The sequence below is a fragment of the Natrix helvetica genome (genome assembly GCF_964273705.1).
Source record: "Natrix helvetica genome assembly, chromosome: 4".
Classification (NCBI taxonomy): Eukaryota; Metazoa; Chordata; class Lepidosauria; order Squamata; family Natricidae; genus Natrix; species Natrix helvetica.
This window is the reverse complement of record NC_138550.1, coordinates 142667200-142800226: the sequence shown is the minus strand read 5'-3', so window position 1 is coordinate 142800226 and position 133027 is coordinate 142667200. Positions and strand designations below refer to the sequence as shown.

Here is a 133027-nt window from a genome sequence, read left to right as displayed (position 1 = left end):
ACAATATCAGGACATAATTTTCACTGTTCTATAGCTTGCATTTTTAAAAATCTATGTAAGAGCTCATAGCAAAGTAAGTGGTGCCTTGGCTGACTGAGTGTATTTATCTGACAGGATAGTGCCATCAGCTGGCCAATTCAATTTATTGGTGGATTTCACTAAAAAATTCAGAAAGCTGCACATTATCAAATATAAATTGAATTATATATGGGTGTTTGCGGTCAAAAATGTGGAACTGAACAACTAAATACAATTCTCTGTCTTGTTGGGTAAAATTAATCTGGACTCTTGATCTCCATCACTAGTTACTATGTTCAGAACTTCTGGTTCATGGTTCCTTCTTACATGTAGCATCATGTAATGTGTGGAATCAAACTAAACTAATCTCTGCCTGATGGATTGCATTGCGTAATTTATTTGGGAGCTAAGAGGGAAACCTTTCAAACTTCTTTTTAAAATGCAAGGAAAATTGGGACGCCCAGGGTAAGAAAAATAATAATAAAAACTAAAACGCTTTTGCTACATTTAGAACTAGTTTTCTTCCACTTGCTAGACAAGAAACGTACTGACACAGATTGAAGTGCATACCTGAAAAAGATAGAACTAGGGGCAACCAAATATGGAAAAGTGCACTTTAGAAATGGAATAGAAAAAAAACAACACCAACTTTAATATTGTTTCAATAGTGATTGGAGGATTAATGGAGGTGATGTCATCTATTTTTGCTGTCTAGAAACACTTGTCTGCCCATTCTTCTGATGGCCAACTGAGCAGTTCAATGAAGCCCTCAGTCACAATCAGTGGTGCAATTCAGCTGATTGTATCCGGTTTGGGCGAACCAGTAGCGATGGTGGCGGGAGGCTCTGCCTATCCACTTGAACATCATCACGTCCCATTTTTGATGCTCTGCGCATGCATTCACATTTGTGAACCAGTAGCGAAGGTAAGTTAATTTTGCCCCTGGTCACAAGGCTGTTGGCACAGGCAATTGCATTTGTGTGAACCCATTTACGATCCTTTGTAAAACATAGTTGATTAGTTACGTGTTGTGTAAAATTAGTCTGTCATGGTTGCTTAAGTTAAAAAAAAAAGACAGAGAAAAACCATAGTTCAACTTGGTGCTTAAAACTGGTCTGTGTAGATCTAAGGAAAAGATGCTGAAAACTGAATTGGCTTCATTAGATTAAAAGGAAACAACTATTTCACGAGGAAAGCTTATGATATCTGAGGCTTTTTAGTGCAGAAAAAATATGAGTAAATGGGTACTGTGAGAGGTGTCTAATGCCATGCATGATAAAGAAAATTAATAGGGTGTTTTTTTCCCCTCTCCTTCTTTTAAGATATTACAACAGGGAGTCATCAGATGAAGTTAATTAATGGGCCATTTGGCTTCTCTTCTTGAAGCCAAGTGGATGTTATTACCTCATGCAATCAGATTATGTCCAAATGCCTCTTCCTTGGAAATTTTTTACGTAAACCATGTTGCTGTCTGGAAGGGAAGAACTGTATTCTATGGATTTCATTAATATTCAGATATATGTATCATTTTGGTGGAAATTTTGATATGAAAACAATGGTGGGTTCCTACCGGTTTGCTCTGGTTTGGCCGAACTGGTAGTGATTTGGCAGCCTGGATCGCTGGAACCAGCAGAGACTCAGGCCTGTCACACTCTGAACTGCTTCTCCTGGCAACGCCATAGGCACCGCCATCTTGTTTTTTGCTTCTGCACATGTGCAGAGCAATTTGTATTGCACTGTGCGTGCGCGGTGCACCCACAGGTAAACCGGCAGTAGTGACTGCCAGAACCCACCCCTGTATGAAAACCAATGTGATGTAGTGAAAAGGATCAGGAATATAGAATGGGAGCTAGGAGACCCAGTTTAAGGTACCACTGTAGCTAAGGTACGAGGCAGTGGTGGGTTTCAAATTTTTTTAGAACCTCTTCTGTAGGTGTGGCCTGCTTTGTGGGAGTGGCTTGCCAGCCATGTGACTGAGTGGGAGTGGCTTGCCAGCCATGTGACTGGGTGGGAGTGGCCAACTTGTAAAATGTGGTGAAACTCACTTAACAACACTCTTTCTTAGCAACCAAAATGTTGGCTCAGAAACTCTGGCATTTAAAACACGCAAGTCTTAAAGCTGTCAAGTTACAAGACCCTTGCACCCCTAACCCTTTAGAAAAAAAAACCCCAGGGGTGTTCAAATTTGACAGGTTTAAGACTTGTGGACTTCAACTCCCAGAATTCCTCCTCTCGCTCTTCATCTTGATGATGTGCGGATGGGCAGGGGGAGGGAGCTGGAACCGGTTCTAAACGGCACTGTAGATTTGTGGAACCTCTTCTATAGAAGAGGTTAGAACTGGCAGGAACTCACCCCTGGTACGGGGTGTACCAGGGGTGGATTCATTTTATGTAATAAAATGAAGAGAGCGTTTGGGGGAAAGAAAGACAAAAAAATTGAACAAATATATCAAATATGGCTCTGCTCCATATTCATATGTTGGGATAATCATTAAGGTAATATAAATACAATAAATCATCCATTCAACCAGCAAATGTGCATCTGTTTGGAGGCTCTTAAAGCTGTTGTTATTTTCCAACAGAGACTATGCTTTGGTAATAACTAGGCTTCACCTCATACTCTCATATTTGTAAAGAGAAAAAGCTATTGCTATAACTGACTGTAGATGCTTGTCTTGAAGATCAATGTTGTTTCTCCATCTTAGTGATCTTGAAGCACCTGTGAACTACCATTCTCACAACTCTTATCTAACACATGCACTTCAGATTGAGGAAGGATGGATTAGATACACTAACTTGGTCACATTTACATGATACAACCTGTGCTGTGGTATCTGGGCAGTTTTTGCATGATAAGAAAGTCTTAAAGCTCTCCCAATGAGCAAACAACCTGTCTCCCAAACAAATACATAGATAGAGAAGAATAGTTCTATTGGAGTAGTATATGGTCCAGCCACATCACCATAGCAACAAGACACAGATCACGAATAACTCCATGCAAGATTTCCAGATCATTGTTCTCATTGCATCAGCAGTTCAAAGGCCCAGATGATTTAAGGGCCAAAAATAGTCACGCCAAATCAAGTTAGTCCATCTGGAATATGACAGATTGCAGAGTCTACCAATGATTGCTGATCAAAGGAAACTCCTCCTCTCTCTGCACAAGGGATTCGAACAACAGAGGAAAAGAAAGTGCTTTGTAGGACTGCAAAATTAAAAATGAAACAAAGAACCCACAAGGAGTCCAGCTTTGATATTGATACCATGGATTTTGGAATTTATTTACTCTTATTTCTTTTAACCCTTAGAGAATCTCTCAAAGCTGCTCTTAGACACACAGGAACACTGAATTAAATAAACAGGAGAGAAAATAAGACCCAGACACTGACTTATCAACCTTCTTATAAAATGTGATCCTGCACTGGCCAAGCTATTGAGGAGGAAGGCTGGGACAGTGAAATATGGGAGTAGAGAATACGCTGATTAGCTTTCCCATACTTGGGAAAGAAAAAACACTTTGAAAAAAGGGAACTCAAACTTGCCTTCAAAGGTCCAGGTACAAAAAACATGCAAGGTATCTACAGGAAATGTAGCTAATATTTTTGTATCTTTTTTTTTTTGGCACATGCACCAAAAAGTGATTGTACTTTTGGGGGGCTATGGGAAGAATCTGAGGGTGGTTGGTTAAGGGCAGAAGCAGCTAAATAAGTTAGATTGACTGACACAATTACTTATTACTACACCAAGAGTTTGCAGCTTGAATGGACTCGGTTGTGAGTTTGCAGAAACTATACTAAAGCAACACAAGGTGGATATTGGGTGCATACAAGAGATGTATTGGAAAGGCCCAAAGTCCTGTGATGTCGACAAAGGATACAAATTAATCTACCATAGCGCATCCAGTAACTAAGGTATGGCTACCATAGTAAATACTAACAGTGCTGAGATCCATCAATACTTCAATCATCTTATCTATCATCAACACTGCTGCCCATCAATTATACATTTTCTTGGTCTATGCTCACAAACTAGGTGTGATAAGTAGAGAAAGAACAGTTTTGGATGAAACTATAAAATTGTATGGACTTGGTGGCTCAGTGGCTAAGATGCTGAGCTTATTGATCAGAAAGGTTGGCAGTTTGGTGGTTCGAATCCCTAGTGCTGCTTAACGGAGTGAGCTCCCGTTACTTATCCCAGCTTCTGCCAACCTAGCAGTTCGAAAGCATGTAAAAATGCAAGTAGAAAAATAGGAACCACCTTTGGTGGGAAGGTAACAGCGTTCCATGCGCCTTCGGCATTTAATCATGCCGGCCACATGACCACGGAGACGTCTTCGGAGAGTGCTGGCTCTTTGGCTTTGAAACGGAGATGAGCACTGCCCTAGAGTTGGGAACGAGTAGCACATATGTGTAAGGGGAATCTTTATCTTTATAAAATTGTATATCTGCATGCCTGGAATTTGACTTGTTGCTTCTCTGCAGTGATCTAAATGAAAATGTCAGGACATGGCATAAATATGGAAATCACCTAGCTGAACTTGGTTGCTGTATCTGATCAAAGAAATGATCCAAAAAGCAGATTTTACATCTTGCAGGAAAAGAAGGAAGAGAAAAAGAATTTGCATGATGTCACTGGAAAGGCCAAGGAAGAAATTTGGAGCCTTTTCTACTTATCTACATGACTACATATCTATCTATCATCTATCTATCTATCTATCTATCTATCTATCTATCTATCTATCTATCTATCTATCTATCTATCTATCTATCATCTATCTATCATCTATCTATCTATCTATCTATCTATCTATCTATCTATCTATCTATCTATCTATCTATCTATCATCTATCTATCATCTATCTATCATCTATCTATCTATCTATCTATCTATCTATCTATCTATCTATCTATCTATCTATCTATCATCTATCTATCATCTATCTATCTATCTATCTATCTATCTATCTATCTATCTATCTATCTATCTATCTATCTATCTATCAAGTTTACTGGCTGTTGCATTTGTTTTAAGTGAAATGCAGTAAAAGACAAATGTTGGCCGTATGATTTGGAAACCAAAAGTCACAAAAAGGTTACCCATCAAAGTTGACCATCAGTTGCCATTTTCTGGGCTATGGAATATTCTTTCGGAGGAGAAAATAGAAAACTAGACTGAGGAAGATTAGAAATGCCTGGAGTAAGGAATCAACAGCTGGTTGGCTTCCTAAGCAGATGGACTTCACCCTGAACCATTCATTATTTTGTACGTGAGCAGACTGCAGTTTAGGTGAGTGAGAAACTGCACTCTCTCCCCCTACCAGATGCCCTGCCAAAGACATTTCATTTTCACAGAAAGGATTATTTTTATGGCATTATCTCTTTGTTCTGATAAGATATAGAGCAGATGTTATATGAGATGAAGTAAACACAAAGGAAAGCGAGAGATCAAAAGCAAATAACTTTAATAACAACCCATAAAATAAAATGAAGGCAGCAGCAAATTAAACAATGCAGTTGTTCCATTAATTGTCTGACTGGCCTTCCTCTTAGACACCCCACCAAGCTCTTCTGCAGATGCTGCCCAGAAATCAAGATGAAATTAGCTGTAATTGGCTGCTGTTGTTGCTGTAATTTGTATAAATTTGCAAGACTAAGTTTTCTCCCTCCCTCTGTTCCCAGCTCTGTGCTATTGAACGCATTGAATGTATAAGATCCCTTCTCCCTCTAATATACTAATTAAGGTTAGAGCTGAAATGCTATAACCAACATCTATCTAAGTGTTGTACATGTAGTAAGTAATGTATGTGGTATGTGTGGCTTACTATAGTATGAAGCCACTCTGCTGCCCTCCAAAGGTGCTCCACATTTTAAGGCAAGCGCATCCTAACACAAGCTGAAACTCGGCTAAGATGTCTCAGCATGAAAGTTGTGTTTTCCATCTTATGCCAGAAGACAGGGCAGGCACCTATTGTAGGTACATGGAAAAAGAGTCTTCAGAGGTATGCAGCCCATTAGATAGACCAGACCAAAAGCTGAGCACCATAGGAAGGCTAGTGAAAGTGGTTATAATACAGCAAGAGAATCTTGCAAGTCTGATTGTGCTGTACCTTCTCTGCCTTTCCATATTTCAGAGAATAAGGGAGGCACCTGCCTGATCCACTTCCAACTGTTATCTGGTTGTTCTGAACTTGAAAAGTGTCTTAGCCTCTTTTGTCTAGGTAACATTTCCTACATTTCTCCATCAGGGTCATTTTCATTACTCACTACTATAGTAAGTCAGCGATCTGTTGTATTCCATTGGCCTGCAACAGAACAGCCGACTGCTGTTCTTCCATGGGCATTTTTGCTGCTAAAGGGACTTGACATCACATTTTCATGTTTTTTTAGACATATGATGTATAGGAATCAAGGTTGATACTATGACTATAACTTTTAAAAAATCGTAAGATTTCAACTCCTGGTTCAGGATTAAAGGACCTCCAGAGAATTATAAAACCATAGACTTAGAAGGCACCTAAGAGATCAAATCCAATCTTCTGCACATTGCAGAATTCACTAAGTAGGCTGAAGTTGTTGTGGTCTGCCAGCGGCCAACAGAGCTAGCAGCAGATTTGGACAGTGAGGAGGTTGGGGAGGAACATGGGGCCAGTCCTGGAATCTGGAGAACGCTCGGACGAGGACTCTGTGTCGGAGGCAGAGAGGGGGCCAAGGTCATCTGGTAGTTATTTGCTGCCTCCAGAGCCTCTGGAGCCTGACATCAGCGAGGCAGAAGAACAGTGGGAGCCTCTTCCCGGTGGCGCTTGTGCAGAGCTGCCAGAAGGCAAGAACAATTAAGAAAACAGAGTTGACATGGGAGTAAGGCTTGGAGACGATTGGCCCTCCCATAAAACATAAAAAGGGAGCGAACAGGATGAGAGCTTTTGCAGGAAGCAATTAGTTCATCTGGTTGGTTCAAGCTTTGAAAAGTTCTTTTTGACTCTGTGCTAAGTTTGGCCTTGCTCTGCATTTTAGGTCTCTGGCAGCATTCCTTTTTACTTTACTTTACTTTTATTTAGATTTTTATACCGCTCCCTCTCCCCAAAGGGACTCGGGGCGGTGTACAGTCGGATAAAAACACATCAATAAATAGAAAATACAAACACAAAAGAGGAGGCAATAAGAAACTGTACATATCTGAAGCAAAGTAGTTAAAAAACAATATTTAAATAACCCTAAAAATACCCAATTAAAATATCTGCCATTCCAAGTGAGATGAGATGGGTGTCCATTAACATTCCCCTGAAAGACTGTGGCAACTGGAGCAGACATCTGTCAGAACCTTCACAGACGGTTTGTGACACCTTGTGGACTGTTAATGACCATAATTTACAGCTATATAAATAAAAGAGACTTTTGGGGACTAAGATTGTGATTTATGCTTTCTCACGAAACCTAGGTCAGAACAAAAGTAGGTTGAATAGTTATCTACTAGGGCTGGCCCTGGTAGGTAACTATTTAGCCTACTTTGAAAATCTCCAGTGAAGGGAAAGAAGTCACTCCTTGAGGTAACCAAGAATCTTAAAGCTCCTCCAGTAAAGCCCCAGGTCTGGCCAGAGCAGAATTTGGGGGGAGGGGGTAGATGACTGTGTGCTTTAAGGATTATTCCAATCAGAAGTGGCAGGCAGAGGCTACAAGAGTCCCAGATAGATCAATATCAGTTTACAAATGGGAAGCTGGTAAAAAGCCACCAAACAGGCATAGATGGAATTGTCTGGACAGATTTGTAATTATTTTTACTTTTTAAACTATTTTTCACCTCAAACTATTCTGTTCCTATGTGTATATATTTTAATTCTATACGTAATTCTTTTAATTAAATCTATATTTTGCAGTCTGGTCTGAAAATTCCACGGACGTCTATAAATACAAATTTAATCTCCAATTTCTATCTTTTAATCCCTGAGGAAAATCTAACATCCAGATTGTTGCCCAATGCATTTATCTGGCCCAAAAGTTGCTTCTTAAAACAGTTTTTTTTGGGGGGGGGATATTGGAAAGTTGGGGGTAAAATGGAAATGTAGGATGCTAATAGATAAGGTTTGTTTGCCTTCATGTACATCTCTGGGATTAGGTATTTTTCAGGATTTAGAACTCACAACAGAATTTCTTGCTTACCCATCTTTTTTGTTTTGATTATTGTAGTTTTATCACCTTGAGAGGTCAGATTTGTTCTACTATGAGTCACAAAACAGGTTTTATTTCATCTGAAAGATTTGGTATATACTTTTGTTTTCTCTGGGGATTGCTTGGTTATTATTTCTTGAGCTACAGCAGGAAAATCTTCCATATTCTGCTGTTTCCAAAAGTTCAAAGTTTCCTAAAGTATGTGTCTTAAAATTACACTTGCTGGCTTAAATGAAATAAAAATAAAGGTTTACATAATATCAGTTCTATTATCTTTTAATTTATTTAGTTCTGATAAAAACCTCTTTTCATTTTTCTCACCACAAAAGTGTAGGAAATATTTTCCTATTTTTCAGTTCTGTTAATAGAATCCAAAGGCAGAGTCAGAAGAAGAGATTTTAGCCCTGGGGCCATAAATTAGCAGATTATATTATCAAATATATTTCTTGAGACTAATTAAATAATTATGAATCATACTAATGTTACACAGATTTTGTAATATCCACTTTTGGCAACATAAAAGCTATCCTTTGTCTGTTTGCAGGTAGCAACAGCTGCCCAGTCTTGACAAGTTTTATAAATTAAGCAGGACTGGATCTGGTTAGCTTGTGATGGGAAACTAAATCAAAAACATATCCTGAAACAAGATAACGATAGATGACTTTAATATTGCTGCCAAGAATACAGCATAGCAAACCATGAAGTCGTAGGGAGTCAAACTTGGCTTGGAGAATTGATTTTAAATCCCTCCTTTACCCTGACTTTGTTCTTTGCTTACAGCTTCTGCTTATACTTTGGCTATCCCTTTGTAATAACTATAGGGAATATTGGCTACATTATCAACAGCAAGGGTTTGTAGACGAGCTGCTGTTGCATATGACCCAGGGCAATGTCACCCAGATTTAGCTCAGGGCTTAAATGAAATATCATTTTTCAGCTTGACTGTTCTGTGTCAATCAGTTGCCCATTAGGATCTAAATGCAAAGGAAAAGGATGCCGAACAAGTCGGTGGAGGAGAACTTCTAAGCAACTATCAACCATCTGTTTGTATCAACACAGGAATTATTGGAAAGACAAGGATACACAGATAAAAGCAGGGCCATCTGTCAGCTGCCAAGAAGACAGTTCAGAGTGTCCAACACAGGCAAAGAGTAGAAAGAATTGAGGCCAAAAGTCGGCTTCATTCTTAAGACTTAAAAAAACTGGGTTCTGGAAATCTTTCTGCCAAAAGCCTGTCAATCATCTCAGAGTCTCATTATTTTTCCCTCCCAGGATTTTGTATTGCCAGGTTGTCTTTCTACCACCGTCGTTGTTTTTTTTTTTGTAGCTTAATGTTCTCTATTGAACATTTCCCGATCACTTTTTTTTATTAACCAAAGCAAGATTTTCTATCTCAACCACAGGAATTTTATCTCCTTAAAGGATCGTCAATCTGTTTTGCCATGTCAGGCACGAACCTCATCATTTAGCTAAGGTTATTTTGTGCATTCTGTGGTTGTGTGGTGCACGGTGATGGGTGTTGTGGCCTACCAGCGGCCAGCGGAGCTGGTGGCAGACTCAGACAGTGAGGAGGTTGGGGAGGAACATGGGTCAGTCCTAGAGTCTGGGGAAGGCTCTGATGAGGGCTGTGCGTCGGAGGCAGAGATGGAGCCAGGTGAGTCTTGACAGTTATCAGCTGCCTTTGGAGTCGGGCATCAGTGGGGCAGAAGAACAGCTGGAGCCTGTTCCCAGTGTGCACATGCACAGAGCTGCCAGAAGGGAACAGCTAAGGAACAAGGGTCGACTCAGGAGTAAAGCCACAGGTGGATGATGAATGGCTCCTCCCATAGGGAATAAAGAAGAGCAAAAGGGGAGTGAAGTTTGCAGGAGACAATTAGTTCCATTAATGAGGGTGAAGATCTGTTCCTGACTTCTTGCCAAGTATTGTCTGCTACAGAGTGGCGTTTGGAAGATATCAACCTGGCAGCTCTCCAAGCCTGATAAAAGGTCTGTAGTTGTGAAATCTCTTGAAAGACTGTTGGCTTTGCTGGAGAGGAATTCTCTTTGAACTAAATAAAAGGGGTTTTATCGGGATGAGGAGTCGGCTTCATGCTTTTGGGAAGTCTAGGTGAGAACAGTGAGTTTCTGATGAGCGAGTGATATGGAGTCTGAGTATTCTGGAGGGAAGTCTAAAGGGTCCGGTGGTGGAATTAGAGGGAGAATAAAGGGCAGGTAATGCCATCATAGTTGTGAGGGGGAAAGATAAAATGGGAAGCCATATTAGTGGGTAGCAGTCATGTCTTATCCTCAGTGTTCACTCTTGGTACCAAATGATTGCATTCTTGGTGATTCCGAGCACCAGCTGTTGCCTGGTTCGTTTGTAATAAATAACCTCATCCATGGTTTTGTCAGGGAATAGATTGCTGACCTAACATGTACAGGCAGTCCTGGTTTAGTGACTGCCTTGTATAGCAACCGTTTTAAATTATAAGTGTGATGAAAATGCAACAAGACTTCTCATTTTGACCTTCACAGGTCGTTATAAAGCAAAGTTGAACAAAGAGCATAAGCATAGTCATGTGAAGTTATTTGTACCGAATCCAATCCCAATTCCTGAGGTAGTGGACAGTCTTCCAAAGTTTGGTCCACTGTTTATTAGACCCAGGTCCTTCCTGCATATCAAAAATAATTCAGGTGGTGACCTGTAATTAGGTGTGTGGTGTCAATGCAGAAGACCATTGCACTAAGGAGTTTACTGTCCTATTTTGATTTTTACTTCACATTAAGAAAAATCTGGTTTAGAACTCATTCTGAGCTAACCTGCTTTTCACTCGTTTGATGAATAAAGAAAGGGGGCGGGAATCTCCTCATAGCTGCAAAAGTGAAAGTCTGACTTTTGGTTCCCATGCCAGTCATGTGCCACCCGGTCAAGGTCAGGTCTTGCAGTCTCATGACCATAGTAGGGCATGAAGCTGTGGTGCCAGGTTTTGACAAAATCCTTGAGGTTGTTATTTGTGGGAACTTCTGCATAGAAACTAGCATTAGGTACTGTGGAAGCTGTCTTATCCTTGGGCTGTATCTGTTGTCATTATTAAGGAGTTCGTAACAAGTTGTAAGAGATTTGGATGTCGTCTTGCTTTGTATGCATGCTTTTAAATGTTTGAGTTAAAAATAAAGCTTAAAACCATTGGTGTGCTCATTGTTCCTTCGGGGAGAGGGGGCGGTCTATAAATTTAATAAAATAATAATAATAATAAATAATAATTGTTTCTGGATACAAAAGCAGCAATGGCCTCGACACCTACCACTGCCCTGATACCTGGCAAAACAAGGTGTCAGCTTTTCAGGAGGCAGCAGTGGTGTTCCTCTTTCTCACAGTTATTGTCCAGACTCCGATATTCCCTTTCTTGGAAAGGTTGAGAAAATAATCAAACAACAATTGCAAGTCTTGGAAAATGAATCTGGAACTGGGGCAGTCAGGTTTCAAGTCAGGCTATGATATGGAGCCTTTATCAAAATCCTACTTGTTGATGACCTTTGGCAGAGTTAGGTGTATAACTCCTTGATCTCTCAGTGGCTTTCAATACTATCAACCACAGTATTCTTTTTTACTTCTACTCCTTCTACAGGGAAGTAGAGGGGGTTGTGTGCGGTCTCTCATTTATGAGGGACCAAAGAGCTCAACATTCTCATCCCTGTTTAACATGTAAGTGACGTGACCCATGAGTTCAAGGACTGGTGTCATCAGTATCGGGGGTGAAATGCTACCAGTTTGGACCGGCTTGCCCGAACCGGTGGTAAAAAAAAAATGCTACCGGTTCCCCCGATCAGCTGTGCGACAATCAGCTGTGCTGCACAATTTATATTAGCTAGGAAATCCTGCTTTCTAGCGAATCTAAATCGCATGGCACAGCTGTTTCCCCCCCTCGCTGTTGTACTTAACTTTGCAGCCTCAGAAAAGGCTTCTTAATCCTCCTTTTTCAGCACTGCGAGGTAGCTCCTGCAGTGTGCCTGCATGCGCAAAGCAAACCGGTAGCAGACTTCAGAGGATCTCACCCCTGATCAGCATGTTGTAAATCTGTCATGACCATCTCCTAGTCTCTTAAAAGTCCTGAGCCAGATATTCATCAAAGGTAAGAATAGCTTCCCAACCGTATCAATTTCAAAGAACAAAGATATGAGTTGTGAATGAAGTTGCAGTGGCACCAACAAAATTGCAGAAAAGTAGAATTGCAAACCATGGATTAATCCTATCCTGAGATTACATTCTGGTGCATCCAGATCACTATGAATCACTCTCAGATGGGAAAGCTACAGTCTAATTGTAAATATGCTTGCAAGCATTATTGACATGTGTTAAGGGGAGGCTCTTCTTTTTATTGTGCACACCCTGATGCCCTTAAGAGTTTTGGCAGCATTAGCTGTGGCTTGAACACAACTCAAAACATTGAGAAACAGCAGTGCAGAAGTGCCAGGCTCACATCCACATCCAAGTCATAAATAGACCTATTGAAAAGCTTTTGGCAAAGCCATTCCCACTAGCCCTCCCCTCCTGCTCCCATTTTTGATGTCCAGCTGGCCAAGCTTGTCACATGATGATTGGCAGCATGGAATCGTTTGCTATTTGAATTGCAAACGATCAGTTCTTCAAACCACTACAGATTTGTAGCTGTTTGGTATTGTATTCTATTCTTTTGTACAACACCAATCAAAATACAACAGAAAGCAGAGCACACCAATAATTTTAATTGTATCTTCCCCCCCTCTTTAGGCTGATTGAAGAACAGTTTCAAATATATTTTTGAGAAGGGGATGTAAAATTTAGGTTAAGCTTTACTTCCAGAAGGCAGAGCCCAACAGGGAAATTCCAATGATCCAGCCATAACTACTTTTCCTTAAAGGAGCATTTCTTTAAAAGGAAAATAAATATTACTATAACATGCATGGAATATCTCAATATGGACAAATCAATTTATTTTCCCACACCTATCATTCACAATAAAGTTTTTATTTCCTTTGTACTATTGTATATTTTTATTCTGGCATATAATTTACCTTTTCTTTGATTCTCTCTCTCTCGTCGCTAATGCTAAAAAAACATTACTTTGTAATAATATACTAATATGTAACTTGTCTCAAATTTACATAATTTTCTTCAAATTCTTAATCAATTTTTGAATAATTAAATGTAGCATATGCCGAATCATATTGCCTATCTCCTTTGGTACAAAATCTAAAGAGTTGATTCAATACAGGTAGTCCTCAACTCACAGCCATTCATTTAGTAACCGTTCAAAATTACAATGGCACTGGAAAAAGCAACTTATGACTATTGCAGCATCTTCATGGTCACAAAATCCAAATCCAGGCACTTGGCAACTGGCATGTATTAAGGCACCAGGCTGGAAAGCAAGAGTTCAAGTCCCACCTTAGTCAGGGAAGTCAGCTGTGTGATTTTCAGCCAGTCACTCTCTTTCAGCCCAATTCACCACACAGTTGTTGTGGGAAAAATAGGAGGAAGCCATATTGGATATTTTTGCCATGTTAATTGTAAAAATAGAAAAGGTGGGATAGAAACCAACAAATAACGTTTGCATTGTCCCAGGGTCATGAATTCACCCGTTTTTAACCTTCCCAGCCAGTTTTTGACAAGCGAAGTCCATGGGGGAAGTCGGTTTCATTTAATGATCGCATGATTCTCTTAACAACTGCAGTGATTCGCCTAACAATTTTACAAAAAAGGTCATAAAATGGGGTAAATTTCATTTTAACAACTGTCTTGCTTAGCAATGGAAATTTCGGCTCAATTGTGGTCATAAGTTGAGAACTATCTATACATAATTGCATTTTTCGTAACTGCCTAAGCTTGATATATGCAAAATTCTACATAGAATAAAATGAAATGTTTAGAATATAGTTTAACAAAAATATTATATATTTCTGCTTTCTAAATTCACTGCAACAATAATGTTTAACCAATAAGTAATTACAAATGGAAACATGTTTGTATAGATTTAACTTTTACTGTATGCCATCTGAAGAACTTGCTACAGCGTTGAATGTTGAATATTGTAAATAAAATGTCATCTCTCTTACTATATCATAGGAACCCCAAGCTTTCATTTACAAATGACTAGCTTTTCAATTATTAATTTGTTCAATACATCATCTAACAACCAAATCAAGATAAATTATACTGTTTCCCCCAAAATAAGCCCTAGCATGATGCTTGTAATACAAAAATATTTGTATTTTATACTTTAATAAACTAATAAATTTTATTTTGAAAAAAAAAATGCCAGACAGTCACATTTATCGGACCCAGACTTAACTGGAAAATAAGCCCTAATGCATCATTTGGAGCATGATATAATATATAAGATCTGGTCTTATTTTCAGGGAAACACAGGTATTGGCAGAATGAAACATAAAAGGAGATTTTTACACAGCTATTCAAAATGGCTATCCAAATTACAAGCCACTGAAAAAATGTGAGTAGTAAAATACCTGATAAAAGACCTATAGAATTCTTAGAAGTCACTGAAGAGTTGATAAAAATCAATTGTTCCATCATATAATTCATTTCATACTTAGAAGCAAGAATATGTTCTGTTTCTTTAATCTCAGGCATAATTGTCCAAAAGTGATTTTCAATCAACTATATTACAATAAAAACAAATACTCTTGCCATCAAAATGGTACATGCAACACAAGAGATATAAAAATACTACTATTCACAATTTATATCTGAGTGCTTACGAAAGAAATAGCCTCAAGCATATTTCAGCTTAAATGGTAATTACATAATTTTATGGCCTTATTAATTCCTGGCACATATCCTAGGAATTCATCTAAAAAGTTTTATTATAGTATATAGAATTACCACTACTCTAAACAGTTACTAGTAGAAATCCCTCTGAATATAAAATAACGTTCTTCTGATAAAGATTATTTGTAGATCTTTTAGCAGTATGCTTTATTTTTCCATTTGCAATTTTTCCATTTTTTAAGCATTTGGGACAGTAATTTAGGACTTCATTGGCAATCAGGCTGAAAGGTATTATATTGTTACATCAACAAATCAGAAAGCTCCTGGGTAATGTATCTAGATTTTTTTTTGGAGAACTCATTGATATTATTGCCTGAAATTGCTTATAAAGTAATAAAGAGGGGAATAAAATCAAATAAGTAAATAAATAAAACCCTAACCCGAATTCCTATCTGGAAAATTAGCAAAAAAATAATAATACAACAAACAGGTTTATGCAATATTTTTCCTGCATGCTGGTCAAGACATTGTAATTCAGTCAACTGAAGGTCCTACTTCAGTAGAGTAAAAATAGAAATAAACATATGTCGGTTATAAGCTTTTGCTTGAAACACAATTCATTTTTCTTTTAGAGTGGTCAAGAAGCAACAGTAGCAAGGCTACCCAAGCTCTTAAAGATTTACACATCCTTTCCCTTTGTCTTACATGTTTATTTTCTCAAAAACTTTGCCTGTTCTGTAAGGTTACTCTGTAGTAGAGCTGATCCCAAAGCCTAAGAGTTTAAGAAAACAATAAATTTGGAACAAGAGGATGGTTGATTTTAAGGAGTTTTTCTTTCCCAAATTTCAATAGTTGGTATTTAAACAATTGGTATTTAAAGATACCAATAATGCAAAGGACAATAAATGAGATTAGGTCACATCATTGAAAAGATAATATTCACTGATTGGAAACTAAAGGGATTTAAATAGTCTAGCACTCTATAGTTACAATGGATCAGGTAAAAACATATGCTAAAACAGAGAAAAACTGGAGAATGCTGTAGAAGGCTATATTCAATTTTTTAAAAATGGAAGGCAATAATATTTCTAATTAGCTGGAAGCTAATACAAAAATCAAATTTGTGAAGTAGAATACATTCAAATATTGTGATCCATTCAGGCTGATGCTACTCATTTGTTCCAGTTGGGAGCTCTCTTGGGAAAGGCAGTTTCATTGCAAACATTTTCATGTGTGATTTTACCATTAAAAACATAGCCCAACAATCAAATCTGAAATTTGAATTCAGAAAAATAAAGGCAAGAAAACTTTTCAAAGACTCTAATGCATGTTTCCAATAATTGTTTTTATTGAAATTTACCAAAAAGTTATTTGTTCTTGGACTATATTGTGTGGTGTTGAAAAAGCCATTTCCCCTCCCCTTTCAATGCAAACATATTCCGAGAAATTAAAGTTAATTCTTATGTTCATATCTGTATGTACAAGACCACCAACTCTCCCCAAAATGCTGAATATATAGGACCAGGATTTAATACCGTTCATTATAACTAGAACCAAGCCACAAAGATACATTTACATGTATTACAGATGTCACAAATATCTAAGAAAATGAATGTAACATATGATTTTAACAATTCTACTCCATTTATAAAGGTGACAACTTAAACTGCGCACTTTTGTCATTAATACAATAAATAAAATTAGATGAGAAATATGAATGGAAGCTATAACAATTACTTCTTTGGACACAGAAAGAGAAGACTATCTTCCTTTTAAGGCTTCAGATAGGAATTTTCCATCAAGTTACATTTATAAAGAATATCCATTGAGGAAAGTGATGCAATTACATATTGTATGTCTTTGCATTTCAATACTTGCAATCTTTTAGACATATATGTCTCTTAATGTACGCTAAGGAGCCAAGAGGACTTTAGTGCTACAAAACCTAAGTGCTGGAAACATTCATACACATAGTACTTGGGTTTACTAAGGACAGAGTTAGCTCACTGTTCTTTTTTCTTTTTATCTATTTCTATCTGTGAAGAACACTGACATATTCTAAAATGTGTCAGCTTAAACAATCACATATGTGATAGAAAGTCAAATGCAGTTCAAGTGGAATACGTACAAGATATTTAAACAGAGAAGCATAGATATTAATGTTCATTTGCTAATGCCTCAAATGTAGGTATGAACTTGAGGAAAATATTAAGCAATGATTCATATAGTTCATATTTTTATGAAGTGATAAAAAGTAGCTCAATATAATAAGGCAAGTGACATTTGTGAAGCCTTGAGTCTGACATTAAATTAAAAACATTCAAATTGTAATTGCTAAGAATTTTTTTAAAATTTACCTGCATTTCCAAATATACCATTATATGGCATATAGTTCAGAGATCACTCATGCAACATTAGGAAGAGATCTGGGATGTAAGCAAGTTTACACACCAGTAATAAATTTGAAAGTTGATGTTGCACTGCCACTGGAATTAAGTATATAGCATGCAGACTTTTCTCTGCCACTATTTCTATTTACAATTTTTATTACATGGTTTTCAAGTCACTGTGGCAACCAAACAGGTACATTTTTGTTTGCTTTGTAATATTTAACACATCCAGACCACCAAACTTTAATTCAGACTATAAACATGTGACTACACAAACTTACTAAGTCACTACCGTTTGTCTAAATACAACACTAAACCCAAGATGAGCAGAAATAGATTTGATATGAGTCTGATTGAAAGTCAAGATTCACAAAAGTAAATTTCAGATTTATAACACAAGCCAAAGAGGGATGGTCTTTTTTTTTTTGCACTTTTTCATTTAGTTATCTAACCTTCTAGTAATTTATTGCCCTTTGAACTGTGCAAAATCTATTAGCTTTTGATGCAAAACGGTCTTCAATTTCTAATACTTCTGGATAGGCTTAGGATATTTATGGCTTAAACTTGGACTTTTAACATCAATATTACAGGCATGTGTTTCAACAGATATATCACTACCCAAGATAAGATAGTTAGATATGATTTCAAGACATGTACTGACTGTTAAAAAATACATTCCCTTCCTTTCCTGAAGGAAAGACACAACAGCTACTTCGTAGGTATAAAAGTCAACAGCCCTATTCAAGTTCAGTTTTATAACCAAATTATCATTCAAAGTTTTCTAAAGCAACTTAGATACCTACCTACATTGGAATTTACTTGTGATAAATACAATTATTTTTGCCCTGAAGGACATTGCTCTGATGCATATGAAGATTTACTTCTACCAAATAATCCCAAATTACAAGCCATTGTTCAACCAAACAGACTACTTAGTGCAAAGTTGGTTTTGTTCTCCTGATAGTTTAAATCAGATAAGTAACATTTTGACCATTGTCCAAGGTTTTTTGCAAATTATATTTGCTCCAGTTATAATTCTAATGACCTGATGATAATCAAGTGTTTTACTGTGATTTACAGCACTCAATACTGGTCATAGTTTCATTTTGTTCTCTGAAGTTTAGTTTGTCACATCAATTCAGAATTCTTCATTTTGACATGCACCAATAACATGGGAATTGAATTGTACTACTATAATTGTGATATCATCCCTGTACATCCGAGCCAACTCTTCCGGAAGACTGAGCATCTTAGAGAGCCGTTCATGATCCACAGTGCCAAATTCATTATTTCCTACAGCGTGGCGTATCAAGTGAGTTGCAGCATTCTGATCTTCAAAGGCTGAAGAGACACGAGCTCTCCTTTCAGTTAGAAGTCCATGCATCTGTCCCAATGTTACCTTGTAACCACCAACAGCTATTGGCTCCTCATGATGAACACCTGAAAGATACTCACCTACAATTCTAACTACATCCTGCCTGTGCATCGTTTCCCACAAACCATCTGTTGCCAGTATCAGGAATTTGTCCTGAGGTCTCAATTTGTGGTGTATCACTTCAGGCTCAGCTGTGAGATATGGCGGAGTATGATAGTTTGGTGGAATAAACTTTGTATATTCATTATCATTGAGTTGATCGGGGCCAGATTCTACTACTCTCTTCTGAAGGTCAATGCTCCACTTAAATTTGACATCACCAAAAGCTCGGAAAGGCATAAGTAAACCCAATAGCCGATCTTGTTTGACAACACTCTTTTCTTCGGACTTTGGATGTTCCATCTTAAGTCGTTCAATTTCACTTTCATTGTATGAATTATGATCATGAGACAAAGCAACAGCAGTCCAAGAGCCATCCTCTTCTTGGACACCAAGCATGGCTCTACTATCACCAGTATTGGCAACATGCAAATCAACCCCATCTACATGAGCCACGCAAGCAGTTGCACCAGAAAAAGCTACACGCAATACTAAATAGTTAAGAAAAGAATTTGGATCTCCAACTTGTGCTTCCAAAGAAATGTCATTGTCAAGCCTCTTAAATGCATTAATTAAAGCTTCTTTGACATCTGTTGTTTCTCCAGTGTTAAGATCTATGAGTTCTTGCCAGTAAGTTCGCAAGCTGTTGAAGTATAATTTGGAGGCTTCTTTACTGAAATAGTCATTAGGGTGCTTATGCCACTGTAAGATGGGCAACAGGGCCCTACCACTTTCAACAGCATTTTCTATTTCAAGTAAAGTTTCGTGGGGCAACAAAGAAACAGCTATATAATAAAACAATCGCTCACTGACAGCCTGGGCACATGCACATCCTGCGTGGCCATCAAATACACCCAGAAGCATGCCTCTTGTCTGTAAACAAGTCGCCGCACTTCTTCGATCTTCTATGGGAGCATTGGCTGGCAGCTGGTTGCTGTCAAAGCCAAGAACAGAACTTACATTTTTGCCATCGAACTCTGGCACTTTGAAACTATATTCATTTGCCTTGAGGATGCTGTTGACTTGTGGAGGCGTGAGGTAAAATCGCTGTGGTGTGGAGACATAGTTTCTTGCATGAATAAACTGACTGAAGTTTTCCTTTGGTCTGCAAAGCGTTGCAAGCTTCTTCTGAGGAACATACCTCAAGTGCTTGTGAGTTACGGGAGGGGACAAGCAACATACATGTTTGTGGTGACAGTAACATGCAGTACTGTATATCCTGCCAATCTCACAGTTGCGAATTAATGGGAGTAGTAGCTGAGCTGGTGCTGGCATGGCATCAGAGAACAATGGCAGTCTGGAGCTCTTGACTGGAATTGCTGGAAGAAACATAAGACAATGTAAACTTAGGATGGCCCTTTCATAAAAAAAAGTATATATATGCCTCATATTGTGTATCCATACACTCACTTTTATTTAAATACCTCTTTAATGTGTACAGCTTTGCTAATTCAACAGATATTTGCTAGAAGCAAGAATATTTTAAAGTATCAATCTAAGATTAAACATCTCAATTCGCCCTATTATACTAGTACAGTGGTGGGCAACCCGCGGCTCGGGAGCCACATGCGGCTCTTTACACCCTTTAATGCGGCTCTTCTGTGTGCCGGGTGCCCGCTCCCCTCCCTCCTCTCGGGCTTCGGAGGGAAGCTTCTGCAAAAGCCCGGGCGAGTGACAACCAATTTTGGTCCTATGACTGCAGAATGCTGCAAAATACCATAAATGCAGGCCAGTTGTTGAGTGTTTCAAATGTGATTGGAACACTCAACAAGGTGACCATAGTGTGTGTGTGTGTGTGTGTGTGAGTGAGAAAGACAGACAGAGAGAGGAACAGAGAGAGGGAGTGAGGGAGGGAATCAGAGAGAAACTGACAGACAGACAGACACACACACACACACAGACAGAGAGGGGGAGGGAGGGAGAGAAAGATAGACAGACAGAGAGACACACACAGAGTGAGTGATTAAGTGAATGAGTGAGAGACAGACACACCCACATACACAGAGTGACAGAGAGAGAGGAAGGGAGGGGAGAGAGACAGAGGGAGAGACAGAGACAGACACACACACACACAGAGTGAGTGAGAGACAGACAGACACACACACAGAGTGACAGAGATGGGGGAGGGAGGGAAAGAGAGACAAAGAGCCAGAGAGAGAGAGAGAGAAAGAAAAAGAAAAAAAGAAAGTGGGAGAGAGAGATGAAATTAAAAACAACAACATACAAACCTGACTTACTCAAACTATCCAAGGAAATGCAAGGCCAATGTTCACATTAGTGGTTGTGACTTTGTCAGTCATTGTTAGGATGTAATTTTCTCTACATTGTAAGGCAAATTTTACGGAATTTAACGTTATCGATAAATAATATCGTTCTAAAGTTTTTGTTTTATTAGTTGTGTTATTTGTATCCTCCCGACCTATGTGGATACTTGCATGCAGAATATTCTCAATAAAAACTTATTGAAACCAAAAACAGTGTACCATCCTATGTATTTTCGGTTTTAAAAATGTGGCTCTCAAAGTAAATTTCAATCGTGGTTTTGGCGAGATTTGGCTCAGGTGAAAAAAAAGGTTGCCCACCACTGTACTAGTAGATAATTACAAATAGCATTATTTAATTTAATCAAAACTTCAAGATGGGAAAACAAAAGTCATCTCAAAAGTTGAAGGACCAAAACAACCAAAGGGAAATCCTGTCCTTGAAAAGACTCTCACCCTCTATACATGTAATAAGGATTTGGATTGCCATATGAAGGAAATTGTCACATTTGTCATTTGTGTTAATTATTGCAATCTATTTTCTCCTATATGATTTCCCTCCAATTTCACAAACTTACTAACAGAACAGAACAATAGAGTTGGAAGGGACCTAGAGGTCTTCCATTCTATACAGGAAACCCTATAACATTTCAGACAAATGGTTGCCCAATCTACTCTTTAAAAACCTCCAGTGTTGGAACACCCATACCTTCTAATTAACTGTTCTGTCAGGAAATTTCTTCTCAGTTCTAGGTTGGTTCCCTCCTTGATTAGCAATAGCACTCAGATTTATATATTGCTTTACAGCCCAAGCAGTTTACAGAGTCAGCATATTGCCCCCAACAATCTAGGTCATTTTACCGACCTCGGAAAGATGGAAGTCTGAGTCAACCTTGAGGCTGGTGAGATTCGATCTGCCAAACTGCTGGCAGCTGGTGATCAGCAGAAGTAGCATGCAGTACTGCACTCTAACCATTGTGCCACCGCAGCTCAGTAGTTAGTTTCCACCCATTGCTTCTTGTTCTGCCTTCAGGTGCTTGGGAGAATAGGCTGATCCCCTCTTCTTTCTTGATCCCTTAGATACTGGAACACTACTATCCTGTCATCCCTAGTCCTTATTTTCATTAAATTAGACATACCCAATTCCTGCAACCATTCTTCATGTTTTAATCTCCAGTCCCCTAACCATCTTTGCTGCTCTTCTCTGCACTCTTTCTAGAGTCTCAACTTATATCATGGAGACCAAAATTTGAAGGGACCAAGCATATACCACCAGTAATTCTGGCTCCAAGTTCATCATTTACAATTGACCAAAGATATTTATTGTGTATAACAGCAATCATGTACAGTCTGAAACTACAAAATGTCTGACAGATTGTTTTAAACAATTAGTCATTTAATCATCTTCAAGCAAATCACAAAAATAATTAGTTTCTATTTTGTAGATAGTTGTTTTCAGCAACTATCTACTGTTACAGAGTTCGTGGTCTATAAAGCAGCAACTTCAGAATTAATATGTAATATAATATTGTATGCTAGAACTAACATCTAGCCCAGAGATTCCCAAACTTTCCTGTGTTCCTACACAGGCTCCATAGCACCCCAAGACATTGGGATAGTTCAGTGTATTAAGTACTAAAATATCCCACAGTGCCTGTGAAATTATTGTAATAACCTAGGTGTCAGTTTGGGAGCCACAGATCTAACCCACACTTTCAACTAACAGCTTTTCAAGAGAAACTGTAGCATACCCTTCTAAGTAGTATTATTTTAAAATAATTTTCTTACTCTAAAATCTTTTATGTTCCATAGATCTACATAAATGTTTTAGATATTTTACAAGGTATGGTAGGCTATTACTATAAAATTTGTGTTTTTCAGTGATATAGAATTTAAAAAAACCCCAAACTGTCTTAATCTGAGTAGTCTGTCTTAATTTCTTGCTTCTGTATTCCTATATTTTGGTTCCACATAGTTTGCTCAGTGTTTTGTTTACTTCTCAGTCTTTCTCAAATGTCAGATACATTTTGCTACCTTAACTCTTAATAACCATGAAAGTAACACACAAGATGGATCCATTGTTCCTATTTTATTTTGTTTCGCTTAGAATCATATCCTTTTCTGGGACTTTTACAGTGCCACTAGTAATATGCTACTCTGGAAAGCCTTTTGGGGGTGAAGCAGAGAAGCTATGTATATGATTTCAACTTCTGGAAATGTCTATTTTTATCTTCGTCTTTCATCTATTAAGTCAGACTCTTCTAAAAATTGCCAACAAGGGACCAGGTTCAGTTCTTTTATTTCCTCCTTTTTACCACCAGAGCTGTGGTGGCGCAGTGGTTAGAATGCAGTATTGCAGGTTAGCTCAGCCTTGATCCTCACTGGCTCAAGGTTGACTGAGCCTTCCAAGGTCAGTAAGAGGATCCAGATTAATGGGGGCAATATGCTGACTCTATATACAATTTAGAGAGGGCTGTGAAGCAGTATATAAGTCCAAGTGCTATTGCTATTTACTTGTTTACTGTCAGCTCTCCAGACAATCTTATCAATTTTAAGCAGCTGATGACTTGTGACTAGCAATAAAACAATTTGAAAGCCTGATATATGTAGAGTTACTTGTCATGGTTACCTTGACAAATATTTCACTTCCCAGGTAAGACTCAGCACGATCATACCAGGAGTGTGGTACAGGGGGGGGGGGGAAGAGGCAGGGGGGAAATATGTCAGTGACATGCCCAATCTATGCCAGTAACTGAAGCAAACTCAATTAATCCTACCTGAGGGCATTCAAAAAACCATGAAAGAAGGTATTAACAATATAATTTATTTTTATATTATAGATATTTGGGAAGCTTATCAGCAGTACATTTGCACAAATGAGTACATTCATTCATCCCATATTCAACACACGTACAATGGTTGGATATACACATCCTAAGGATATTTTAAAAACCATAATCAGTTGAATAAACAGTAATGGCTAAATCCACATATAATGTGAAATCATAAAGCATATTTCATAAAGACCCATACTGAGTACATATATTTAAGCTCAAATTAAACAGGCTATATTGTTTAATGTACTGTGTGAAATCTGTTTTTACTATACAGTGAAGCTGATGTCTGCGACATTGAGATACATAATAAGTTTATTTGTAAGATTATACACTAAGAAAATACCAATGTTAAGCTTAAAGAAGCATTTATAAAGATAATACTTACAGCACCCTTTTCAAATTTGGCATCTCCAGAAATGTTAGGACTACAATTCCAAGAATTCACAGCCAACAATCCCATAAATCATCTACAGCAATACTTATTTAATACACTTCCTCATTAACCCCCCCCCCCATTTTATTACTCAGATAATAGCACAAAAAATACCTACCAATTCTCCTGGGCCCAGGACACACACACATTCTCCTGTCACAACAAGAAGCCGCCAACATCCACAAAGCAGAAGCCCAGGAATAGCAAGGAACAGGAGAGATTATTAAAGGAGGAAGAAGAAGTCTCCAACATTGAAGGGGGATAGGAAAAAGAAAGACAGAAATACAAGCGGTTTGTTTGTAGTCACAAACATTAAGAAGCAACTTGCAGCGTAGCCATTTCTTAACCAGCACTATCTAAGCTTTCTACAGCCGAACACAGAGCAGATCTCAATCACACTTGCTATGCAACATCCAGTTCACACAAGACTCATCTGTTATCAGCCAGCTCTGAAGAGCAACAGGCATATACGTTGTTTTGAAAGGAGGCTGGAGGAATATTTCAATCTGCTAAGCACCAGCTTTAATTATTTGAAGCCCATATCAAAGGGTATACAGTTGCTCTGAACAGAGCAATATAGAGTTTTCACTTTAGTATTTTCTACAAACCAAGATGCTCAGGATTTTTCAAGCTTCAGTGATCTAACAGAGATTGGTAAACAGATATAAAGGACATATTCGGACCAGATTGACATTTAAATCAAAACAAAATGTCCATATTAAACAAGTATGAGTAGTACTGAAATAACAAGTATGCCTCAATCTTCCTGAATACATATGAACATCACAGAAAGGAGGAGGCTTCTTAGATGAAGAACAGTTTATCACTACCACATCAACAATTTGGTGTTTTAAAAAATGCCTTCTTAGATAACCCAATTTTCCTTATTTGAATATTGGGGTCATCAAGCCATGGACTTATGGTCAATCCAGTTACAAGACATATATCCTATTCTCCAAGTTCTACAAAGTCCTTGCAAATTCATGAGATAGAAGGGGGTCAATCACAAACCTGGCAAGAGCACATCAGCTGTTTAGCCACAAAGTTTGTTCCTAGTATTAGGGCATTCTAACAGGGGATTAACTATATCTTTCCCAGAATGCTATCAATCCCATTAATTATTCTCCATATTGCAGCTAGTGGTTTAAAGAAAAAAGGGCTGCACAAGTAAGTTATTCTGGATACAAAGCAGGAGGAAATAAACTGATTAGTTTATGCAACGATCTGCCAATCAGATTAAACACTTTAATTATAGTAGAGGTGTCCTCAGGGAGAAGAGCAGCATTTTTAAAGTATCATAAAAACCTCAAATAAAATGCTACCTTCAATTTTGTTCTTTTGCATTTAAGAAAAAAAAGCAACATAAGCCTCCTAACTTCAATATTATTAATCACATAGAGGTATACAGCACAGCTCAGCAGATGGAAATAGCTGGCTGCCTGTATTTGAGTTTGAAAGCTTAGAAAAGAATTGAGTGGGATTAGTACCGGGAGAAGTGAGTTGTAGAGAATATGAAGAGATGAGAAACTAGCAAAAATTTATATAGACTGCAATATTGCTGTCTATATATATGTGTGTGCTATATGTCTATATACTGTATATGTTGCCTATATATTGCAAGAAAACTGCATTAAGATGTAGAAAATTACATTAAGCAGTTTTCTCAACTTGGAGACTTTTCAATATATGCTTATATATACACGTATGTGCATTAAGGAACACTTAATACTGTGTTTTTCAAAAAAATAAGACAGGGTCTTATTTTCTTTTGACTCGCAAAATAAGCATTTGGCCTTATTTTTGGGGAGGTCTTATTATTTTTGAGGTGCAGGAGGAAGTGAGCTGGTCCCCTCATGGCTGCTGCTGTGTTGCAATTATTTTCAGGGAGGGCTTATTATCCGGGGAGGTCTTATTTTCAGGGAAACAAGGTAGAGCCACTGCTCAGAAGTAACACTTAAATATGGCCCATTTTGCTCAACAGGGCCTGCAGACAGGCTGGAGCTTCCCTCTCCTACTCTTTCCTAAGGAAACCATCTGGAGGTGTCCATGAAACCTCCAGGAGCCAAAAGCTTGACCCAAAGGTCATTCTCCCTCTCTCCCCTCCCCCACTACCCAGAGATGCAGCAGTGTGAACCAAGGCTTTCTGAAGGCAAAAACACGGGTGGCTCCCCAAATGTCACCTTCAAGTCGGACTGAGGATGCCTGCTTTGCATGCCTGGCTACCTACAACAACGCTTCTCCTTCAGGGGCTGCCTTGGAGGGCGCCTGAACTGGGGGGGGGGGGTCTGTTGCTGAAACTACGCCCGCGTCCTCCTCCCGGGTCTCCTGCTGGGCCTTTCCAACTGGACCCAATATGGGAGAGGCAGCTGCACGATAGCCTCGGCGGCAGCATCAGTACCTCCTCCTCCGCCCAGTCTGCGCGCACTCTCATCCGCCTCAGGCCGGGAAAAAAAAGAGAAGAAAAACGGAGGCGAGAGATGGCAGCGGCCGCTACCCGAGGGCCACCCGCAGAGCCGGCTCTAAACCCAGAGATACTGACCTGGACAGAGATGGGGAAGAGGGAAGGTGACGGTACCCAGCTAGGGCAGCGGCTTAAGAGGACAGCGAGCGAGGCGGCCGCCGTCCCGCCCTTCCGCGGCCGCCGTAGACGGGGCGACTCGGCCTCTCCCCCTCCCACCCAGAAGGCCGAGGGGCCAGCGGCGGGCGCGCGCCTGCCTCGGCTTCTCGCTGCAGCCGCGCAGCGGACGGGAGCGGGAAAAAAAAAAAGCAAGTCGGATTTCAAGGATCGTGGGCGGTTTTTGTGACGCTGCCCCGATTATATAGCCTTCGCTCGGCCGTCTTCACGCTCATTGGCTAAAGGCAGGAATGGGCGGAGGGGCATGGAGGACAGGTCACGTGACTCATAAGCTCGCTTATCCCAAGCTCTCCCCCACCCTTCCCTCCGTCTTTTTTAATGCCGGGGCTTGGCGGAGGGATCTCAAAGCTTATGTTCGCGTCCGCCGATCGCCTTGCGGCTAGTGGGTTTTGGAGGAAGGATGGTCACCTTCTGCAAATTGCCGTTGAGGACTTCTTTTCTTCTCTTTGTATTAGCGTATCTTCCAATCGGAAAAAGGCGGGAGCCGGATAAAAAAATAATAAAAAAAGAGGGCGGGTTCGGCCGACGTTGTGTTTGGCTCGGATCTCCCAGAAGGTCCTCCTTCGTATAGCTTTGCAGCCTATCAGAACGCTTTGCTGAGAAGAGGCGCGGTCCGTGACTCTAGGGTGCGGACGCGGGAGGTGCAGGTGAAAGCCGTATTCTGTTGAAAAGCAGGTGGGAGCAATTTTTAGACTGGGAGCAATTTTTAGACTGGGAGCCTTCTTCCTAATACTCTCTCTTTGCTAAAGTTGTAGCTACGTTCACACGATGACAAGGATAGCTATCCTTTGCTTGGGATAAGAACCTCAGTGCACACAGTCTCCGTGTTTGCACAAGGCTTGTATAATTAACCCCATATTCGGTGTTTGCACAAGAGACCGAAGGGAAAACGAACCAAACTATGTTTGCACGGCAGGCAGAAAAACGTAGTTGACTGGTTTATGGTTTGGTAAATGGGTCATAACGTAAACCCTAATATTTCGATGTAGCCTTTGCAGGTATGAACGGACACAGCTCATCTATTTACAAAGACTCTTCTAACATTTGGGGGGGGGGGGGGAGAAGTGGGATGAATAAATGACCTGCAATAGAATAAATAGGGTGAAATGCAGTGAGTTAATCTAACAATATTTCTGTAGTTTGGATCCACGTTATACATTCAGAATTTGAGAAGATGGCTTGCTGTAGAACCGAGCAGCAGCATTCAAAAATATGCTCATCTCACTTTTATACTGTATATAGTGACCATATTTTCTTGGGGGAAAATATGGCCAATCCTGAAAAAGACAAATCTGAAAAAGGTTCATAAAATAAAATGTTGTAACTGTTTGTAAAGTTTGTCTGAAGTTGTCTGACGGTTGAATCATTGTAACTGGATTAATATTTTGTCAGTTTTTAGAGCTGCAGAGTTGCATAACTAGCTCTCAAACTAACAACAAAAACTAGTCCATTCAACCTTCAGAAAACTTTAGACAACCTTCAGACAACTACCTGGAAGAGAATTTTCATTGACATCTTTCTGTTTATAACTGCTTTGCAAAAGAAAAATCAATAGCAACCCCGCCCCTGCAAAATGCATATTAAAATCAACAAATGCAAATTAATTTTTAAAATAATCCAATTTCAGTATTTTTCACATGAATATGAAAGTGTGCATTAAGTCATAACATTTGTACAGTAAAAGTTTACTTCAATGGGGCAGATGTATATTTTTGAAAAGTCTTAACAGGCAGTTTACTGAAATGAAGGACGGTCTTTTATATTGAAGAATGTATGGTCACTGTACTTATAGCATTTTCCTGATGTGCTTGATGCTGTACAAAAATATAGAAATAAAATTTTGTCTCTGGTTAAAGGGTCTGTAAGTTTCATTCAGCTCTGGGAGATTTAATGAATATATCAGTGGACTTAACAACTGAAGTAATTTATCATTGCCTTCTAGGATTGTTTTTGGACTTTCCAGTTTAGACTCCAGTCCTGGGATCCAGTCATTAACCAGATCTAACTCTGTTGCCCAAGGTTTTATAGGATTACTGCCTGCATAACAGAATAAATATAATATTTATTTCACACTGCGGTAGTCAGATATTTATACAGTAAAGTTGTGCCTAAGGTTCAGCATAAGACTCCTACATATAAGAGTAAAATAAATACAGCATGCAGTTGTTCTGTTTAACAGGACCATTAGAAACGCCTAGCTAGTTTGAGCTGTTATACATTTCATGCTTTTTTCAGAAACGGTTGAATTACTTATAAAGTAATAAAGGTAGGATAAAAAGCAAATATATACTTCAAAAAACATAGTTTTCCTTTAATCTTTGGCACCTTGCAGACAAGCAGAGGTTGGAATCAGTCAAAAGGGGTCAAGTAGTGTAGAGCAGGGGTGCCAAACTGGATTTCTTCGAGGGCCAAATCAGCATTGTAGTTCATAGGCCAGACAAGGGGGGGAAACGGGATGGACGCCTCCTGCATCATCCTGCTGGCCCGTACCCCATTTTGGCCAGCAGTGCTACAGGAGGCCATTAAGGCCAAAAGCGTGGCGCGGGAGGCGCACGTCCCTCCACGGCTTATTTTGTCTGCCAGAGGCACCACAGGCTGTGCCTTTGCTATTTCTAGGCCACCCCCACGGGCCAGATCCAGCCCGTGGGGTGCTTGAATATGGCCCACAGGCCTTGAGTATGACATGCCTGGTGTAGCGGTTGTCCTAGATATCACTTACCTTAGATACAAATCTCCCTGATTTGGAGGAAAAGATAATGTCTATTCCATGCACTGAGGAACAATGACTGAGCTTTGAATTAATTTGAGGAACAATTGCCCCAATATCAGAATTATGGATATCATTGGAAAAAATTTAGATTGTTAATTTTAGGAACTTGATAAGGTAGAAATATGCTGCTTTTTAAAAATTGAAATATTAGGCGCTTGGTTCTCAGATCATTAAAGGCCTTTTTTCCCATAGTTCCTTTCCATCTTTAAACTTCCTTTTATTTTCTAGTTTGATTCAGATATTGTCACAAAAGAGAGGGTGAAGGTATTTTTTAAAATATGAAATACTACTGGGTTCCAAAAGCTTCTGTGCTACAAATGTTATGAATTTAAAACCTTGCCTGCCCTGAGGGTCAGCCAGAACTGGAAAAGTGACACTGAGAAAGACCATTGGTTTTAGATTTCAGACTCTGACCGAGCCATTTCCATTGACCTACAGCAGAAGAAATACTTCTGTTATTTTTTAAAGGCCAGAAGTAGCAAAGTCTGAACTTTTAAAGATATCATTTAGTCTATGAAGGGACATGCTGACTGCAGAAAAGTATATTGATTTATCTAGGAGGAAGTCCCAATTTTTAAAGAGACCCAGGGGATGAAACAATGGAGGTTTCTGAAAATCTGGAGAAAAAATCTTTATTGGTACCCCTTTAGATGTTGTGCCAATTTTCCATGCAATTCTTCCTTTGTATATTTAAATGAAATACATTTAGAAAAGACATTTTATTTAACTTCTACATAAATAAGGTAAGGCAGGAAGGGAATAGCAAGATGAAAATGACTGAAATGAAACATGATAATCCCGCCATTCCTGTCCACAAGTAATAAGGCATGATGGGGAGTTTTGAACTAAATTGAATTGATCCGAATCTGAACTTCTAATAACATTGATTGCATTATAGCAATAGCATTTAGGCTTATATAAGGTAGCGGTTCCCCCACACATGTGTGCTAGTCATTTCCAGCTCTAGGGGCAGTGCTCATCTCTGTTTCTAAGTCGAAGAGCCAGTGCTGTCTGAAGACGTCTCCACAGTCGTAGCATGACTAAATGCCAAAGGCGCACGGAGCGCTGTTACCTTCCCACCAAAGTGGTCCCTATTTTTCTACTTGTAATTTTACGTGCTTTCGAACTGCTAGGTTGGCGGAAGCTGGGGCTTATATACTGCTTCACAATACAGTCCTCTCTATGTGGTTTACAGGGTTGGCATATTGCCCCCAATAATCTGGGTCCTCATTTTACCAATCTCGGAAGGATGGAAGGCTGAGTCAACCTTGAACCTGATGAGAATCGAATTTATCAACAGATTGGCAAAATACGACTAAGCTATTGTGACCTAGAGACTGGATAAATCCACTTGGTAGAATTAACAATAATAGAATTCTACCATGTTCTACGATGTAATTCTAATTCTACCATATTGAAATTGCACTGCATTTCAGTCTGCTCAGCTTGCTGGATGCTTTTCACATAGTTTAGCCTTAGCAAATGGAATGCATCAACCCCTGTATGTTTTACAGGAGAGGCAGAATAATATATATATATATATATATATATATATATATATATATATATATATATATATATATATATATATGTGTGTGTGTGTGTGTGTGTGTGTGTGTGTGTGTGTGTGTGTGTGTGTGTGTGTTGTGTGTTATATTTGTACTGTATGTTTTACAGGAGAGGCAGAATAATATATATATATATATATATGTGTGTGTGTGTGTGTGTGTGTGTGTGTGTTATATTTGTACTGATAAATAAATAAAGGGAGACTAGGATAGATCTATTTTGAGCTAATTAGCTCTCATCAGCTAGCCATACCCTTACTGGGATTTGAACCCGGGCTGTATATATCTTAGGCAGGAGTTTTAGCCACTAAGCCACGGGCTCTGTTCCTTATCAGTTGAGCCAGGGAAATAGGTATGTATTTGTGTTACAACCCCTGGTATGACTAAATATGGGAGGAAGGTCACTACTCCCTCTTTCTGTCCTTCGGCTTATCACAGAAGACCATGCAGGCAGAAAATCATATTTTTATTTTTAATGTTGTCTTTTTATATTTGTGTTATATTTGTACTGATAAATAAATAAAGGGAGACTAGGATAGATCTATTTCGAGCTAATTAGCTCTCATCAGCTAGCCATACCCTTACTGGGATTTGAACCCGGGCTGTATATATCTTAGGCAGGAGTTTTAGCCACTAAGCCACGGGCTCTGTTCCTTATCAGTTGAGCCAGGGAAATAGGTATGTATTTGTGTTACAACCCCTGGTATGACTAAATATGGGAGGAAGGTCACTACTCCCTCTTTCTGTCCTTCGGCTTATCACAGAAGACCATGCAGGCAGAAAACCATATTTTTATTTTTAATGTTGCCTTTTTATATTTGTGTTGTATTTGTACTGATAAATAAATAAAGGGAGACTAGTATAGATCTATTTCGAGCTAATTAGCTATCATCAGCTAGCCATACCCTTACTGGGATTTGAACCTGGTTTTCTGTGATGAGCCGAAGGACAGAAAGAGGGAGTAGTGACCTTCATATATATATGAATGAGAACTGGGATAGAGGATTCATGCTTCAAATGGTAAGAGAACATAAATCATACATTAAAATTAAAATTCTCCCCTTCCCTTTCAAGTCCCAGGCATGCAACTAATCCTTCCATTAAGTAGAGTGAGTTCGGCTGACTTTAGTAGCCACTCTTGACATAATGAAAAGGCCCATTGCTAGTTATTAATTTATTGTTATTGCTATTATTATTACTGACTGGATTTAAACTTAATAATAGAAAAGACCAATTAAGAGCAATGGCACCGAGGTTAATAATTAAGTCTCATTGTTTTCCATGGGTCTCAGAGTATGTATGACCCATTGCACTTTTTTGGGGGTTGAGGTTGATAAGTGCCATAAGGCAAAGGTGTATCTATGTATATATTGGCTCAGGTGTCAATTTAACATGGTTAGTCATGACTTGGATACTACCATGTTTCCCCGAAAACACCACATACTCCAAAAGTAAGTCCTAGTTTGATTTTTACACGTGCAGTATAAGTGTCAGGGTTGCAAAAAGCATCCAAAAGTAAATTAGAGCCCAAGGTAAAGTATTGTTCAAAATTCCAGTTTATTAAGAGAGCCATGTTGGCACATCTGGGATAACCCGAATCTGAAGGCTTCCCGGTTTCCCCATACAGTTGAAAGTTCGAGGTCTTGCCCCCACACCCACAAGTCCATCACATGATCCAATCTTCCACTGCCATGCTGGCAGCTTCCACCCAACCAGTTCCGGTCAGGTGCAGAGACAAAGGATGACCTTAGCTTTCTAGAAAGAATTTAGTTATGGCTACCTACCATCTAACTCCGTACAATACCCTCTCCCATTTTCCCACAATAGAAAATGCATAGTAGAATAATAGAAAGTGCGGCAGGCTTGAGATCTGCAGAAAATATGTCTGCAAGCTTGACAAGAAGCCCTACTCTCAAAATAAGCCCTAATTAAGATCCTGGCCACTCCAGGGAGTACGAGGAAAAATTAAGCTAGGATGGGGACGGGGTGGGGAAGCTGCCCTTCGGACAGTTGTTGCCGGGCCTCGCACACCTTGGCCCATTTCCTCTGCAGCCGGCAAAGCTTTCCTGAAGGCCTCTGTAGCCGATAACAGAGTCTGGGTCGATCTGGAGCTCTGTTATGGGCTTCAGAGGCCTTCAGAGGCCTTCAGGAAAGCCTTGTTGGCCAAAAAAGTTCCTGAAGACATCTGACAGCAAAAAGGAAGCCTGGGGCAACGCTCAAGTGAGGCATGTCAGGGGATGATATCCCCCCCGAAAATAAGACCAGGAACCTTTTTTGGGTGGCAAAAAAAAAAGACAGTCTTATTTTTAGGGAAACACGGTAGGTGTTTTAATGGAAAGGTTACTATTTGTTCTCCAGAGGCAGCATAAAGTTTTGGACCAGCCCTGTCCAAACAAACTAGTAACCCAAGTTAGCTGAACGTTTGTACCTGCAAGCTGTTTTCAGTTAATACCATGTACATAAAACTTGGCATCCCTATACCAAAGAATGTTTTTAGTTTGACCAGTTTGGCTGGAACAGGAATGGGGGAAAAAGGAAAATGCTTAAAAATGATTTCTCAATAATTGTCAGTCCCACTTCTTGTTTTATCTGTCCTATTTTCCTTGCCACCGTTCATACTTACTCATTACCTACGTAACCTGCAATTTATCTTATCATGTTCTGCCTCTTGTTTTTGAAGAAGCTCTTCAGAATTTTAGGTATGATTTCCTTTAGAGCCCCTGCATGATTCTTCTAGACTGAAATTCCCCAAATTGAAGCAGGGCCTTTTTGAATGCAAAGCATACAATACAAGTAGTCCTCGACTTAACAATAGTTTGTTTAGTGAATGTTTGAAGTTACAATATTGAAGAGAGCGACTTATGACCGTTTTTCACACTTAAAACCATTGCAGCATCCCTACGGTCACGTGATCAAAATTCAGTTGCTGAGCAACTGACTCATATATGACAGTTGCAAAGTCTTTCTGACAAAGTCGGTGGGGAAGCCAGTTTCACTTAACAACTGTGTTACCTACTTAACAACTGCAGTGATTCACTTAATAGCTGTGGCAAGAAAAGTCATAAAATGGGGCACAATTAACATGTCTCACTTAAGAACAGAAATTTTGGACTTCATTATGGTGGTATGTTGAGGACCACCTGTAATTCTTTGCATTGCAACGACTTTTTACCAGTATAACATATGACCAGTACACAGATAATTTAAGATAGAAGGCAATCTAGATAAGGTGTATTTCAGTCCTGATAGCAAGAATTACCCATTTTATCAAATGTTATCAGGACACTTGGATGTTGAGCCACTATCTGCTTTTTATATATTAATCATGAACAGAAAAGACACTTAAAATTCCAAATGGCTTTGGTCTGTAAACAGTTTCCTAAGTGAATTTCATATTATCTTATTTACATTCCAATGCCTAGAAGTACATAAGTTTCAACAAGTGGGATTTTGCAAGGATCATTTAAGAAATGGCTGTAAGTCAAGATTGTGTAATATCCCAAAGTATACTATTACAGATTCCAATGAGCATTTCAGATAAAAGGAACTGAGGAGTCAAGGAAAAAGTAGGTCATTGTGACCTTAGTCTGAATACCTCCCCAAAAAATAAAAATAAAAATGGTGAAGCTGTTTGCTACTCAGGGAATTTTTTATTTTACTGTAGTCAAAATATCATTTTCAGAATAGCCTGGATCAATAGTAACTTTTTTAAAAAAAGGTGCTTTGGTTTTTAAAGTTTTCTTTCCCAAACAAAGCAAGAAGAAGGCTTCCAGCATCCAAATCAAATTTTTCATTTAAAAAAGTGAACAAAACAGGGCAATGGAATCTCAAAAAACTCCAAAAGCAGGACTTGCTTTATAAAGAATTGTATTCAAATGAATTTTATAGAAAGCTATATTAGTTTCAATGTTTTATTAAATCAATCACATAAAAGAGCAGTGAACATTTATTTTTATTCATTTACTAAAATTACATAGTTGCTCACCTACCAGAATAAATTCTGGATGGTGAGCAAGAACTGAAACACAATATAATTAAAATGAAACAACAAAAGCATCTAAAATGATGTAGAGGCCTGATAAAACTTGCCTCCATCAGCCAACCAAATAATCTTGAATCCCCCCCAAAGTTGCAGTGGTCCTATTGCTTCCTTGACAATAATTGCTATATTCTTGAGAAGTTTCATATGCAATCACCTCCTTTAAAACATCCATCACCACCTCTGCATATTTTTTTATGGTTTTATCGGAAAATAGTTTTCTGCAGTCATGACATAAGCCTAAGATTGAAAATCAGGCTCGTCATATGTTTCATCTTTTCTATCCTGCTCTAGGGAGTGGAGAGTTGGACTCTGACAGAAAGCCACTTAAAGAGACTAGAAGCATTTTAAATGTGGATTTACAGGCCGCTGTTACCAGGGGTGGGATCCTTCCAGTTTAACAACCTGTTTGCTGAGTGCACTTGCTCAGTTCAAACTCATGTTCCGCATTACTGTAGGTGAGGGAAACAGCTGAGCTCAAAGTCAGAGGAACCTGTTCGCTCCCAGCTGATAGTTGGAGCTACTGGTTCGCCCAAACTGCTCCGAATCAGTATTATCCCACCCCTGGCTATTACATATAACATGGGTTGACAAAATCAGAAATTAGGAGGTGATAAACTGCGTGGAAAAGCCAAGGGAAATCATCAAAACCATTCTAAAAAGTTAGAATATTTCAGACATATGATGCAGCACTCAGAAAAATATGGCATGCTTCTCTTAATCCTCCAGGGAAAGATTGAAGGCAAACGAGGTCCAGGCAGAAGAAGAACATCATGGCTTCAAAATCTAAGGAACTGATTTGGACAAAATTCAGCAGCATTTTTTCATGCAGCTGTTGATAAAAATAGGATTGCCAACATGGTTGCCAACATCCAATGAGGGATGTGGCACAATAATAATAATAATTTTCTGTTAGTTATCAGGATTTGTCATAATGATTAACACTTGAGCTTCATTCTAGAAATTCTCATGCTGAAGTGAGTGATTCTTTGAATAAGGATGGTTAGAATTTCATAGGACAAAATAATAGTCTTGAATTGTTTGCTAATGACTGTGCATTATGCATTAGAGCACATAAAATTAAATCCGGATGGCATGCTTCAAGACTCCACAGGTTGTAGTCAAAAAGTAACTTGTAAATAAAAGCTTATTTCTAGAAACCTTCCTTTTGTTTTCTGTTCTTTTATGAAAACTATTTCTGCAATGGTTAATCTGATTCAGTCTCTTAGTGGTGCCGTAATAAAAGGTTTAAACTCTCATCTTGAAATCAAGGGGCTCAAGAGAACTGCTGTGTGATTTAGGTGGTAATTGATCTTGCAATCTTTCAAGCAACTTCCTTAATAGACAATGATTGTCAGAATCACCTTGGACCTGTTGTACTTTACTGTTGTATGAATTCTACCTTACTCTTAAGATTCACTCTATATATCTTCTTAGAAGTTTGGGGAAACTCCTTTAGATCGCATTTTGTCCCTGAACAAATGCTAACAGTGCTATGATCTCACATCTTGTTCCCTGCCCTTAATGTGTCTTGATAGCTTTTTTTAAAAAAATGCATACCACTTGAAGAATTGTGGAACTTTATCTCAATATTATTTAATAGTGTTGCACTGATTGTCTCATATTTATTTTGTATTTAAGATTTGAAAAAAATATTAAGGAAAAAATGGAAACAAAACAATTCACCCAAGTAATACTTAATTTTCAGATCAGAGTCTGACAATTATCGTATCATGATTTTAGCTAGGTCCTCGTTCATTCTTTAATTAAAGTACCTATTTTCAATGTCTGTTTTTACTGTATGTCCTTCAAGATAATCCTGACTTCTGGTGATTATCTTCTTTCAATGGCTGAGAAAGATTGACTGGTTCAAACTCACAGTCTTCCTGTTTTAAGTCTGGTGTCTTTATCTACCAAGGGAGCAATTATGAGCCTTGAATTTGCAGTATTGTGAATTTAATCAGCATGATAACACACAACAGTGAATTCCATGGAACTATGTTGGCAGTAGGCAAATAATTTCTCAATTATTCATTATTAAAGTAAGTTTGGAACTCAGCCTAATCATCTACTAAGTCAGTGAAAGATCATTCTGGGTTGCTTTTTAAAAGTGCTGGACTATTTTTATGACGTCACTCACCATTCTACCAAGAATTTTGTTTCCACTTCTAGAAGTTGTATTTAATTTGGTTGATGTATTTTCTGAAGAATTTCACAAATTCTTTTGGGTTTGCGGAAGGAAGCAGGAATGGCCATCTGTACAACTGATCACAAATGCATACTTAACCATCTGGTTTTTTTTCTCCTATAAAACTTGAAGGAATACATACATTGTAGTACAAGGCAAAACTAAGTAGGAAAGATTTTATATCAAAGATGCTGACTTTGGAAATTATCTCATAATAGTACAGTAACTGTGCAGATGTATTTATGTTATTATAATTCCTTTTAATAACACAGTATGGAACTGTACTTGTTACAAGGGAACACAAAGTGTTGTGATGATAGGAATGTCTATGGATTTTCAGCCATCCAGATCATGGTTGTATCAAAGATGCTTTTTCCAAAAGCAAACTGGGTTTTCTTGAGGTTTTTTTTTCTTTGAAGACGGTTTGCTTTTCATCCAAGAACCTTCTTAGTTCATTCCAGTTGATAATAGGAAATGCAAGCCATAAAAATGAGTTGAACTGGCTTTTTCTCTCTCTTCAAGTAGCTTTTTATAGATTGAGAATAGAATAACAGAGTTGGAAGGGACCTTTGAGGTCTTCTAGTCCAACTCCCTGCTTAGGCAAGAAACACTACACCACTTCAGACAAATGGTTATCTAATATCTTCTTTAAAATTTCCACTGTTGGAACATTTACAATTTCTGGAGGCAAGTTGTTTCACTAATTGTTCTAACTGTCAGGAAATTTCTCCTTAGTTCTAAGTTGCTTCTCTCCTTGATTAGTTTCTACACATTGCTTCTTGTTCTACCCTCAGTTGCTTTGGAGAATAGTTTGACTATTCAAACTATTATAGAGATCTGGGCAGTGTTATATAGATCTGTGCAGTGCATGGAAATTTTCCTGTCAGGCAAACAGCAGAACTTTCCAATGTTTTGGCAACTCTCATGCTTCAATCAATGCGAGCATACCCTTCATTTTCTGAGTTTTCATTGTTCACAGCTTTAACAAAATGCAATGCTTTTTTTCAATTGTGGCTGAATTATCAGGAAAATTAAATCATGCATGTAATATCATATACAGCCAATAATGAGTTACCACGTATATTTCTGTTATAGATTGGTCTTTAAGTTTTAAAAAATCAAATCTTTACTTGTGGTTTCCTACTTGAGGTTGGACTAGAAAACCTGCAAGGTCTCTTCCAACTCTGTTACTCTGATAGCCTACAAGCAAGTGATCTTTTGCAATGTGTTCACAGTGGGTCATTTCCCAGAATACATGACAGTAAAGCCTAGGTGAACAGACTTCTTTGATGAAAGTTGGATGCAGTGGACACAATTTGGGGCTGATTACTATAAAACAATGGACAGCTATTTGATCAAGGCTTTTCTTCTGTTCAGGAAAGGCCTGGGAAGATAGCAAGAAGGTGCTTTCCTTAGCCTCCATTTGCAATACAACAGGTAGTTTAGGTTATATGTTTTCAGCCATGTGCAAAACCGTAGAGAGAATTTGTGAAAAAATAGACTGTATGAAAGGCTAGGCTTTGCACAGTGTGGAAGGAGGAGTGCCATCAACCCCTCTCTTTATGTTCCTTTGTAAAGTCTCTCCTGCCTATGCAAACAGAATTGGAAAAATTCTGAAATATTTTTTTGAGGGGAGGGGTTGGGTACGGAGCTGAACTTTTTTCTTTAAGCTGTAGTTAAATAGTGAAGTTAAAGAGCTAATGGGAAAAACAGCACCCAACTGAGCTTGTCTGAATTTTTGTATCTGTAGCAGGAAGAATTAAGGCTGTGTCAACGCCAAAAGGAGCCCAGCAGGAATGAGACAACATACTTGGGGTGGCCCGGAGGCAGCTTTGAATAACTCCATCAATGGGGGGGGGGGGAACCCTGCAACAAATAAAGCCACTGACAAAGTCTTGCTGTGGTGAATTGCACTACTAGCAAAATGACTCAAGTGTTTCCAAATTATCGAGATGGTGGCTTTTTCTTATTTCTTGTCGGATAATAAATTTGTTGGGTTCTTTGACATCCAAGATTCTCCTTGCAGTTAAACTGGAAGTTCACACCTTGTGAAGGGAACCGCTTTCTGTCTGCTGGAGTCTTCTGTCTTTACAGCTGTTCTTCTTTATCATTGTTGTCAATAACCTTTTGCAAATTTAGCTAATGACAGCAACGTTCTCCACTTTTTGTATTACCTCTTTAAGGAGTTGTACAATGTAGGAGATAATCAAATGGAAACAAGGCAGACGGGCTTATTCAGATACTCAAATTTAACGCTGACATCAGGTTCCCCGTCCAAATTTATCTGCTGTAGGTAAGTCTTAACACTTTATACCCAGTAGGTAGTAGTCCTCTCTATATGCTCTTCAACACAGTTTTACAATTTAGTTTGTTTTTGAATGAAGAAATGAGAGCCAATTTGGGAAGGCATTGTGGTACAAACTGGGAGACTCTAAATTCTAGTCCCGCCTTAGGTAAGAAGCCAGTTTTTTTTAATGCATTTATATAAGGTAGACCAGACAGGAAACATTAACAGATGAGCTAATTTTACTTAATTATAATGTTATATTAACAGAATCTTGAAAGTACATCTCTTCCTCAGTCTTTGTTGCTCAAGAAACTAAGAATGGTTTCTTCTCAGACATTTCTCATACCCACATTTCTGCAGATTAAGGTACTAAATAAGGTAAAGGTTCCCCTCTCACATATGTGCTAGTCGTTTCTGACTTTAGGGGGTGTTGCTCATCTCCGTTTCAAAGCCAAAGAGCCAGCACTGTCCGAAGTCATCTGTGGTCTTCACCATGACTAAACACCAAAGGCACATGGAAGGCTGTTAACTTCCCACAAAGGGTCGTTCCTATTTTCTACTTGCATTTTCTATGTGCTTTTGGACTGCTAGGTTGGTAGAAACAGGGACAAGTAATGGGAGCTCACTGTTACGCGGCACTAGGGATTCAACCTGCTGACCTTTCTGATCAACAAGCTCAGTGTTTTAGCCACTGAGCCACCATGTCTGTCTCAAGCTACTAAATAGGCTTTATCTAACTATTCCCTTGTCTCTGTCTCTACCCTCTCTCCCACATATGATTACAATGGGTGACTTTGGGCCAATCACATTCTCTTAGCCTTAGGAAGAAGACAATGGCATCTTTTCTTGCTAAGAAAACTGCAGGCAGTTTCCAGGAGTCAAAAATCTGACACATATGCAACATGAAGAAATACTGGTTTCTTTCAGAACTCTTAATGAATTCTAGCGTACAAAAAGGAGGAAAATTTCCCTCTCGTAGACTGGCTGAAAATGTGCATGACATCAACATGTAATTTCTTCACTGCACAAGGCTAGTTACATGCTGATTTGGTTTGTGAGGACACGGTGTAGGATTGGTTACTTGTTATTGACCCTCATCTGAGGCAGTAGAGGCTTGTTTGCTTCCATATCTGCTTTGTTTTATTCGATCAGCATATTTTTTGCATTCGGCAGCATTTTTTACTTTAGTGGAAGGCTAAACCCAGCATGCCTTTATTCAGGAGATCAGCAAAACTACCAGCTAAAGTAACCAAGTTCCAGAACCTTTTGTTGACATGAAGCAAAGCAGAACTAACATCATACTTGTTTGATTGTAACCAGGGACACTATAGCTTTTCCCCTTTTCCAAGTTTTTTTCTGTTTAAATATACTAAATGTTCAGTGCCCTTGCACTCTTAGGTTCGTACCTTCCAATATTTTCTGCCAAAACTCTCTAGTTTCTTTATTTTTCCCCATTATTTATTTAATTAATATCACATTTAACATGGTAAAATCATAAAAACAGTTTATAGAAATTTACAAAATTACAGAAACATTAAAAACAGTTTTTAAATACTTTATGTATTCTAAATCAACTAGTTCATAAGTCTGTAAAATTATAAACCCATAAAGGTTATTTAAACCATATGCAAATATGTTCAGAATAACCACCACTGAGAAATATTTCAGTAACAAATCTGAGTTTGTATAAAATTACAAAATTAATGCATGAATTTTATTTTGGAATATCGACAATAGGATTTTGTAGTATTTTATTGATGCTTTAGGGCATGGTATTCATTATGAACTACTACAAGTACCAAAGTATTTAATTTATACAAAAATAGATTTTCCAGTATACCACATAAGAAAAGTAGGATACATTAATATTTAAATAATACTGCAAACAGATTCTTCTTTTGTGAAACTTTTTTTCAGAGCAACATAGTATTCCATAAAGTACTTTTGCCCCCATTTATATCAGGAATCGTTCATCCACGAGTGTCTTGGATGCTAAATTCTTCTCTCCAACTGTATTACGAATGAACCTGAAAATCTAAGAACAAAAATCAGATTCAGATGTTATGTCACAAATTGAACCAAATATTCTTTGTGTAGCAACAAATGTCCGTGAGCTGTTCTGCTAATTTACATACTGTTGGATCTCATATAGATTATTGTTTTAGATTGTGACAAATTGATATTGCAGTGTGTGATAAAAAGGGGGACATCCACTAATGTGTATTCATATTACTTAGGAGTTCTAAGAAGTACATCAAAAGTAAAGCATTATGATCAGTCATTTTATAGGATATATCAGCGATGGCGAACCTTTTTTGGCTCGTGTGCCAAAAGTAGGGAGAGCGCAGGGGGTTGTGCGCAGGCGTGCCACACCCATAGTGCAATATGTGACCTCCAATGCGCATGCGTGCATGACAGGCGCCCCCCCCACATTTTTTGCTTTTTTCACCCTCCCCAAGCTTCAGAAGCTTTATAGGAGCCTGAGGAGGGCGAAAATAGGGGTGTTTTTGGTCCGTAGGGCCATTTTTAGTCCTCCAGAGCCATCAGGGACCTCCAGGAGACTTGGAGCAAACTGGAAGTCTTTTCCCGAACTTCCGGTTTGCCATAGGGCTGTTTTTTTGCACTCCAGAGTCTTTAGGGAAGCTCCTGAAGCCTCCGGAGGGTCTCTGGGGAGGCAGGGAAGCTGTTTTCACCCTCCCCAGGCTCTTATAGAGCCTTTGGAGCCTGGGGAGGGTGAAAAATGGCCTAAAAAAAGGCTAAAGTCAGCTGACAAGGCAACGCCTTGCGTGCCCTGACAAATGGCTCCGTGTGCCACCTGTGGCATGCCTGCCATAGGTTCGCCATCCCGGGGATATATCAATTTACAGTGACCAGTCTTAAATATGCTATTTCAGGCTTTCAGAGAGTAGCGAGTTATAATTTCTTTGGAAATTCTAGAGGTATTCTAACAACCAAACAAATGAAACCATGTGACTTTGCTGTTTGAACAGTCAGGTTTTATTAACAAATGGGAGATTACCAGAGGATTATGCACTGAATTCAGAGTATTTCCTGAAAATGCCACACGAGATTAAGTTTGCTTAATAGTAAACATAGTTATGAAATAACAATAGGTTATATATTGCCAGGTATAATTGCACAATGTTTCTTTGGAAGGATAAAAGAACCCACAAAAAAGTTTAAATATAAAATTTTAAAACATTATTTTTATGGGATCCTAATGAAATCAATGTTAAATATTCCCTTTTGGTCTCTATTCTAGTGTGATTTGCCTTTTCCTTTAACTAGAAAAGATGGATTATTTAAATTTTTTATACACAGTATATAGCAATTTGTAGATATTAATAATTTTAATAATGTACATTTCCCACAGGATAACTATAAGATGTAAATAAATGACAGATTGGACCCTTGAAGCATTCTCCATGTTATTTGAATCGTGAGATTTACCTCTTGTTGTAAATATGTAAGAACAGCTGCTAAAACAAAATTCTGAGTAGCCATATCCACAATGGCAAAAAACAGCATGTCAAAGATGAGAAGGGTAGTTTCATTGCCATAATAAAGAATATCACTGAAAGAATGACCTTCATCTGCAAAAATGAAAAATAAATAAAATACATCTGCTGAATAACTTGCCTTAAAAAAAAAAAGTTTATTTTATAAAATCTAACTACTACTAAAATGTTTTTTTTCAAACTAAGTTCCATTCCAAGGAATGCTAAATGAAACACGAACTATCTGTACCGATTTGGGGAAAAAGGTATATAGATCTCTTCAATTAATATAAGTCGTTATATTCGATTAATATAACTCAAGTTACTGAGTTATATTGAATATTTTGTTGCAAGCAATCTAATGTGTTTAATGTATCTTCAATTCTACCAGAGCATAATACAGTTTAAAAGCCCTTCTTAAAAGCAAAATACGATTGAAAATACAACTAGAAGCATTTGATTTCAGAAGTTTTAAAGATTATTGTCTAGAACTTGGATGGGAGACCATCAGGAAATATCAGAATTGCAAAATATATTGGGAGGTTGAAAAGAGAACCTGGAAGAAGACAATGCCAAACCATTTTCAGATTGTTGCCACAAAAATCACATGTTCCTAGGACATGTGATTGTCCTGATAGTCAAGCTTGACCTGACTAGCCTTCTAGTAAAAAAATTAAACTGCATTGAACAATAGGCTATTTGTGACCAAATTGCTAAAATTCCAAGACTCCTCAGAATGAAAAAGTGATCACACTTCTAATCTTTTGCCAGTATGAACAGAACAGGAAGCTACTTGGTTTCTCTATAAAGCAAACTCCATTCTCAAAATTAGTGCTGAAGTTAAGCAAAGTGATAGATGAAGGATTCTTAATTTCAGTGGTGGAGATTAAGAGATGAACCACTTAATTTCATCTCTGCCTTTTCTTTTGGTAAATAGTATGTTTTTACCAGCATTTAAAAAAACATTTATATACATGTTGTTTGTAGAGATGGAGGATTATTACCCCAACAGGTTGTAACACATTTGCAAGTTAAAATCTTTGGGACATAATTAGGCTAATTTATGACTTAGTTAGAAACTATGTTAGTTTTAGTTGCAGCAATTCTGTTAGGGATGTTGGTCTGATAAATGCATTACAAAACTAAAAACTCAGAAATTGATTAGTTTTGTCTGGACAAATACTACAGGATGGAACTGTTCCTCTTTCATTATTAAGAGTATTTTGTCTTGACATCAGATTAAGAGAGAAAAAAGAGTGTGAAATGTGTGCCCATCTAAGGAACCTCTATTTAGAATTGCAAATTATGTAAATTGCAAACAGATGTAGCAGAGGCAATACTACTGAAAGTACCGTATTTTTTGGAGTATACAAGACCTTTTTCCCTCAAAAAAGGGTGAACATCTGGGTGTGTCTTATACACTGAATACAGTATTTTTGGCCTACTGAAACCCCGTCCCCTTTGTAAAAATGGACGTGCAGAGAGTTTGGGATGTTTGCAAAGTGCTCCTGAGGGCTGAGGAAAGCAAAAAAGAGCTAAAAACAGCCGGTTTTGCCCACCCAAAGAGCACTCTGCATGCCCCCCAAAACCTCTGCGTGCCCACCCTTTTTTGTGTGCAAAAAAGGACAGTTTTTGTAAAAAATGGGCTCTTTTTTGCTCGTTTTGGGCTTCTCCAGGCCCCAGGAGCACTCTAAGAGCCCCCCAAAGCTTTGCATGCCCCCCTTTTTTTTTGCAAAAAAAAGGCGTGCAGAGGGTTTGGGAGGCCTGCAGAGTGCAAAAACTTTTTTAAAAAATGTACCTCTTCAAAATCATAGTGTGTTTTACACTCCGGTGAGTCTTATAGTCCGGAAAATACAGTATTATCAGTTTTGAGGAGCAATAATGCAAGGAGAACTGCAACAGTAGAGCTTGGCTTATCCTAATATACAAAGATGGCCATTCGCTTACAGCCTGATGTATTTAACTGCTGACAGATTTAATCGTCATAAATACATGCATATAGAAAGTAGAAACTACAAGCTATATGTTATATAGTTAAGTTTGGGATTTTTCTGAAACACTAAATGCTGTGCAAGAAAAAAAAATGCATATTGAAATAAGTTGCTAGGTTTCCTTTGCCATCATAAATTAAATATCAGACAATACCATTGTAAAAGATGCTCTTTTCTATTGGTTCCATAAATTCCATTCCAAGAATTCTTTCTAATAGTAATTTGTCCTTTATGATGTAGTCCATTTCTTTATGAACCTATTAAAAAAGGAAAATATAACAACTTAGAAGAAGCAAAAGAAACTCTTCATTATGAAATTTCTTTCAAACAAACAGTAACAGCAAAATTAAACAATGTGTTCATTGTAAGACGATGTTTGCAAACTAAGCATAACAGAGTAAACAGTACAAAATAATTGTGTGAACGATGACGATTATACAGATGAACAACAAAAACAAAGATGAAGCCAAAAAACAAAAAACAACTAAAATAATAATAATGCCCCATCGGCTAGCAGAATATTGTCACAGCTGATAACATCATGTTCTGGGTATTATAGCTAAAAATATTATTCACAAATTATATTAAAAAGCATGTTAGAAATTTCAATAATATTAAATGAACAACTACAAGCCATTTTTGGGACAAAAGATATATTACAGCTAATCAACAGACAGATGAAAGTAACACAAGCTGAAAAGGCTACCTCAGAATCACATGAAAATCAATATTTCATACGTTAATACATACATGATCAATAAACGAGCTTAGAAATTTATTCATAGTGTGGTATGCTTTTGTGCTTTGCTCAAATGTGGTTGCAGAAGAATTTAGAAGCCTAACAGGACCACGTTTCTGAAAGAAAAATGAGAGAATAAAAATTAATCTGAAGCATATATATTTGCAGCTCCATTTTGACTTTTGACTAGTCACTTTCTCTGAGCCCAGGAAGAAGGCAATTATTGCAATATTGTTTACTGCTTGGTTGTTTATCTGGTGTTTGTCCGTAATTATCTGGATGTTGATTGCTGGTCAGGAGATGTTCTAGTCTTTTTGTTTCCTTTCTACCTTTTTTTATTCTCTCTTGAATGGTTTGTAAATGTTGTTTACCTTTTATGCGAATGTGATGGCTGATTCGTCTAAATGCCAAGCTTTCAGGAATTTCCTAGAATGTTTGGATTTAATTGGTCTAGGATCCTCACGGTTTCCCCAGTTGAAACTATGATTAAGTTGTCCATGTGTTATGAAATTAAGGAGTTATCATTGTGTCTCCTGATTGTTAGTTGTGCTCTGCTACTGCTTTGCTAATCTTCTGCGGGTCTGTCCTGTATAGTGGCTACTAAAGTCTTAATACCGTATGTCAGGTCCTGCTAGTTCCTGCTATCAAAGGCTGAAGGGGTGTGGTAAATGGACAATATGATTGTATGTGATGGGAAATAGGGAAGAGGTAATGACAGGTGATGGAGACCAGAGAAGGCTGGAATCGGTTTGAACCAGAAGCACCAAGGCCATGCATCCTGAGAAAAGAATGTGAATTGCCCACAACATCTCAATGTTTTCATAACATCTTGGCGAGTCCTGATTGGTGAGGGGGTCGCTGGGGTGATGGGAGAAGGAAACCTTTTCTGTATCTTTTTCGCATGGGAAAATCTTAGAACTATCCTGACTTTACTGCAACCAACTTCCTATAGTAAAAAAACCTTTTGCTTCAAGCTAATGGAGTTGAGGGTATTTCTTTTCTAAGGGATCAGTTTGGGGCAGCCTGACACTGTTTGATGTAGATGACTCCTGTTTTTTTCTTCCCTTGGGCTACTGGGTCTTTTAGTTTACTTAAGATGTTTTGGAGGGCTTTAATTGGCTTGTGGTCTATGGTGATGTCGTGTTTTGTATTATAGATAATTTAAAAAACTAAAAAGGAAACAAAAAGACTAAAGTTCCTTGACAGCAGTCAACACTCAGATAAGTAGGGATGAACACCAGACAATCAAGCAGTAAACATCTAGGAACTACCCAGAAGAAAACAACACTGCCACCAAATACTGACAAGCTACTTTATATAAGAAGTGCAAATGATCACTCCCTTTTAGCACTGAAGATGTTATCTAGTTGGGTAACAAAACATCTACAACAAACAACCAAGTTTGGAGAGCACCAAGAACTTCACAGTACAACACTGGCCTACATTTATTCTCTTCTAAGAGTATACAGTATTCTGCACTAACACTACTATCTAAAAAAACCTTGTCAAAAATTTAAACATACAAATATAAAATAATAAATTCCAGTCAAACTCTAGGAATATGAATGTAGAGTAATGATCCACCTATATAGCACACAAATAGGAGAATGAAAAATGAATCCTTGGCTATACAAAGATACACAAAAGTGAGAAAAGCAATCGTATCAAATACCATATTTTCACAGGAATTGGATCCCATATATTCCTGCAAAAACTATATTTGAAATATTTGATAGCAAATAATCTAACAATAAAAAGATATATACCCTTGTCAATGATTCATGAATCTTGTTATATTGCTGCCTCATTTTGCTTGAAATGGAAATCTGAAACGTCTGGCCATCTGTATTTGGTAACAAGCCTCTTTGGCTACATAGATTTTCCTGAGGATTGATGAAATAACATGTACAAAGATTGAAACTTAACCATGTATTATGTAGGTTGGCGCTTTTCTGCCTTGGCAACTTTTAAGATGTATGGACTTCAATACCAAGAATTTTAGACAGCAAAATCTGGAAGTTAAAAGTACACACATTTTAAAATTGTCAAGGTGAACAACACTAATGCAAGATGATCAGATAAGCTGCAGAAAAATCTGGATGAACATTGGATTGGAATACAAATTTTCTCTTTGCCACCATCTGGAATTTTCTAGCTAAGGTCTGGGAGCCCCATATTATTCCTGTCACAACAGAATGCGTATAATATGTGATTCAGAACTGCGAAGAATCTAAAATTTTGATATAAAATATAGTTCACAATGGTAAGAACAGTCACCACCAAAAAGTAGTGAAAGATAATATTGATATTCTAATAGTTCTGTTGAATAGTTTCTCTTCAGGGAGATCTATGGATATCAGGGTAAAAAAAGTCAAGATGGCAGCCACAACTTTACCTGTCTCTTTATGCACATTACAAAGCAGATTAAAAGGGAATGGGGCTTTGGGTGTGCCTGTCTGGTTGTCATCTTGACTTTTGGAACACTGTTTTGGAGATGCCCTCTCTGTGACCAAAATTCATTAGGATACTCTTACAAGTTTTAATAATTTAATTATTACTTTTTTTCTGGATGGCTTAAAATTAAAACACGAGCAATACAAAAAAAGGTCAAAATAAATAAATAAAGCAACCATACAAATAATACAAACATTAAAAACTACTTTGGAATAGACAATGGATTGTTCTGTGTATTAGCAGAAATTCTGAACATCTTCCAATTAAATATTGTTCATTGCAGTGTTAAGTTCATGTGAAAGATTTTATTTGGACTCGTGTCTGGTAAATTTCATAAGCTGTGACAGAATTGGCATATTTTGAAATATCAAATGCAGGGAAGGTAGAAGAGAGTAAACTCTTAACTGCATTAATGAATGAAATGAACTTAATTAAGGTGGTAGCAGGTTCCTTAAACAATTAAAATTGTTAGATGAAACCATTTTAGATTTCCATTCTTCTGGTTTCTTCACTTACTGCTTCCCTTTTTAGGTTCATATTCATCTCTTCCATATTTGTATCTGAGTGGCCATGCACAGATCGCCCATGAATATAATATCCAAAACATCTCTCTGACAATAGGAAAACTGAAATCTGCAATATGAGAAAAGGAAAATGAAGAGTTTTAGTACACATTCAGATAACAACAAGAATAATTTTACTCACTGCTGCATTTTCTAAATGTATTATGTCATCACTACAGAGAATGAGCAACTGTATATTTGGAAACCATCTGAATTCATCACTTGAAAAATGGAATTCTGAATTTATCTCAGAAGCTTTCCTATGGATGGGACTTTTTAAAATGTTTATGTTACTGTGAAAGTCCGAAATCTGGTGAATGTCGACATTCACCGGTGAATGTCGACATTCACATAGTCGCTTGGTGTATGTCCGAAATATTTGCTAAATACCCTTATCCTCTCGACACCCTTACCCTAACCCTAATACCTCGGCTCCTCGCTTCCTTTTAAGCGTCTTTATTCGCGGACTTCTTTTTTTAAAAAACCTGCGATCCTGCGCGGTTAGAACGAGTAGTTTCCAGGACCGCGAATTGAAAAGCAAAAGTAAAGTGTTACGCTGACTCGTTATATATATGTCAGCGTGAAAAACCGAAATTGGTATGTGTCGACATTCACCGGTGAATGTCGACATTCACCAACATTCACCGGTGAATGTCAACATTCACCAATTTCGGTCTTTCACGGTGACATTTACATCAGTAAAAGTATAAAGGAATGAAACCCATATGGGAAAAAAAGTTTAAATAAAGTAGTTTGGGATTTAAATTATTAGTATACTAACTATAGATATATTGATAAAGCACATCATTTCAAATAGAATTTTGAAATGTCTGAATATGAACAGCCTTTTTGAAGAAAGGCACTATTTGGAAGTATAAAATACTTACATTGCTCATGCAGCATAAATCAACAAACTGTCTGATCTTATCTTCGATAAATCTTTCATAAATGACAGAAAAATATACCACCTGTGAAAAATCAGATTTATTAATAAGTTAAAAAAAAGCAAGTGTTTGTTTTTCTATTTTAGCCAGTAAAGATACACTGAATAAGATGTCAGACCAGGCTGAGGCAACCAAGGTTCAAAGTGAAAGCTCACTGGTGACTGGCCCAGCTACTTCCTCTCAATTCTATCCACCCTACAGGTTTGTTATTTTGGAGGGAAAAAAATGGAAATTAGCATACTATATATTGTTTCACTTCCAGAAGGAAAGGCAAAACATAAATCTAACAACAATTAAATAGGCATTGCCATGCGACTGCTTTGCAGAACTGAAGATATTTTCAACTCTGCCAATTCCATAACCAACCAACAAAGCAAACAAATAAGTTCCAGAATGAAGGAGGAACTAGCATGGAATTTTCTGATTCCCAATGATTTTTGGTTGGAATGCCCAGGTAGATGCAGATTGTCTTCACTCCATCCCAGTTTGGGTTAAATGAGCTACAAGCAAACAATCAACATGAACATTTACAAATGTTGTCTTTCTCTCTCTGAGACTCCTAGATAGGCCCTTTGACCTCCAGTGATGTTCCTTTCTGCATACAAAATACGATAGAATGAATGTCATAGACCTCAGCTTAAAACACATTAGAATTTTTCAATTTTATTTCCATAAAATTTCAATACCAGTAAATGTTTCATTTCCTATAAAATCAAGTAACTTACATATAATACTCATTAATGACTTTTCCAAGAGGAGGCTCTTAATTCATGCATACTTGGGGGGATGATCACAATATATTAAGAAAACCAGATTCTAGTACACAGGTGCAAATCCTCCTTAATTGTGGAAAGAAAATCATTCTGTCATTATTCTCTCATTATTAGAGAAGTCAGCATAATTATAACAATTTGCCTCATTATCATTTGAGATATATTTTTAATTTTGTTCCTGAAAGTAATACATGCCCATAAAGCCACTCCTGGAGAAAAACTTGAGAAACTGGGTTTTATCAATTTATTGTAGATACTGTATCTACAGTATGCTGATGACTCATACGCAATAAAATCATTTAATGAATGTGAATCATCTGATGTGAGGGTAGTCACAATGAAATGATTTTATAAAGTTTTACCTGAATTACAGCAATCAATAGCCAAAGTACAGTGGATATACCATATCTCAAAATGCGGCTCCAGGGTGCTATGTAACTTTCAGGGTTTCTAGTTAGACCAGAAGATGAATCCATTAAGGCTAGGTTTGAAAATCCTACAACCTGTAAAAGTAACAAACAAATTACAGTCATACCTCGGTATTCAACTTCTTCAAAATTCGTCAAATTTGGCACTCCACATATTCTGAAGCAAAAATCTTGTCCAGGTACTCGATCTTTCTCCTGGTACTCCACGCGCAAGATAGAACTTGCTGGTATTAACGCACTACCCCTTCCAGTCAAAATAAAGGGTCATGTGGTAACTCACATTATTTGCTTGGTACCTGTTTTTAATATTTGTTATGCCCCTTGGAATGAAGCCCAGATGAGTACCGTGGTATCAATTTAAAAATTATCAATTTACATTAGCAAAGATTTTCTAACGAATGAAAGCGAATGTACAGTACATGTCTCAGGAGAATGTTGCAGGATCCAATCTGGAGCGAATTCATCACAGCTCTGGCTTTAGGGTACAGGAAGACTTGCAATAATAAAGTACCGTTAAATGGTACTTGATTAGAGTAGTAAAGTCAGAAGATAATACTTATCAGTTGAAAAACCTATTCTTTAGCTTTGAAAGCATTTGTTATAATTCCTGTCCAAAGACAGCTAATATTTATTTTTTATTTTTTTGCTATGTTGATATCTAGCAAAAATTAAAACCAACAAATAATATTAGACTTGGAATTTTATAATTCACATGAATAACTGCATTCTTCAGTTGTTTGTTTCACTTTCTGCTTTATATATTTGAGTTGGCAGCTTGAATTTAAATCTGCAGGAGATGGCAGCTTGAATGTAAATTAAAGTTCTAGTCCTAGAGTGTATTATGAAGTAATATACTCATCTTTCTCTTAGTTACATGAATAAAACAAATTTGTTCTTATCTATGTCTTATATAAAAAAGTTTGCATCAGCTAACTTTTATTCTGCCAGAAAATCTATTTTCTTTTCATTGTATCTTGAACAGATTCAAGACCAGGAACACTAATATAAGGGTTTTGAATGAAAATAATATAAATTTTATGTCGTTCTCCCAGACACCGGATTACCTAATTTGACCTCCCTTGCCTGATTTATTCAATATTTGACACTGGCCAAACCATGAAGAAAATTACGCTAAAAAGGCCCCAGGATGCCCCTCCAGTCTTTCAAATATCCTCCGAGCCCCGGAATAGCTGTTGATTTTAGTAAGATAATGGAAGTAACAGAATGGAATTTGCATGTCTGACAAATAAGGACATTGATTCTTTTGCTATATTTAAAAAAAATGTCCAGAGAAAAAGCCATTAACCTGTCTGTCCTAGGAAATGAGGTAGTAATAAATCAATCATATTCCAATCCAAACAACATCTGCTCCTATTCAATGGGAGATTGTTCTTGCCTGTAGCCTGACTTCATTTATTATATTTTATTGTATTGTGGCCATTCAGTACGTGGCTATAAAAGTATACAAGAAGTTGATACAGCTTTTGTTTGTTGAATATTACTGCATAATAAAGGGAATTGTCAGGAAGCTATCATCCATGTTGGGTAGAATTAAATAGTAATTGAAAACAAAAGTTCAAACTTAGCAAAAGCATCAAAGAAGCTTTTCTATTATTAAGACTCAGCCAAAATGCACCCAAAGTATGTATGTCAACTCTTGAAAGCTGCTCCAGATGAATTCTTCCAATGGTTCTTGAATTATGATTGTAAATCTATAAATGTGGCCTGGATGAGTATATATAAATAGACACTACTAATGACTTTTGATGTTGAGTGTAAAAGAAAAAAATCCTAAATCTTAAATGACGGAATAATTGGCAACTCCAGTGCTCACATTTATCATATTAGGCTGCTCTTGATCATTCAACATTGTCTTTTCTTTAGAATTATCACTGACAATATGGAGTTAATCTATGGCAATCAAACTAAAAAAAAACATGCTTATCAACAATCATTACACTAACAAGTAGGAAAGAAAATGAAAAACAGATTATCTTCTTTTGTATGATACTTTAGGAGCACTGGTGGCGCAGTGGTTGAATGAAGTATTGCAGACAAACTACTGCCCACAACCTGGAGTTTGATCCTTACAGGGCTGAAGACTCGGTCTTCCATCCTTCCCAGGTTGGTAAAATGAGGACCAGATTCTTGGAGGTAATACGCTGACATTGTAAACCACCCAGAGTGCTATAAAGTGCTATGACGCAGTATATAAGTCTAAAGGGCTATTGCTATTTCTTAAATTATGACGTGAGATGGTGGTTTTGATTTTCCAAATTTTCCAAAAAAGTATAAAAATGGCCCTCAAACATCAAGCAAGAAAGAACATAAACATGGGAATTCCTACTGTGGTAAGAAACTATTCTGTACTTCTCCTTGTCTACTTCTCTTTATCCTAAAGAAGCTAAACCATCTTCCAGTGCATCAAGCAGACAAAAACAACCAATTTGCACAAGAAGGAAACTTTCTCCATCTGTTTCTCTTCTTCCTGAACCAGAAATCCTTTTTCTTCTTACAAATAAAGTTATCTTCATCCTATTTTCATGAGTTGTTGTATCTGCAAATCTCTTTAATTTCTTTGCTGTAACAAGACACCTTCATTTTCATTTTTGCTGTATGCCCTTCCACACTATGTACCATTAATATGAACTTCTCAAAATTGTGTTTTCTGTTTCCTTTGACTTTACCCTTGTCTTTCATTTATAAAACTGAGAATTACGTTCCCAATAGACTGTCAGTGACTATTTGATTGTTTAGTATGCAACTGGCTTCATATATACTTAGTGTTACTGCTTTGATTATTATGTATGCAGTAATTTCATTGTTGGATGTCCAGATTGCATAAGTCAGTTTAAGGATGTTCAAAACTGGTATTTTAGGAGGCCCAGCTTGTGACAACTACTATATTATAAATGTGATTTTTTTTTTCATTACTCAATTTTCATGACCCAATTATGTCTTGGAACATTGAAAAAAAAAATTAAATGTCACCTCTAAAAAGAAGAGAACAGCAAGCACTTGGAAGAGAGGATTTATTTTCCTAATGGTCTGAATTTCATTCCATTCATTGGCTATGAAGTATGTTCTCCATATGCTGACTGGTGCAGAAACACTTCTTATGCCATTTTCTCCTATGGAGAAGAAACATATGTTAAAGATTTTATTTTGGCCTCAATGACATAAACACCACTAGTTTAATTACATTAGATTATGTAAATAGATTATATAAAATTAATAACAAAACATACCATAGATGTTTAATGAAATTAAATAACCTCATGCATTTTTGTTCCTCCCCGGGTCTCTTTTATATAATCCAGTATGTAAATGTTAAAGATTTGGCAGGGGGGTGGGTTTGTGTGGGAGGTGGGGGAGGGTTAGGGTGGAGGGTGGGGCAATATATATATATGAATAAATTAGAAGATGGGATTAATGAAACATTGTTAGGCTAGGAGAAATTTATATTAAGAGTTATAGATGTTAAATTAGCTTAGAAAATGATCAATGTGTTATTATTAATTTAAGAGAAATTTATATAGTGTTTGTTGGGAGGGGAGGGGTTATGAGTAATCTATTTTAAGATGGGGGGAGGGGAGGGGGTAAAGTGTTTGGTATAATATTTGAATGTGAATTTTTGCGGGGGGGTTGGGGGGGTATAGCATTTGTATGAGATTTATATTGTGTGGAGGGGGGGGTGAAAACGGGGAAAATCTGTTTGTACAAAACTCTTTTAATAATAAAAAAAAAAACCTCCAGTGTTGGAGCATTCACAAAAAAAAAAAAAAAAAAAGATTTGGGTAAGCACTCATTAGTTATCCAAAAACGGTGTAATAGATTTTACATGTTAACCTTATGGACAGTACCACAACATGAAAAGAATGTGTACAGTTACTTCATATATAATACGAGAATGAAGATATAGATGTTACATACGTGTGTACAAAGTAAAGCTCTTCTATATATAAGCATAGAATGCTTAGGATGAGATTTGCACCATTTCTGAAATCAGCAAGTTAATCAACCAACCAAAGAAACATTTTATACCTTCTACTGCCTTAAGAACTTTTCCTTTTGGACGCTCCCAATCAATGAAAAAGATATCTGTTGTAAGTTGGGAAATAAGTAGATGCAAAAAGTGCAGTGCCTAAAAATCATTAAGATGAAATTAAAAAAAAACCCTTAAAATTATTATCTTGGAAAAGAAGACAATTCTAGAAAAGCAACCATAACACTGCCACCCATCAAATAATAATAAGAAAACTCAAGTCTAATACCTCTGCCTCCTATTGCCATCAACAGAAATTGCATGTTTTACATGATGGATGACTTGGAAATTCCCTATGCAATCCCAATCAGATCGGAGAATTGCAAAATGCATGAATTAGAAGGGAGTTTGTAGGTCATCTTTTCCAAGCCTTCCAAAAAATCATCCCTGATTGGCTAGTGGTGCAGCTCCATTTGAAAGCTTCTAATAAACAGAAGTCCAGTACCGTTTTGGACAAACTATTTCATTTAGCAGCTTTTTCCAGTGGGAAATTCCCAGCAATAACACAATTCCTAGTGTATTTATTCAGGTGTACGTTTCACTGAATTTAAACTGCAATTCTAAAGAATACAAATTTTAAATTCTTGTAAAAAGCTATCTGGGTTTCCCCCCCCCACCTATAAATGCTGAATTATATATACCGTAGAATCTTTATGCTTCACTGATGTATGCCTATGTACTATACTTTCAAATACTTATAGGTTGATTAAAAAACCCAAGATATTTCAAACAGAAAAAGCTTATGCTTTTGTTTTTAAGGATATGGGGAGAAAGGCATGTTCTTTTTCAGTTACCACTATGACGGAATTCAGGTTTATTCTAAAGTTTTCTTCATGCATGTATTATGTCTGATTTAGGGCAGGTCCAAAAGCAATTTCATGTCCCCACTGAAAATTAGAAAGTCAACATGACTGACTTTTCAACTAGACTTAAAAAATACATTTAGCAAGAATCAGTTATCAGGTCTTACTTTGAATTTTAACCTAGTGAACACTGATAAGAAAATAGTATTCCAAAAAAGAAGCTACTATCAAGCTCCCCCACCCCCTTCAGACAATAAGGAATGCAAACTGTTTCCAAACTACACTGATAAATTGTAGCACTTTATATTTTTGGAAATCAAAAGGGCATATATTTACCTTCAGAAAAAAAGCACATCCAACGTAAGAAATGAACTTATCTTCTTGGCTTGGCTGAGGTAGTAAAACAGAGACAAACTGCTGTGCCTGAAGAGCAACAAACTCTGTTATTCCAAACAGGACATAATACAATTACACTTGTTTAATCAGACTAGGTTGTATATTACTTACACAATAGCAAAATACTGCAAATAGCAATACTTGAAGTTGAAAGCAAAATAGGGTAGGTACCAACTAGATCTATTTTTTTTTCAAGTGCACTTAGAGAAGAGAAACTAATGAAAAAGCATCAAAGCAAAAAAAAAGCATTTAACATGCAGAACTTGCCTGAATTGTCTGATTAAAAAAGGCAAAAGAGAAAGTAGAACATATAAATATTCAGATGTTTTATAATTATACAGAACTGTTTATTTGTTTACAAAAAAGGGGAAAAACTTACTTTAAAAAATATAAGCCAATAAATCCCTGTTCCCACTGTGATGATGAAGAAAACATTTGCAAGGTCTCCGGCATAGAAAAGCAGAAACTTCATAACTGTCTTAAAATATAAAAATATGTTTTTGTAAGTTGCAGTGACTGGAGTGACTTCCCCCCCCCCAAAGGAAATGATCAGAAAAGCGACTTCAAAACAGCTGCACTACTGTGTTTCCCCGAAATTCGACATGTCCTCATAATACAGGCATGCCACATTTTTCTGGTGGGCAAAAATATAAGCCCCCCCCCTGCATATGGTGAGCGCCGCTCACCAACCTAGCAGTAACCCGAAGGTGCCAAGCCGCAGGAACCTGAAGGGAGGCAAAGGTGATCGTGTTGCTTGGCGCCTTCGGGATACCACTAGGTTGATGAGCAGCGCCATGCCCAGCTGAAGAGGGGGATTGCCGGGCAGCTGCTCTCTTGTGAGTGGGCTCCCAAAGAGCCCGGCACAGCCTCAGGGCTGTGTTGCGCTGTCGCAGCAGCACAACACAACAGCCATGAAGCGACCACGTTCATGAGCAGCCACCCGGCAATCCCCCTCTTCAGCTGGAAACGGCGCTGCTCATCAACCTAGTGGTATCCCGAAGGCGCCAAGCAACACGATCACTGACCTAGGGGTATCGCCAAGCCACGTGAGTGCCTGTTTGCCACAGCCCGGCTCCTGCGGCTTGGCGCCTTCCAAATGTCAGTGAATGGTGCTCTGCACAGCTGGAGAAGGGGGTTGCATGAGCGGCTGTTCTGCTCTCGCTCACCCACCTCCCAATGCATGGCCCAACTCTCATTATGGAGCCAGGGCACCTCTGTCGCCATCCCAGCCTGGCTTTTTCCGCGGCTTCCAACCCGAGTCTTTCGGCAGTGGCCACTCTGGGCGCACGGTCTATAGTTGTACGCTCTGCAGGCAGCTGGCCCACAACCATAGAGCGTGCACCCAGAGCGGCCACTGCCGAAAGACTCGGGTTGAAAGCCGCGGAAAAAGCCAGGCGGGGATGGTGGCGGCGGCAGAGGTGCCCTGACTCCGTAATGAGAGCTGGGCCATGCATCGTGAGGCTGGGAGGCGGGTGAGCGAGAGCGGAACAGCTCGCACAACCCTCCTCTCCAGCCATGCAGAGCACCATTCACTGACATTTGGAAGGCACCAAACTGCGGGAGCCGGGCAGCTGCGAACAGGTGCTCACACAGCTTGGTGATACCCCTAGATCAGTGAATGGCGCTGTGCCCGGCTGCAAAGGGGGTTTGCCGTGTGGCTGCTTGTGAGCGTGGTCGCTTCATGGCTGTTGTGTTGCGCTGCTGCGACAGCGCAACACAGCCAATCGCCCCTGAGGCTGTGCCTGGCTCTTTGGGAGCCCGCTCGCAAGAGAGCAGCCACCCGGCAACTCCAAAACAATAAACCCTTCCCCTATAATAAAGCCCAAGCCATATTTTGTAGGTAAAAAGAAAATAAGAACCTGTCGTATATTCGGGGAAACACGGTACATATCAAGAGACTTGACATGCAGAGGCTTCACATGCAAGAAAAGTTCAGATTTTGCAGAAATGGATAAATTAATTTCTTTGATTAGAGAAAAGACATTATCTACTTTTATTACTGACTGGAAGCCTCTTATAAAATATTTGTATAATAATAAAAACTCATTTTCTGTCACTGATTGCATTCCCTATCATCAACTAAAGTGAACTGAAGAACTTTCTTGAATGGGAAGCGAAACCTCTTCAAAGAAAAACAAGACAGTTCAGTTGCCTCTTGAAAAAGCACCTTTGGGACAACTATGACCTGGATGATGAGAATCTCCATAGACAATAAGGGAAAAAATGAACTTATGATTTATAGTTTTGATAATTAGATAGAATAGATTATAGAAAGTATTATGATGTAACTTTAGAGAGATGTCAAAATATATTTGTACTTAATTGTTAGGCTATGAAAAGGATCAGCTGCCACTTTTTCATATTTTTTTCCTTTCTTTTCTATTTGTCTTTAACTTTTTCCTTTTCTTGCAACATTTTGCTTTCTCGTTTCTCCTTTTAATGTCTATTAGTTTGCATTAGCTTTTAGGTTCTTATTTAAAAGTTTTAATAAAAATTATACTTGGACAAATATGTAGGGGCTTCACAGCTGATTTTTTTGAAAGAATCTATAGGAGAGATAACAATCCAGCACCCAAATGTGGAAGTATATTTAGGAAATAGTTTTCTATATTTCTTAAATTCAAATAAGCCAACATAAGACATGGATATAATACTGTGCTGCTCTTACTGTATTAAATACCACCATGTCATTAACAGTGGGTTGAAAGAATGCAGGAATAAGGCCACACTGCCACAAAGACTAGATATATTCTTTGTTAAAATGAGAATTAGAATTCCAGGTTATTTGGAAATAATCCTTGTTATGTAGAACGTAGAGGGCTCTTTCCATTCAGAGGTGAATAAGAACCCTTCTGCTGTTTTTCATGAAATTTACTATTGCACATACATGCTAGGATTGCAGTTTTATATACAAACTGTATTGACCTTGGAGTTTCCAGTTTGATGCTGGTAATGCAGTGCTTATATTCCTTAAAGTTGTAATCCTGGCATAAATGTGCATCCTAAAATATAATTAAAGTGAATAGGATTTATTTTTATTAAATGTGATCATAACATCAGTGTGATGTAGTACTAAAGTGTTATGTTTAACCAGGTCAGCTTTATGTTGCAGGAAAACTAAATAATACTAGATAAACTAAGGCATCCAACTGTCCATACCTGTAAATCAATCATGGGGCTTCCTATACGCCTTTTCCAGCCAGCAGTCTTGAGAAGGGACCATAGAACTGCCAGGCCGCCAAGAACACCTAGTGCTATCTGCAGGAACAAGTAAGCAAATCATATGGTTTTGCTTATGGAAATGAGCAGACAAGTTTCAAAGAGATTAATATTTGGTGGGAAGAGAATGCTTACATCCGTGTGAATGAGCGCCTCCGACTGGTTCATTTCATAGTCGACTGAGAAGGAAACCTAAGCAGTGAAATTGTTAGAATGTTAAGAGAATAATTTCACAAATTAAATCACCTGTACTTGATCACCACCATCCACATAACATTAAGTTATGGATCATAAAATATAATTACTTTCAATAAAATGTACATCATTGACTTCTCATTGATTTGCTAAGCTAGTCTTCAGATTTTGGCACAAGAACATCATAACACCACAGACAAAGTTGATGGTTTCAGAAAAATAGTGGCTACAATATAGAAATTTGAGCCAGTCATTGGCAAGAAATATTCCAAACAGCCTGGCTTTATAAGCAAAACTGGTACTGAGAGATTGTTTAAAAAAAGAATACATAATAGAATGAAGGAAATGCTAACTCAGTGGCTCTTGGGAATGGAAAATTGAGGCACAAAATATCACCATCACAGACTATTTGGCATGCTTTTCTTATATGTGACCCAGAGTCACATTTGTGAGATGGACGGCTAAATATTAAGCATAATTATGGGAGAAATAAGAGACTAAGAATTTAATCAATGTTTAAATGAATGGGTATTTTGTGAGGATGCACCAGTCTGTAATTATTCATTTTAATGGCCATTCAGTAAACCGGATTAAACAGATAAGAACTTTGTTCTCTATTTTAAGCTCTGACTTAAAAATATGTAAAATGCTTTTTTCGGTTAATTTGTAAACCCTTATAATGATCAGTTTCCAGTTTATTAAGTTAGTGGAATTATTTATTCAGTAAGATCTATCTTGGTTATGCCTGGCTAAGCTATTGTTAAAATTAGGTGAGAGGCAGGGAAGAGCATTTTATTGTTGTTAGTTGCGAAGTCGTGTCCAACCCATCGCAACCCCATGGACAATGTTCCTCCAGGCCTTCCTGTCCTCTACCATCCTCTGGAGTCCATTTAAGCCTATGCCTACTGCTTCGGTGACTCCATCCAGCCACCTCATTCTCTGTCGTCTCCTTCTTTTTTTGCCCTCAATCTTTTCCAGCATTATGCTCTTCTCCAGTGAGTCCTTCCTTCTCATTAGTATTTGAGTTTCATCTTCAAGATCTGGCCTTCTAAAGAGCAGGGTTGATCTCCTCTAGGACTGACTGGTTTGATTGCCTTGCAGTCCAAGGGACTCGCAGGAGTCTTCTCCAGCACCATAGTTCAAAGGCCTCAATTATTTCGCGCTCAGCCTTTCTTATGGTCCAACCTCCACAGCCATACATTGCAACTGGAAAAACCATAACCTTGACTATACACATTTTTGTTGGCAGGGCGATGTCTCTGCTTTTTAGTATGCTGTCTATATTTGCCATAACTTTCCTCCCCAGAAGCAAGCGTCTTTTAATTTTTTGGCTGTGGTCCCCATCTGTGATGATCTTGGAGCCCAGGAAAATAAAATCTGTCACTACCTCCATTTCTTCCCCATCTTTTTGCCAGGAATTGAGAAGGCCGGATGACATGATCTTAGTTTTCTTAATGTTGAGTTTCAAGCCAACTTTTTCACTCTCTCAAGATGGTAAGGAAGAGCATTACTTTACCATTATATTTTCAGCATTAGGATTCTGTATGAGAACATCACTGTAGGCAATTGTTATCAGAGGTGGATAGATGGCTCCCCTTTGAGTGTTCCGCACTAGACGAATGCTGCAAAAAGAAATGCAATGGAGTGTTAGCTAGAAAATCGCAATTGGCACCATTGGAAGTAAGGTAACAACTGTGCAATGTTAATCTCTTTACAGACTGTTCTGTTTTGTTTACACTTACTTTCTTTTTCACTATATGTAATGTGCCTAGCATCTCTTTTTCTAAACAATCTCATCATTATTTTTAACTCCCAGAACTTTTGTTACAGAACTATGCTTAAATATTCTTATTCACTATAATAAAAGGTATTATTATTATTACTGTTAATGGAAGGTAGGCAAAGGCAGAGACTGGGAAGAAAAGGTGACATGGGGTATAGATCACAGAAGAGGGCAGAAGAAAGGAATGTAGTGCATTGGTTGTGTCCTACAAATTTGGCAAAACCTCTCTAAATTTTGTCTTGGATTAAATTCAGAAGAACTGAAATATTCTGTTTCTGGGTTAGCAAAACTGCAATCTACTTGGCCAAACTTTCTGGCCATGGTGTTTTTGGGGTTAAAAGAAACATATTTCTGTTTGTATACATTCTTCTACAAAGTACAGATTATAAAATTAAGACGATACATTGGTCCCATGTCTTATCAACAGCACTTACTTTTATCAATGATTGATGGCTATAGTGTAGCAAGTCAAATATGAAATTAGCTTTGCTTTGCAGTCCAAATATGAATCATAGCATTTTTAAAGCTACTTATCATTTCACTGTTTAAGGTAGCAAGTTCCCTCTTCAAGAGTAAAATTCGCCATAATGATTTCCTGAAATTTTCATTTAGGCTCATATTGTATGTATAGGTAACATATTTGTTAGAATTGAGGATGTTATTGTCAGCATGTGATGGAACATTTTTAATCTATGATCACACTTTATGTAGAAAAAGCAGGATAAATTCCAATGAATTCAACAGAGCTCCCATTTGAACAGATATGTGGGGGTTTTGATGGTTGGAGGGCAATGGGCCATCTTATTTTTGTGCAGTTTTTTTTTTCCTCACAGCAAACTAGTATGTTGGATCAAAGAAAATTCAAAATTGAATTTGGAAATTTACAACTGGGCAGCAACCTATTCAAACTTTATATAGCCTTACCTTATTGCTATTTTACTGGCAATTCGGATTACTTTTGGCTGGCTTTCTAAGTCACTTTCTCGGCCACTTAAGGTATCCACCAATAATATACGCCGTGTCAAAAACCAGTTATTCACATTACTGCCTTTGAAAAACATGCAAAATTACAACTTTAGACAAAAAAACGTTTAAATAATTACTGAAAGAGAAGGAAAAATAAGGAAACTTGCATTATTTATCACTAATATAGAACAATGATAACAATTATATAAATCATGTTGAATAATTTTTAGTTGTTCCACATTATTAAATATATTTTAATATGTTTACTTTTAAAACTAAAATAACAACTGAAATTAGTTCAGGAGCACATGTATACTACTTTTCCTTCTCCCCTAGCATTGCTGCCCTAAGATTGCATTTATGATTCTGATTTTAATTAACCATAGTTAAATTTATGTCCAAACCCAGATAAACTGTGGCTGGCCTTATAGTTTACTGAAAGCAACTCAATTTCAAACAGTCATTTACAAACTAGCTTTTTCAATAACTTTGTTAAATTAATCATGGCGTAAGTATAAAGCTTCAGTTAACTGAAAACTGAATTACCACTTTTATCCTCCTATTGAGAGATCTGCCTGAAAAGAGAAGGAATAGGGAGATTTAAGCCTCATTCTTGTTCACAATACCAAATTAGGGCTTTGTGTTTAATTCAAATGAGGCCATTGTGTACGAATGAGGTTTAGAGTGCCGAGTTACTGATAAATAGTAGAAATAATTTTGAACAACAAGACAATGAAATCATACATTTATTACACCTACTTTTTATCTATTGAATCACTGCGATAAATCAACAGAATATTCTTACCTTGGTTCACAAATATTTCATTATACTTAAGATTCACATTTAACACTGGCACAGCCCAAAGGTATTGCTGTCCATCTTCTTCATCATGATATTTGAGGAATATATCATAGAACACTGGTTCAGCATAATCCTTTAAAATTTTGGCAACTGAAATTGTACACTATCAAAAGAGCAAATGAATGTGCAATGTGTTTTTTTCTACTAACATCCGACAACTCAAAAATGGAAAACATTTTAAGGAAAAAGCTTTCCCCTTAAAACATGTACCATATTATTTTGAAGCAAACAGAATGACAGAACAAAGAGATAATACAAACGACTTCAAAAGTCTATATACAACTACAAAGTGCCCAGGCAGAGTTTGTTGGGCACATTGAGTAGGACATGAGAGTAACAGCTTCCCTTTCATTATTTCTAGTACTTGGCAATTTAGAAGCAATCTGTGTCCAAAAGTTATTGAGAACTTTATTCTCAATCAATTGGGCTTATTTTGATAAGATGGACTCAATTACCAAGAGCCATCTTGCATTCCGCAGCCTGACTCCCTGTAGAAAGAAGTCCCCTTTTCTGCCTATTTTGAAACTTCCTCCAATGACCTTAAATACATACCAATGTTATGAGAAAGAGAGAAAAGGCAGACTTTTTACTTAGAGTTCAGGGCCTTAATTATGTCCCTCATGTTTTTCCAGTAAATGAAGAATGGCCAAGCTGTGTAACTTTTCCGTATGGGAAAATTCAGGGTGTACAGTCAATTTGCTAACAAGGTGCTTTTCTGTCATAAACAGTGGATAGATGACAACAGCCTCACCCTCTTTACACTCACAATATCACCCTGTTTCCCCCAAAATAAGACACGGTCTTATTTTCTTTTCACACATAAAGCACTTGGCCTTATTTTTGGGGAGGTCATATTATTTTTGAGGTACAGGAGGCGGCAAGCGTGGTCACCTCATGGCTGCTGCTGTGTTGCAATATTTTTGGGGGAGGGCTTATTTTCGGTGGAGGGATTATTTTAGCGCATGTGCTCAATAGACCGATTGGGCTTATTATCCGGGGAGGTCTTATTTTCGGGGAAACAGGGCACATTTGATCAAAGTTTTTTTTTTTCTATCGTCAGAGAATATTTATAGCTTGGGGTTGAAATGATGGTGAGCTTGGTTGTTTTCTTGCAGATGTTTTATTATCATGCACTGAAGATGTTACCTAGTCTGGGTATTGAAACATCTGCAAGAAAACAACCAAGCTCCGAGAGCACTAAGGACACCTTATTTTTGTAATCAAGGAACCCTTGATAATTTGCAAAACTTCAACAAAGGGGTTCCCCCAAGTCTCCTTCAACCTACTCTTGGGAAGATTTATCCATTGGGAAAGGTAGTCTTTGTTTCTGCACTGTTTCTAATGCTACAGTAATGCTACTGAGATACTGCAAATACAACTGTTCATAGCAATTCAGGTATGATTTATATAATAGCATTATGATACATTTTTATGTTTAATGCTCCATCTAATGAGCTGTAGAACAGAATCATTAACATTTTCACTGAGTTAAATATCTTAAATATTTAAAAATGTGATAGTTAAAAAAAATTAGTAGGTTTAGAATAGTGATGTTCCTGTTTCGGTATGTTAAGCATTTCAGTATTTCATAGTTAAGTAAAATATGAAGAAAAATAAAACAAAGAAAAGGAGAAAGGCATAGAATAATACAATTGCATACATAGCAGGGTAATGTTAACATGTCTATATTAATACTTTTTTTTTTAAAAAAAGAATGTTGTTATTTGTGTTGGGTAAGTTTTACACTGACATGAGGATTAAAGTAAAAATTCAAAATAAATTTAATATGATTGCAATGAATATTAATAATTTTAAAAATAGAAAAAATGTCTATAAGGAAAAGCATTCAAGCAGCTACCATCTTTTATTCTCCTCCCTCTTTTTTTCTCTAAGTATTACTTCAGTATCTTTATACTATGCTTTATACTTCCACAATCATTACTTATTTCTGTTTAAGATAATTTTAATTTTAAAAAATCAACAGGACAACCCTCAAATTTAACACTGAATGAATTGCTGATGGTATTTTTGAGTGCACTTTCAGGTAGTACTGATTTTTCATGCCTTGCGGATTCTAAAAAGCCCTTTTATTCTAATATATTTGGAATTCAGGCATGGCTTAAAAAACGAATAACACCACCAAATTCTGAACTGCAAAATATGCAGTATATTACCGCTTCTTAGTTAAAATTATGTGATCTCCAAATGTAAACTACCAGACTATTTTCAATTGTGTTAATAGTGTGACAATCCAGAAAGATCTTATTTCCGTCAGTCCATGTGAGAGCATGGAATTTTACATAAAAACAGCACAACAATTGGATATTATTTTCTTCTCTAGCCTTAATTAATGTCTATGTTATGAATCTTGAAAACAAAATAAAACTATGCTTACCTTTTGTTGGTAGGTTGTTCCAAACTTATAAGCAGCGTTCAGCCTAATTAATGTGTCTGGACAAAGCTGTTTTTTTAAAAGAAAATATTTAGCATTCTTCATTATAATATGCTCAGGTTTTTAAACAAATGTTACATTTATTCCTTTTTTTAAAAAACGTAGAGGAGTTATGCTTACATGAAGACAAAATGCAGTCCTTATCACTTTGGATTTTTAATTGATATGAAGCACTACTGGTAATCTTTGATTTATGACCATAATTGAGCCTGTGACAAGTCATGATAGCAATCAACAGGATCATCATGGGACTGCTCCCAATTTTATGACCTTTTTTTCCAATGGCCGTTAAAGAGATACCGGATTGCAAAGCGAACAGATTATTTGCTATGGGGATTTTTTTTGCTGGAAACTGGAAATAAACAAGCAAACCTTAAATGTAGGCCGGTTGCCAAGCTCCCAAATGCAGTTACATGATTGAATGTGTGTGGCTGTCAGAACTGTGTGTTTGGGTCATAACTACCTTTTGTGGGGTTCACCGTAAACTTGAATGGCCGTTAAGCTTGTAAATTGAGCACTAATTGCACCACGGATATCAAAGCAATGGGTGGAAGCAATGGGTGGAAACTAATCAAGGAGAGAAGCAACTTAGTACTGAGGAGAAATTTCCTGACAGTTAGAACAATTAATCAGTGGAACAGCTTGCCTCCAGAAGTTGTGAATGCCCCAATACTGGAAGTCTTTAAGAAGATGTTGGATAGCCATTTGTCTGGAACGGTATAGGGTTTCCTGTCTAGGCAGGGGGTTGGACTAGAAGACCTCCAAGGTCCCTTCCAACTCTGATATTTTATTGTATTGATTCCAAAGCTTCTTGAGAGTGTTTCTGGAACAGGACTGGACTGTTTGTACAAATGTGAATACAGGATGGAGGATAGAAGTATCTGGTAGCGTCCTTAGATTGCACTTCTTTTTCCAGCCCAACCTACAAGTTGCCTTGTATATAGGGATGTAAAATAGGATAATAACTTACAAGTAATTGAGATAAATAAACATTAATAGTGTCCTTGATTAAATTAGTGGACCCCAGGTTTAGGTTTCTTTATACATGGAAATCACTTTCTAGTAAAATTGATAATATGTCCATAAGTTCTGATGTCCTTTTTTTTTATCAAGCGTAATTAATGTTAAAGAATGAGACCATGGATAATTAGGTCCAACTAAGTCTGGAATGGTATAGGGTTCCCTGCCTAGGCAGGGGATTGGACTAGAAGACCTCCAAGGTCCCTTCCAACTCTACTATTGTATAAAGTTATCTTTATTGTAAAATTTCATTAACAGTTTGAAGGAATTTTTCTTTTCCTCTCCTTTTTCCTCTCTGGAAAATTACGAAGGATCCCTTCTGAATTGCTTCCTATGCCATGCACCTTCTGAGTTCTGGGATACCTTTTACATGATTCTTACATGATTCGTGTACACTCTGCAGCTCTTCCTCTTGTCTCCCAAGGTCATTTCCACATACCATTATAGGTAATCCTCAATTTAAAACCATTTGTTTAATGACTGTTTAACCTTATGACAGTGCTGAAAAAAAGTGACTTATGACCGGTTCTCACACCTCTTACCATAACAGCATTCCTGTAGTCATGCTAGAAAATTCGAGGAAATTCAAGGAGAATTCGAGTGAAAATTCAAGGATTGGCAACAGGTATATATTTAGGATGGTTTTAGCACCCTGGGGTCACGGACCATTTGCAGCCTTCTCAGGGGGCTGCTAACAAGCAAAGCCAATGGGGAAAGCCAAATTCACTTAACAATAATGTGTTTGGTTTAATGACCACAGCAAAAAAAATCATAAAATCAGATGCAACTTGCTTAATGACAACTGAGTGACAGATGTTCTGGTCCCATTTGTAGTCATAGGTTGAGAACTACCTGTACAGTTTCCTACCAATGATTTCAGAAAGCTACACACACTTCATATTTTGAGTCTATGCTGATGGGACTCAAAATGCAAACATGTGGATTCATAATTAGAAATGTAGCAATAATGTCATTGTCTCCATGGAACTACTTCTGGGACTAGAATAGACTAAAACCGATTCTTCCCCAACCTACTTCTTGGACATCCCTCTATCTGCTTGGGAAGACTCGTGAACTCTCAGAAATATGCAGGCGTGGTGATGGGAGAAGGAAAGCAAACGGAAGTTCACTTACGTAACATTACATCTAGCCTTGTTTAAATTCATTCAAGGCCTTTTTTTTTTAACCATGACAAATTCGTTCTACTAGATTTCAATAGAAAGGTTTGACTAAATCTGATCCGATATTCCTAACTCAAATTAATACAAGGTGATGTGCTTTTCCCTTACCTGTAAAAGACCATCTTCTAAATGTTGCCATTTCAGAAAATTTCCCATTGCATCGTATGAAGCTGCAATAAAATTTAATTTTACATCCTGTAAAAAAAAAAGGTGCTTTCAAGATGTAGATTATTGCATTTTAGGCACATCCTTTACACAAGATCAAAAAGAAAATCAGAATGTTATTAATATTTCATGTTATGATTTACAACTGTATAAGAAAAGCTATCATAAGAATTAAGTACTAAATATAAATCCCTACCACTCCACTTACTTACCATATGGAAACATTATCATGGAGAGGCAAACGTTACTCCCTTATTCTAAAAATATGAAAAGGAGTAATGGCCATAATTTTAATATAAAGAAGTGTCACAACTTACCAACGTAGACCTGCAGCTATAAGATAGAACTCTCCCAGCAAAATAGATAACATGGGGATATATTAACTTTTAGATCTTAATTAAATGCATGATTATTCATATTGTATAATGTGCATATATATTATTATCAATTAATGTGTGCCTATCATATGTACGCTTGAAAATTCTTCCTCTTCCCTAAAATGTTTCCAAGAAAAAAAGTCTAAATTCAACAATAAAACTTATAAACATCTGTGAAGTAAATGATATTAGTATATGTAAAATTAAATCCTAATAAATATGCTGTTTTGACCCAGCATAGGTTCTTATTTCTCCTTCAAATAATGAATACCTGAAAATAAAAATATCTAGGTCATTTCAACTTATATGAAGAGCTCCAATATAACTGTAAAAAACTGTAAAAAAAAATTTTATGTTCTATTTTTAAGGTGCATATTCAAAAGTAGTCTATACCAGCGGCCCGCAACCTTTTGGGCACCAGGGACTGGTTCCGTGTAGAGAGGTTTTCCCTTGGACTGGAGGGGGGCATGGTTTTGTGTGTTGCCTGCATCATGTGGATGGGGTTCATTTGTGCAGCCTGATTTCTGGCATGCCGTAGACCGGTGCCGGTCCACAAACCAGGGACTGGAAACCACTGGTTTATACTACAATAAATGACATATCATCAAGAAATGAACTGATACATTAAAGTAGTCCCCTTGATTAAATTAAGCATTACAAAACGACATCAGAGACAAGTCTACATTGAGAAAAAAAGAGTTTTTACTGCAGGGAACCTACCTCATCTTTTTCTTTAAAAGTGAAGCTAGTAGGAAACTCTGTTCCATCAAGAACCTGGGATGCTAAGCCTGGTTGGTCCCCATAGAATAGCCATGGAAGAGACTCTCTCCTGCAAACAATTATTCAGTGTTTACTGCAACCTACCTGTGACAAAAGCATATAGAGTACAATTCAAAGGGATGACTGACAAAGACAACCTACCAAAATGATATTGAATGAACAGTACCAAGTCCAACCGTGTTTGCAAACACATATTGAAACAAACCACATGCATCAGGAGTGGCAGAGCTCAAACTGTTCATGTTCATTACACACATATTTCCCAAGGCTTGGCAAGATGTAAGATTGGAATATAACTGAAAGAAAATAAGCCAACAATTATGAATAGAGTGTAAATTATATAAAAGGTTTAAAAAGAAAGTAACATTTTCTTCTGTGAATTAAAGAAAACAAATGGGCTGTTTTATAACATTATGTTCCATACAGTTAGTCCCTGACTTACAATCCAACCGATAACAGAATTTCTGTCGCTAAGCAATGTGGCTGTAAAGCAATGTGACTGCATTGTTATTGATGGCAATCCCTGTCATCCCAGTTGCTGCAATTGGCCATGTCACCTCAGGGTGCTGAAACCATCAACTGAATTCAGTGGTTGTTAGGTGAGTTTCTCACAACCGTCAGTGGGGAAGCTAGCGGAAAGTTCCAGGTGGCTTGTAATTAAGTTAGCATGCAGGTAAGAGGTTGCTACAGGGTAGGGTAGGGTAGAAGGGGCTGCATGTCAATGGAAGAGAGATGTGAAGAGATTTGGAGAGGGTGAACAAGAGGTGCCACAAGGTTTGGGGGTGTGCATGAGGGTGCAAGGCAGGCATGGAGGGTACAGAGGATGTGTGAGTGGCCAGCACAATGTGAGCTCAAGGGCTCTGAGGGAGGGTGCATGGGTGAAGGTGACTTAGCTCAGCAACTTGTGCCCATTCCTGCTGGCTTCCCCACTGACATTCTGGGGAAACTGGCATGGAAAGTTGCAAATGGCTATCATAAGATTACAGGGCATTGTAACTGGTCCTAAGTGTGAGCCTCTTGTAAAGGGCTCAGATTGTGATCACATGATCACAGGGATGCTGGGATGTGACATTTCACTTAAGGACTGCGTTGATTAGAGATGGAAATTCTGGTCCCAACTGCTACTATAACTTAAGAACTGTATAAAGTATACATGGATTAGAAATACTTACCAATAATTTTGTTCAAAGAGAAAATTAATTTAATACATACCCAGCAAGCAGCTGCTGATGCTTGAAGATGTGTATAAAACCATTCTGATCTTAATGTGATGCCCTAGAAATGGAATAGTTCAAATTGTTACAGGTTTGTTGTTGTTTTAACTATTTAGTCATGTCCGACTCTTGGTGACTGTATAGGCCATTGCTCCCCTGATGCCCTGTCAAGAGCAGCTTCTTTCAGTTGTTGGCTGTTCATCTTTGTATCAGTTTTACATGCTGATCAAGCCAGCATATTCTTTGTGTGCCCTTTCTTCTTGTTCCGCTAACCATTCCTAGCATCACTGACTTCTCTAATGAATTTGCATGCATGTTAAAGGTATCTTACTATAATTCTACAAACATCTGCTCATGAGTCAGTTCCAGATATAAGCAAAAGATTACACTCTCGTGACTTTTTCCTTCAAAGAATCAGCAACACTTGATGGTCACCAAAATTAAATTTAATAGTGCTTTTCAAATACCTGGAAGCCCAACAAGACTTTGGATACAGATTTATAAAGACAAATTCTGAATGAACATCATAGGAATTTACAGTATCGGGTTTCTTACATAAGAAAATTCATTAGTAAAATCAAATCTATTGGTGGATTTTCATTCCCTAGATGCATTCAAATGGAGGTTGGAAAGATATCTGACACTGATGTTTTGACAAAGATTTCTGCACTAAATTGGATTACATGGTCAAGTAGCTTCTTTTGACTTTTGTGACTGTCGTTCATATTAAACTTAGCTTTTTTAATATGCTGCGGGTAAAAATAATGTATTTATGCAATTGTAGGAGCTTAAAATCGACAATTCTTTTATGTCCTGACTCCAATGCTTTTGTAAATTGTATAAAAATGTGACTATAACTTACTAGTTTTCCAAATCGAACAGTTGTAATTCCCTTTGGAGGGAAATTTCCGGTGTTTGTGAAACATAAACCTCCTGTCTGAAATTGAAAATAAATAAATCTTGTCATGAACATATATATTTTAAAGGTAGAGGTCTTATCCTAGAGAAGCCCTTCTAAAAATAAGAACGTTTCTTTTACATTGAAGATCCAATAATAGATGCAGCTCAGACAGACAGCCGCTTGAATTTCAGTAATTCACCATTTATATGAGTGTCCTATCCTATCTCCCATTCAAAGCAGCATGAGGAAGGAGTTTTGGAGGAGATGCATGTCTCACTTTAGTGAACATTCCACTGATATCTAAATTTAGTACAGCAGCCTAATTCAGATTTAGGCATGCAAAACCTAACTCCCATCCCTTCCACCACAGTCCTGCCAAAACTCCAACAAATTGGGAGTGTCATATACTCCATATGGGGGGAAGCTGCAGTAGAGTTGCTGCAATACAAATGGGCTGGACCTGAAAGATAAATGGTTCCTCCACATGATTCTGGGAGAAGCGGTGAAAAATAAACGAATGCAGCTTATGTGAACAAGCCTCAATATTCAATACAATGAACTATGATTACTTATTAAATGTATACCCCTCTTTGGTTCCCATTGAACATTGAAACAAGAACATTGAAAGCAGCTGTTTTTATTATCTGCTGTTTGTTATACTTACTAAAATGTTTGGCTCAGAACAGCTACATGACTTGTTAATACTGATGAATGTTGGTTGACATCTTTTGCACCTACAAAAAATGAAATGTGGAGAATGTACATAGAGTTTAACATTACATCATCTTAAATAAAGGTTATAATGGTTCTTGGGTTAATAAGCAACATGAATATACAGTATCTCCCAGTATCATGGCAAAGCTATGTACTGCACTAGACTTAAATCAATGTTGAAAAGTCAGCCTGCAAATAGGGTTGAATTTACATTTGGCAAACATCAGTTTTATTTCAATTTTGCAAATTTAATGAGAATAAATAAGAAAAGCCAATGTTGTTTCCTAATTCAATATACATCTTATGTAAATAATATACTTACATGTTATTTAATACATTTGCAATTGAAAACGACTCTTCCTTTCCATCACACTGAACACATAATGCAGCTTTCAGTAGTGAACCATTAATATTTCTTTCCACTTAAAAAAGTACAAGAATATTAGTAATAATATTACTATAGATAACATATTATACTTAAATATAATGGGTAATGTATGAATACAATGTATGTTTAAAATGTATTTTTAAAATTTTTGAAAAATAGCAAATCCAGAAAATGCAGTTGATATACGACTCCCAATTTGGAGATGTCAGTCATGATCTTTCCAGGAATTACCCTGAATAATGAAAAATTAACTTTGTGCAAATATGGAAGTGAAAGAGAAAAATGATATCATAATCTAACTTGCTGCAAGAGTATAAATTCAGAGGAAGAACATATTTTCAGAGAACAGATTTTATTTTCAATTTGGGAAAATAAGAGCTTAGAAAAAGATCCTGAAAACCATTCAGTCAAAGACACTGACAGCTTGTGTAACACAGCAGGTTTGCTTTGCTGTAAAACTATCAGTGATTTCCAAATGAGATGTTTTATTTTAGCAAAGAAGAAAATAGTCATAAAAAATTACATTCAGTTATTATTTGGAATAGTGGATCTGAAAAAAACATGCATGGTTTTATTTTTAAAATCCAAATTGGAAATATATAATTATATCCCTTTTGTTCTTGGAATAAATAAAACTTCACAATTTTTCATCTGTTCACTGAACTAAAATGTTAAAATGTACCTCACATATATCTTTCTACATAAATTTGCTGGAAAAATAAACAAATAATCATAAAATAACTTTATAAAATTCTTACCTAGAATCTCATTATTAGCGCATATACATTTTCCTTCTATAGTTAAGCCACTAGGACAAATAATGCAGTCCCATCCGTCTTGAGTAACTCCATTCTACATAAAAGATTAAACTTATTTAAAACTCACTTTAAAGCTTGTAACGTAGGAAAAACAAAATTATTCTACCTACTTTTTCTAACAAAAATATTTAGGTTGATTTTACCATGGTTTCTGGACATTTTTCACACATAATAGATATTCCATCTTTATCAAAAACTTTTTTGAATCCTGGAAGACAATCACATGATGTACCTGAAAAATACACAATATCTTGTTGTGTTAACTGCTTCAAATTAAAATATTTGCTTTAATAAGGATATGACTGAAAGAGATCTCTTAAATTTCTCTATGTTGCCTTCAAAGGTTTTTAAGGAACCTTACAACAGTTATGCTGGATTTTCTGGTTAACAATGTATTCTGGAAAAATATGAGCAAAAATTATGATGATAGCTTACTAGTATTCCAGGCCAATAAGATATGTCAATTACACGTAGTCCTTGACTCACATTTAGTGACTGTTTAAAGTTACAACAGCAATGAAAAAATTGACTTATGACCATTTTTCACATCTATGATCGTTGTAGTATCCCCCTGGTCATGTGATCAAAAATTGGATGCTTGGCAATTGGTTCATATTTATAATGGTTGCAGTGCCCCAGGGTCATATGATAAGCTTTTGCGATCCTTCTAACAAGCAAAGTCAATGCGGAAGCCACTTAACAACCGTGTTATCACTTAACAACTGCAATGATTCACTTAACAACTGACAAGAAATGTCGTAAAATGGGACAAAACACAGTTGCTAAGCAACTTAATTGTTTGGCTCAGTTGTGGTCATAGGTTGAGGATTATCTGCATTTGAAAGACTCTCTAAAAGTCTTTCTCTGTCCAATGCACCCTTTTTTATGTTTATTATTTCTGTTTTCATTGGTTTTAAATATTTTATGTTCATTGCTCAGAGAAGCAATTAAGAGGTGGATGACTATATAAATTAAAGAAATAAATAGCAATCATTTTTCTAAAGTAATCTTCATTTTTCCTGATAGCATATTGGTTTGACAGTAAGTATTCTATAGCAGGTTCCAATACAAGAGTCAAACCTGAAAAAAGAAGCAATCCCAAAAATTCAGAGAGAACTGAAAGTGTCAGATTTTGAAATGTTCTTAACTACTAGTGGGAATCCATTGATATTGAGATGAATCAATAGATGAAAAGGGGATAAAGTTTCTTCCCTTCTACCCAGATGCCACATTTATTTCCCATAGAAGGAATCTACAGTTTAATAGCAATTGGGAGAAGTTGCTTTCCTTTTTCTTCCAAATATAATGCTCAAGATTAATGGAGGATAGGACTTAAATGTAAGAATGTGTGAATGCAAATATATACATGTAATGTTTCCACCCACCCATCTGCAATCTCCAGAGTTAAATAAAGTTACCCGGCCACTATCCAGAAAGTGAGTCAAGATGGTTCTAAATAGATAATGAAACTTTCACTTAGTTCTCATTCTTCTTTGTGTATTACCACAATTTCAGACTCTGAATGGCATAATAGTTGGCATTTGCTCAATAACCCCAGCATTTAGTATTTCTCTGTCTGGACAGAGAATGACTGTACAATCACAATCATTCCATGGACATATGGAAACGTATGACTAGTTTTTTCTTCTTCTTCCCAATTACTTGTATAAGGATTATTCTCTATATTATTCATGTTGTCTTGTATTTTCTGTTACCAGTAGAGGCTAAACCAATTTTGTTGTATATATGATGTACAATGACAATAAAGGTGGTTGTTGTTGTTATTATTATTTACTTTATTCATTAAACATGAAACTCAGTCAACTGAACATTCAAAAAAGTATCACAAATACCATTGACTGGTGCTAATGGTTGATACAGGTTGCTGCCACCGTCCTAGGTATCAACCAGGTACTTTCTTAAGATGTACAATGCTCCAAGTAGCACAGTGTTTTGCACTTCTACTGGTGTTGTTGCAGGAAGCTGCAATTTCTTGATGTGTTTTATAAAATTCTTGGACATGGTACCAAGTGCCCTGATGACAATGGGTATCACTGTTTTATAAATAACAATCATCATCATCATCATCATCATCATCATCATCATCATCATCATCATCACAAAAGATCTTGCTCCAGCAAAATATATGGCACCTGTTGACTGCTTCTATTTATTCACGCACCCTCAGCATGAAACAAGAACTGGAGAATTAGGCTTGATGTTCCTATTATGGGGGGGGGTGGGTGGGTTGTCCTTTTATTAAGAAACAAATCATTTGCTTGTTAATATACACATTTTGAAGCAATTTCACCATCTTGCTTACTGGAGGTGATCCAATGACAAGGAGCAGCATCTTCCTGATCTGCCCATTAATTACACAATGACCAAAAGATACTAGGTGATCAAGCACCACTATTAGTCATCTGCTCTTTCGGGGAAATAAATGTACACGCAATTCTACATTCACTTGTGTTCAAGAAGGTCCACTGAATTCAATGCAATTTCTGAACGAACCTTTTAAAAAGCTCCACCCTCCATCAGGCTGAACCTTCAGGTAGACTCACCCTGAGCGCTTTGCTTCTGGAACTCCCCACAAGGTTTGCAGTCTAAGCTGGCGATGTCGAAGTACTGGGCCCCAGTGCAGCTCTGTGGGTCGCGCAAGGGGAGAAAGAAGCCGCGTCCCGCGCTCAACGGGAGCATCACCAGGATCGCGCTCAGCCACCACCGCAGCGTCGCCATGGCTACTCAAGCTTCGAGCCCACCTACCCCATCGAGAACTCCCCGGTTAGAAAGGCGGGTTTGAAACTACAACTACGGAGCGGCAAGAGGGTTAAAAACAAAGAATCGCAGGAGTACACTTTCCCAGTCTCTATTATCCCGTAAAAGTATCGAGTGGTCCTGCGGCTCATTCAACGAAAGGTGGATGAGGTTCAATTTTAAATGGAATCTTTGCAATTGAAGATTACATTTCAATCATTTGATAAGTGAATAGCAGCCCATGAAAGCAGTCATAATCTGCACTTCTCCCCCCATGTTATTTTTGTTGAATTAAAACAAAATACTGCATTAAAAAAACACTAATTGAGAGTGGAGTGAGTAGATCATTTTATTACATTATGAGATCTCAAATAAAAAAATCCATTGTCAACATCACTTATACAGATGATGGTAAGTATTAGGATATCATTGTTATGATTAAATGGATTTTATTAAATTTAGCTTTCATTTTCACAGCTTTTTTGGTGTAATGATTTTTGAACAGTAAGTTTTAAATACTTTATGTAAGGCATTATATGTACTTATTAAGTACTTTGCAGTGTTTTACAGTAACACATTTTGCAGGGAATGATTTTGAATCTATTTCTTAGGCTGCTGCAACCGGCAAAATCAACACAAGCGATTTGTTAAAACACATACTTTAAAAAATGTATTTTAAAAATTATAAAAGAGCTTATTGTAATATTATAAATAAATTTTAATATAGTTATTTTCTAACAGCTGGAAAAAATAACTGCACACTTGGACACTGAAACCTCCAGATCAGTTGAATTCCCTTACAACCATACATTTCATAACCGTTCAAAGTTACACTGGCACTGAAAAAATTTACACTTGTATAAATAGCTTGTATAAATAAATAAAAAATCTTAGTTTGCTCTAGGAAGCCAAATGGACTTAATATTATGCTAAATTTGCAAGTCCCGTGCAAAACGCTGTTCTACACGCAATCCGATTGCTAATAAAATTTGCAATCTTTCACTCCTCCTTCCTCTACAAAACTTTTTTTTAAACACGTGAAAAAAAAATGGCACTAGCGGCCATCAGAAGCAGTTAGACACGTTGTATGAACGACCAAACTTTGAGCTTCCGGGTCACGGCGCGTGCGCTTTTTAAAGTACCGCTCTGAGCATGCGCGCGGAAACTCGCGCTCAATCGCTTTGCTGAAGTGGGACGCGGGCAGCTAGAGCGGAAGCGCGGCTGCCATTTTGTATATTGCGGATAGGTCTTTTCTCGCTTCGGGAGATAGAAGCGGGGGGAGGGCGCACCGTAGTTTTTCAGAGGGCGAGACGCCCGCAGCCGCTTTCCTGACGGACGCCTGGAGAGATTGGCGTCCCCGAGTGCAGAGGGGGAAGAGGCCGCGACGTTTTTGCCTCATAACCTGTTAAAAGCAAGCGCGGGCTTCTTTTTTTTTCTCCGCGGGAAATTACGGAGCTGAGGCTCTTCCGAGGCCTCATTCGACTCCCAGGGGCCTGGTTAGTAAAAACGAAAGGCGGGCGGGGTCATTCTTAACGGGTGTCCGTATTGTGTGTGTATGTGTTTGAGGAGTTGCTGGCGTTCGACGGGAGCTTCTAAAGCCGCACTTTGCAATCCGTTTTCTCGTCGCGCTCTGAGCTGAGAGGCCGACTGAGGCCGGCAAGTGGTAATGCGTAAATAAGCGTGGGGGGAAAAAGAGGGGTGGAAAAATGCGTTTGGGCTCTGCCCGGTGATGCCGAGGCGTTTGCTGTTCGGTGTCTTTGATAAAACATGAGACTTTTAAAACAATTCGCCGGAAGCGAAGACTTTCCCTTGTTTAGGACGGGGATGGAAAGAAAAATGACTGCTGTGTTTGGAAATGGTCGCCCTGGTTCTGCGTCGGAAGGTCGTTTCAGGATGGAACACGCTACGGAAGGCCTCGTAGCTCTTGTGGTTTTGTTCTCTGGTTTAATGGCGCTTTCACATGGGATCACTCCGAAAGTTTTCCCGAGGAAGGGAGTTGGATGATACTAGAAAACTGAATTTGTATAAAGATGCTGTACAAGATGAAAGTCCGGAGACACAGCTTGTTCCACCGGCTGATTTCCATCACGATCTGTATTTCTGATCTCATCTTAGTCAACATATCCAACATATCTTGGAAAGGAATGGGTATTGATAATTGCTAGAGAGAAGACATGCTTTTTTCATCCCACCTGGTCTTTGTGCAGTGTATTTTTCTACCAGGATTGCAATAACGGAAGCCATGCCTCATATTCCACAGCTCTGCTACACTCTGCATTCTAGGAGGAATAAATCTTTGCAACTACCTTTCTGGGAAAAGAGTTCAACCAGGCACTACTCCAGCAGTAGTCATTGAATAGATAGGAATGAATGGGCCTGTTTTAACAGGAATCAATGCTTGCTCGCTCAAATTCACATATAGATTACACAAGAATAAAATGCAGAGAGTATATTTTAACTGCAAAAACAAATAAACCACTTCATCTGATATCCTCCTCCTGTACGGAATTGTATAATATTAACTGATCCATAGAGGGCTGGAAGTAGTTTTGGGTTTTTTTTGGCATGTGGTTAACTACAGTATTCAGTTGGCCTTTAGAAGGTGTTTTAAAGCTTACTAGTAGGGTCCATTGTATCTGCTCAGAAATTAGTGCTGCATTACTGAAGTCCTTGTTTAATATGTTTTTTCTCCTCGTTACTCCTTGTGTTTTGGTTTACTTGATAATCAGAAATTGAAATTTTAATAATTGTTAATTTTCAGTTGGGATTTTCCATTGCTCAATAGACCTCTTGGAAATAAAGGACAGGATATATTGCTATCAATCTTTGTTGAATCTAGTTGTTTATTATTCATTTGTGTTCAAGGGAAACATTGAGCTGGCAATAATGTTAGTAGTAACAGTTGTATCTGGCTAGGTAGCATTGCATGAAAGCTATTAATTGTTGATGTAAGCTTTTTGTTATTCATGTCCCTAGATTAGTTGCCATTGTTTTCAGTGAAATTTAGAAACTACTTATGGATTGGATCTTACAAATTATGTAAGGCCTTTAAAAGGAAAGATGGATGTGCCATAGTTTTGTAGGATGTGGAGAAAGTTTGGTTCTAAGCTTAATGACAGATACCAATACTTAGTATATTTGTTTACAGTCTTAAATTTTTGTACATCAGATATATTATTTGGGTTCTGCTATTAATATTCTATTAATAGAATATTAAATTGAACATATTTCCTTCCATGTATTTGATATTGTAATAGATCTTTGGTACTGAAACTGCAGTACTGTATACATTTGTAAATGGACTTTGATAAGCTTAGTGGGACCTTACCTCTCTAAGGTTTTATAGGTTTATACTGTACTTTTTTGTTATTTCCTTTTTTTGGAACTTGTGAAATATGGATATTACAAGTGCTATATAAATCTATTGCTGCATATAGTCATCACATGTGTACTTCTACCTTCGCAAGGTACTTATCAAAGTTATTCTAACATACTGGATTTCTCTGGATTCATATTGGCACAGCAACAGTTATGGGGAAATTGGTATAACATCAATATGTTTTCCTGGAATTTCTGAAGTTGGAATTTCATTAATTTGTTCACTTATTCAATTTTTGATGAACATTCTGCTGTTTTTTTTAAAAAGAAAAAGCATGTTAGAAGAACTGGACACTTTTTTATGTGGAACTTTCAAGGACTGAGGACATTGAGGAAAAGGATATTTTTTAATCAATTTTTTTACCTGTATCAAAATTTTGAAGATCAATCTCACATCACTGTTTCTGACATCAACTTAAGTATAGAGCACAATGAACCTCTCAAAACATGTAAAAACAAGATACACAATTGAAATTCACAAAACCTGGTTTTTTGATACGTCTCGGGAATAGGAAAGGAATGGAACAACTTGCTATTTTTTTATTTCTTACTCGGTTGTTAATGTTCACCATGGTTCTGGATATCCCACTGAATGTGGCTTAAAATGTAAATCTGCTTCTTCGCCATTAATTTTGTTTCATTTTCTTTCCACAGTTGATTTCACAGCCTTTATCAGGCCTTCCAAGAAGAACCAGGTAAGCTTCTGAAAGCTTGATATTTGTATTGTCAGATTTGATGGCTTTTTTTCCAAGCTGATGACTGCAAAGGAAGATGTGCAGTTGGCTGTCTAATCATAGGAAAGAATAAACATGGAGAAAAAGTTACTGAATTTAATTCTTTATGAGATGAGCCGGCCTGACAGCAAATGCTTAAATATTATTGCTTGGAAGTGATATGACATCTTTTTTATCAAAGTAATTCAGGATGTCAGATAATGGAAAACAAGGTGTTTTCTTTTACTGGATTTTATAAGATGCTGTGAAAGCTTTGATAGCTTTCATCATAGATTGACATTGGTGCTTTTATGATTGAGGTTATTATTGGGAACTGTACACTTATTTCAGACTGGCCAGTGTTTATAAACATTCAGATTAAATTAGGTTGTATGATTTGAAATGTAGGCATTCTTTCAATAATGGCAGGATTTTTGTTTTGTTTTAAGTGGTGTAGTGTAGGCCTAGTATTCTTCCAGTACTAAAGGCTTGTTACCATGTATGCCTTTTTGTCCACAGGTGATTATTGCTGTGGGTTGAGCTCAAAATGGCTGTAGTCATCCGTTTACAGGGACTTCCTCTTGTTGCGGGTTCTGCAGATATTCGTCGTTTCTGCTCAGGATTGAATATTCCTGATGGAGGTGTACATATTATTGGAGGAGAAAAGGGGGAAGCTTTTATTATATTTGCAACAGATGAAGATGCCAGACAAGCAATGAGCTATTCAGGAGGATTTATCAAGGATTCACGTATACAGTTCTTTCTTAGTAGCAAGACAGAAATGCAGAACATAATAGAAATTAACAGGAAAAGATTTGATCGTGGTGGAAGAGGAGGAGGAGGACCTAGGCGGACAGGTCCTAATAATTCCGGAACTTCTGATGTTGGAAACCTTTCAAATATAGCTCATGTCATTAAAAAGGGAATTGGTAAATCTAGCCATGATCCCAGAATTCCTTTGGAGGATGAGTTTCATTCTAGTGGCTCTCGAAACAGTAATATAAATATTTCAAAATCGAATTTTAACCAGCCTAAGGCAGAAGAATCTAATTCTGATAGGTTATATTTATTCATACGTGGTATGCCTTATTCTTCAACAGAAGACGATGTGTTCAATTTCTTCTCTGGATTACAAGTGGAGGGGGTAATTCTGTTAAAATCCAATGGTCGAATCAATGGAGATGGTTTGGTCAAATTTGCAACATTAAGTGATGCCATGAAAGGACTGCAGCGGGATAGGAATTATATGGGTTCACGGTTTATAGAAGTACGTCCCTCCAGTGAAGGTACATGGATTAAGTATGGTGGTAGGATAGAAGAAGAGACAGATAATTATTTCCACTTTCAACATGATTTGAATAAAGGACAATATTTTTCAAACACAGAACATCCAAAAAAAGAGCCAGGCTATTTGTCTTCAAGAAAACGTACCAGATCCAGAACTCCACCACGTAGAGCAGTATCACAGGTTAATTCAAGGTCTCCTTCATGGAGGATTACGGAAAGCAGCTATTCAAAATCTCCTTCACAAACGGTTACGGCACATGCCTTTTCAAGATCTCCTCAGAGAGATATGGCACACACTGGTTCAAGGAGGGTCACAGCACGCAATGGTTCAAAGTCACCACCACGGAGGGCCATGGAACCTATGCATTCACATTCTCCAAGGAGGATCACAGCACGTACCCGTTCAAGGTCTCCAAGGAGGGTTAAAACCCGCTCTCATTCACCTTTCTCTGCTCCAAGCCAGTCCCATTCCTCCCAGAGCAAGGTACGTTACTTATATCTTAAAAATCTGTCGTCTGCTGTTGTAAAGAGGGACTTGCGGGTGTTCTTTGAGGAGGTACCTTTAGTGAACAATGACATTACTTTTATAAAATCTGAGGATAACGAGGCAAGAAACAAGGATGCAGTTATTATACTCCGATCAGAAGAAGCATATACAGCAGCTCTGAATTATCACAAGCTTGATCTTTTTGAACGACAAGTTTACATTTTCCCTATTTCCAAAACAAGAGTGCTAGAATTAATTGGATCTTCTGAAGTTAAAAGATTATCAGAAGGACGTCGCCCTGTAAAGGATAAAAACAATCAAGATGGCTATCTTGGCTCAAAGACATGTGTGTATGTAAGAAATTTTCCATTTGATGTGACAAACGTTGAAGTACAAAAATTCTTCGCGGGATTTAACATAGATGACAATGACATTTATTTGCTTTATGATGACAAAGGAGTTGGACTGGGAGAAGCACTAGTTAAATTCAAGACAGAAAACCAGGCCCGAAAAGCTGAAAGCTTAAATCGCCGATGCTTTTTGGGGACAGAGGTACTCGTAAGATGTATACCCGAGGAGCAAATGCAAGAGTTTGGTATAAATATTTCCTCAGCGTCTAATGAAAAGATACAAGGGCATCACCATAGTCGCGAAAGAGATGAAAACTTTTATTCTGTTGATTCACAAAGACCTTCTATGCAGGAAGGTGACTATAGAAGCCTGTCCGATGATTTTATCTGCTCATCTGATAGGGGTCCTCCGCAATTTGAAGAATTTGGTGATGGTATTCCTGGAAATTTTTCTGATAGGCACTTTGTGTCCGATTCTAACTTTGGTGGTGGCTCAGATTCTGTAACACTTATCAAATTAAAAAATATCCCATTTCGGGCTTCTCCTAATGAAATTCTGGATTTTTTCCATGGCTATAAAATTATACCAGAATCTCTTTCTGTTCAGCACAATGAATATGGAATGTTTTCTGGGGAAGCAATCATTGCTCTAATAAATTACAAAGAGGCAGAGGCTGCTATTAATGAACTGAATGATAGGCCAATTGGGCAGCGCAAAGTTAGATTAACCTTGGTATAGATGAAAATGTGGTAGAATAAATATACAGTATTATTTCATTATAATTCACAATTTTTTACTTGGAAAATGAAGAAACCCTAAAAGGTTAAGCATTATAAAGCATTGTTAAATTTTTAAATTGCAGCATTTTAATTGATTTTTTAAAAATAATGGATCAACCTCAAAGTTCTGCCAAGTTATCTTTAAAATATGCATAGCTGAATTATGAAAGTTGACATGTATTTCATCCCTCTGCTACATGTATATTTGCAGTTTATCTAAATATGGTTTGATGTAAAACATTGTATTTTCAGAGTTGTTCAAAAGCATAGGTTGTTTCATCTTTGTATATATTAAATCCATAGGATTCTTGTCCATTGTTAATTCTCAGTGATAGCTTGAATGGTTTTGTTATTGTCAGCTCAACCTTTCTTTTAAAATAAAAGTACATGCACTGAAATATGTGGATGGGTCATTGATGCTTTGTTTATTCATAGCAGTAATATCTTGCAATTCTAGCAGCAATATCTTGCAATAAGAACAAGTTTTATATTTGGCATATGTGAACATAGATAATAATTTTATACATTAAGTTTTATAGGAACAGGCACAATTTTAAAATACTGCATAGCATAGCCTAAAGAATGCAACTTACTGTGATATCTGTATACCCATACAATTTTGTTTCATGTCTAGATTTTCTATTAATTTGGCAATAGTATCCTTCGGTAGCATACTATACTATATAGCAGTGATGGGGAACCTATGGTACGCGAAGCCATTTGTCAGGGCACGCAAGGTGCTGCCTTGTCAGCTGGCCAGCTGAGATTACCCCTTTTTAAAGCCATTTTTCGTCCTCCCCAGGCTCCAGAGGCTTTATAGGAGCCTGAGGAGGGTGAAAAGAGCCTCCCCCGTCCCCTGCAGACCCTCCGGAGGCTTCATGAGCTTCCCTGAAGCCTTTGGAGCACTCAAAATGACCCTCTGAGCAAACTGGAAGTGACTTCCGGTTTGCTTGGAGGGTCATTTTGAGTGCTCCGAAGGCTTCAGGAAGCCTCCTGAAGGTCCCTGAAGCCTCAGGAGGGCTTCTGGGGGTGGGAGGCTGTTTTCGCCCTTCCCAGGCTCCTATAAAGCTCTGGAGCCTGGGGAGGGTAAAAAAAGCATGCAAAAAGTGTGTGTGGGGGGAAGCGCCTGTAGTGCGTCCATGCACACTGGGGCTGTGTTTGTCACGCATTGCATTATGGGTGCGGCATGCCCGCACACGACCCCCTGCGCTCCCCCCACTTATGGCACTCAAGCCAAAAATGGTTCACCATAGCTGCTATATAGTATATAATACTATATACTTAACACATTCTTTTAAATATCATGGTAGGGAGAAAAAAGAAATTACAGCTGAAAAGTATCAAGCATTTAAAACAACAAACATTTTCAAGTTGTTCTATGTGCATTGTAAGGGCATTTTTACTTACCTTGGGTACTTGCAGCTGCAGCATCATTTTAACATTGCTTTGGCTTTGTATGCATTAGGCAAGTCTTTCCCAACTGTCTGTCTTCCAAATGCATTAAACTATAATTCTCATCAAAACTACTTTGCTTGGGAATTAATCATAATCTGGAGGGTATTAATCAGATTGTGAAAGGCGATGTTGAATTCTTAGATATGGGACATCAGGATGATAATCAACAAATCTTATTTCATATACCACATCTCTTCTGAGTAATTATGTTTTTCTCTTAAATATAGTGTTTGACATGGATAAAAGGGAGTCATCATATTATTACTCTTAATTAGCTGAGCCAGGAAAATGTTTTTCAAGTATTAGTAAAGAAAACTGCTTTTTTTCAGTATTTTGCAGTTTGTCATATATTGATTTGCAAGTTCAATTATAGTATTCCAAGGATAATATTCTAGGCACCATTGTACAGTGTAAATTTATTTTTAGTTACTTGAGGTAAAGAGATTATAGTTCAGTTTTAGGTTTTTGCACATCTGCATTTTAATTACCATTGATGGAAGTTAAGTGCTTATTTTCTTTAGTTTCAAACTTAGTGTTTTGTAGTTTAAAAACATTGTGCTATCGGCATCAGTTTCAGAATCACTAAGACAGGATATAAATACTTAGTTTTTAAAGCATTTTTTATTTTTAAAATATGATAACCTACAATTAAATAGAATGGATTAGAATATTGCTAATACATAATTAATAATTATAAAATGAGAAAAAAAATTAAATCCCATTTTTCTTCTAAATATGTGAATTTTGACTGAAAACTGAAAGCTATACTATAAAATGCTGAAAGGTAAACCATTTAATACTGACTCACACTTCTGTTGCAAATCAAATATGATTATTCAGTTAAACACCAAAGAATCTGGCTAAGGGTGGGCTGAGAAAATTATATTCAAGCTTCAGTGACAGTTCTCCAATTAGATGGCATGCTGGAAGATAGGGCTGGAAATAATTAACGATCAAGATCTTTCTGATACAACTTGTTTTCGACTTACAACTATTTGCTTAGTGACTGTTCAAGGTTATACTGGTATTGAAAAGTGACCTGGGATAATGTGATCATCATTTATAATCTTTCCTACCAGGTCCCCACAAGGTCAATGGAGGAAGCCAGATTCACTTAATGACTGCATGCTTAACAACTGCACTGATTCACTTAACAACTGTGGGGGAAAATAAAATAAGACAGAACTCAATAATTGTCTTCTCAACAGAATTATGGGCTCAATCATAGTTGTAAGTCAATGTTGTGGTCCACTGGTCTGCGGAGCTGGCAGCAGAGTTGGACAGCAAGGAGGTTGGGGATGAACATGGGCTAGTCCTGGAATTTGGGGACAGCTCGGACAAGGGCTCGGTCGGGGGTGAGGGCCATCTGGGAGCTATGTGTTGCCTCCGGAGCCTCCAGTCGGACAGCAGCGAGGCAGAGGAACACCTTCCCCTGTTCCCAGTGCACGCATGCACAGATCTGCCAGAAGGCAAGAACAGTTAAGACAGAAGGGACAACTCGGGAATAAGGCTTGGAGGTGATTGGCCCCTCCCACAGGACATAAAGGAGGAGCAAAGGCACATGAGCCTTTGCAGGAAGGAACTTGGTTCATGCTGATCAGTTTACTCCGTTTTGACACTGCTCCATGTGGCCTTGCCAAGCTAATTGCTAGTTAAGTCTTTGGCAGCGTTACAGGGCAGATAAAGGTAGCTTATCAGCCTTATTCCGAAAGACTTTGGCAGTCTACTGTAGGATTCTTTACAACTATTTAGGACTCATTACAGGCTGTGAATGAACATAATTCACAGCCTTTGAAATAAAGAGGGCTTTTGGGACTAAGCGTGTGCTTTTTACTGTATCAGGAAGCCTAGGTCAGAACAGTCAAAAACTACCTGTACTTTTTTAGAATTATAGCATTGTGTACAGGCCAAAGTAAATTTAGATGTTTTGACAGTGGATGGATTCTATAATACATCAAAGGAATTTATCAAGGTCATTTTATTGGGTTACAAGGGAATAACGGCATATTGTTTAATAAATATGAACATATACCTCATTTCCTTTTGTTAGTAGATAATCAATGGGAATATCTGTTTTGAAAACTTGGTTTCAAGTGATTGTCATAATTGACACAACTTTTTAAAAAATATCTCAATTTTCACAACTTTTGTACACAAACTATTAAGAGATCATAAGGTGGTCAAAATAATGCATGTTTTGCAGTAATTTTAATGGCTGTCCTTATGATATCTTAACATGAAATGTAAATACAATTAGTATTTTTAATTTGAGGAATGTTTTGTTGTGGCAAAAGCTATCTTTCTTCCTTAGTGGTTTCTAATTCTTCATCTTCCTCCTCTTCCTCTTCTTCTGCTTCATCTTCCTTAAGGCGATTCCTAGCAATCTGCTACCAAAGAACATAAGCTGTTTGAGAACAACTGAAAAGCATTCATTGGAGACAGAAAAACATTTTTGTAAAGTATTTTTTGTATGTAAGGATTCATTGTTGGCAAACTATCCTACACATCAACTATCTTTCTGAATTATATTTAATGGCTTACAAATGGAAGTATTTTCAGCCAGATTTTCTGAAATGAACGAATACATATAAGATGAAAAAATAAATTGGCACATAAGTTTTTAAATTTAAAAATCTGCTTTTAGTCCAAAACATACTGTATTTTACACACAGATGTATTACAAATGCTAGTCTCAATATTTTAAAATGGTACTAAAAAAGCCCCTTAAAACAAGTTCCACTATTATCCCTAATGAGGTTTTCATAAAAGATTTACACATCTGAGTGTATTCGCTGTTAGAAATAAAATGTTTTATAAATTCATTTTTAACTTTACTGAAGTGGCAAGTAAAGTGGGCATTCAAACCATTTGATATCTAATAGATTTCTAGTTAGAGATAATAGATTATTTGGAAAGGCTATATTAAAACATTTTTAGCACTTAGTAACAAAAAAATTCAAAATCTTTTTTTTACCTGAACTATTCCAGTACAAGTTCTGGAAGAACCAGTTCTCTGAAGGGGAGATTTAGAATTTGCACGAACAATATCCAAACGGGTTTGATGTTCTGGTGGATAAAGTGAACTTCGAAATACCTGTTAATAAAACTTAAATGTTGATAGTGAGATTTGGAATGCATGCAGCAATTCTGAGGCACACACTTTCTCAGGAAGTTATGATTACCTAAGTACTATGCTGATTTAAGTGATATAAACATCACCTTAACACATTTCTTGGAATACTCCCAGTAGACCACATTTTAATCTGAACAGACTGGTGTAAATCAAAGTAGTAAGACTTCTAGGATGTATTGTAAAAAGCTGTAGAGAGAGGAAGTTGAATAATATTGGCTCTTCATCTCTTCTGAAAATATGTTGCCAGAGATGAACATCAGTCCAAAATCTGGATATTCGTTAATATGTGCAGGTCAAGCAGGAGAGGGTATCTACAATTGAAGTTTCCTTTATCACTTCAGTACTGAAGAGAAATCTATTTTTTGGAAGTCATTCAGTTTTAAATTATTAAAAGCAATTAAAGAAGTTTTGGCTGAATTTATGTTGCCTATGCTTGGCTTTTTACATCCCAACTTCTAGATGTGGAAGAATTCCTGCAAATTAGGTTAAAAGGCTTATTTACTTGCCTTCCATGTTGCAAAAAAATATTTTGAAGTGCTAGCAGCTCTTAAATCAGCAAAAATTATTTCAACACATTCCTTATACAATTTAGGGAGGCACATTACACTTTTAAAAAGTTAAAATGAGGAAGACAGAGTAAGTATCAATATTACTGTCATCCATTGCTTCCTATCACCAAATCTTTGATAAGAGATTTAATAAATTGCATCTCTATTTATGGACAGAATGAGCAAGAATAGGAAACCTTTCTGTTGCTTATTCAATCTAATTTTTGGTCTGCTTTAAAATATAAAGACTATATTCCTTGAGATTTTTGTTTGTTGAATAGAATCATATGCATTTTAAAATATATTCAATTATCCAATAAAGTATTATTTAAACAAATTACTTTGCAACAGCTAACTTTTAAAACTAATACGCTACAAAACCAACTGACTACAACTTTACCAAATATGCATTTGGTCTCTTACCTCTAAATCTTCATTCTCATCAATATTTTGTATATTTTGGAATGCAGCAGTATAAATTTCTAAGGCTTTCCCATGAAATAACATTTCAATTGTAATGAATTCTGAAAGTATGTTCTAAAAATAAAGGGTAGAATATTATATATTTATATATATATATATATTTATTTATCTATCTCTTGATTTATGACAGTTGTGGCAATAATTGAGCCATGACTATCAAAACTAGAAAACTTTACTATGCTTGAAAAAAATAATAATGTTCAATTTACAGTTTGTAAGTCTTTGTATAATTGGTGCCTTTTGTACAGGATGACTAGTATCTGCCTAAAAGAGATCAGTGCAGCCACAACTTATTTCTGAACAGTTGAGTAGAATACTTGTTCTTTCCCGACTTCAACTGGGAAAAGTTTTTATACACTTTTTTGTTTGAAGGTTTCTTATGTGAAATGTAACAGCATGGACCATCTGAGCATTATTTTTTCCACTCATCCTAGTATCTGGCTCAGTGTTAAGTACTAAATTCAGATTTCATTTATTTACTAAAAGAACTGCCTATTCCTTAGAATTAATACATTTTAATGTTAATCTATTCAAATACTAATTGCACTACAATTCTGTAATTTTAGTATGATCAAATTCTGTAATAAATCTGAGCAGTGTTCTTTCACTGTAAATATTTTAACAGAAGCAGCAATTTGCTGTGGCTAAATTGTATCTCTGACATGCACTGTTTAAAAACTGCCAGTTTTAATTATTTATTGAACGTAATTTGAATTCTGTCACTAAATTTGAACATGCCAATTTTAAAAATAAAATCAGGAATTCTATTCTTTCTAGGGTCCTCATATGGAGGCTAACCAACTTGGCTCACTCATTTGCAAGTTCATTAAATGTGTGGAGAAGTTTGTTCCCATTTCAGAAAGTCTGTTAACCCCACTATCTGTATTGCCTTGTTGCTTTGTACCAAAATTACGTACTTACCTTAATATCTTTTATTTTTTGTTTTTCAAAATTGTCAATTGTTTCTTCCAACTGTCGACTTGTTCTAGTTGCATCCAGAGAGGCTCTCTGTAATTCACTTTCAGCCTTAAAAATAAAGTGATTTTTTCCCTACAACATACGCTTTCCAATGTTCTATTTAAAAATTATTAGATAAACCGCCTGAGAAAGCATAGTGCTGTATCTATAGCCCCTAGATAAGATACCCTAAATCAATTATGTATTTCCCACAATTTGAAAAGTACTACAAACCTTATAGAAAATACAATTCTAAAAATGTTTCATTGCTGTTTTAGATAACTATGTTAAGTGCGAAAGATTCTGTAGACGGCAGTGATTGCAAAAATATATCTAGTTTACCTACACTACCGTGTTTTCCTGAAAATACGACCTGTCCTGAAACTAACACCTTGCTGCATTTTTCACGTGGGCAAAAATATAAGCCCACTCCTGAAAATAAGCCCCCTGGACAACCCCCTCCCCGGCCAGGCAAAGCACTGCTCACTGACCTAGCGGTATCTCGAAGGCGCTGAGCCGGGGGAGACGAGGGCGCTCACGTTGATTGCTGCCTTCAGGATACCGCTAGGTTGGGGAGTGGCAATCTGCCTGGCAGGAGGGGGGAGTTGCCAGGTGGCTGCTCCCTTGCCAACTGGCTCCCGAAGAGCCAGGCATAGCCTCGGGTGAAGCAGCCATGAGGTGACCATGCTCATGAGCAGCCGCCCGGAAAACCCCCTTCTCTAGCCGCGCAGAACGCCATTCACTGACCTAGGGGGTATCCCTAAGGCACCAAGGCACGTGGCGCTCTCCCCAGCTCCCGTGGCTTGGCACATTCGGGATACCCCCTAGGTCAGTGCATGAAGCTGTGCCCGGCTGGAGAAGGGGGTTGTGTGAGCGCCTGTTCCGCCCCCGCCGCGCTCCAAGCGTAACTTCTCCGGCTTCCAAACTCCAAAACTCGGCTGCCGAGTCTTCCAGCAGCAGCCACTCTAGGAGTGTGCTCTATGGTTGTGGCCCTATTAGGATCCTTGGGAAAATGTTTCTAAAGATTTCTAAGATAAAATGAGAAAATGTTTCTATTTTTCTCATCTGGAAACATTATTTGCAATAGATGTGCTAATAAAGCACTATTCTTTCAGTCTTTGATTCCTAAGACTTAATTCAAAGATTTTATGGACGTTAAGCTGATTTGCTGCTGTAGTCGTTTTTAACTTTAGGAGTAATATTTTTCTTAGTATTTTGACTTTATTTAATGTTTAATTATTTTTATTTATACTACAGATACCCCACTCTTTATATCCTTAGGAAATAAAACAATAAAAAATAAAAGTTAAAATACCATAAGAACATTCCATTTAAATCTAGATAATGCCCATGCAATGAACCATGCGAGTCACTGAACTGACACCATGAGCTGTTCACTCCTAACCCTGGTCATTCTAATCAGTTTTATTTACAAATATTACATTAGGACTTAAATGATTATAGTTCTTTAAATGTAGCCAAATTCTGTAGTGTAATATGAAGATGTACAGCAGTTTGACTCTTGTATACCTAATTAAATTATCTATGCTATGTTTTATGCCAATACTAGTCATTAATTTTAATAAAAAAAATCAATTTAGTTTGCTAACGTACAAATTTTAATAATGTATATTAGTCAGAAAACATGCTACCACTCTTCTTTGCCTTCTAAAGTAAGGGATCTTTAAAGAAAATCTTACTGATCTTAGTATAGGTAGGTATATATAACTTATTTTTACCTTATTGGTGGAACAATTATAAATACAAAAAAGCATAATTATTAAGAGATCTTATGCTATTTCAAATTGACGACTTACCTGTGACTGAAGGTGTTAACAGTAAAGGAATATGTTCTAAGTTATAGAAAATACTACAGTATGTCTGATATTTAAACAATTCTTTCTGTATAAAAAATCAAGTTTATCAGATTATCAGACAGAGATTATTGATAACTTCTGGTTTTTAGTAAATCTTGAAACTATAACAAATTAGGGAGCAATGAAATAATCCCATAAGCAGGTAATTACTTTTAATTACTGGATAATCAATTGTCAACTAAGGAATTTTAAGAAACAAAATGTAAAAGAAATTGTACTTGATTTTTTACATGTACCAATCTTTTTCAACAGTTTAACTATGTTTTAAATAAGAATGTGCGCAAAGGATACAATAATATGCCGATCAGATGGATTTCGTTGACGGGTCCTCTCCAATTGAGATAATTGTTTTGCTTCTCTGTTCTTTGCTGTTAAAGTTGCTTTGAGATCCTCCTGCAAACATATTGTAAGCATTTCAAAAACTACATTTAAAAAAAAAGTTTCGAATTATTTAAATGTTTGTGGAATACTTAGGCATTTGCTTAGACTATTGATTTAATAATAACGAGAGGTGAAGTTATTGCTTTTCAATAAAGTATTTCCCCCAATTTTTTAGAATTGCTGTAGGATGAACTAATAGGTAACTTTTGTTTTTCCAGCATCCTGTTTTCCAAAGTCTTGGGCATCAAATGAGGAAAACAGCCATTTATCATAACTGGATCTTCAGCTATTGGTATCTAGAGCAGGGGTGAGCAAGGGGCCACTTTTCTCAAGGGGCCACATAAGAAACTGGAGACACTGTTAATGGAGGGCCATCCCTACCTCCCATGTTGCCCTACTGATGCCGCTGCCAGTGCCAAAGCCTTGCCTCCCTGCCGCTGCTGGCCAGACAATGGACAACTAAAGGGCCAGATGTAGTCCATGGGCCGTAAAATGGCTAGTCTGATCTACAGGACTATTGCTTCTGATCTGAAAGTACACACAAACTTCATGGGAGTTTATCCCACTTTAAAGCAACTGAAATTGAATAGCTGCTGCAAATGTAGGAACAATTTTTTGTAAGAAAACACTTACTGCATTCCATCTAGGTCTTGATTTAATAAGACAAAATATGAATAAGCCTTATTACTCGTTAATGCAGCCCCAATCCCCTCTTTGTCATGCAAACAAAACTAGCAAGTCTGTTATCTATTTTTTTCCAAGATCTCCATACAACAGTATATAACAGAAAATACTGAAATATTAAACCTTTTTTGATTTAATATTCAGTGTATTTATATATAGGTTTGGATGAACAAATGAAATTATGATTATATATACATGCTTCCTGTGTTAAATGTATTTTTGTGTAAATATATGCTTTTGAATTTCAAAGTTTTCTTGGATATTGCCAGTTTTCAATATCCAAACATGCAGAATTTTAATTACATGGCCAGTTATAGATTTTAGGACTTGATTATTTGAATTAAGAAAGACTAGAAACACCAGGTTCTTAGAGAAGTACAGATAGTCCTCAATTTACATCTGTTCATTAGTGACTGATCAAAGTTACAATTACACTGAAAAAAGTGTCTTATGACTGTTTTTCACACTTACGACCTTTACAGCATCCCCATGGTCAGGTGATCAAAATTCTGACACTTGGCAACTGACTTATATTTGTGATAGTTGCAGTGTCCCATAATCATGTTATCACTTTTTGTGACCTCCTAGCAAGAAAGTCAATGGGGGAAAAGCCAGATTCACTTAACAACCATGTCACTAATTTAACAACAGTGATTCACTTAACAAATGTGGCAAGAAAGGTCGTAAAATGGAGCAAAATTCACCTAAGGAAAGTCTCAACAAATTTGGGGCTCTATTGTGGTCCTAAATTGAGCACTAACTACCTTAAAACATGAAAAGGGGAAACAAAGTCTGTTACATACTCTCTTAAGTTTTATGATGGTCCCATAACATTTCAGAGGTTCAACAACTTTAGCTTCAAGTCTTTCTACCTATAAAAAGAGGTAATGATGAATCATTCTAGAATTTTTCATTGCATAAATTACCATTACTTTCAGTGAATCTGAAATAAAGAAAATAAGAAGGAAATTGCAGCGGAAAAAAAAACTTGTTCTGAAATAAATCTAATGACATGTTTATTAGCATACTCATCATTTAGTTTAAAATACAATTATTAATTTGCTGGTCATCTTTTAAAGTGAAAGATTACATTCAAATCCATCTTAAACACACAAACCCTTATTAGGGTATCTTAATATACTGAAAAAGGGGTTTAATTCTTGCTCTGGAAATTTTTCTGGAACGAATCAGAGGGACAACATTAGAAATGTATCAAAAGATTGAAAGTTCTATTTATGGGTAAGTTACACTATAGTATTAGATTCCAATAGCTCTAATTGTAATTCATTTATTATCATGGTCATAACATGCAAACACTCAAAATTTGAGTACTGCCATAAGAAAATGCATGAATGTAAATTTATACCTCTGCTTGGCGATAATCCTGAAGCTTGGAAAACTCATCTGCAAAATTTTTCAATCCAAGCTTTAAATTTGGTGTTTCTGTAGCGGCATAAGCATGTATCTCATTTACTAAAAGGTCTGCTTTGTCTCGTAGCCTGGCAGTTTTTCGTACATATGCTGCAAATATTTGGCATAATTCACCAAAATGTTTTTCCACATTTGAAACAGCTTCCCGTATTTGCCTGGTCTGGTTATCCCTATTTAAAAAAGAAGAGTTATGTTAATAAAGGCAAAGGGGTAGTGTTGAGAATTATAAACACACCCAACAATACCAGCTAACTTTCAACAAACTAATGGGGGGAAGCAACATTTGTTAGATATGAGTGTCCATTAAATCTGAATAGAAAATAGAACCTATACAGATAAATCTTGATTTATAATAATCTTGGGTGACTGGATGGGAAATAAGACTTGGCCTACAGACTGCAACTGCCCTCTGTGCCAGTTGTTTCTGCTGATCTGCTTCCTCTGCCCCTTGGGATTCCCCAGGTCTCAACTGGCTGCTAACCTGGCTATTCAGCCGGCAAGGGAGCTTAAAGCTGGTCAGTAGAGTAGTATTTCTTGTGAAACGAGGGGGGGTGGGTCTTTTTTTTTTTAATGAGGTTATGTTTGTGGAGCTTCCTTAAAAACAACCACCTACAGTTTCACTAGAAACACTATTTGCTAGAATAGCATATAGGCTATCCAACTATACTGCTTTTTCCTAACCTTCCCCAAAGCATTTAAGACAGAATTTGGTATTAGACCTGGAGTTTATGCAGGCCCTGGTTTAGTTTATTGTTTTAATCTGGACTGTGAGATTGCATGTTTTAAACTGTTTTTATTGTGTTGTATCTCTACGCTGACCTGAGTGGAGGGGAATTGCTGGCTATATGATACATGTAAATAAGTAAGAAGTTATGCCTACATGAAAGTAACTGCTTTTAGGAAAAACAAATCATTAGTCAAACATGTCATACCTAGAGAATAATACTTTCCTGCAGTAGTGGCTTGCAAAAGGCAAGGGACTTAGATGGATGGATATGAAGTTATACTTACATGAAAGCAACTGGTTTTAGGAAAAGCAACTCATTAGTCGAACACATCATAGAGAATAAATACTTCCCTGCAGTAGGCAAGTATGTATAAAAGGTAAGAGACAAAATCCCCTTTGCTTATCACATTGTTTTGCGACCATAACCCGACCATACGTGACCAGTTTATTGAAGTCCTGTCCTAAAGGCAATGGCGCCTCTCGCTCGCCCCTTTTAATAAATGGGAGGGACACGGTAAGGCGGTCTTTAGTTCATTGGTCAAAAATCGATCCCAATGGCTTTTGGGCCCAGGGAGAGAAGCCGGGGGAGCTTCTCTCAACGGACGAGGCCCCGAGCGCGCTGCCACGCCGGTGATGGACCTGGGGGCTGGGAAAGGAGGAGCGAGCGCTACTTCTGAGGGCCTCGCGCGCCTCATTCAGGATCAGAGCGAGGATGCCGAGACAGTCTCCAGCGTTTCCCGCCAAAATACTAAAGCCGGGATAGGGAGCTTTGGCCCTTTTATGATTTGTGGACTTCAACTCCCAAAAGTCTTGTGTCAGCAATCCTGGCTGAGGAATTCTGGGAGTTGAAGTTCACAAGCCATAAAAGGGCCATAGCTCCCCATCCCTGCCTTAAAGCATACGCTGGACTACCATTCCCATATGCCCTGATCGAGATGAGGAAGGATGCTTTTAAGTTGACAAACCCAAACCCCTTCTTCTTCAACAACAGGGCGGGTCGGCCGTCGCCGTACCCGGACAACGCTACCCTCCATTCCTGGGCGAGCACACCCCCCACGCCAGGGAGTGTGCCACCCGAGCGGGCTCCTCCAGACCGGAAGCCTCCTTTGCCCCTCCGCGACCCGTTACCTGGCATCCAGCCCCCTGCCCAGCATCAACATGGCGATCGCCACCGGCCGCGGGTGCCGCAGACGGTTGGGAGGAAAGTGGATGTTGTGCGCATGCGTTTCGCTTCTCTCCGGTTGCCCTGGAAGCCAAGCACCGCCCACCCGGCGGTTGATGCGATGCTGCTCTTTGCTTTTCAAAAAATGGCCGATTGGAGGCGTTCGAGTCATCCTTGTTGCCATTTTTTTTTCTCCCTTCCACAATCTTTGGCAGAGTCGGGGATGATACTTTACGTTCTCTCCTTGATGTAACGTTATTTGCATTTCTGGATAACCCATCTCCGATGCACTAAATCAGCAGTTCCCTAGGTGGCAGTAAAATGATAGGAAAACTCTTTACTTCCCTCTGATCTGGTTTTTTTTTTTGCAGCTTAGATATGGCAGCCTTATATTTTGGGATTTTCCCAGGGAGACCTAATGGGAACTCCAGCCTCATTTTCCTTGTCGATTCAAACATCTGTTTTTTTTTTTCTCCTGGGAGTTCAAGTGTTGGCTGTATAAAGGCTGACTAAATCTATTTCTGTGGGAAAGTGGAGAAAGAAATGCCATTTATTTTCAACTTCTGCAGGAATGGCTATTGCTCATGTGAAGGAATGTGTGAATGTGAAGGAATGGCAAAGGAGACCATGATAAGGGTAGCCAAGGTTTTTGCTATGTATGAATTAAGTGTTTTCTAGTTGAAAGCTGCAAAAGCAAATGGAGGAGATACTTTAGAGAAGTTTTCGTAGTCCTCAGTATTTCCTTGGAGATGTTACTCCTCACTTCACCATTACACACTAAAAGAGAAGTTAAGTGAGTGAATGGCAGAGAATCCTATCTTTATTATTCATAACAAAAATTGAATGATACCATTCAAAAATTAGCACAAAAGGAGGTGATTAGCTTCATGCTCCAACCAGGGAATCATCTATTAGGTTCTAGTACAGATAGTCCATGATTTATGACCAGTCATTTAACTATTCGCAGTCACAGCGACCTTAGAATGGGTGCTTTACAAACACTTCCAGCCATTGTAAAATATTGCGCCACCTTGGTCATATGCTGTATTTCTGGCACTTGGCAACCCATTGGTAGTTAGAACCCTTTGCAAATGGGTTTACGATCGTGTGGTTTCCATTTGCAAGCTTCTTTGCTGGCTTCCTCAGAAAATCAGTTCAACGGGGAAGGTTGTGAGAGGAGGGGAAGTTGGATTTGAATGGCTGTTTCCCTAGCATGCTGAGGGGTTTCCCCTCCTCTCCATACAAAGAAGGAAATTCTATGGAAAGAGCTGCGGTGGCACAGTGGTTACAATGAAGTATTGCAGGCTAATTCTGCCAACTGCCAGCAGTTCATTTCTCACCGGCTCAAGGTTGACTCAGCCTTCCATCCTTCCGAGGTGGGAAAACTGAGGATCCAGAATGTTGGGATCAATATGCTGACTCTGTAAAGCACTGTGAAGTGGTATGTAAGTTTAAGTGCTGTACCTATTGCCATGCACTGGAGGAATGGACCTCAAATCTGGCACAGATGTTAGGGAACACCAGCATTCGGAACTAGTGTTTTCCTTTCCTCTCCAGAAGGCTCAGAAACACTAAAAAAAAAGGACAAATTGGTAGTGCATGCAAATTTTCTGAGCCTTTCTGATCGTTTTGAGTCTTTTTCTGGAAAGGAAGAGAAAAATCCCTCAGTGTACTGGAAGAACAAATCTCAAAATTGGAAAAAGTGCTAGCAAATGTCAGCATTCTCATGATTGTTCTCTCTAGTGGGCTTGATGACCGTAACTGGGAGAGCCAGGACTGCAGTTGTTGAGCAAAGTGTCATGTGGGATCTTGCTTAATGACCACTTTTCTCAAAAAGCAAGATTCTGGCCCCAATTGTGGTTGTAAGTGGAGGATTACATGCAGTGGCGGGATTCAAATTTTTTTACTACCAGTTCTGTGGGCATGGCTTGGTAGACATGGTGTGTGGTGGGCGTGGTATGGCTTGGTGGGCGTGGTGTGGCTTGGAAGGCATGGCAGGGGAAGGATACTGCAAAATCCCTTCCCTTCCCACTCCTGGGGAAGGATACTGCAAAATCCCCATTCCCATTCTCCGAACTACTCACAATTTCCGCTACTGGTTCGCCAGAACCTGTCAAAACTGGTTGAATACCACCTCTGATTACATGTATTAGAAACAAGATGTGGAGCTAGAATAACATCCTGCTGTTTTTACCAGTCTCTTGGAACCCTATGGAGGCATGAATGCAAGAGTGAGGAACAAACAGCTCTTCAACGTAGTTAGCTGAAGGTTTGAGGGAGATGGGTGGTTCAGAAATGTGAAATATAAATTAAACAAACATGAATGGGATGGTAGTACAACATTTTGTGGTGGCCAGTAGTTCTTTGTGGACCACAGAGTACCGTTTCTGAGGCCATTGTAATTCTAGACATCTGTTAAACAAACATTTGTAAGTCCAGGAGTACCTACAGGTGAAACTCAAAAAATTAGAATATCGTGCAAAAGTTCATTTATTTCAGGAATGGAACTTAAAAGATGAAACTAATATATGAGATAGACTACATGCAAAGCAAGATAGTTCAAGCCGTGATTTGTCATAATTGTGATGATTATGGCTTGCAGCTCATGAAAACCCCAAATCCACCATCTCAGAAAATTAGAACATTGTGAAAAGGTGCAATATTCTAGGCTCAAAGTGTCCCACTCTAATCAGCTAATTAAGCATAACACCTGCAAAGTCTTCCTTTAAATGGTCTCTCAGTCTGGTTCAGTAGGAATCACAATCATGGGTAAGACTGCTGACCTGACAGTTGTGCAGAAAATCACCATTGACACCCTCCATAAGGAGGGAAAGCCTCAAAAGGTAATTGCAAAAGAAGTTGGATGTTCCCAAAGTGCTGTATCAAGGCACCTTAATAGAAAGTTATGTGGAAGGGAAAAGTGGAAGAAAAAGGTACACAAACAGCATGGATGACCGCAGCCTGGAGAGGATTGTCAGGAAAAGGCCATTCAAAAGTGTTGGGGATTCCAGCCTGGATATCAACTATTGAAGCATTTTCATATCCAATAATATATAAAAAGGAACAAACAGCAAAATATGTAGAAATATTGAATACAGAGGGTGAACTCAAACCTATTCAAGAGTTGAAACAAGAAGGAATAGAAATGAATTGGTATTCATACTTACAGATACAATTTAGATATAATGAAGATAGAAAATCAATAGGTCTTTACAATGAAATGACTGAGTTAGATAAAATTTTAATTGGTACTGATGAAAAAGTAATTAAAAAACTATATGGATATTTATTAGAGACTAAATTACAAGTTAAAGAAACTATGATAGCTTGGGGGGAAAACTTTGGGTATGGGATAGATTTAGAAAAATGGCAGAAACTGTGGTCTCAAAATTATAAAATGACAATGTCAACTGCTTATAGAGAAAATTTGTATAAGATGTTTTACAGGTGGCATCTATCCCCAACGAGAATTGCAAGAATGTCCAAGAATAAATCGGAAAAGTGTTGGAAATGTCATCAGATACCGGGTTCATACTACCCAGTGACGTGCAGTCAGGTGAGGCAGGTGAGGCACAGCCTCACCACTCTCATCATGAAAAAAAAAAAGTAAAAGGAAAAAGCTGAGCTAGTTGCTGCCTCACCGTGGATGACTCTGCTTAACCTCACTGGTGCTCTCCCTCCCCAAGTGTAGTGACTTCCTCCCCAGGCCCCCATTCATTTCTCTCTCACACACACACAGCTGGATAAAACTATATAAAAATCTAGCCCAGCTTCACTGATTACAAGTTTGAAAAGGCAATGTGGCTCCACCTGCAATCAAACTACACTTGGGGAGGGAGAGCACAAGCGAGCACTGAGGAGACCACAGGAGGAGGCAGGAAGCCAGGCAAAGAGCCATGCTGTAGTACACACACTTCCCCCTAGCCTCTTTCTTTTGGAAGGCTCGGCTCCCCTCCGGCTTCTCTGCCTCTCCTCTCACCCCAGCCTGCCAGCAGGAGGTGGTGGGTGGGCTTTATTGTGTTCCAGGCATTTCCCACCCAGACAGCAGGCTGCATTTGCAATGGTGGAGGTGTTTGGGAAAGGCAGCAGGGGAATGGGGGGGTGGGGGTGGGATGGCAGAGGAGCTGCTTTCAAGCCACTGGAAAAGATATCCAATCCAAATTTTGTGTGTGTGGGGTTTGTTTGAGAGTGAGTGAGAGAGGGAAGGGGTAGGAGAGATAGTCCAATCCAACTTCCGTGTGTGTGTGTGTGTGTGTGTGTGTGTGTGTGTTTGAGAGAGGGGGAGGAAGGGAGAGAGGGAGGAAGGAGGGGAAGGAGAAGAAAAAGAAAAAGAAAGAAGGAGCAAAGGAGAAAAACAAATGCTGTCGCTTTAAATTGGAACTGAGCATGCCTGGCTATGGAATTCTGGGAGCTGAAGTCCACAAGTCTAAAAATATTTGAAACCCAGCACTGTGTCAGTGCCTCACCAGTCATAAACCTCACCGCACATCGCTGATACTACCACATGTGGTGGACTTGTATTGAAGCTAAAAGATACTGGACTAAAATCCACATCTGGTTGGAGAAAATGATACATAAACACATAGACCTCAAACCAGAGATCTTTTTACTGGGAATCATACCAGAAATTTACAACAAAGACTTAAAATATTTGATTCTAAACGTTTTAACAGCAGCTAGAATCGCATTTGCAAAAAACTAGAAAAATGAAATGATACCAAAACAGGAAGAAGTTATTCGAAAGATAATGGAGTGCGCTGAAATGAGCAAATTGACATTTGAAATTAGAGAACAAGAAGACGAGCAATTTTATAAGATATGGGATTTGTTTTATCAGTGGCTGGAAAAAAAAATCTGGACATGAAAAATGTTTTACCTATGTTTTAATTGAAGGAGAAAAGTGAGAATATAATAATGTTGTTAAATAGACTAATAACGATACAATGTTTTAATTGAAGGAGAAAAGCAAAACATAATAATCTTGTTAGACTAACAATAATATAATGAAACACTGACATATATATGAATAATTTAGAATTTTTTGTTATAAAATGAAGGATAAAGATAATAAATGAACCAATGTACATTTGATAGAAGATTGGTAATATAATATATAACTTTAACCATAAAGATACCCTGTTGAAAGCAGCGAAAGATATACAAACATAAACACTAGGTAAACTCTTTTATATTGTAAAAATATTTAAAATGAGATAATGATTGCATAAAGGTATGTTGTTGTTAAGCAGACAATCAAGAATGTAAGAGAATTAAGCTTATTGAAAAGAAAGAAATATTAATTGTAATTGAACATATGCTGCACAATGAAAGTGAGGGTTTTGGCTATATTGGATGGAAAAACTGGGATTGTATATGTACTTGAAAATACGGATGTAAAAGCACTTGTAACCAAACGACATGCTATATGTAATGGATGAAAATTTTTTAATGTTGTCTTTTATGTTCAAAAATAAAAAAACATGGAAAAAAAGTGTTGGGGACTTTCACAAGGAGTGGACTGAGGCTGGAGTCAGTGCATCAAGAGCCACCACACACAGATGGATCCTGGACATGGGCTTCAAATGTCGTATTCCTCTTGTCAAGCTGCTCCTGAACAACAAACAACATCAGAAGCGTGTTACCTGGGCTAAAGAAAAACAGACCTGGTCTGTTGCTCAGTGGTCCAAAGTCCTCTTTCCTGATGAGAGCAACTTTTGCATCTCATTTGGAAACCAAGGGCCCAGAGTAGGGAGGAAGAATGGAGAGGCACACAATGCAAGATGCTTGAAGTCCAGTGTGACTCTGTTGATTTGGGGAGCCATGTCATCTGCTGGTGTTGGTCCACTGTGCTTCATTAGGTCCAGGTCAACGCAGCCGTCCCTCAGGAGATTTTGGAGCACTTCATGCTTCCTTCCGCAGACGAACTTTATGGGGATGTTCACTTCATTTTCCAGCAGGACCTGGCACCTGCCCACACTGCCAAACGCACCAAAATCTGGTTCAATGACTGTGGGATTACTGTGCTTGATTGGCCAGCAAACTCGGCTGACCTGAACCCCATAGAGAATCTATGGGGCGTTGCCAAGAGAAAGATGAGAGACATGAGACCGAACAATGCAGAAGATCTGAAGGCTGCTATTGAAGCATCCTGGTCTTCCATAACACCTCAGCAGTGCCACAGGCTGCTAGCTTCCATGCCACGCTGCATTGAGGCAGTAATTGCTGCAAAAGAGGCCCAAACCAAGTACTGAGTACATATGCATGCTTATACTTTTCAGAGGTACGATATTGTTCTATGTACAATGCTTGTTTTATTGATTGCGTGTAATATTCTAATTTTCTGGGATTGTGGATTTGGGGTTTTCATAAGCTGTACGCCATAATCATCACAATTACAACAAATCACAGCTTGAACTATCTTGCTTTGCATGTAATGAGTCTAGCTCATATATTAGTTTCACCTTTTAAGTTCCATTGCTGAAATAAATGAACTTTTGCACGATATTCTAATTTTTCGAGTTTCACCTGTATAACGGTAAAGGCACCAGGCTAGAAAGAAGGAGATTATGAGTTCTACTCCAGCTTTAGGGATGAACTCAGGTAGGTGCTCTTGGACAAACTATTCTTGCTCATCCCTAGGAAGGAGGCAATTACCTCTGTAATCTTGCCAGGAAAACTGCAGAAACTAGTCTGGGCAGTTGCTTGAAGTCAATACTGACTTGAAGACAACCTCCCCCCCAAAAAAAACCCCTTAAAGTCCACTATGAGTGGCATACAATTAAAACCAGTACAATACTTAAAAATGACCATCTCAAAGAACATCACCTAACAAGTGAAACACCTAGCAAATCAAAACCAACAGATGAGCATACAGTACCACCAACTTATTCGAAGAGCTTGAGGAAATTTTTTTAAAAAAATGTCTAAAGGCTTGCAAAGGAAGTCCAAGATTTCTAAGAGGATGCTATTCCAGGATCAGGTCTTTGCACTGTACTTGCTGTCATCTGCACTGGTAGAGAATTGCCATATATGTATATAAGGCCAACTTATACCATTTACCATTCTTGGAACTTCTGATATTTTTGTTAAAAGATTTTCTATAGAACATGTAGCTTTGACCTCAACATTCTTAAATTAAGACACTAAATATAAGACATATTGAACTTTCAGGTGGTGCAGATATGGAATCAAATCAGCTCAAATTCTGAAATGATTAAAAATGCACATTTCTGGTCAAATGCCAACCCTTCATAGCCAAATTATCATGCCCAGGCTCTTGTTTTCTGCAACTACAGACTTCCAGTGCTTATATGAATGTATGTCTTGGAAACTATGCGACAGTACAACTCTTTTCCTCTGGCAACCTGCCAGACAATACACTTGAATATTTTCCTAAAGTTCTGCAAAGACATTTTGCTTGAATTTGTTTTCTCTGTTTAGTAGTAAGCAAACAGTAGGTGGCATTCACTTAGTATAATTTGAATTTTTATAGTATGGTTTTCTTGGCTGCTGTTTATGGCTAATTTTAATTTGTTTTATAATATTTTTATTCATCCCCATTGCTCAGGGTTGGGTGAGTGAAAAAAAATTAAATATACGGAGAGAATAAATGAGCAGTATCTGGTTAAGAAAAAGAAAAACCTTTTTCTTAACTTTGTTGAAAATAGACCCCTGGAGTTCCCCATTCTGAATCCCCAGCCCAGATGGCACATCACTTGCCCACAGATTCCTGAAATATTAGTTTTAATTTACTGATGGTACATCCCAGCAGGTTGCAGCAAAATGGGAGGAGTGGGGGAAATGGTACAAGTATAGAAGTTTGGTATTAAGGAAATATCTTGTGCATTAGGAAGCTGGAGCCCTGGACTTGCAATTACCAGGATGTAAGAAAGAGCTCATGAGTGTAAAAACAAACGGTAAAAATTGTAAAGTAATTTGATCATAGGGAGAGACAAGGGGCTTCTTAGCAGAAAAAGGGCAGCTTGTAAGAAACCTGGAACTAGTGAGAGAAATGAACAAAGCCTAATTTGGAGAAGATACAAAAGGTGTGTTGTCAGTTGCACAGAACAGATGTAGAGGCAAGTGCAATTCTAGGGAGTCCACTGAGGAAAATAGACCCAGAGAAACCAAGGTGGGAAGAGACGGCTAGGAAAAGTCAAGGAAGTGGCTAGCTTAGTTCAATGTTTCGCAACCTCAACAACTTTGAGATGTGTGGTCTTCAACTCTCAGAATTCCCCCAGCTAGCACGATCTACATTTTTCATGATTTTTAGAACATACAGCCATGATGGGCAAGTTCCATTTATGGTTGTATGTTGAGGACTATTGTAGTCCATTTTGCCAGCCTTTTGTAAGATGGAAAATGCTCCTTCAATATGTAACTGATGTTTATGCTTAAAAATAATAGGATTCATGCATTTTTATAAGAAAAAAGCTTAAATTAACAGAAAATGCTTAATAGAAAACAGTGGACATAACAGTGGTGGGATTCATTTTTTTTTTACTACCGGTTCTGTGGGCATGGCATGGCTTGGTGGGCGTGGCTTGGTGAGCATGGCAGGGGAAGGATACTGTAAAATCTCCATTCCCACCCCATTCCAGGGGAAGGATACTACAAAATCCCCATTCCCTCCCAATCAGCTGGACTCAGGAGGCAGAGAATAGATGGGGTGGGGCCAGTCAGAGGTGGTATTTACCGGTTCTCCAAACTACTCAAAATTTCCACTACCAGTTCTCCAGAACTGGTCAGAACCTGCTGAATACCACCTCTGGTACATAATCTGAAAGATCAACAGTAAGAGTGTATTTTTTGCATGAATATGTTGGGCTATTGCACCAACTTACTATTTAGAATAGGGGTGGACAGCTATGTCAACTTTACCACCTGTGGATTTCATGAAAATCTCAGAGTTAAAGTCCACAAGTCAGAAAGTCCATAGGCCATAGTTGCCCATCACTGACGTAGAGTCATTATGATTGAACTGCATTAGAAGATTTGTAATAACTAACTAATTAACTAACTAAACAAACAAACTCTTTCTGAAATTTTCAGCCTTAATTAACATCTATCTTTGATTATATCCCATCTTGACTGCTTCAGTATGCTTTATGTGGAGACTCCTGGGTAAAAGGCTTGGAAATTACCATTGGTACAAGCCATGATGATTGAGTAGTTAAGTAGTGCATAAAACATGATGTCTCTCTTGCTAGAGTTTCACTGCTTTCTGGCTCCTTTCTGGTTTCATTTTTTACTGCTGTTTCTGATATTTAAAACTGTAAAGTGCTTAGGGATTGCTTGTGAGGGACTGCTACTCCTGCCTTGAACTTGACTTGCTATTTGCATCAGCAAGAGAGGGTTGTCCAAGAGAGTTTGCTGTTGGATGCTTCTGAAGTTATGGAAGTTCTCATCCCGAGGAGAAAGAAATGCTATATACACGTCTGTAGATCCTTCAGGAAAAGTTGAATATAAATATCATGAATAATAAAAATAAAATGTAAACAAAAAACATTGAATAAAGATACTTTTCAGTTGTGTGATTAATATTAGGGCTGGGCAAAACATTCAGAAGGATGTTTCACCAAGTATGTTGATGTCAACAAAGCAACCTTCCTCAAGGCACTTAGGTCGACAAGTCCTCTTGAAGGCTGAGTGTGTCTGTTTCTAAACTGGGTTTGCAGAATCAAACCACACTTCTTCTGGGACCACCAATGAAATGGCAATGGACTGTTTGGGCACAGCATGTGTGAAACATGTGGACAACATTCCTGGAAAGTGCATCTTCCTCAACACTTTAAGGATGTTTAATTCGTCTTTGTTCTTTTCATCTATGCTGAGCAGACTCCAAAACTAGAATTGATCTCTTTGGTCAATGCATTTTGTAGGTTGGCAAGGAACTTCACTATCCAAGAATTTTGGGTATTAGTCCCACCATACTCAAAGGAGTCCTGCTTGGGAAGGTTGATACATCTGTTCACAGTCATCATGCGGCTGATCAAAATGTTCTTCTCTACTAAAAAATGACTACAGGTAGTCCTCAACGTATGACCACAATTGGGACCTTTTTGCCACTGTTGTGAAGTGAATAGCAATAGCACTTAGACTTATGTACCACTTCACGGTGCTTTACAGCCCTCTTTAAGTGGATTACAGAGTCATCTTAATGCCCCCAACAATCTGGATCCTCATTTTACCCACCTCGGAAGGATGGAAGGCTGAGTCAACCTTGAGCCAGTGAGACCCAAACTGCCAAACTGCTGGCAGCCAGAGATAAACAGAAGTAGCCTGCCGTACTGCATTCTAACCACTGTGTCACCAGGCTCTTGAATCACTACAGTTGTTAAGTGAAACGTGGTCATTAAAGCAAACCCAGCTTCCTACATTGACTTTGATTGTAGGAAGCTGTGTGGGAAGGTTGCAAATAGTGCTCACATGACCTTGGATTCTGTAACCATCTGGTTGCGAAGCTGGTTGCTAAGCACCTGAATTTTGATCATGTGACCAGTTGTAAATCACTTTTTTTCATGTGTTATAACTTCAAACAGTCACTGAACAAATAGTTGTAAGTCGAGAATGACCCGTAGACTCCACTGGAGGAAGAACGTGAGGACAGACAGAACTAGATTGTCTGTGTAAAAATAATTCAGAATGAAGCTTAAATTGCTCTAAACATTTTCCTATATTGAACATGTACATTTTGGGCACAATTAATACGAAAGAGGAAAATGTGGGGAAAATGTATCTGTAATCAAAATGAACTGTCTGGGCTATTCAAGCTTTGTTTTCATGTTACAAAAGAAGGGATAATCATTTAGAAAGATAATGTTGAGTCTTTGGTTGACATGGCTGATGTGTCCTGTGTCAGGGTTCCAAGTAACACCCCCAACAAAAGAAGACTCCAAGGCTTGAGTTTCCTCAAAATTCCATTTTATTAGAGATGTCATATTGGCACATCTGGGAAAACACAAATCTGAACATTTGCAGTTTTTCCCCACCCAAATGAAAGTTCAAGACCCTGCCCATCACCCACATGTCCAACACATGATCCAATCAGACACCATCCAAAACTCGAGATGCCTCCCAATCACACCATTGGCAGCTGCAGGGCAAGGTGTCCTTGACTCTCTGAGAAAGGAATGTTATTTTGACTATATATCACCCATATTCCATATAACCCCCCCTCCCATTTTCCCACAACCCAATGTAAAAGATGGCTTCCAGGTCTGACACCCTGATTTATGGAGACATAAAATGCTGAATTTGGCTACAGGATTGAGGGATTGGCAAACAGGACATGCGGTGAGGTTTATGGCTGCTGAGGCACACAAGTTAGTTTCTTCACCTTACCCTCTGTTGTGAGATGTAGGTCAGGAGTGTCAAACTCAAGGCACATGGGCCAGATCCAGCCCATGGGGTGCTTAGAACTGGCCCGTGGAGCCATCGGTCGCTCGCTCTTTCACCCGCCCGGACCACCTCGGTGCCACTCTGGCTACCTCCATCTGTCCATGCCTGGCAGCTGCGCGACATCATCAAGATGAAGAGCAAGAGGGAAGAGCCCGGCCGGAAGAGGGCCTGCCGCCACTTAGGCAGGGCACCGAGGCCCCTTTGCCTCCAAGCCACTTTGTCTTGATGACATCGCCGCAGCTGCCGGGTGTAGCCGGACGGAGGTAGCCAGAGCGGAGCCGAGGCGATCCGGGCGGATGAAAGAGTGAGCAAGCGATGGAGGATTAGGCAGCGTGATCCTTGCTCACTCACCCGCTGGACTGCCTCGGCGCTGCTCTGGCTACCTCCGTCCATGTCCAGAAGCTGCGGTGATACCATCAAGATGAAGTCCAGCGGAGGCAGAAAGGTTCTCAGTGCTCCCGGACTTCATCTTGATGATGTTGCCGCAGCTGCTGGGCTCGGAAGGATGGATGTAGCCAGAGCCGCGCTGAGGCAGCCTGGCGGGCAAGCGAGCAAGCGAGGATCAGGCAGCCTTATTGTCCCTCCCTTGCTCGCAGGGAAGCACGGAGAAGAGCACGAAGTCCAGCGGAGGCAGGAAGGTTCTCGGAGCTCTGGGAAGCCCTGGGGAGTGCTGAGAATCTTCCTGCCTCCTCTGGACTTCGTGTGCTCCTCACGACTGCAATAGATGTCCAGAAGTGGCTTTTGCGGCTAATGGGGTTTGGGCTTCCAGCCCAACAGCCCCTGACACTTCTGGATGTCTATTGCAGTCGCAAGGAGTGCGCAAAGTCCAGAGGAGGCATGCAGGTTCTCGGCGTTCCCGAGAACCTGCCTCCGCCGGTTGCCCATCTGACATGGCCCCATGTGTGCGCCTCCTCCTCCTCCTCCTCCCTCCTCTTCCTCTTCACTCCCAAAAGGCTCTTCTCCTCAGAGCTTAGCGGGAGCCGGGCACAAGGGATGGGAGGAAAACCACCCCTTGGAAAACTTTGCAGGGAAGGGAGGCGCGGAACCAGTGGGGGTGGGGATGCCCTGGAACACCCCCATGCTTTGCTGGCAGCCACGTCTCCTAGGCAAGTTTGGGGAGGTCCTAGGAGGCCGGCTGCGCCGCACAAGCTACCGCCCACGAGCGGCGATGGAATGGGTGGGGCAAGAGAGCAAGGGGGGCCGGGCAGGTGCTCCATGATGAACCTCTTCTAACCAGAATGAGCATCCTCTACTATGAGGCAGGAGAACTGCGTGCCTCACCTAGTCTGACTTTTTAGGCGTTTTATGATCGCTCAGCACAAGAAACAGGTTCCACACGTTGTTGACGAAAAACACTCCATTTTATATTATATACATCAGCTAAACTATTAAAAGCAACATACAGAGAGACAGCAATACGGTCTCATTACAGATCACGTAAAACAGTTAAGCAGAGTCATATATGGTGAGGCAGCAGCTAGTTCAGCCTCTCAGGTGAGAGCTGAGGTGAGGCTGAGCTAGTTGTTGCCTCACTGTGGATGACTCTGCTTAACTGTTTAAAAAAGCCTCTTAAAAAGCACCTTCTACTATGAGGCAGGAGAACTGCGTGCCTCACCTAGGCTGACTTTTTAGGCTTTTAAGTCTCTGCTTAACTCTGCTTGTGCTGAGCGATCATAAAACACCTAAAAGGTCAGACTAGGTGAGGCACGCAGTTCTACTGCCTCATAGTGAGGCACGCAGTTCTCCTGCCTCATAGTGAGGCACTTTTTTAGAGGCTTTTTTAAACAGTTAAGCAGAGTCATCCACAGTGAGGCAGCAGCTAGCTCAACCTCACCGCAAGCTCTCGCCTGACTAGTTGAACGGTAAATGTGAAAATTCTGCAATTTTTATACCAAATAATGTAAAATTGGTGAAGTTAAATGGAAAATAACTTTATGATACAGATGAGTAGATAAATACAAGCATTTAATTTATCTTTTCCTTTTTTTTCTTTCATGATGAGAGGTGAGGCTGTGCCTTACTTGCCTCACCTGACTGCACGTCACTGATGGCAACAGACTGGTCTCTGGGCAGTGTAAGCAGAGAATCACCCATGTTATAAAAGCACCAGGAGTGTGGTTAATTTCCAAGTCAGTGCATTGTATTACTGTACGGTATACAGTGATAAGTTTCTGCAATTTAACAAGGTGCAGTAAGTGGGGATTTTCTATAGGCAAACTTGGAAAAGACATGTACAAAACCTATTTTAGAAGGCTTAATATCATAGCAACAGTCAGCAGATGGTGGTGTTGCATTACATTTCCTGATGTCTTTCATTTGGGCATTTAAAATTGTTTAGTTCAGAGCCTAAGGAACAAGAAGAGAACTTTCCTTAAGTCTGGCTCAGACTAAATTTGAAGTAATACGTCCAGCATTGCTGCCAGACTGAGGTGTTGTTGTTTTTTTAAAGAAAAGAGGATACGTGTTTTGTCTCTTTGGTCCAACTTCCAAATCTTGTATACAGTGCTTGTTTAAGTAATGTTGGTTATATTTATATCCAATCATGAAACATAGCCATACCCTCTCTGAAGGAAAAGAGCTAAAGGATTTAAAATACTTGCTATTCCCTAACATGAAAATGTACTCATCCCAGCCATAGACATCATTGTAATCATGGATGACACTTTTTTCAAAAAATATATATTTTTCTGTTGGAAAAATAAATTATCAGGAAGAACTGATCCTGAGACAATAAGCCAGCTGTGCAACACTCTTATTTTTAGTGCATGATTCTACCTTGTGTAACATAACTAGTGATATAGTAAGACAAGAAAGTCTGTGGAAATGAGTTCGCACAATCCTGCTCTCTAAATTGTGCTGGCTTATTTCTTATTTTAGATTGTGGAGAAACTCAGTCATGATGCATTTGTATTTGTACAATTTATATCTTTTTTTCCTCCTTACATTCCAGTACTTGGGGTATAATATCAATTTTATTGCAAAAAAAAAAAAAGCTTCAAGAGTTTTAAAGCTTCAGGAATGAGTGTGTGTTCTAGATTTGACTTGGGAAATGATGTTGCCTCAAATCTCCAGTGACTGTGTGCAAGAATTCTTTTGTACAACATTTTTTTGAACCAGAGTTCAAATGTGCCTGCTAAGACTTGACTGCACCAAAGAAAGTATCATGCAAATAATGTTTTATTTTTTTGAATTTGTGATGAAAATAATTTTACTATTTTGTAAAATTTAGAGCAGCCGACTTCATGGTTTCAAGCAGTGGTGGGATTCAAATTTTTTTACTGCCAGTTCTGTGGGTGTGGCTTTGTGGGTGTGGCATTGCTTTGTGGGTGTGGCTTTGTAGGCATGGCAGGGGAAGGATACTGCAAAATCCCCATTCCCTCCCCACCGAACTAACCTTTCCAGCTCCATTCTCCCGTTCAGGGCAACAAAAGAAGATCAGCTGTGAGGCTGAGAGGCAGTGCAGGCGAGGCCAGCCTATTTGCCGGTTCTTCAAACTACTCAAAATTTCCACTACCAATTCTCCAGAACCTGTCAGAACTGGCTGACTATCACCTCTGGTTCCAAGGCTGAACAGGGAAAAAACATATGCATTAGAGTTTTTCTATGTGAAAATATTTCCTATATTTCCAGCAAGAAAATCTTCGGAATTTGAACATATGAAACTGACCTGCTCATTTCCAGAACTGAATTTTACTGTGCTACTTCTGTGAAAACAAAAGCAGACTTCTGTCCTTTATACAATTTCATTCTCTGGAAGCATGTTGGCACATAGGATGCTCATGAAATCATCATAAAATTGGTTATCCACTTGATAAATTTTCTTGGGACCTCCAATTTAAACAATCTTAACTTTAATCATTTCATAAAACTGAGACTCAGAGATGCTGTCCTCCGATCTCATTTAGTTTAGCATATGCAAATTGAAATGCTTATTTCAGATGTCAGATTGCATTTTGAAGCAACATGGATAATGAAGACAGCTCAACAAAACTTCATTCTAATCTTTTAATATTACTAACTTCTCCATGCTTTAAAAAAATAATTTCTGATGATATTATGCTCTTTACGGGTGCCCGAACTGAAAAGGTTTTTTTTTCAAGTGGAAATTCACAGAACTCTTTCTAGCAAGAGTTATTTAAAATGAAAATATAGAGATGTAAAAATTCTAATAAATAACTACGTTTCAGTTTAGAACAAATATATATTGGGGTCGTTAAGGCAGGCTCTTAAGTCTTTTATGGATAGCATTCTGGTTTACCAGACAGGAGGCAGCTGTCTTCATTGACAATAAGCAGGTCTTCAACGAGCTCTCTGAGAACCAACTCTTGCGAGCAGTGGTGGGATGCAACCAGTTTAACAACTGGTCTGGTGAGTGCGCGCTTCGCAGCATTTAATAACCAGTTTGCTTCTCGTGCACATGCAGTATTAAAAAAATGACCTTTTAAAACTTCAAAACTTACCTTCTATGTTAGCACCTATGAATAAAACAGCTGATGCACAGCAGTCCACTGTGCCACACAAATCAGCTGAGCTAAAAACAGAGAAATATAGACCAGGAAAGCACAGGGATGGGTGGGCGGGGCCAAATGCTCACTGGAACTACCAATTTGCCCAAACAGGTCCGAACTGGCTGAATCCTACCCCTGTTTGCAAGCAACATTTAGAAATTGGACTGCTATTTATATTTTGCTCAAAGTACCCCAAAAGATTATTATACTTATAAATAATTGCTGAAAAGTGAAAGGTGCCCAGTGCACATTATTGGAAGGTCTGAAAGCTACTAAATCATATTAAGAAGCATTAGCTATTTCTTGAAATTTACAGTTTTGTGGAAGTTTGAAGGAGCATCTCAAGGCTACATGATCACCTTTTCCAGATTGAATCTGCTCTCTTCTGCAAGGTAACATTCAAGAGAGAAAGCTTGTTCAAAGTCCTTACCTCAGTAGAATGCCATCTCCAGCCATGGTGGCAGAGTGGTTAGAATGCAGTATTGCAGGCTAATTCAGCTCACTGTCAGAAATTCCATCCTAACCAGCTTAAGGTTGACTCAGCCTTCCATCCTTCCGAGGTCAGTAAAATGAGGACCCAGATTGTTGGGGGCAATATGTGTACTCTGTAAACTGCTTAGAAAGTGATGTAAAGCACTATGAAGTGGTATATAAGTATATGTGCTATTGCTATCTACAGACCTCCTGAGGACTAGCTTTCTCAGGTGATGTTCCTCTTCTATAGAACGAAGCACTGTAGGTAGCAGGACCTCATCCACATTTTTGGTCTTTGGATGGTCCCTCATATAGGAGATTAGTGTATCCCTACACTAATGATGTATTACTTAGGTGTATTCTATATGATTGGAGATGTTTAGATGTTTTGGTGTTTATAAACCACTCAAAAACTATGAGAACTGAGCAGCATACAAGCCTAAACAAGCAAGTAAGCAAGCAAAGAAAGGAAGAAAAAAAAGTAGAGGGCCAATTATCCTTGACGGATGCATCTGTGTTTTCATCAAAAGCCAAAATATGAAATGATGCCAATGCTACTTCATATAATTCTGCACAATGCTGCTAATAATTTCAAGAAATTCAAAATAACAATTCTTTTCCAATTCTCTGATATATACGTGCACTTCTCTATGTGCTTATTAATATCTTGAATAGAAAGCATTAAGCTGTTCATTTTGGTAGCCAACAAAAACATTGTCAATAAGAACATTTATTTCTTCTAGATTTCATCTTGTGTTCCAGATTAATTTTGTCTTTTCTGTGTTTTTGGAGGGATTTTCAAGCAGCATGCCAAGCAACCTCCATGTAAAAAGTGGGTGTTTAGTTTTGTTTAATAGAAGAGAGTAGCAGAGTCTATATGAGGTTTATTTGATAGATGGCGCTTTGCCTTGAGAAATCCAGTTTCTAAACTTCCTCCCAGGACTGTTGGCATCTTGACAATGCAAGCAAATAAGCAAGCATCATTATCTTCACATGTGAATGTTTCATGAAGCTTGAATATGTGTCAAGCCATGGGATTTTGATTTGTCCATTTCTATAGATTCATTCAGCTATTTGAGACTGCCATCTAAATGAGACTGCCATTCATCTGTGCTTCAGGCTTTTAGACAATGAAATCTGGCATTTTTTTTTAAAAAAAAGTTCTTTAAAATTATGTTTTGACAGTTACTTATATTGTATTAAGGTAATCTCAGTGGCAAATTTGTGCTTAACCAAGCTGACCAGTCCTCCTGTCTCTCCCACCAGGTAATTGAAAGTAGGGTTCCAAATAGGGTGGATTATTATTATTATTGTTGTTGTTGTTGTTGTTGTTGTTGTTGTTGTAGTAGTAGTAGTAGTAATTACACAGTGACCCAGATGCTCACATTGGGTTTGACATTTTTGTCTACTTATCGAGTCCTTATCAAGGACCTGGGATAGGCAAATTTGGATGTTTGATGGTGTTACAGATATCGTCGCAAGATGGAAGCAGTTCCAAGTAAAGCCGCCTTCTGCAATTGGCTGATGGCAACTTTGTCAATGCCTATGGTGTTCAAATGGTGCTCCAGTTGTTTTGGGACTGCACCCAAGGTGCCTATTACTGTTGGTACTACCCTTGCTTGCCTTTGCCATAGTCATTCTATTTCTATTTGTAGGTCTTTGTATTTTGTATTATTATTTCTTAGCAATACTTCATTCTTTCATCTTGTGCTTTGCCATGTACGTTCGATTCATCCAAAGATCACCTAGAACACGGGTGTCAAGCTTGCGGCATTACATTGCCGTCACGTGATGTTTCATGACATTTTCCCCATTTGTTGAGCTGGGCTGGGCATGGCCTGCGCATGACGCATCTGGCCCGCGGGTCACCAGTTTGACACCCTGCAGTGTAGAAGGAGTAGAGCTGGCAGTTTTAAATGTTTTTTTTTTCTCATTTTGGGCCAGATTTTTAAGGATGAGAACGGTTGCAGCATCTACAGAGGGCATAGTATCAACAGCCATACCATTACATGGGCGATTATAGCAGGAGAGCAGTGTTAGTCTAAGGGAGCAAAGCAGAAGTGGTATTCAGCAGGTTCTGACCAGTTCTGAAGAACCAGTAGCAGAAATTTTGAATAGTTTGGAGAACTGGTAAATACCACCTATGACTGGTCCCGCCCCCATCTATTTTCTGCCTCCTGAGTCTCAGCTGATTAGGAGGGAATGGAAATTTTACAGTATCCTTCCCCTGCCATGCCCACCAAGCCACACCCACCAAGCCATGCCACACCCACCAAGCCACACCCACAGAACTGGTAGTAAAAAATTTTAATTCCACCACTGGAGCAAAGTATCAGGAGTCTAGCATCGAATGAAGTGAGCTGCAGCTCATGAGAATGTATGCCTTTCAATAAAATGTGCTAGTTGGGAAAGATGCTACCTGATTCTTGTTTTTTTAAACTGAGAAATTGCAGTCGGAAAAAGTTAGCTTCTTTTTTTTCAGCTATTAATCTTGTTTCCCCTCACCACCCCACCCCGCCCGCCCATCCTGTGTTCACCAGAGGTTATTGTAACCTTAGCTCAATATAGTATAGTCTTTATTGTCATTGTACAAGATAAATACAACAAAACCGGTTTTAGCCTCATTGGTGCAAAATAATAGCGGAAACGAAAAAAGAAAGAAAAAGAAAAAACTACTCATACGTTTCCGCGTGTGCCTGGAGTGATTGTGGTTGAGTTTAAAAGTCTGACAGCCCAAGGATAGAAACTGTATTTTAAACCTATTTGTTTGGCTGGCTATACTTTGATGTCTTCTGCCCAATGGTAGAAGTGTGAAGAGACACTCACCAGGGTGTGAATCATCTCTGAGTATCTTCCTTACTCTGCTAAAGCAGCGAGACCTGGGGATGTCATCCAGTGGTGTCAGAGGGCAACCAATGGTTTCTTGTGCCAAATTGATCACTCTCTGTAGTGCCTTCCTGTCCGCAGCTGTTAAATCAGCATACCATACTATAATGCAATATGTGAGGATACTTTCTATGGTGGACCGATAGAAAGAGGTCATCAGCTGTTGTTCCACCTGATTTTTTTTGCAGGACTCCAAGGAAATGAAGTCTCTGTTGGGCCTTTCCAATCCCCAGAGACGTGTTGTTTTTCCAGGTGAGATCTTGACTAATAAGCACTGCCAAGAATTTAAAAGAGGAAACCCTCTCCACACAGCCCCCCTCGATATACAGTGGGGCAGGTTCCTCTCTGTGCTTCCGGAAATCTAGCACCATCTCCTTTGTCTTACTAATATTTAGATGTAAGTTGTTTCTTGAGCACCATGCGGATACCTTCTGGACTTCTTCCCCGTATGCTGATTCGTCCCCTCCAGTTATGAGACCCAGCACCGTTGTATCGTCTGCAAACTTTATTATGATGTTGGATGGATCAGAGGATATGCAGTCATATTTCTCAGACTTGGCAACGTTTAAGAATATAAGAATAGAATTATGAAACAATTCATTTAAAAAAACATATCCCTGACTGACTGATGATATGGCTTGCTAGTTAAGCAAACACCCTTCTACAAAAAATTATACATTAAAAATATTGGACATCTATGGAAATTTGATCTATATCCATATGTGTAGAACTACATCTTTTAAGGTAAAGATGTTGAATCTATGGTTCTACAAATGTTTGTTGGCTATAATTCCCAGGGATTCCAACCGGCATGGTCAAGAGTATGGGTTACTGGGAGTTATAGTTCAGCAACAACAAAGGGACCTAGGTGTGCTTAATTTTCTACCTAAGACCTACATATTTTGTTAGGATACTTCATTAGACCAAAGCATGTTCACGAATCTCCTTCTAGAGGGCAGCAAAATACCACATTTGAACAATACAGATATTGGTTATGTGTTGCTTTAGGCCCTATCTTGCCCTTTTGAATTACAGTGATCCTGTGTATAACGTTCATTCTCATCCAATTTTTTCCCCAAAATGACCAAGTGGTAAGAGCAGAATAAATTGGATTTTTAAAAATCAAACTCCTTTTTAAAAATGGAATGAATACGGAACTCATTCTTCTGATTACTATGTAAAAGCTGAATTGTATTGGTAAGAAAATAGCTACAAAATACTAAAGTCTTTTCTCATGTGACATGTAATATAAACCCAGTAACTTTGATCTAGAAAGTGCAATTAAACATCAGTTTAATTGGAGCAAAACATGATTTCTTAGATTTTTCTTTTGAATCTATCATTCCCTTTGGGAAGAATTCAAGTTTGAAACAGAAGAGATTTTTATTAATTTTTCTTACTGCGTAGCTTATGGCTTCCCAAATCTGTTGCAGTTCTTGAGCCATAACTGGTGATACAGCCAAATGCCAAAATAAATATAAACCAGTGTCTATTTTTACCCCTAAAAATAGAAAAATTAAACTTCAATGAATTGCTGAAGTGATCTTCAGTTCAATTCTGAGAATAAAATTTTCTATCACACTAAGACCTGCACAAACTACACTTCCATAGTGATTTAGCATTAATTATATGAATGCAATTAATTCATACAGACTTGCAGAATAGCACTTGGTAGACCTTAGAAGCGATATTCAAATGTGACAATATATTTATACATATAAAGCTCAGAAATGTGCAAACAATTGGTATTCTGTGACACTACATGGAAGGAAAAGTTGAACTTTGAAGACCCAAGATAGAAAGAGTGTTGATATTTTTGAACGTTGGTGTTTGGAGAAAATACTCGAGAATACCATGGATAAGCAAGAAACCAAACAAATGGATCACTGAACCAATCTAGAGTTCTCACATGAGGTATAAATGACAGACTCAAGGTATCCTACTTATCCTGGCCTTGCAGAAATGGTGGAGGTTTACTTCAAATTAATAAGTGTTGCAGAAGAAAAGTATGGTTCATTAGTTCAACTTGCGAGGTTTTTTTTACAAGGGGATTCAATGGGCGAAAGGGCGAGGAACGCGATAAAGCTGGAAAGGTAAGAGGCGTACCTCACAGCCCAACACCGCCCACCTCGCCCCAATGATAAAGGCAGCCTGCCTGGTTCCCTTCCCTGCCATCCCTTTCGTGAGGGTTGGGAGGTGTGTGTGGGAGAAGCAAGATGCGTGTCCTAGCGCTACCAGAGACTGACAACTCCATCGTGTTCCTCACCCTTTTGCTCATTGAATCCCCTTGTAAAAAATATCTCACGAGTTGAACTCATGAGGTTTTTTTTTACAAGGGGATTCAATCGGCGAAAGGGCGAGGAATGCGATGGAGCTGGAAAGGTAAGAGGCACGCCTCGCTTCCCCCCCACCTGCCACCCCTCGTTAAAGGGATGGCGGGGAAGGGAACCAGGCAGGCTGCCTTTACCATTGGGGCAAAGTGGGCGGTGTTGGGCCAAGAGGCGCACCTCTTACCTTTCCAGCTTCATTGCGTTCTTCGCCATTGTATTCAGGGAAGCCCCTGGTTAAAAAAAACCCCCTTCTCGCGATTTCAAGATGTTTGATTGATCTCGCGAGAAGTTTTTTTTTTACCAGCCGCTTCCCTGAGCACAATGGTGAGGAACGCGACAGAGCTGGAAAGGTAAAAGGCGTGCCTTGCTTCTCACCTGCCCAGAAATAATAAGCCCTCCCCTATAATAAGCCCAAGGCCATATTTCGTGGGGCAAAAGAAAATAAGACCCTGTCTTATTTTCGGGGAAACACGGTAGTAAAAAATGAATAGGTTAAAATATTGTGGGATTTCCAAATACAAATTGATTAAGCCTTGTTCATAACACACTATTTTTAATTATGGTTCAAAACAAGGTATGGATAATTGATCTGGCAATACGGAAGAATTGGAAAAACGAAGAATTGGAAAATAACACAAACGTATCAATCAAAGTTGAAATTTTGTAATGGAAATCTTCATATGAAAAAATACATCTGTCAGAATCATAGGAATCTGCTAATAGATTGTACTTCCTCCTATTCAGGTTCTTAATTGAGAGAGGTCTTTGCATATTCTTGCCAGCATTAAAACATGGTAACATTTTAAGGCAAAATTTACATTGGTGACCATTCAGTCGTGCGACCTCTCAATATTATTTACAGAATCTCAGGAAAAATACAACAACCTTCACTCATTAACTGGAATAGAAGATGAAATTATAGGACTTCATGCACTGTTATTTCATAGATTTCTGGGGATGATCCGCATCAGAGAATCCACCAAAATGAAGCTTAGCTTGGGTCAAAAAATAGTGAAAAAGGAAAGCTTATGCATGCAAAGTCAGGGAAACAAAGTGCCTTAGAATAGCAACCATAGTATAATGCACAAATGTGGTGCTGATACATACTATAGTAAATTGCAGAAGCATGAAAGTGAATTAAATCATTTTTTCTTTATCCTCTTTTTTTTTAAAATTTCTGCTTCTGTAGCTGCCTTTTTCCAGTTGGTAATTCCTCCGCAAATTATATCTGCATTCCCGGAGAAGCGAGAATGAAGTAACAGCTTTGCTGTTTCTAAATATTAAGAACCAAGCAGCCCTGCTTTGTGGCTTCTTCTTGGCTGTTAGCGGTGAATGTAAATGAGCAGACAATCAAGGTTACCTTGTGATTCAGGCCACAGTTCCCTGGCAGGGAATTTAGCCTAAGCATCTGCCTAGGGGTGGGAGGGGGAGGGGGAGGCAGAGAGGACTGTGGCATATTCCTGGGGTGGAGGGAAGTAGACTGCAAAAGCTGCCTTGATTTCATGAGAGTGTAGGAAGTTAGCAACCCTCCCCCCTCTCCTAGAAAAATGAAATATCTCAGGAAATATTGAAAAGGCAGAATATTATATTTCCCTGGATCAGAAATGGAGAAACACGTTTTTAGGCAGGAAACAGACTCACTCTTAACAGCCTGCACCTTTGTTAATGGCCCATTAAAATGCCCGAGCCAGTCTATTCTACATAATAAAGAGTTCTCCTCTTCAGCGCCAGGGTGAAGGGATTAAGGCATGATAGTATTAGCCTTCCACAGAAACTCACCGCATGGCATCTGGAAACTCAAACTTGGCCCCATGGGAGTCTGACAACCAATCAGAATACATTTCTTATACAGCAGGGGTGTCCAAACTTGGGAACTTTAAGACTTGTGGACTTCAACTCCCAGAATTCCCCAGCCAGCATGAAGTCCACAAGTCTTAAAGTTCCCAAGTTTGGACACCCCTGTTATACAGGAACAGGAAACAGAGAGGTGGGGCCGAACTTTCAGCTCTTTGCTCTCTTCTTCATCACCCAGGTCTCGAGCCATGTGGTCCTGTCCACCATTAAACCATCTTTCTAAGCAGCGTCCATGTCTCCAGTGTCTTTTTGCCCACTTGGAGCTGAACCCAGTAGGACATTTCTTCCAACAAGAGAAAGAGAAAAACGTTTTGGGAGGTTTAGCTGGGTGGTGAGAAACAATTTTAGGAGTCATGGGGTTTGTTTACACACTTTCATCTCTTAGGAATTACCAGTGCCTTCTTCTCATCAGCTCATCCTATATATTTATATATTAAGTCTGTATATGTCACAACTGAATAAAATAAATTAATGGCTGTTCCTAGGGACGTAATTCAGGGAGTCATCCTACAACGGATTTCTTTATTATGTCACTGGAGTGGTGCTCCACGTTTTCCTCCTTTTTACATATTCTTGACAACTGAACTATATATCTTAGCACTTGGTAAATTGCAGATTCATTGTTATTTTAATCTTATTTTTTTCCTACAGTTTCTCCAGCAAGTTGTCAAGAGTTCATGAGAAAGTATTATCTCCATAGCAACCCATTTCCTTTCTTGGTGGCTAAAAGGAGGCTCTGATTACCTTCTGGGCAGAAAACTGGGATGCAAATTGAATAAATAATGATAACAAATTCATAATCCCTTTCAAGATGAGGTATTTTGTAAAAGTTTTTTTTTTAAAAAAAACACACCTTTGTAGCACTTTTATGATGGTAGATTGTATTAAGAGACTATGAACTGAGTTCTCATTGGGCTTTGGATTCCATAGCTTTATTTTTTATTCTCACATTATGTATTTTTAAAATATTTTAATTTTTTATCATATGCAGGAGGAGAAACCCTTATAAAACCTTATTACTTATAAGCTAAGAAAAGCTGAGTCTACATGCACCCATATGTTTGTATTGAATTTATTCATTTAAAGTAGACCTTTACCATATTTATTGAGTAGCTCTGAATGGCATATCAGGGGCAATGCTTAAATATTAGCCAGACCCACATAAAGATTTAAAACATAAAAATAATCTAATTTATAATTATATAAATTATAATATCCCTCCCAATATTAGAATTACCAATGACCACCGCTCCTTCCGACAGAAGCTCAAGACTCACCTGTTCCGACTAGCTGGCTTAGCTGATTGACAGTTCCATCTTCCACCTCCTGGCAAACATTTTATTGGGGAATTTTTAAGGGAATTTTAATATTTGTATTTTAACTAAGAATTGTACAGTATATTTTTTACCTCCTCCGACTACGTCCACGTCTATGTCTATGTCTATGTTCATGCCTATGTATTTGTATATGGTTTTAACATGACTGTACACCGCCCCGAGTCCTGCCTAGGAAAGGGTGCGGTCTAGAAATAAAAGTTGTTTATTATTATTATTATTATTATTATTATTATTATTATTATTATTATATTTATCTGATGCAGTTTAACCTAACATATACGTATATCTATGGTGACTGTCATTCCCATATTTCTCTATTCCTCTGCCTGCCTGCCTGCCTGCCTGCCTGCCTGCCTGCCTGCCTGCCTCTCTCTCTCTCTCTCTCTCTCTCTCTCTCTCTCTCTCTCCCTCTCTCTCTCTCCCTCCCTCCCTCCCTCCCTCCCTCCCCCCCCCTCTCTCTCTCTCTCTCTGTGTGTGTGTGTGTGTGTGTGTGTGTGTTCCAGCATAACTCTGGAATGCCTTGAGCAATTTCAACCAAACTTGAAACTTACTCTCTGGAAACTAATACTATGGTGGTAAGAGACTCCTAATACCCCTTGGGGTGTGTGTTCTGTTAAGATACAGCCTGTTGTCTTAAAATGGCTTCTACTGTACAGTGCAGTGGAGTTGCCATGGTAACAGCTTCACATTACTCCACAAGTAACTTAAACAACTGAATGAGGTAGAGCATTCCAGACTTTGACAACTGTATTACAGAAACCATTTTTTTACAGTCAAGTTTAGAACAATTTACATTGAGTTTAAAGTGGCTGTTGGTGCATGTATTATTGCGATTAAAACAAAAAAAGTCATTTACAGGTAAAGCATTACTACGTATAATTTTGTATGCAATAGCTAGGTCTGACCACAAACGACCCAGTTCTAAGTTATCCAAACTGAGAATTTTGAGCCTAGTAGCATAGGGAATTCTATCCTTTTTCTAATGCTGATTCCAATGCAAATAATAAGACTCTTATCAGTCCAGGCTGCTATTATTTGAATGGAAGAAAACAGAGATAAAATAATGTTACTTCAGCTCTGTGGAATGGACCACCTATTCTTAGAATAGAATAACAGAGTTGGAAGGGACCTTGGAGGTCTTCTAGTCCAACCCCCTGCTTAAGCAGGAAACCCTACACCACTTCAGACAAATGGTTATCCAACATCTTCTTAAAAATTTCCAGTGTTGGAGCATTCACAACTTCTGAAGGCAATTTGTTCCATTGATTAATTGTTCTAATTGTCAGGAAATTTCTCCTTAGTTCTAAGTTGCTTCTCTCCTTGATTAATTTCCACCCAATGCTTCTTGTTCTACCCTCAGGTACTTTGGAGAATAGTTTGACTCCCTCTTCTTTGTGGCAACCTCTGGGATATTGGAAACATGTCTCCCCTAGTCCTTCTTTTCATTAAACTAGACATACCAGTTCCTAGAACTGTTCTTCGTGTGTTTTAGTATCCAGTCCCCTAATCATCTTTGTTGTTCTTCTCTGCACTCTTTTCAAAGTCTCCACTTTTTTTTTTTTTACATTGTGGTGACCAAAACTGAATGCAGCATTCCAAGTGTGGCCTTACCAAGGCATTATAAAGTGGTTTTAACACTTCACATGATGATCTTGATTCTATCCCTCTGTTTATACAGCCTGGTACTGTGTTGGATTTTTTTGACAGCTGCTGCACCCTGCTGGCTTATGTTTAAATGGTTGTCCACTAGGACTACAAGATCCTTCTCACAGTTACTACTATTGAACAAGGTACCACATATACTGTACCTGTGCATTTCGTTTTTCTATCCTTCACCAAGCTAATGTACAGAGAGATGAGAGGAGATAGCTATCATTACTGCCTGCCCCTTCTTGGAGACACCCCGGACGGATCTTTCAGTTTTCTTTTTGAGTATTTTTCAGAAGTGGTTTGCCATTTTTACCTCCTTAAGCCTTAGAGAAAGTGACTGGGTCCAAGGTCACTCAGCTGGCTTTGGCAAACTCCAAAAACCAAGCACAATTGAATGGAAAGGGAGAACAATACCCCGCCCCCAATTCTCCTTTCACCTTGCAGTTGTCACTTCAGTATTTATCTGCCAACTTATCATAGTCAAATATGATAGACAGAGGTGGTATAAAGCCGGTTTGGACTGGTTCGGATGAACCGGTATGCGCAATCAGCGGGTGAACCTGCCCCCAGCCCTGGCTCTATGCCATTCTATTTAGCCACATTTTCAAAGCCATGTGCATGCGTGCAAGCTGCATGCATGAGCAAAGCATGTGCACGGAAGGCACACATGCTTATGAAGTGACCGTATGCCAGTGGTGGGGTCCTATCTGGTTTACCACTGGTTTGCTGAGGAGGTGTTATGTATGCCCGCACCATGCACTGCTATGCATGCACAGTTGACTGAAAACTGTTCTGCGCATGCACAGAAAGATGCTGGTGTCGGCAGAAGAGACCGGGGAAGTGATTTGGGAGTGTGGTGGGCATGGGTCGCTCTCGGTTGCAGTGACCCAGGCCGCCATACTACTACTTGTTCGGTGGAACCGGTAGGAACCCACCACTGACGTGCGTGCACACATCAAACCAGTGGTAAATTTCTCGGAAACCCACATCTTATGATAGATGACACGATTCCTGTACTGTGATTAAAATCTCAGACAGGAATAGTTTCAATTGTAGTACCATTATGTGAGGATAGGGGTGGGGGAGTCTTAATTGCCTTATGCCCTGGTCCCAATATAGTTACTCCACCAGCTACCTTTGGAAGATATTAGTCTGAAATCCAACCATAACTTACCAGCGTTGTCTTAAATTTGTAAGAGTAATTTCTCCAGTCAATCCAAGGCTGATTTGGCTGAATGAAATTTTAGACATTATGAGTTTGACTCAGGATTGTTGGTCAATTATAGGGATTTTTTTCCCTTAGGTGTACATGTGTACATTTTTCTTGAACATGGAACACAGAACTCCTAGATTCTTGTCGGAGGGTAAAAACATAGCAAATTTGCAGCTGACAGAAATTATGCTCAGCGTTTTGCGTACTATGGATCTATTACTTGGAACTCTGACAGACTATTTTAAGTGCTTAGCAAGGCATTAATATTATTTCTCCTACCACTAGCATTTTTTTTCTTTAATCAAGCTGATTTGAAAAAAAAATTATATTCTCACATTTAAAATGCATCGCTATAATTTAGCATAAATTATCAAAAATAATTTATGTCAAACCTCCTGCGTTATCTAATAATACACAAAGCATTCCTGAGTAGAATCAAGAGAGCACGGTAAAGCAGAACTTCCATTGGATTTCAAATTCTTATAAAGGTAAAGCTAAGCAGAAGGTCACACAGTAATAGCTTAACTGGCCTATGCAGTCCATCACTCACAAGGTAGACCTGTTCTTCGACTAGCCTCACGGATTGGTCCAGGTCAGGTGGATAAGATAAACTTTGGAAATAGCAGCCCCAAACTGGTTCCTTCCTTAATTCGAAAGGTCCTGACAGAAGTCCCAAAGGCCCTTTTTTCTGGAGGCAACTGGACTGTCTTGGTTTTTCTTTTCTTTTCTTTTGAAGACATTTTGCTTCTCATCCAAGAAGCTTCTTCAGCTCTGACAGGATAGTGGGGAATGGAAGGATTTATATTCCTTGCAGACAGCTCGTAATTTTAGGGGTTGTTGAACCATTTAGAGGCTTATCTGTGTCCTCAGGGTCACCTGAGTAGTGCTCCTGGTTCCTGTAGTCTGCAATTTTTTCTCTGGAAATCCATTCCTACTCCCACACCATTCAAAAGGTGTTCATCCCAAACTGTCTAGCTAAAACAGTTGTACAGCTGTCTGCAAGGAATATACATCCTTCCATTGCCCATTATCCTGTCAGTGCTGAAGAAGTTTTTTGGATGAGAAGTGAAATGTCTTCAAAGAAAAAACAAGAAAGTCCAGTTGCCTCTTGAAAAAAGCGTCTTTGGGACAACCATGACCTGGATGACTGAGAATCTTTACAGTCCTGAAATTCTTGTCTATTGCTGTTGATGGAAATATGGTTAGAATTACTTAAATACTATGGGGCTTCCAATACATGAACCTTTTCTCTAGAAGAGCTTTTCCCAGTTAACACAGACCATTTGACAGCTATCAGTCTGCCAATGAAGTGCTTCCGAATCATTAACATTGAATGGAACATAGAATGCTGCCTTATGTATTAGCTCATGAACATGCAAATTTTGGGGCCAAGGTCTTTAAGTAGGGTTTGCAGAATGTTCTAGATATCACACATGTGGGTCAGGATAAAGGAACGGTTGATGTGGGCAAAGCAGAAAGCAAAAATGGGCAAGCGTGGAGTCAAATCCCACATTTTAAAATCAATTCAGATTTATTAAGGTTGATTTATCGTCACCCCATCTGTTCATCCCCTTCTGATATTATCTAGTCTTTAAATGACTACCTTTTAGTTTTAACTTTTAATTCTTCAATTGAAAATTAGTAGAAGCTAAGAAGAAGGCAGGAGAAAGTACCGTATTTTTCAGAGTATAAGATGCACCAAGATTTTGAAGAGGCAAATTAAAAAAAATATTGTATTGTATTGTAAAAATGCTAAAAACAAACTTTTACAAAATACCTCATCTTGAAAGGGATTATGAATTTGTTATCATTAATAACAAATTAATAACAGGAATGCCATCAATATAGTTTACTTGGACTTCAGTAAGGCATTTGATAAGGTAGATCATAACCTACTACTAGATAAAGTAGAAGAATGTGGGTTGGACAGCATCACCACCAGATGGATTCGTAACTGGCTGACCAGCCACACTCAACGTGTAGTCCTCAATGGAACTGCATCTACATGGAGGGAGGTATGCAGTGGAGTACCCCAAGGCTCTGTTTTAGGCCCAGTACTCTTCAACATCTTCATCAATGATTTGGATGAGGAAATAAATAGGGAACTCATCAAATTTGCAGATGACACCAAGCTGGCAGGAATAGCCAACACTCCATAAGAAAGGCTTAAGATACAGAAGGTTCTTGACAAAATTGAACATTGGGCACTATCTAAAAAAATGAAATTCAATGGTGAAAAGAGTAAGGTTCTACATTTAGGCAAGAAAAACAAAATGCACAAGGTACAGTACAGGTGGTACCTTGCTCAATAGTAGTAACTGTGAGAGGGATCTTGGAGTCCTAGTGGACAACCATTTAAATATGAGCCAGCAGTGTGCAGCAGCTGCCAAAAAAGCCAACACAGTTCTAGGCTACATAAACCGAGGGATAGAATCAAGATCACATGAAGTGTTAATACCACTTTATAATGCCTTGGTAAGGCCACACTTAGAATACTGCATTCCGTTTTGGTCGACACGATGTAGAAAAAATGTGGAGACTGTAGAAAGGGTGCAGAGAAGAGCAACAAAGATGATTAGGGGATTGGATACTATAACATATGAAGAACGGTTGCAGGAACTGGGTATGTCTAGTTTAATGAAAAGAAGGACTAGAAGAGACATGATAGCAGTGTTCCAATATCTCAGGGGTTGCCACAAAGAAAAGGGAGTCAAACTATTCTCCAAGGCACCTGAGGGTAGAACAAGAAGCAATGGGTGGAAACTAATCAAGGAGAGAAGCAACTTAGAACTGAGGAGAAATTTCCTGACAGATAGAACAATTAATCAGTGGAACAGCTTGCCTCCAGAAATTGTGAATGCCCCAACACTGAAAGTCTTTAAGAAGATGTTGGATAACCATTTGTCTGAAACGCTATAGGGTTTCCTGCCTAGGCAGAGGGTTGGACTAGAAGACCTCCAAGGTTCCTTCCAACTCTGCTATTGTATTGTATTGTATTGTATTGTAAAAAGGGTTTTGCACTCTGCAGACCTCCCCAAAATGGCCCATTTTTCACAAAAACGTGGCTGTTTTTTTAAAAGGACATGAATAGCATTTAGGAGGCTTGTAGAGTGCTCCTGGCAGGGGGTGCCCAAAAATGAGCAAAAAAGGACCATTTTCACTCATTTCTGCCCTCCCAAGCCCCCAGGAGCACTCTGAAAGCTTCCTAAGGTATGTACAGCCATTTTGGTAAAGGGGGCAGGGTTTCGGGAGGCAAAAAAATGCTTTATTCAGTGTATAAGATGCACCCAGATTTTCAGTCTCTTTTGAGGGAAAAAGTTGCGTCTTATACTCCAAAAAATACGTAAATTGAAAACTTTTGGGTCTGCAGCTGGATGATTCTTATTTTTATTTCTCTTCATGTAAAACAGATTGCTTTGAATATGTTGTTCTATCATTGTAATTTTCCGTTTTTAGATCTGATAGCTCTCATTTTTTGTTCTGAAATAATTTACCAAATATACACAAGGGAGAAAAACCAGTGAAATGAAAAGATAATTTCAACTGACAAAACTGAAATCATTTTAGTAATTGTCTTCTTCTGTTTTATAATGGCTAGAAGGAATGAAGTACTGCTAAAGTCAAAATATCTCCTTGTTAAGAAAACCACAGCCCATGTAAAGGAACCAGCTGATTTTCTTAACAAACCAAACCTAATTTTGAAGGTGACAAAATTTCTGCTGGTGTTTAAAACAAGCAGGCTGAAGGAACAAAGACTCTGTGTGTGTTTAAACTGGGCAATTCATGGTGAGAAGGATTTTATTGCAGGGACTCAAAATGTATTCAAGCTTTTAAAATCAGGTTGGGGAGCATACAATTGATTGCAACTTGCAAATGAATTGAAAGCATGAGGAGAAGCTGTTCAGGAAGGTGATAATGATCACTTGACCAGCTTTTCTAATAACCCCACTGAGGAAGGTATTACATTAATACTACCCAGCTGTGAGCAGGAGAGCAAAGGTTAGAGAGCTTCTTCTGTTTTTTGAAGTCTACAAGTACAGAACAGAAATGTGAGGTGTCTTAAGATTCTATTTGTAAGAATGAGGAAAAGAAGATGAATTGAAGATGTATCCAGTATATTTTCTCTGTGGGAGCTGTGACAGTTACAGATATCCTGATTTGATTTGTTCCAGGGTATTCCAACTGCAGGATTCAGCAATAATTGTAGAACTGTCGTGCTGATCCTTAAAAGTTCAAACACTTGAAAAATAACATAGCACATTTACAAACATTTATTATATGTGCAGGCAGTTATAAGAAGAGATGAGTTTCATAGAAGCTTGAAAAGACTATGGGGGCGCCAATCAGTTTCTGTCAAATTTGGACATCAAGTCAATCTGGAACATGGATGTACTGATAGCATAGGTTCAGAGATGCACTGAAGTTTGAAACACATTTTTATTCTCCCTGGTAGCCTTTATTCCATGCAAATAAATTAACCACCCAGTTACAGCAGATAACGTTTCCACTTTTGTTTTTAGTAAAAGGAAAATAAACAATGAAATATGTACATTATATCTTCAGTGGATTTATTTAGAACAGAAACTGAATCTCAGAAAATGATGAGTAAAAATCATTCTGAATATTGTAGTAACATTCCTTTGGAAATATTTTAGTGTTAGTACCATGCTATTGCAACTCTTGGATGCTAGGAAAAAAAGTTCTGGCTAATTAAATAAAAATGCAGCCCTATTCTAGCTAAGAATAGTTTTAAGGCACATGGTGCTAGTTTAAGAGAGAGAGAGAGAGAGAGAGAGAGAGAAAGAAAAAGAAAAAAGAAAGAAAACAAAAAAGAAATGAAAGAAAAAAGAAAAGAGAAAGAAAGAAGGAAGGAAGGAAGGAAGGACGGAAGAAAGAACTTGATGCCAATCAGTAGAAAGAATCTTGATAAGCTCTCTAATTCTTGTGGAATGAAAATTAATCACTCAGATGTTGAGGAGTGAGAAGCTGTTCATTTGGAAACCACTCTATATTCCTTTTTTGTATTTTGGCCCTTTGAACAAATAGTATTACTTTAGATTTTGGATGTTAATTAAAATATATTTCATTTGCAGTATTAGATAGTAGATATCATGGCTTTTCTGTGTCTTATTGGAAACCAGGAAGGAAATAAGGAGTGTATCCTCTGCATATAGTATTATCTGACATATAAATTGCTAAATTTGGGGACATGACCATCTAAATTGTTCTCTGTTGTAGTTATATAATTTATGAATAAATTGAACAATGTGTAAAACCAGAATACATCCTTGCTGTACACCTCTATGAATTTGTACTGCATCTGCAAAGAGCCCTTGATTATTACACTTAACTCTCAGAGAAGAGTTGGTATCTACATCCTAGATTGGATAAAGAAGATGTCTATCCACAATGATACTCTTGAGCTTATCCACAGTATTTTTCTGGCTGTAGTATAAAACGCAGATTTAAATGCCACACATATGCTTCATTTTGAATTCTATACATACTTCAGGATAAGGTGGTGCAATATCAAAATATAGTCTGAAGTTGACTTTCTTTAAACTTGTTTTGTCGGTAGTCTAACATTTCTTCAAATTCTATCCAAGCTTGGAGTTGATTACTCAGATGTTTTGCATATGTTTTACCACTCATTACACTCCATAGGCTGAAAGGTCTAATAATTAGCTAGATCTTATTGCCTTTCTTGTAAATAGGAACTGTAATTGCTATCCCCTCCCTTCTCTCCCCCGCCCCCCATCTTTAGGGATATGCCCTGCTTGATCAATAGATGTAAATATTGATGCCAGCAAGGGAGCCCACTAGTTACAATTTAGTTTAATTACTTCAGGAAAGACAAGCTCATTATCTGGGAGTATTTTCAATTTTATGTGACTATCAGTTTGACCACTTCTTCTAAAGGAACTGGAGGTCAGCTATCCAGAGTGCTGAAATCATAATATCCAGCTTCCTTACAGTAATTAGAATCAGTATACAAAGTTTGATAATGTATTTGAACCAGGATCTGATTGACTGGATCTCAATTAATACACCAAGTGCTTGGATAGAAATAAGCCAGAAAAGAGATTTTTCCCTTGTCTGACAAAAAAGATAAGTTGATGCCAGGCATGTTTTATAGGCTTCTGTTTTTTCTTCCTCCGGATTGATTTATATTAAAGGGTCTTAGAGGGATAAAGTTTGTAAACAACATAGGCAGCTCTAAATCTCTCTTTGAGCTACTGGCATTTTCAATCAAACTATTGTTGCTTTGCTATTAAGGAAAAAGAGATGCTTCCTCTTCTCTGAGGAAAAGATTGACTTAAATTTGCTGATCAACAAATTGCACAATCTAGTCTTGCATTCCAATAGACAACTGGCAATTAAACCTTGGGCAAATTTCTGAAGTATCTTCTGACTTTAACCCTTGAATTACAACATTAACATATTTTCCTCTTCAACTTGGATCCCAGGATAGTGTTAATGACCTCCAAATTCAGGGTGACAAATTCTTTGCCTCTGTTTTCACCAATCCATTGTATACACTATCTTAGTTAATACAAGAGGACGACAATCTCCTAATTAAAAGGTAAGTAGAACATTTTAGAAGTTAATCCAATGGTCAACACTTGACCGTCTCCCCTTTCCCCAAAAGGAATATTCACCCTGGTGATCTCTGTCTGATGTACCATTCAAAATGTAGAGATCCAGGCATCAGAGGTGGTATTCTGCCAGTTTGGACTGGTTTACAATACAATAGCAGAGTTGGAAGGGACCTTGGAGGTCTTCTAGTCCAACCCCCTGCCTAGGCAGGAAACCCTATAGCTATCAGACCGATAGCTATCCAACATCTTCTTAAAGACTTCCAGTGTTGGGGCATTCACAACCTCTGGAGGCAAGCTGTTCCACTGATTAATTGTTCTAACTGTCAGGAAATTTCTCCTCAGTTCTAAGTTGCTTCTCTCCTTGATTAGTTTCCACCCATTGCTTCTTGTTCTACCCTCAGGTGCCTTGGAGAATAGTTTGACTCCCTCTTCTTTGTGGCAACCTCTGAGATATTGGAACAATGCTATCATGTCTCCCCTAGTCCTTCTTTCTCTTAAGCTGAACATACCCAGTTCCTGCAACCGTTCTTCATATGTTTTAGTCTTCAGTCCCCTAATCATCTTTGTTGCTCTTCTCTGCACTCTTTCTACAGTCTCCACATCTTTTTTACATCGTGGTTTCCCTGAACTGGTAGTGGAAATCGCGGGTTGACCTGCCCACCTGCCCCGGCTTTATGCTGTTCCATTTAGGCACTTTTTTTAGCCAAAGCGCATGCATGGAAGGATGAGAGTATGTGCAGTTGGGGTGCATTCACATTTGTGAATTGGTAGAGAAAGTAAGTGAATACCATCTTTGTCAGGCATATGGTCTATTAAGTCTGGTGGTTCACATAAGAAAACCACAAAAACCATGGTTACACAAGTTATATGGAAAGAACTGAAGGCAAGACCAGAAACTGCCTTAAAAGGGTTAAATATATCCAGACCCACAAACTGGTTTGTTATATTTTCCTGTTCTAATCAGATGCACTGTGGAATAGAATTTAAGGAAGATGAGAGAACAGGGAAATCACTCAAAATTGTACCAAATGTCATGGATGTGTCTGGCTGGAATATAATTTGAAATTTTGAATACAGAACAAAGCACTGGGTATTGCTTTTGAACAAAGCTAGAATTTTTAATTATGGACTACATTTCTTGCATATCCACTGCTGTATGTGCGTATGTATATCAGTATGAAATAAAGTTAAGAGATTTGAACCACTGCTTCCAAATAAGATTCACTTCTCAAATGAGATAAGTAGTTTTAAGGCTGATCTCTTATTGCAGTCAATATATACTTTTAGAAATGACAAAACTGTACTTTTTACATGTGGAATTTTGACAGCATTCTCATGTCTGAAATATAGAACTTTCAGAAATGAAACATTAAATATAGGTAATGCTATAGTCATTTATGTAAGAAAATACTTCCCTTCTATAGTGTTTTGCTTCTGAACAGTAAGTTGATTCATGGATGATGAAAGATAGCGCAAATCTGAGGAGGAAGATCACATGCTTTATTGGAGCAATGATTGTTGACTTCCGGCTTTCAGAAAAGAAGAATTGAGAATAATATGAAAGTTAGGATTTCTGTTAAGATTTATGAACTGTGGAATTTCAGACTTCTGATTTGTTGACAGGCTTTTTGGACCATGGGAAGAAAACTGGATTGTTCTTATTTATGTAATGTACATGGGGCCATTTTTAGTTTTTGTTGTACTTTTCCAAAAATGGCAACATAACTGGGAATGGCGGTTATTCTTTTGATAATGAGCAGTGTATGATTGATGAGATTAGTCAAGTATCCTCAATCTGGAATGAAATGTCCAGGGTACTGCCCAGTTACACTAGTACCTTTTCTTATACAGTAGGTCTGCCATTAGGTGATTACAGAGATTGGTTCTTTGCTGCCTTTTTCCAGCTTTATTTTGCTTCACTAAGGTGAGTAAAATTCCTTTTTCTTTTAGTCAGAGAGGATTAAAGTTTGGGGATAATTGTTTGGGCTAGTGGTTAAGGCACCAGGCTAGAAACCAGGAGAGTCCCCCTTAGACATAAAAGACTGGGTGACTTTGGGTCAGTCACTCTCTATTAGCCCAGCCCACTTTATAGGATTGTTGCTGTTGTAGGAGGAAGAGGAGGAAGGAATATTATGTATGTTTGCTGCCATCTGTACACATCAATTTACATTGTTGTTATTTTGCTTGTCAAAAGGACAAAAAGTTTCTAAAATACTTTTATTTATTCTGCTCTATGGATGGAAACCTGCTGTGGAAAGGGTTTTCCTGATGACTGTGATCTACTCTGTTTTGTGTGGGGCTCAGCAATATCATGCATCTAACACCACTCAAAGGAGGACTGTCTATTACAGGATATGCTCTCCTTGGGGAACACTTACCCATGGAACTACTTTGCAAATATTTTAGGCAAATGGTCAAAATATTACATAGCTGTAGCTTCTGCTACATACAAAGCTAGTTAATGACAACACTTTTTTCCTATAATTTCACAAAGACAGCATGGGGTTATGTTGTGTGCAGTTTTAATTCATTTTCATGCTACAGTTGTGAAAATGTTCATTTTAATTCTTCCAGTGAATCAAAAACAGACTTCTTAGCTGAATGTACTTTCTTCAAATGATTTTAAACAGTTGGTGAAATTATAATATATAGTGAGTTCATGGTTTTGATTAATCTAATTCAGGCTAATTGTTCTTATTACCAAAGA

General features: G+C 38.2%; 4 protein-coding genes and 1 long non-coding RNA gene across 10 annotated transcripts; 2 read left to right on the top strand and 3 right to left on the bottom strand.

Moving 5' to 3' along the window:
* Nucleotides 1-16253: 16253 nt before the first annotated feature.
* On the bottom strand, nt 16254-27389 carry PDP1 (pyruvate dehydrogenase phosphatase catalytic subunit 1). 2 transcript variants are annotated; one of them, XM_081951937.1, is made up of 2 exons: nt 27368-27389; nt 16254-20112 (listed from the first exon to the last, which is right to left on the bottom strand). In XM_081951937.1, the coding sequence occupies exon 2, from the start codon at nt 20066-20068 to the stop codon at nt 18458-18460; it is 1611 nt and encodes a 536-aa protein (XP_081808063.1). In that variant the 5' UTR covers nt 20069-20112; nt 27368-27389; the 3' UTR covers nt 16254-18457. The 2 variants fall into 2 exon arrangements, with proteins under 2 accessions (XP_081808063.1, XP_081808062.1); XM_081951936.1 differs by lacking the exon at nt 27368-27389 and adding an exon at nt 26864-27240.
* Nucleotides 27390-27486: 97 nt separating this feature from the next.
* Nucleotides 27487-43285, top strand: LOC309391455. 2 transcript variants are annotated; one of them, XR_014175286.1, is made up of 4 exons: nt 27487-27606; nt 38902-38961; nt 39275-39817; nt 43185-43285. It is a non-coding gene; the product is annotated as an uncharacterized lncRNA (long non-coding RNA). The 2 variants fall into 2 exon arrangements; XR_014175287.1 differs by lacking the exon at nt 27487-27606 and adding an exon at nt 27668-27908.
* Nucleotides 41301-76491, bottom strand: TMEM67 (transmembrane protein 67). Of its 2 annotated transcripts, XM_081951933.1 has the most exons (28): nt 76044-76479; nt 73623-73711; nt 73420-73513; nt 72596-72695; nt 72224-72293; nt 71521-71595; nt 70657-70719; nt 69586-69740; nt 69385-69493; nt 68231-68317; nt 65865-65930; nt 63413-63572; nt 62566-62689; nt 61375-61480; nt 59799-59855; nt 59604-59702; nt 56824-56922; nt 56385-56471; nt 55245-55344; nt 54192-54331; nt 51135-51275; nt 49943-50023; nt 49009-49125; nt 47805-47921; nt 46050-46154; nt 45454-45556; nt 43262-43404; nt 41301-41846 (listed from the first exon to the last, which is right to left on the bottom strand). In XM_081951933.1, exons 1-28 carry the CDS (start codon nt 76216-76218, stop codon nt 41766-41768), a joined length of 2943 nt encoding a protein of 980 aa, XP_081808059.1. In that variant the 5' UTR covers nt 76219-76479; the 3' UTR covers nt 41301-41765. The 2 variants fall into 2 exon arrangements, with proteins under 2 accessions (XP_081808059.1, XP_081808060.1); XM_081951934.1 differs by lacking the exons at nt 41301-41846; nt 43262-43404; nt 45454-45556; nt 46050-46154 and having other exon boundaries at nt 47916-48050; nt 76044-76491.
* A 924-nt stretch (nt 76492-77415) lies between these two features.
* RBM12B (RNA binding motif protein 12B) lies at nt 77416-83629 on the top strand. 3 transcript variants are annotated; one of them, XM_081951593.1, is made up of 3 exons: nt 77416-77732; nt 80269-80309; nt 80847-83629. In XM_081951593.1, exon 3 carries the CDS (start codon nt 80875-80877, stop codon nt 83188-83190), a length of 2316 nt encoding a protein of 771 aa, XP_081807719.1. In that variant the 5' UTR covers nt 77416-77732; nt 80269-80309; nt 80847-80874; the 3' UTR covers nt 83191-83629. The 3 variants fall into 3 exon arrangements, with proteins under 3 accessions (XP_081807719.1, XP_081807721.1, XP_081807720.1); XM_081951595.1 differs by lacking the exon at nt 77416-77732 and adding an exon at nt 77773-77892; XM_081951594.1 differs by lacking the exon at nt 77416-77732 and having other exon boundaries at nt 77923-80309.
* Nucleotides 83630-85288: 1659 nt separating this feature from the next.
* On the bottom strand, nt 85289-96112 carry CIBAR1 (CBY1 interacting BAR domain containing 1). The gene is made up of 8 exons (XM_081951596.1): nt 96036-96112; nt 94116-94350; nt 93553-93621; nt 91976-92077; nt 89772-89900; nt 88791-88904; nt 87661-87780; nt 85289-87073 (listed from the first exon to the last, which is right to left on the bottom strand). Exons 1-8 carry the CDS (start codon nt 96065-96067, stop codon nt 86981-86983), a joined length of 894 nt encoding a protein of 297 aa, XP_081807722.1. The 5' UTR covers nt 96068-96112; the 3' UTR covers nt 85289-86980.
* Nucleotides 96113-133027: the final 36915 nt, after the last annotated feature.

Bases quoted from the DNA above. Each gene is read 5' to 3' on its own strand.
- PDP1 (XM_081951937.1), bottom strand. From the start codon at position 20,068: ATGCCAGCACCAGCTCAGCTACTACTCCCATTAATTCGCAACTGTGAG.
- TMEM67 (XM_081951933.1), bottom strand. From the start codon at position 76,218: ATGGCGACGCTGCGGTGGTGGCTGAGCGCGATCCTGGTGATGCTCCCG. The intron at 65,931-68,230 runs GTAAGGGAAAAG...TTAAAAAAACAG, and splicing joins TAGAAGATGGTCTTTTACAG to CTTTGTCCAGACACATTAAT. The intron at 41,847-43,261 runs GTAAATCTCACG...TTTTGTTCTTAG, and splicing joins TTACATATTTACAACAAGAG to ATTTTCAGGTTCATTCGTAA.
- RBM12B (XM_081951593.1), top strand. From the start codon at position 80,875: ATGGCTGTAGTCATCCGTTTACAGGGACTTCCTCTTGTTGCGGGTTCT.
- CIBAR1 (XM_081951596.1), bottom strand. From the start codon at position 96,067: ATGTTGATGCTGGGCAGGGGGCTGGATGCCAG. The intron at 93,622-94,115 runs GTATAAATTTAC...CTCTTTTTATAG, and splicing joins AGGATTATCGCCAAGCAGAG to GTAGAAAGACTTGAAGCTAA. The intron at 92,078-93,552 runs GTATGTAACAGA...ATATGTTTGCAG, and splicing joins CCATCATAAAACTTAAGAGA to GAGGATCTCAAAGCAACTTT.